We start from the raw sequence: 144,179 nt of genomic DNA, 5'->3' as shown, positions 1-144,179 counted from the left end.
ATATATTAAAATATACAAAGAGCAAACGGACGGCGCTTTTATTGTTGTTATTAATTTCACAGTCGCAGTGAGGTACTTTTTCTATTTCAAGCGAATTTATTTGATGACTCTTTATATCAGTTTCGATAAAGAACTTATTTTCGAATTATTACAGTGATCTTAAAAACTATAATGATAAATAAGATAAAACTGTAAACAACTAAAAAGTCAACAAAACATGTTTTACAAAACATTTGAAAATGATCAAAATAATTTATAAACACTTTGTGGAAAATACATGTATGATCACTGGAACAGGCACACATGAGACGATGATATACACAATAATACAAATTCACTTTTACACAATAGAACCACTTGATGCACTAACAAATATACCTTTTTAAAAAAAAAAAAAAAAATTATCCAAATAAGAATGTCAAATCTTTAATTTTGATTAAGGGAGATAACTCAAAGTAACACTAAGATGGAAAGGCAAAGTACACATTTATACAAACTCTAGTCATTAAAAATGTATTTTTATTAGAGCTGCATTGTACTAAGTAGGGTCTGGTTAGTTCTTTGTTATACATACTTGTTATGTACTTATTGTGTTAAATTATGTCATAATTTTTTTTATCTGTTTCTTACTTGTATGCATTTACATGTACATTGTACCAGTTTTCATTTTCAAATATTAGCCATAGTGCTACATACTATCCTGCTTTAACAGCAAATGGAATAAATTACTATTATATTGATCAACTGTCAGATTTTAGTCAATAAATTCTCTCTTATCTTTTATGTCAATTTCTATTTTTTACCTTAATATAATGTTGACACGTACAAAGAGAGACAACTCTTATCTTCCAAATTTTCATGTACACCTTATACATTAAAATTATTAAGTAATTTTATCCATATTTTTTCATTTAATTATCAAACACAACTGATATATTGAAACTACATTGTATCTAATAAGAATTAAGCCTCTGATATAATAAAGATTAAGATGATTAATGGATTTGAAATCTATTGATATAATTTTTAGTGCATAAATGACAGTGCATCATAAGCCTCTAAAGGCTGGTTGGTATAAATATACATGTTAATTGACTGCTAATATTAAAAATTGTAATATTTGTATTTCATGTATATGTACCAAGTTGTACTTTAAAAATAAAAATATCTATCTATCTATAACTGTTTAGTGCAGTTGTTGCCTTTACGTGTCAGCTCCCTTTAATTTCAGTATATTTTTTCATTAAGGGGCAATAGCTGTTAAATTCATGGTCTCCGATTTGACTCAAATTCTCATATTTGATTTATAACCATGTAAAACATTTATCCACACTCACATTCTCATATTTGATTTATAACAATGTAAAACATTTATCCACATTATCAAAAGTCTAAAATAAACAGTTTACAAAGCATGGGGTAGATAAACTATAGGTTCGTTTCGTGTGTATTTTAGTCCAGACGCCATCTAATTAACTATCGATTTGACCTCAAATGACCATATAAGCGATGTAAACATAAATAAAGATATGAATAGATAAGACCAACACGTGCAATTGGATTTTTATAGGTCTGTTAGATTTTATTTTAAAGATTAAAAATATATGTTTCTCATTGCTTTTAACCGTATAAGAATGATTTTATGTGCATCGAATTAGTAATCAAATGATTTACCGTAGTTTCACTTTCATTGTTGACATTCTTTTTCTTTAAATAACCAGTACACGTACAATGCATGCGTTGTAAATCTCTAGCTAGCTAATGGGTTAAATTGAAGATCACATGAAAACGTAGGAAAAGAGCTCGACTGATTCACTTGCAAGTGAAAACCTAATAATCAATGTTTCTTAGTGTAATTTGACAAAATTGAACCTTTTTGGCTGCAAAAAGCGAATTGTCATTTCACTATTTCCTTTTCATTATTTATTGAACAAACAAAATCAAACAGTGAATAATGTAAAATACTGAAGTGTTGTCAATTACATTTACATATTTTTTTAATTGAAATCTACATTGAAAGTGAAATTATTTTCTCTCTATACTTAAATACATATTTTTTTTATTGTGTTGTATAATAATATAAAGGGCATTGCAGGATTGACCACCAAAGCTGGTAGTTAGCAAGCGTTAGCTTTTATGAAACAGTTTTTTGACCACCCTTATCGATACGGTGATTTTGAACGTACTTTGGTTTGGCATTTGTCTGCATAAAAATGAATGATAGCTACTTTATTATGACAACTTTATTGTTTATAAAGATATAAAATATGCATTTCATTTCGAACGCTAAATTGATACCTTTCCAAGTTTTCCTTTAGTTTTATAACACATGCGCAACTAAAATCTTTAATAAGGTTAACTTTAATGTTTAAAATAACATAGATATAGGAAGATGTGGTGTGAGTGCCAATGAGACAACTCTCCATCAAAATAACAATTTAAAAATTAAACCATTATAGGTTAAAGTACGGCCTTCAACACGGAGCCTTGGCTCACACCGAACAACAAGCTATGGAGGGCTGCATTCTTTGTAGTTTTTATTGGATGGTTCCTTCCATCTTTTCTTCATTCAAGAGGTAAAGGAATTTTGACTGAATTCTAAGTTTTAACATTGAAACTTTTATACATTATTAAAGTGATCAAAAGTCATAAAACTTCCATCTTCCTGTAAAAAGTCATTGATCAGCCACACCTCTCTTTTGGTCCAATCTTTATATAGTACTGAATTGTTACTAATCTTTGTTCTATCTATTGTTAAAGATTTAATATTATCTGGTATGATGCCTAATATATCGTAAGTCGAAAAAATTATAATTTGTGATTCAAATGCAAGAACTATTTTTTTTCTTCTTAGTTTAATTGTAAGTAAGAGATACTATTTTAATTACATTATTTAACAAGCGTTAGTAAAATACTTCTATATATAACTTCAATAAGTTTAGCTTGAATGGTCACCGTTTCGAGTTGACATGATTTTTTTTCAAACAGAATACTAATATTCCTATGACTATCGTACACATAATTAACTTGATGCTGTTTTGAACAAATGTAGTGGAATATGTTTTTTTTAATTTGTAAATTAAGGAACTCGTCATAAAATTAATTATTAAAATTTTCATTTGAATCAGGAAGTAGGTAGCGAACCATCGAACTTTGGTGTCAAAATAATAAAAAAAGAAGAAAAGATAATGTTACAGTAGTTACTAATTGAAATGTAATGTAACGGAAACTTATTAGTTTTTACATTTTATTCAAAAAAGCATCCGTTAAATCCTTGTAAAAAAGGTGAGAGATCCGTAGGGGTTAATCAAATTTCATTTCAATTACTTGTCATCATATTAAGCAAGGAAATAATTGAATAATCATATTTGTTTATTTTTCCTAATTAATATTCTTTTTAATTGAACACGCTCGCGTGATAACTCATCAGTTTTGTTAGAACTTTTAAATGAACACAGTCTACTAGAGTACAAGAAAGCATAACTGTAGCAAAAAAGAGCAAGATACATTTTCGGCTTTCTCGGTTTTTCTATTGCAACAATATGTTCCGAGGGATATTTTTATTAAATTTTGTTTTTGTTTGGACTTTATGTGAAATAGTCATAATCCAAAAACATGCAGACAAATATTTTAGAAATTATGTAATTTTTCAAGTATCTATGCCGATGTGGTCAGTATGTGCCCAGTATTGCTCTAGAGTAAAAATGTGCAAATCTATCAACTTTATTGCATCAAATAAAACGTGTCAGATAAATTATGCTGAACCCGGTGAATATTATGGTGAACTTGTTGAGAGTTTAGGAAATAGCTTTGCTGCAGCTTCAACTTTTCCAAAGGTAAATATAATATTATAGTACTGTATAAAATGATTTAAAAACTAGGTCGAATTATCTGCAAAGTTGAATTACATGACAAGGTCTAAAATTTATAAGTCAGAGGCAGAGCTCGGCACAATAAACATGACTTTGCATTAGTACTCGCTATCAAATGTTGAGGTTCTCTTTTTACCACATATGACCGATGGATTGATAGTTGGCGTAAAACACGGTTAGTGTTTCTATTGTTTCGTGGTTTTCATCTTATAGTTGATGGGTTTAGCTCAATTTTAGTTTGTAATTCGGATTTGTTTTCTCTCAATTGATGTATGACTTTCAAACAGGGGTATACTACTGTTACCTTTATCAACCTTTGTCAATGTAGGTAGTCGAACGTAGTACTTTCATTACAATATGATAGATCACATTTTTTGAAAAATGAATCAGCATGCATATTGTACGCTAGACCTGTGGTTCGTATATGAAAGAATCATCAGTGACCTCTTATAGAGTACGAAGTTGAAAAAACAAAATCCAAAATTTCGAAAGGTTGGTCACATATAGCTAAATCCTCCTGAATTTACTTTAAATAAAGCTATTTCTGACAGTAAATCAATCCTTGTATTGATCATGCTGAATTTGATACCTATATATTTAACGGGATGCACAATTATTTACGATAAAAAAGATGTTTTTTTTATATCTTATTATAAGTTGTCCGTTTGAAGTCCGTTGTTCCCTTGGCCTGATGCTGTTTTTTGTTCTATGGTCGGATCGTTGTCGCTTTGAGAAATACCCAAATGTTCTTTCTCAATATTAAGGTTTTATAATTTACTGTTGGATGTAACACGTCTTCTGATTGGCTTACATTGTTTTGTTTATCAGCTGATAGACATAATTTAGTCATGTGACCATGACTAAATAATGTCTATTTAGTATTTAGTTTTAAGCTGACTGATTTTTCTTTGAGAATAATTTAAACGATCATGTCCAAGTAGACTACATATAGTTATCAGTGGAACTTTGCTAAACCGAATCCAGTATAAAATGAAAACCTGTATAAAACAAGCATGTTCTTAAGCAGCGTCATAAAAATTTGTATGCGTTGTGAACGTGATAAAACCGAACATCTGCCAAAACCTAACAAAATATTTAGTCCCTAAAGGTTCGGTTTAAACATGTTTTACTGTATCAACTAATTTGTTTACCTGTCACTTTTTAGGAACTAGCTGGTACATGTCAAGGCCACGACTGTAAGCTCAATGAATTTTGCATGCCAAACGGGGCAACTTACTATTGCTTTCCATGGACTCAACCTTATGCCAAACGTAGTAAGTTTACTGTATTAGAATAATCGTGTATGCTAAAAGAAAGAACTTGTGTATCAAAACATAAAAAAAAACATAAAATGAATTTAAATCACCAAGTTTCCATATAAAATATGTACAGTAACATGTATAAGCTCATTGTAGAAAATTTATTTATTTCATCCTGTACAAGCCTTGAAACCAACTTTTGCGGTGTCTTACTAAATCATTTTCCTTATAGACTTGACACGTGTTTGGACTTTTAATACTTTTGGAGTCACACCGATACCAAAGCAATTTCTATTAAATTATTAAAAGATGTAACGTCAACGTTAACAGTGCTCTATAATAGTATGCACGATAGAGGCTCCACTAAATGCATGGTCCAGGAGAAATAAGTCTGGCTGATATAAAAAAAAATACCAAAAACTTAAAAATCGTAACGAAGCTATGCTCCTTACGCAGAACCTGCACCAACAAAGTTATTAGGAGATTGAGGATGACACTTCGAAAATTGTATGGACACTATCACAAATGTTGTCTCTGTCTAAATAAAGGCAACATTAGTATACCGCTGTTCAAAACTCATAAATCCATGGACAAAAAACAAAATCGGGGTAACAAACTAAAACCGGGGGAAACGCATTAAATATAAGAGAACAACGACATAACACCGAAACGTAACACACACAGAAACGGACCAAGCATCAGACAAAACACTACGAGAATAACAAATATAACATGAAAATCAAATGCATGAATTTGGGATAGACAAGTACCGTGCCACGTCTTATCTCAATATCTCAAAAATAAGAGAAAACACAAAGGACTCAACGTCAAAATGCAACACACACATGTACATAAACGAACAATAATATAACAATGGCCATCTTCCTGACTTGGTACAGGACACTTTTAAAGGGGAATAAAAACTAGTTAATGACATTTTCACCACGTCTTAGATTTTGGTTTACCATTAGCTTCGTCTGGTCTTTTATGTACCTATTCCCGACTTTGACTGCTTTGCTGAGTGTGATTTCGCATTACTATGAGACGTGTCAGTGTACTTTGCTATCCATAATTAATGTATTTCGTTATGATGTTGTATTTGTAATTATAATCGGATATAATATTGTTGAATGTGTTATCTTTTGTATTTGTTATTCTATTTTTTCAATATTCTCTTTTCTGTTCGTATTTAAAAGTAAAGATAATTAATCACCTAGTTCATTTATAACAATTTAGTTTGGAGCAACTTAATGTATACGATTTATTTGTTTCATATTTTGAAGAAATACCGATCAAGCTAGATAATACAAATAATTACCTAATTAAAAACAATATTCTATTTTAATTAAATTGTAATTGCTATATTATACATCAAATACCATAATTACAAAGTTAACTTGATTTTGAACTATATCATACTTTGAGAAAATATACCTGTGAGGTCTTTTTTTTTTTTTTATCTGTGACGTCTTTTTATATCTGTGACGTCATTTTGTAGCGTTATTGCATCGGTGACATTTTCTGGTTCTTTTGTGCTGTTTTTTGTGCTGTCTTTTTTTCTTGTTTTACGTGTTCGTTATTATTATTATGTGGTTAGTCACCACTTATGTGTTGACATGAACATTAGTTATATGGTCATTTTTATAAATTAACTATTTGCAAAAGTAAGAATTGTATTCTAAATACTAAGGTTTTTTTTATCAAAGCAATATATAGATAACCACTCTTATTTAGTAAAACCTTTTAGAATTTTTGGTCACCAATGCTCTTCAATTTTGTACTTTGCTATTTTTTATCTGAGCGTCACTGGTGAGTCTTATGTAGACAAAACGCACGTATGGTGTATTAAATTGTAAGCCTGGTACCTTTGATAACTATTAACATGTCGAAATGTCCTACTAGTATTGTAATGTTTATTTGGGAGATAGTTGTCTGGCATTTTAAGTTTGGTCTACGTAAAACGTAGATTTTACTGTCGCAAATTGAGTTTACCTAGCGACGCGTAAAATCAAGTTGAACATAGGCTAAGCTTAAAATACAATACATGTATCCTCATTCTAATACAGCATGTTAAAGAAATACCATTTAATAAATATTTTGGCGAGATATGATATTAGTGAAAAATTTTGTTTAACCGTGGCATTGTCTTTTGCAACTAAACAATGTGACGTCATATGTATACTCACGATGTCAAACATAAACACTGAACATATGTATACCTTTCGTACGCTTCAGCATGGTTTCATCGTTGACAAAGAGATGATTTTAAGTCTCAAAATGTGATTTTCATGTTTATTTTGTGAGAAATGGTATATTTAAAAAAAAAAAGTGAATTCAATATAGTGGCTTTCTTATTTACAGACTGGTAGAACTTGGAATTTACCCCTTCACAATATTTGTCAACGTTCAATGAAAATTACCGTTACAAACGAATTGCATTAGAATTTTGTATTTCTCTGTTCTGAATATTCTTGCATTTATATATGCTGTAGAACCTATCATGTAATGTTATAATTTTGTGTTATATTTGACATTGTAATTAAAACTCGAGGTTTTGCTAGCCATAAAACCAGGTTCAACCCACTTTTTTTTCTTAAAATGTCCTGTAAACAAAGTCCGGAAAATGCATATAAGAGTTGTGATTTTTTAGTTTTTTTCTGTGTGCGTTGCATTGTTGTTTTTGTCATTTGTTGCACTTCATTGTTTCTGTTGTTTCGTTGTTTTCTACATATATTTTTATGTTTACTTCAGTTTTAGTTTGTAACACGGATTTGTTCTTTCTCAATCGATTAATGACTTTCGAACAGCAGTACACTACTGTTAACGAATAGACAAACACAATTACACATCTATTACATGAACATAGAAAACCGAAGACCGAGCAACACGAATACTTCCGAAACCCGGTTGTACTTGTTGGTGCTCCGGATTGGTATAACGGATTTTTTATATGCAAAAATAATCAAAAATAGTTTATGCAACATTTCTACCCTGTCGCATATTCACTTGTCTCTTGTCAAGTTGTTATGTCTAATTATTATTGTTTAAAGTAACCATCTAGACAAAACAATTTGATAATTAATAAATAATAGAAAGAAAAAAAAAGATTGATTCCATGAAATGTTTTAAGCAATCACGTTATACATGTCCTGTGAAAACTAAGAATGTCAATTTTGAATCTTTCGGCTCTCTGCTGCAACCTCTCTAATGAATTCATAAATATTGGTTTTAAAAGTACTGTTAAACTCTTTACGTGTATTGTAATAATGCAACGTGTAGTTTGAAGTGTGTTTGTCACATCGTAACACGTACGTTAAATTCGAATTGAATTCGAATCGAATGCGAATCGAATTTATTAATCGCGTTCACACACTCTTCTTTTTTAATTCGAATGATTCGAATTGGCTTATTCGAAATCACTAATTCTCATTAGAAATACGTTTTTGTTAATCCGAATTAAAAGTTAACGTCGTTAGGACAGTAAAGCCAACTTGACGCGCATTCCAATTCGAATAAGAATTGACGTTAGGACATTAGTCTTTTCCGGATCATAAATCTAACAGCAGAATTATTCAACCAATGAAAAAGAAAAAGATTTTTGTTTCAGGATAAAACAGTTTTTTATATACTTTTTGTATTGAATCACAGACAACGGAGCTTAGCGATTGTGTTCCCTATAGCTAGTGTTAATAATTATCCAAATTAAAAATTAAAAAGACCCACCTTCCCTTAGAATAAAAACCAAGCTATCAATAAGCAGTATGACTATTATGTAGTTAAAATCAATTTAAATAATTATACTTTATCTTGCAATCAGTCAACTATTGTTCATATAGCATGACTTTTTTTTACAATTATATACATTTTTTATTTATTTGTACTTGTACAAGTAAAGTCTGCTGTTTTTAACTTCCATGTTAATAAAGCGAATATTTCTGTTTGCATAACAGTTCTTGTATGTGTCCTTCTCGTGATCCGTGTTGAAAGTATGTCGATTTCATTGATTTGTATTTTAACAACAAAAGTGTAAATTGCCGGGTGCAAATTACAGATTAACAACAATATATGTATATTGGGAAAATATAAAATATGTTTGTACTCGCTGCTAAACAAGAGAAAAGCTCGTCAAGTCTCGCTTTTCGCCCTGTTTTTAAAGAACGAACAATTTATTGTCTTTTTCCGACAATGTTCATATATTATTTATGTATATAGTTATCATAGGTACCAGGATTATAATTTAGTACGCCAGACGCGCGTTTCGTCTGCATAAGACTCATCAGTGACGCTTATATATATATTCGCCGTTAGCTGAAATTCGTAGCGGTTATCGATAAAAAATAATCTAAACTATCAATCGCGTGCACTCGAGATATAGTTTTTTCACATTCCATTTATAAATCGCTAAAAGAAAGACTACTACTGTCCTACCTTTTAAGTGATAGCACGAATTTCAGCTGACGGCGACTATTATAGATCAATATTTGCCATTGTTGTTTGATTAAGAATACATTTTGTTTAATCATTTTTTTATTATTGCATTAACCATTGGCTTAATAATGAAAATAAAGTAAACAATGTTATTTACTTGATTTTTTTTTTCATCATATTTTGTTCCTCAAATCATAAAATACCTTCATACGAAGTTTTAACGAAAGAATCACTGGAAGAACTGAATAGGCTGTTTGGTCTTTAAGAACATTTTTGGTTTACTGGTTTTCAGTTTATACATGCATGATTCGGGTTAGCCAGGTTTCACTGCATTTCACAATGTATTGACAATACATCCGTCTACTGTTATATCATGTCATAGGAGTGAAAGTATTGGATTTATTTCGCATTTGAAATGATCGGATTTATTTCACATGTGAAATGATTGGATTTATTTCACATGTGAAATGATCGGATTTATTTCACATGTGATAGTATCGGATTTTATTTCACTGGGAAGTCACGTTATTTCATTGCATGCAATGTCATATTACATTTCAATTGTATAAGTTTTTTTGTTATTAGGATTTTAGGAATATGTTTTAATACTTAGCTAACGGGCGAAATAACAATTATCTCACTTTCTCTCTTTTTTTTAAAGATTTTACACAGATATTTGTGGCATGCCCTGGAAATCAACAGTCAGTATTGACCACTTGGAAAACAGGAACAGGATTGGACTATGATATTGAACACATTAAAAACCCGTGTACCAACATGAATAATCAACACATTAGGAGTACAATGATTGACAAATGGGATGGGTTACCTATTGACCAGGTATTATAGATAATTTTACTTTCACCAGGTATAAATCAAATCTAGCCATTCCACAATCACATGGATTTCGTTTATTCGACCGTCGCCGACAAGTCAGACGAAACAGGCGTCTTATTACATTTATATCCTGTTACACTCGTATTATCTTAAATATTATCATATTTATAAATAAACTGTTAACTTTACCAATTTCTTTTCGAAATATTAAGGATTTCTAATCCCAAAAACAAATAAACGTAGCTGTATTTGACAAATCTTCTACCTTTTAACTTCGTACTTTCTTTGGGCTTTTCTTCTTTTTATATTTGAACATCTCTGACGAGTAGTTCGTAGACGAAACCCGATTCTAGCGCATAACATTTTTCTATCCAGATATATATGATTATTATGCCGGCGTCCCACTTTGGCGTAAAGACCGGCGTGCACCAGAAGTACAGAGAAAATGGACAAAGTCCGTAAACGTTAGTTGCACACCAGAGGATTGCTAAGCAACCGTTATGCCGGCGTCACACATTGGCGTATAGACCGCCGTGCACCTACCGTACAGAGAAAATTGACAAAGTCGATATAAGTTAGTTGCAAGCCAGAGGATGGCTAAGCAATCGTTAAACGCGCGTTGCATAAATTTGAAGTACGTCGGAATACAAAGGTATACGCTTGGTAAACGCAACAACTCGAAGAAAATGTTATGCACATTCGTAGCGTGCATTCCTTGTTCGTTAGACAAACGCCAGGCATACGCAACCATACGTTTCTTGAACGCCCAATAAGCGCTTAAGTTTGGTTCTCGTATGCCCAATACACGTTTAAAGCTAGTTGTACACACGTTACAGATCTGATTGACAGGTTGAATACATCCAAAATTTCTAACGTATTGGCAGCGTACAGTAATTTTTAAACACGCCCGGAGTACATCGCAGCTATATGCTGATCTGAAACGACGGTATTAAACGCGCGTTGCATAAGTTTGAAGTACGTCGATATGCAAAGGTATACACTTGGTGCACGCTCAAGCGTTTTTCAAGCGTATTAATGTACGCTACACGCACGTAAAACATAAGCTACAATCGCGTTGAAAACGCTACAGATCAGTTTGAGACACATTTGGGGCACGTTGCATACGCTTCAAGATCGTTAGACTTTAACTTAAACGTATGCGGATGTAAGCCCGTAAAATTAAACGTCACAGACACGCCGAAAGCACGGGTTATCGTCCAAAATACGACCTAGACGCGTGCCATTTATTCTTTGCAGTGTGCATTCAATCTACATTATAAAGACGCGAGACATACGCAAGCATACGTTACTTGAACGCCCGATAAACGCTTATTTACGCTTCTCGTACGCAAAATACACGCTTAAAGCTCATTGTGCCCACGATACAGATATGATTTACAGTTTTAATGCATCCCAAATTGCTAGCGTATTGGCAGCGTGCATGCTTTTTTACCACGCCCGGCGTACGTCGGAGGTATACGCTGATATGTGACGCCGGTATAACATTCAAAATGGATTACAGTACAATTTTCTCCCGGCTGATGCATTTATGTTTTGTAATATACTACAAAGATTTATATTTTCTGAAGATACACAACAATCATTGTCTGTGCATTAATCATATTTTTCAAACCATAAAAACATGTGTAATACCCTTGCATTTTTAGTTTAAGACTCAATATTGCATAAAAATACGTCTGAATTCAAAGTTTCATTTTCATTGCAGGTCAAAATTGAGCTATTTAAAAATGGAAAACTAGCTGTAGAGATTTATTTTGATGGTCATAGTTCAACAAATTCTGACTGGTTCTCTAAAGATCGACTTCGCTCCAATTCTTTCAACGACTTGACTCAGTTGTCTACCACCAATATTTTTTCAATGGACGGGTAATAGTCAAAGAGAGAGAGAGAGAGATTTATTGCTATTTTACATAAGTTCCAGCCCCCCAAAAAAAACGTTCTTATATATCATCGGCAACTTTAGGTCATCCGATTCCCTCCATATTGTGACTTTGTACTATATCCATCGTAGGTGCACTGACTGACATATTAGTTATTTAGAACCAGGTTTATTGATGGGTTGTGATTGGAATTTTTTCAGTACAGCGACAACATTAAGATCGCATTCGTTGATTGGTAAATATGTTTGATAAAGTACCATAAAAAAGTATCAAAAAATACCTACCTCCGAGTCAAATTAAAAAATAAAAAGTCACCAAAAACTGAAAAAAGCAAGCGCTATCATTCAGACAGTCGGTTTTTCATCAATTTTAAATCGTTTTAAATTATACTCTTTATAATTTCCACAATGTTAATCTTATCAACAGTATAGTTTTTGACCATTGAATCGCATTGTCTCATTTGCAAACATATCACATTTCGTTGTTTATTAATAACAAAATAATAGATTGAGCGACAATCAAAATCTACATAATGACTCTGTCTTATTTTTACAGCAAATATAAAAATGTATTTTCTTATTTTTGTAAATAGGGATCCATATTATGACCGCCGTTTATTTATCAGTAAAAGTTACGGAACCTGTTATACAGACTATGGTTGGTTTGTAGTGAGTGACACCTCTGACACCGCTAGCCGTTATTGTTACTTTGATAGGCTACCAGGAAAGGCTTATCCATATATTTTGTATGCTGCTGATCAGCATGTGGCAAGATTTAATTATTATGGATATGGTAGGTCAGGCGCTTTGGTTCATGGTTAAATACTCTATTACGTCGAATATACATTAACTGTAAATTCAGAAATTATTGCGAGGTTTTTATGATTGCAAAAAATGCTACAGAGTTGTAAACGCAATAATTTAAAGTCTCATTTTGAAATATTTTATATAAATTAATCAGGACTTTTCACAAAACCGTAAAAAATTAAAATCGCATTTAATATGGTACCCAACACCTTGACTAAAATTAATTTAGCTCGTTTAATTTTCATTAAATTTTGACAAAATATTTGCTGACCCTTTGAAAAAATTATAAAATTTCAAAAAAAGCAATCACTTTCTCGAAAAAAAAATGGTTGCACAAACACTCCTTTTATCATTGAGAAGCTTGATATTTCCTTAACAATACAACGTGATTAAAACGTTTGGTTGATTTTAATGAGTTATCTCCCTGTAGTGTCAGGTACCACAGTATGTCTAAAATTACAATAACAAATGCACGAAATAATTTCTGAATTTTCAGTATAATATTTTTTATTATTTTCAAAATGAACTTACACTTTGATTTGTGCTTTGTGCAGCTGTTTTAAACTGTATTAAAATTGTAATTGATGTAATTTTAAGGTATCTTAATTTTTTAACAAAAATCGTATTAACATCTAGATATATATGTGTACCTTTTCTTGAATTCTCCGATTGCTCATGCAGTTCTTCCTATATTTATTTTTCTTCAATTTTACTCAATCGTTTCATAATTAGAAGTGTATCTGCCGATATGAGAACCACGGAATTTCGTCCTAGGTAAATATTTGACTTATTGGAAATCATATGACAAGTCTTTTATAATATTTATACAGTTTACAAACTTGTAATATTATAATGTTCGAAGAGAAAACGGACCAAAACAAATATTTTTGAATAATGAAATTCTTGACTCAAAATGTATATAACCGCAACACCAATAGCAAAATGAAAGTGTTTTAAAAAAATGCTTAGAGAATATTTTTGGCTTTTAAAAAATAAAATCAAATCGATATCAAACCAAGACAGCAATATAATTCATAGATCTCCCAACTGTAACTGATATCGAAAAGCTGCAACAGCACATTGCACGACTGACGTTGATCGTTTTACACTTACAAAATAATGTACGTGTTTTTTTTTTACTAAAATAAGAATAATGTTATTTGAAAAGAGAACAAACATGACTTGTATTGCTAGCAATTCCAGCAATACTTGTTGGCTTTAATATCTATTTTTTATTTTTCAGACAATGAAGTAGAATTAGCTGACAAGATGGTCATCTCAATCTCAATGGTTTGAAATGCAAAATAATATATCATACTTGAAGTTATAAAGACAGGAACATAGCAATTGTATATATTCTCCAATAATTTAATGTTGGATGTAACGCGTCTTCTGATTGACTGATGTTACGCGGGTTATTCAGTGTGCACCACATTTTTTATGTTATTCATTCATAGACAGAAAAAAATAACACAGTCATTCCTTTAAAAAATAACAACAATATAGGTTCATAGTAAGACGTTTAATCCTTTGCTTTTAATCTGTTACTGCGTTTTATTAACTGGGCTGAAGAACGTCCATTATCTATTTTTCATTTTTCAAACTTCAATTATAAACTAATTATAAACTATTAAATTATTCATTTTCTGAATTTTGAACAAGGAAACTATAGAATGGACCGTCTATGAGTTTGACTCTCCCTCTGGTATCTTTCGTCCATCTTTTAATTAACTCCGAAATATTTAAATGGACCAAACTGTAAAAAACGAAACAAGATTCTAGATAAGGGCCAGAGGTTCCTCTCTTGGGACAGGCACAAACAACACAGAAGTGTTTACACAGATGTAATATGCTTTGTAAGATTACAAAACTCTCCTTATATCTCTAGCTAATGTTGAATGGAAAAAAAAACTCCAATCAAAACACACTTTCAAAAAGAAGTTCGACTCCAGTGTTACCTTTGGGAACAGGAGAAACTTAGCACAATGACAATGATGAACATATATTAACAAAGGATGACTAGCACCTACTTACATATTAGCTCGAGATCTCAATTACACTGATTGAAAGATTATGTCTTCGTCATATGAAAACCAAGCACAATCCCTCCCGTAAGTGGGGTTAGAACCTTACCATCATAAAACATGTGTTAACATACTTTCTTTTACATTTTCACTAAATATTGTACTGTGACAGTAGGGTTAAACATGTTAAACCCCTCCGCGTTTTTTTCTATACATTTGGTTGTTGTTATAGTGATTAAGAAAATAACACAATGTTGACTGCTGTACCCCTCTTTTGAAACACCCTCTAGTGTTGGTTAATACAATGTCAAGTATAAAGTATGACATTATAACGGTTCTCTAGATTTAGAGCGGACATTATGTGTAACAGTCGGTTGGACGGACGAGAGTAAATTCAAAGCTTTATTTGGACTAAACAATAGATGATGTAATGCTCCAACATATTGTGTTTAGGGCATTCCTGATGAAGGTGATTCAAGAAAAGTGCGTTTAACGCATGATATTATTCACGTGTTGTTTTTGTTATTTATTACAACATGTACATCGAAATCAAGGAGAAAAATATTAAATATTTTGCTTCAAATCCACCAAAAACCTTCAAGATATAAATAGTAAAATACCAAAAATACCGAACTCTGAGGAAAATTCAAAACGGACATTCCGTATCAAATGACAAAATCAAAAGCTAAAATGCATCAAACGAATGGATAACAGCTGTCAGTATTTCTGACTTTGTAGAATATCTTCTTAGGGAAAAAATGGTGGATTAAACCTGGTTACCGGTAGCTAAGCCTCTCACTTCTTTGACAGTCGCATAGAAATTCCATTATATTGACAACAATGTGTGAACAAAACTAACTGTTTGTTTTACTTCTGTCTTTTAAAGTGGAAGTTAAATATTCAATATTTTTCTGTGAGTTAGATCCGATGCAATTTTCTTTAATTTTGATATGATTTGTCCTAAAAGTAGTAAAACACAACGTAAAAATATTATTGAGAAAGCGCAGGATTCTTTTAATTTTCATTTATTGTCTGAAAGAAATGCACTATGAAGTAGTTGTGTTCTCGCACCATATAATACACTGAATTAATTCAGAGTTGAAACTGAATACACAAACATCCAATGCAACAAGTGTAATTACAACAAGTTTTAAAAGCATCTTTGAAAATTGTTGCATCTGATATTTGTTTCCCAGTAAATATTCAAATAAAATTGTGAAGCTGTAAAAGGTACATTTTAGTATAATAGGCTATACGATTGTCTAGTTACAATTACATCATTTCAATAAAGGTATTTCTACATTAACAATTATTATCTTATTCACAGTTTGATATCAATTAGAAAAAGCATAAAAATTAGCGTGTGGCTAGTCAGCGGTCTTAGATTCACGTTTTGCTTTTATTTTCTAAAAGGAACGCAACTTTTTATACCAGTTTAACAAATTTTCGTGTAGACTTTGATGAAAAATCATTATTATTATTAAGAAGGTACTATGTCCATCCGTCCTCCTGAAGTGTCGTTTTCCGTCTAGGACAGGCATGGACGCGAAAGTTTTAGTCAGTAAGATTGAAAATAAAAAGCTGTGGTATAAAATTCAATGTTAAGATTCTCTATCGGAGACCAACCGATGTCGAATATTAGCAACTGCACGAAACTTTACCATTAAACAATCAGCAAAACCTCTACAACATGCTATGTTTGGAACACTTGGAGAGTACATGTAACTTTGGAGGGCTATCATTTATTTCAAATTACCATGTTTAGGAAAGCTTTTTTGAAATGATATGAGGGCTGAAATTGGAACTTGAACCTTAATATTTCAATTTTTTAGATACCAAATGTATCTGACACAAAATATGTACTAAAAAGGAACTGAATCGTAATAATTTGATATATGGTAATTCTGTCCAAAACTGCTATACGATATAATCAAGTGTGGCCGTGGAGCCTTGTTTAAAAACGTAAATTGTGCAATGTCATCGGACTTCAACCTGGTTAATAGTATTTACACTTGGTTTACACAAGTGTTCTTAAGGTATCAGAAGAATTGCTCTAAAGTCGTTTTAGGTATGACATGTCTAAAACTGGTGTACAATCGAACTGTGTTAAAGGTGCCAGAAGAGCTGCACTACAGTCGCTCTAGCAGTGAACAGTAAATGTTATCCCCACAGTTCTTAACAAGTTTTAGGAGATAATGGAGCTGATTTCGACTGAGAAAACAGCCCAACGACACAAACAATTAATTAAAGAAATCTAGAGGTCAACACACAACCTTCAATATACCTGTGTATTATTAGAATATGTCAAACTTTGAAACACACTAAGATTGCATGATCAAATTGACATCTGTCTGCAAATTCAATAAGACCGAATGACCAGCTACGATCGGTCTGTGACTTTGATATTTATTTTTCTTCTTTGTATCGATCTGATAAGTGAATAATTCTTTTCCGCTGATTATTTAGTGTGTTCTAATGTTCAAATTGAAAAAGGGAATGGGGTATATGTCAACGAAACAAAGACAACAACCCGACCAAAGTGTAGATAACGGCCCAAGGCCATCAATGGGTCTTCTATGACAATGATACATACATTAACAAATGACTACTAGCAGTTGTACTCTTCCGCCCCTGTCAACGGTAAGTGAACTGTTTCAAAAACCGTCCATCCTAACTAATTAGATAAATACATTTAATTTACACAGATATCCAGTTTTGATTACATGTAATATGTTTGGTGTCCGAAAACATGTTTAACCCCGTCACATTCTGCATGTGTCTATATCAAGTCGGGAGCTTTCAATCAGTGGTTGTCATTTGGTGCTTATGTACATGTATCATATATATATTGTTTCTTTCATATTTGTCATCTCGGGCATTTTGTAGCTAGCAATGCGGTATTGGTCATGCTCGTTGTTGAAGGCCGTCCTATAGTCACTATTTGTCAGAGAGAGAGAGAGTAATAAATATACAACATAATATGGGAAAACTTATTGATTAACGAAAGCTAAACGTCAAGCAGCAAATATTTGACATATATTTTTTAAATGGTTACATAATTATAGAATGTATTTTAATTACAATGAAAATAGGCAGTCTTGTTTAAAGGTATTGAATTGCGAAACAAAAGTTAACTTCTACTGTTAAGCAATTTCTTGACGATATTTTTCCCTCTAAGCAAATCAAACTTGGAAGAACTTCGTTGGCTGTTTCTCAATACCTCACCAATTTTGTGTAAGTTTGAAAGATTTGGAACTTTCATAGCTGGTGAAACTGGTCCAGACTTTACCCTTTTATTCCAAGAATGCACGCTTGACTGCTCTTTGTCATTCCAAAACCAAATGCATACGTCAGGATTTTCTGCTTTCTCGCAAACTAATAAAGTAAGCATTTTGTGACAATCTACATTTAAATCGGGACAATTCATATGCAAAGAAACATAGAACTTGCCGATACCTATCACAGTTTTGCGAACGTCAGCATTGCAATCCTGTCCTTCACACAGATAGTCACCAATCGTCGACACACACTCGTCAACCAATGTTTCCATATCTTTGTCATCGTCATGGTATTCACGACGGGAACACTGTACAATTGTCTCGTCTACATTTTCTATGCTTTTTCCGCCTATCCATGCAACGAAGCCAATTATGTCAGAGGCTGGACTGGCGTTAGCATTGGCACACCACAAAATGGCGATAATAAGAGAAACGAGTTTCCACTCCATTCTAAAAATATAAATATTTCAATTAGAATAAAAATGATTTTTATTAGTTTATTTGGTCACTGATAGTTTTTTTGTTTTTTTTTAAATAGGAAAGGTACATTTAGTTAGGATAATTTAAAAAAAAAAATAATAAGAGATTTTGTTTTAAACCTACACAAATGCAGATGTACAATTTGATATTTTTGCGATTAAAAACAAACAATATCGACATGCATGGGTAGTACTTTGCCAGGAAAGCTGAAAAACAAACCACGGCTCTTTTGGAGAGATAGTTGATATTCATTGATATGATAAATATGTAATGTTACTAAATACGATCTTCATGTGTCATATCATAGAGACAAAGTAAAGAAATACCGGCAAACAACTGTTGACGTTGGATAGCTGACAAAATTAATACTATGCGGACTCATTGAGGTTTGGGTTGAAGTATAAAATTTAAAAGAAGCTAAACTTAGAAGTTCAAGGCGAATATGTATTCAAAAAATATATCGCACAAACCTAGGGTTTGACCTTTGCAAAAAGTAATATTGCATATAATTTAAACAGAACCTTCCATTCTAGGATATGAGTTTTACAAAACTTCTGGGTAAACGTGGCTCATAAGTTGTAGCCATAAAGATAGTTTCTATGGTAAATGGTATTATCTATAGTGTCAGTAGTGCAACCCTTAACACTTAAGGGTCTATAGGCATTTTGAGGAATAAACAAACATGTATGATACCTTGTAGGTAAAGAAACTAAATACTGTGGATTCATTAAATTTATATGGATACCAATTTTCGTGGATTTCGTGGTTACAGGTGATCAACGTAATAAAATGATCAACGAATGACAAAATTTTCTATTGGCTTATATGAAGACTTCATCAAAATCACGAAATTAAATATCCACGTGCAAATGTTACCTAATCAACGAAAATGGGAATCCACGAAAATAAATGAATTCACAGTAAACTGTCATTGCAGATAATGAAATGTAACTGATACTTTCGAACACGAAACTGATGTAAAGTGTTTGCTTCTTTGACATACTAGATTGTTCCTTTCCATCGTGTCCATAAACGAGATACATAATGCTTGTTTAAACTGTAAATGTCGTGTAAACAAGACGCAATATGTGCTTATGCTCTAAAGGAGCGACATATAACTTTAAACGGGGTGGGTGTTGTTTATTTTCTTAAACAAGATATTCTGATTTTCACTTTGATAAAAATAATCTTTTCAAATAGACGACAAAGAACAATATTTTGTATTCATGTCTCATATCTTATACTGATAAAAGTTTGACAAATATAAATTGATTGATAGCGTTGAAAAACTAAATAAAATGGTTCGCGCTTAGCGCGAAAACGAATATCAGTTCTGATTATTATAACAGAAACCACAGTCCCCTACTTGACTGAGATCAAATGAATGCTCACAAAGACATCATGCAATCATTCAAATCTCAGGATCTCTTTGCCATTTGATTAGCTGTTTTTGCAAAGTCCAGTAGCAAATATTTCATGAACAAGTACAGATGTGCAAGAAGAAATCCAACCTACATGTATCTTTAAGATCAAAATAAATGTTAAAAACCGTGACATCTAGAATCAATTATAGCTATATATTATACGGTGCAAGTACCGCGTTTTGCATATTTTTCCGACGTAGTCGGTATAGTTTCGGTTTGTGCCCTTTGAACTTAAGGACGCTTAACTATGGCAACAGAAAACGCATGCTCTAAAATCCTTTCCGTGATTGGACAAAATGCTGTCATGGTTGGTGATTTGGTTGTGTTTGAAAAAAACGTCTTAAAAATTATATCGCGATGGAAAGCAAGTGAAAAACTATAAATATTTGGACTAGATGTTACAAAGATTTATATTTTTATTAAAATAATTGTTTCTCCAATAATAGCTCTTTTCATCCATGCCAGCTGTTTATTTGGGACAATTATATAATTTTTAATGTAAACTTTGTTGTACGAACGCACCTACGCATGTGAGATTTCCGAGGGGTTTATGTGAATGTAAACAGAAAGATACTACTTATACTTCCAATAGATTCTAGCTTTGTTAACCATGAATTAAGTTTAATGTAAACAGTAGTAAATGTATATTTGTTTCTTGTTATTTTCACTGCATTTTTAGACAAATACAATTTTTAGGTGTCATCACAATATTCTTATATATATAATTGCCTTAATATAACCAGACTTAGTAAAGAATTTCTTGTAGTTACATTCAGCTGGAGATTTTATTAAAGAGGTCCTGCATCATTAAGTCATTGTGCTTCTGAAGGTTATCGAAATGATAGTTTTAAACATATACTCTAAAAATACGTCGGATATCTTTTTTAAAGATAGTTCTTGTTGAATATAAGATGAGTTTAATTCAAGATGTTCCTGTCCTTATTTTTAGGTGTTTGATGGGTAGTAGTATGTCTCGTTGACATTAATGCCACATCTCCTTATATTTAAATAAAGAATTAAATATTTTACAAGCAAATAAAAACTTACCTTCACAATGTGGCTTTATTGAAAAGACCGTAAATGCGAGAAATATCACAAAATGCACGTCTCGAGGCCTTTTTATTAGAATTATAATATCTCAATTTATCCAACGAAAACACGATATAAAATACCAATAAAATATAAATGATTTAACAAATAGTTTTTTGTATGTGTAAGGAACTAAGTTTTCCTCCGCTATGATTTCAATAAAATGATTGTGATGTGCTCCACTTTATCATAATGTCTAGTTGTGCATTTTATATATATGTGTAGGATGTGTAATTTATTATATAATACCGTTTATTATGCTTTAAAATAGTAATTTATAACAACAAATATCAACAAATTCTGTTTGATGTGTTGATTTCATGCGCCATATTTTATTTACATGTTCTGTACTTCCTTTTATCATATTTACATAACAGTGCATTTGTGATGGTTTTATAAGACGTAAAAGGTACAAGACTATTCAAGTAGCTAGGAGATCAATTGAAATAAAGTCAAACACTCTACTCAAGTTATATGTTTCAGAAATGACTAATATTTATTTCTGTCAATGACGAAATAACATACAAAATGTGGTGCGCACTGAATATTCATTATAACCCGCGTAGCGATTTTTTTTAAAATCACATTTTTTTATGTTATTTCAAATAGACAGAAAAGTTATATCAGTTAAATTTATAATTCAATTATCAGACGAAGAAAATCACGAAAAAACGTTGACGACGTCACGGTCACATGACAAAATAGGTATACCCGGTGGATATACAAATGTAGTTGTCTCGTAGGCAAAATTCCATATACATGTATCTATGTTTTTGTAAATCATTCAAAGTGTATAATAATAATATGCAAAAAATAAAAAAAAACAGTTATAAATACAGTGACAAAATAAAACACAAAATAAAATGCTTGTTGCGAATCTGACTTATAAATGAGTGCAAGACCCGACAAGTTGAAACAAATGGGTTTAATACTGAATGTCAAGTAAAAGAAAATCTTTCCTAATGGTTCCTCAGTTTTCAAAGCCTTGTAACTTTATCCGTGTGTGTTTCTTTTTCTCACATTTGGAATGGTCCTTCAAACGTTCACATGGGGACAGTATTACTGTGTCTCAACCCGAGGTTTGGTAAAAACGGAATACCGTATAGTGGGTCATTTTCGCGCATGCATAATTTCGCGATTTTCCTTGAATAAGGTTTACGAAATATTTTGTCAGATTCAAAAGTTGCATCAAAACATACCTTTGCATAAACATTTTTAATTTGGCGGAATTTATTTTAGTGATTTTGTTCTATCCGCGAAAAATTTCATTCGAAAATAACCCACTATATATACGATATCTCAATACATCCACGCTTGTGCACATGTAAATAACTACATGTAAAAAGTAAGTAAAATTATATTGAGCAGTGTAATCGATTCTTTATGTTTTATTTGAACACATAATGAAATAAATTGAAAGTTTGCTTTGAGTAAAGAAATTCATAACTGAGCTTATCCCGTCCTGCACATAAATATCCTTGAGATAAAAGGTTTCCGGATATTGCTTTAAAATACAAAATATCTCGTCTTGATTAGTCCAAAAACTCTCTCATTTTCGCTGGCAGTTCAAACTTCTTCACTGTTCTTTAGTCCCGGATGAGGTAATTTTCACATAGCTACACAAAAATGTATACATGTAAGCATGTATCAATGACTGTGCCTTGATTGTTTTGAATTAATTCCTATATATATGCATGAACTATTTATCACTTGATGTTGCACAAGCAACAATAAACCAATCATTCTAGATGCTTTTAATTAATGAAAAGGAACGAATATCAAAATCAAGAATATGTTTATTCGTATTGCATAGTCATTAAATAAAAATCCACTTTTATTGACATAATGTTATTTATAAGCATTCAACATAAAACATATATTGAAAAGAAAAATTTCGAAATACTATAGTAAAATTGAAAATCTAACTGTAATTTTCGATCTTTTAACTTTACAAAAGTATATCGATGAAATTCGTGCCGACCTCATTCAACGGCTTTAATTAATTGCATAATATCAGCTTAACATATTCATTTTAAACAAATAATAAGTTTGCAATTACATTCTGTAGGGAAACAGCTTGTCACACCATAATGGCAACGCCTTTTCGACTAAAGACATGGACAATGACAATTTCAAGTCAAATTGTGCTACAGACGTGAGTACTTATTACGCATGCGCTTGGTGGTTTAACAGTTGCACTACGTCTGATTTGAATGGAGTGTACTTCAATATAGGCGAGCGCCAAAACAAGGATTCGGAGGCTTTTTAATGTACCTACCTGTACCTAACACACGGCTATATGATATATCATTTGAAAGGTGTTTTATCGTACATTCAGAATTGCCTGGTCGTCAAATTGGGAAATGGTCACATTTTTCGAAAAACGGCAAAAAGGGGATAACATTATAGGTCATAGTTTGACGATATTGTTCGAAAAATGCAGTTAAAAAAACAAATTCAACTGCAATATAATATGAAATATATCATTTGATTAACTATAGTCATTATAATTTTTGTTTCTGAAATAAAATTTAAAAAAAGTGTTTAAAATGAAAAATTCTCGTATTTTTTTGAAAATCATATTTTTTACGATATTGACGCAAAACGCTCGGTGATAATAAATATAGCTCCGAAAACACACAAATTCTATTGGTTTTATATTGATAACATATATAACTAGGTTTTTAAGCTCTAATGTCTTTCCCTAGCATGTTTTTTTTTATACCGACAAAATATTGATAAAACTAGTATATTAAAACATATCGTAAAACTGCTTTAAGCGCATATTTACCATGTTTACAGCACAGTTAAAAATATATGTTATTGTGGTCTCCTGTTAGTTCGACAGTTATAGATACATGTACATTATTATTTAATTGTTTTAAGCTTCAAAACCCCGTCAATGTTGAGCAAGCTTTTGTTTGTTACAAAACACAAAATTAATAATAATATACATATTTACATTGAATAACAGTGAGGCAAATACAACTTTATGTTGCCCCTTTCCTCAAATGCTCTTTCGCTATTAGTCAACGGTATCGTTTTCATCTTCATCATCGTCATTCATTTGATCATCGAGGTTGATGTCCTCTTTAGAATATATATTTTGGCAGGTATCACTACCCTGACATGGACAACGCTCAGTGCAAGACATCGGCTGCTCTTGGCAAATACGTGACTTGTTACATATATATTTCCTCTTGCAAGAACATATTACATATTGCAGGAATTCGGACGTCATCATGCCTTGAAAGTAGACTGGATCCAGGTCTTTTCCATCCGTATTCATTAGGACACAAAGGATTTGGGTTATCGAGATGTGAGGACATCCAAATTTTCGTTTGAAGAAATGACCACAAAACATGTTCGCAAAAGATATCGGATATTTTCCTTACGTGATAACTACAATCCCCTTCCCTTTCTATTCATGAATGTGACCTACCGAATTAGACTATTTACCGGATTTTTTATCACATAAGCAACACGACGGGTGCCACACATGGAGCAGGATCTGCTTACCATCCCGGAGCACCTGAGATCACCCCTAGTTTTTGGAAATGGTCGTGTTGTTTATTCTATAGTTTTTTATGTTGTGTCATGTGTACATTGTTTCCCTGTTTGTCTTTTTGTCTTTTTCATTTTTAGCCATGGCGTTGTCATTTTATCTTTGATTTATGAGTTTGGTGGGACTTGTTTCTAGCAAACGGCTTACGCCGTTAGCCGTCGGCAAACCGGCATGACACTTGTTTGTAAAAATATTTTGCACTGCGCATGCCCGGCTTACGCCGCTCGAGCCGGTTTGATTTGACCGGCTAAGCGGCGAAAAACATGGCCGACTGTTGTTAGAACCGAATTTGTGCATTTAAAACTATTATAAATCATCGCGAAGTAGCCAAAATGCGCTGAAACGGCATAAAACCTAACTAAACAAACTAACATGTGTATTTTTATACTGTACTAGAATTGCCGAGGTTTCAGGGAAGATAAGTATTTGTTCATAATTGAGCTTACTTTAATAAAATATTTCGTTTTTCGTAACTCATTGTAGTCACCCTTTATAAATAAATTATGTATTGTTATTAGTATTATCATATTTATCCTGTTGTTAATTGTTAATAAGTTATCAACGTATATCAATGCTATCTCGCTCTTGAGAACGTTTTTGTTAAAAGAAGGACGAAAGATACCAAAGGGACAGTCAAACTCATAAATCTAAAACAAACTGACAACACCATGATTAAAATGAAACAGACAAACAGAAAAACAATAGTACACATGACACAACATAGAAAATTAAAGAAAAAACAACACGAACCCCACCAAAAACTAGGGTTAAGTTGCGAACGTTTAATAAAAATATCACAATTCAGTCTGTTAGAGATATAGTTGCAATTTTCCTTCTTCATCGTCCTCAAACAGCTGGAATAGGCCATTACCTATTATAGCTGGTAGTAATGGTCCTTGAGCAGCCATGTTAGATTTGCCGGTATATAAGCCGTTCCACTTGTTTCTCGCACAAATAGGCGTACACCGTTCACATGACCGGCGCATGACCGGCTTACTAGAAACAAGTGCACCCTTTGACTGTCCCTCTAGTATCTTTCGTTCCTCTTTTGCAAGTTTAACACGTTGCAGGTTCAAGTCAACATGTAATGAAGTGAAGTTGTCTTTTGGGTCATACAAGCTAGAAATAAGCTCTCTGGCTGCTGACAACGATGTGGAAAAATCAATCTTAATTGTCAAAGTTTTGGAGATTTGTAAACTTATTCGGAGATTTTTTTTATCAACTTGAATACAGTCTTTTTGCCGAACCCAAATATAGCCAGAAATGGTGTCATAACCAGTTAAAGCATGAACTGAAGGAAGAATGTTAGCTAGTAAAGGTAAAAGAGATTTACTTAACTCATGGATTGGTATGTACCTTCTACCGTCTCTAAGAGAATTAGTTGACCCCGTCAAAACCCACATTTGTTCAGTCGACACAAGGACCTTGAAACAATGAGCACAGAGCACAAGCACATCTGTATCAAAACACTTGACTATGATTCGTCCCCTTCTATTCAACGACTAGGTTTTATTAGAGTGTATAACATGAAGAAAAATTCTTGCGTATGCTTCTCCGTGCAAACAGAAAAGGTCTAGGAGACCGATTTCATGCTCATTAGAGAGTTGTCGCACTATTTCTGGATTGTAAAATGCACCGGCAGGAACTAAACATTTATTTTCCTCCTGGAACATATCAGACAAATTGCTGCGTAGATAATCACCAAGGAAAGTAACCAGAGCTTGCTTGTTTTTTTTTATGTTTGATGGATTTTTTTCCAGCCTGGAACAGTTCGGCCTTCAGCGATATTATAAACTTTTTGCGTAGTTGTTGTTGCCGATCGTCTATGTCGCTCTGTTGATTTTATGGAGTGTTTAGTGTTAAGAGATCAACATCAACAACCTTGCCCATTAATTTGGAAGCATGATTGTACCTGCATAATGTAAGATTTAGCCAAGTCTCCACATTTGGAGATCCTTTTAACATCAAATGACTGAACTGAGCTCATGCCATCTCTTATTAGTACGGTAGTACTGTGGTCGAATGGAGGAATGTTAGGGATTGATCCTACTGAATTTTCCAATTCATGGGCAAGATCAGACTTATTTGTCGTCCTCATAGTTCCATCGTCATGAAATAATGCAGTGGGAACGGGACAAATTGGATAGGACAAAACAGTTTCAACAGATACGTCATCTTTACATTTAGTTAGAGATAGTGCACGTCTAAACACAAGCTCAGGATTCAAGTGACCTTTTACAACTTGCCCAGATTTGCATTTTACTTGTACTTTGGGATCACATCTGCAAAGGTCTCTAGTCCTGATCTTTGGATGGGAAAGTTAATGCTACTTGCCTTGTCTGTTGATAGAGATGACTCAACAAATATCTTCATTTTAGTTCTTCCCGTTTCAACTGATTTTAACGGTGAATCTTCAATATCGTTAGTAATGCTTAAAATGGTCTTTCGGCAACATATATACGAATATTTATTTAGTAATATGTTAAAACACGACTTGTATTTTGGCAACTCAAATGTTCTTGTGCATATTAGATACTCGATTTATATACATTTTGAGCGTCTGGGATAAACACGATACATATCCGGAATGCCGTTTAATAATGCAGATTTAAGAGAAGTCGGCAAAGATTTATTATCCATCATTGAGCTTCGATGTGTGTCGCAATCTTTTCAAGGTATATGGAATTTATACAAATAAAACATATGGGAGTTTTAATCAATCATTGACCCTGACAATTTTAAAAAATAGTTTTATTTTACATTTTAGGGTTGGTCTGACAAATTAATCCTCTGAATTAACTAATTATTCATAAAATATTCTTTTTTTTTTGGATTCGATGTCTTTTTAGAATGTAGTCAAAATATCTTCGGTAAAAATGAATAATATATTTACAACAATGTCGATATATTCAATGTTAAATGTCACCGTATAATCCAAAGTATTTCGACATATCTGTGTTCTCGTGAGATTTGCAAGAAACGTGGCCATAGGGAACTTTGACGACCACCCAAATCGTATGCACGAGAAGTATTTCTTTCAATCGATACCAAAATTAGCTGTGTGTTAGATAGGTGCATTGAAAACCTTAACGAGAGGCTTTTTCTCAAATCGGCGCTCGCCTAATAAGACACCAGACCAGAAACACAATGGTGTCTATTGGCGAACTTGGAGGGGATTCTGTACAAGTCTTGTTATTGTCTTAGTGTTATTATAAAAAAAAAGGATACTGGAAGAACTCACAAATGTACATAATTACATTTTCATTTGATCAAATCAGATAATTTTAAAACAAATCAAACTGAAACGACCTAGCATGAAAAAAGATTAACGGTAATTATTACCAAATGCTGTACACTCTTAAAACTATTATTTTCAATGAGAAGAAAAGTTTAAAAAAAAAAAGTGCAATTGATCAGGATCTGTTTATAAAGTTACGACTATGTAAATTAGGAGATAACTGTATTGTATTTTAAGCTTGGCCTTCGTAAAACGTAGATTTTACTGTCGCAAATTGAGTTTACCTAGCGACGCGGAGCGGAGATGTAAACGGATATTTGCGACAGTAAAATCAAGTTTTACGAAGGCCAAGCTTAAAATACAATACAGTTATCTCCATTCTAATGCCGCATCTTAAAATAAATTTCATTTGATAAATAGTTTGGCTTCTTTCAAGATAAATTGACATTTGTAGAGGTTAATTTACAACTGATTAAATTCCTAAATTGCTATACAAGGAATTGATACTTAAGATTTACTGACAAATTAAAACTAAAGTCGTTGATTGTACGAAAATTTATCAAATTCTTACAAAGATTTCAACATTTTGGTTTTGAATTTTGACTCTAGACTTCATGTGTCTATACTTATGTATATGAATTTTAAAACAAATGTGATATAAAAACTCGAAGAGGTTGTTGAAAGAGCTGGTAAATCATGATGTAAATAATCAATGATATCCTTGTGGTCCTTTGAACAAAAGTTGTCAAGGTTTAAATTTTGTACATTGTTATAAGATCTTTGAACATTGTCTTTATCTCTACTCACAATTGTTGTCATGTATGAAAAAAACATACGTGTATGCAATGTAAGCATCAATAAGACAACAACATAAAAAAAACATTACAAAATAGTCTTCTGTTTTCCTGTCAGTTTTCAAACCAGTAAATGGCTTTTTATTATCAACGACCTTTTAAAATAGAAGGTCGCACGACAACGCCGATACTTTAACTCAAATTTAAAGTAAACACTAATTCATTAGTATATAAATCTACATACTTAGTATATATATTAAGAAATAAGTTAAACATCTGTACGTATCAACAAAAACGTCTACACAGCTTTCATGGTAAAATTGTCCTTCTGAAATTTTGGTAATAACGGCGTCGTGCTGAATGTTTAATAGAAAATGAAAAAGTACACTTAAAAAACCGAGATAATAATTTTGAAGCGGTAAATCCTAACGTCCTCTTTGCTACATGTGGTGAAAGCACTAATGCTAAATTGATTTATAATAACGACTGATAAACACGTGAAATCAAAACTACTTACTGATGTCACGGAGAGGTTAAATCCGATACCGAGTGTAGAGAGAGTGCCTCAATCTCTGTACGTTAAAAAGTCCTGTGATTCTATGAAGAGTCCAAGGGTGGCCTGTTGCAAGACGGAAGTTATGTTCACACCCAATGTTCCCTCCTTTGCAAGTGACAGTCTTTGTTTTCCTCACCTTCATTACTGACTGCCTCTATTATATAACCTAGATGTACTTATTGTACATTTTACCTCGTCCTGATTAAGCATGAAATAGTTGGCACTGGACGTTAAGCAAATAACAATCAATCCATCAATCTTACTGCTTTGTGTAACTCATCAATCCTCTTATAATGTATGACGACAGACATGCGTTTCGTTATAGCTATTGACAAATCAAAACACAACCGATTCCAAAGCTTAAGAGAAATTATGAAAAAAGATCATCACAAAAGTTGTGTTAAATCTGGCTATCCTTATATGTTGAGCTACTGTATGTTTCTAGAAATGTATGCATCTGTTTATCAATCTTTCTTATCCTTTTTTTCGCCCGTTGACTTCTTACTTTCTTGTACCATTTTGAAAAGTGCAAGATTAAGTGTTAATTTAGACGAGTATGTGCTCAATAGAAAATTATGAAATAAAAAAAGGAGGGAAGTATTTTCTTCGTATTCTATAAGTTATAATGCATCGTAGGCTAGCGTACCCTTTCCTCATGGAGAATTCGACATACCTGCTTAGTACAAATGTATGCAGTTTTTGCGCAAACAAAAATAGAAACTGATATAAAATTGAAATGTAAATATAAATCAATAGGTCAAGGTGAATTACCAAAAATATTACTGATACCATATTGCCAAAAATGGAAATGTGCTTACGAAATGTTACAAATACTTGTCATAAATAATGACCTTATTACGTATACAAATCAAATGTCACTGAGCACCTATCTATAAGGCATAATCTTCACGTTTATGCGTGTCGTAAGATTACATATCATATTTGTATCTGTGTTTTAATGTGCTCGTGCCGAAATATTCTACTATGTTAGTATTTCTGCTAATTTAAAGAAAAAGTGAGAATGAAAAGAAAAACAAATGAATTTCACTCCGCCACAGGTTCATGTACCATATTCATCATCCAGGCCTTGAAGTCATTTAACTTTTAGGTCAGCTTTTTTTACTCCTATTCCAAAATCAACCAAGCAAAATGCTCGATTTCATGCTTCGAGCACAATTGTTGTGCTCCGAGCACTGAGCAAAATTTTATGACTTCAACCCCAGGTGTCTACTTTTAGTTAGTAGTAATATTTTTCATATCTTGAACTTATCACCGAATTTGCGCTTTAATACACGGGTGTCATTTGTGGAATAGAATTTCTTACTATCCAAGAGCTTCTTAGATTAGACACCCAATTGTTCATTATTTAGTGTTTTTTTTTATGTAGACTAGCTGTTGTTTGTGCTTTTGTCGTAAATCTTTCTATTGCCGTTTGTTTTTAGACTTTTTGAGTTTTTATATACCCTTGATACTTTCTGTTGACTTTTATCGAACATCTCATCTTCTTATTTATCCAACGTCTCATGATCATTTTCTGTTTTATCCAACCATGTCATGGATAAGCCTCGTGGCTTTTGAAATTAATTTAACACAATTATACTTTAGTTTATATCTTTGCAACAGATTGGATTTTCTGAACAACATTTCAAGACATTATACTTGCAAAGTATAAAAAAAAATCGAATTATATACGTTTTCGCCTATTTCTTCTTTGGAACACGCAGATATTCTTTCGAAACTTGTGTGAGAAATACTTGCTTATAAAAGAATAGAAAAAGGGACATTTCACGGCGTCTTGTTTAGAAATCTATAAAATATCAATCACAAAAAGAGTTTCCATTAAGAGTTGAATATATGTTTTTTTGTGTTTATATCTTGCCCAATTTGAAAGCAAGAGTAACGTTAGCGTGAATATCTGGAAGAGCATCAATAGTGCAAATACATACTATTATTTATATAGTGTGCTAGTGACCTAATACGGTATATATGGGGTCAGTAAATTCCATATGTGGTGAGAGCGAAGCTCGAATCCCCATATGGAATTTACTGACCTCAAATATACCGTATTACAAATGTAGGTCACTATCACACTATGTAACGAATTTATCTTACTGACTACCTTAACGTGTGAAATTTTGACTAGTGACCTATCAAAATCAGCAAGTCTTTAATACTGTTAGCATTCAGAAACTACTTCCATTGATTCTACAAAACCAACAATATACCAACAGATACCAACAATAACAACTTGTTAGGTTTAAATATACACGTTCTCGACGAGGGCGCTTTAAATCAATCACATTCCTAGAAATGTAAAGGAGGTAAGATAAATATTGTAATAATTGTACTGCATATCCTATAAAGTTTTGAGAAATTACCTTCGCATGAGCAAATAGTGCACATTTAATTTTGAAAAATATAGTGAGGTTGCATAATAATTATATGTGAAATTACATAAAGATTATGTGATATATAATAATAGATACAATGGATAAGCGTTGATTCTTGAAAAAGAAACCATGAGTCCGTAGACAAAATAATCCACGGTAAATTAATAAGCTGACGCCACTACAATGGTTTAATTGCAGTTGTTAAATATTTTATCTTTGCCTTTGGTGCGTTACAATGCAATTAAACACAGGGCGAATAAGAGGCGAATTAATGATAGTATCTGACAGTTAATTTTCGATAATTACTTTTTCCCGCAATGTGTTTCTTTTATTTTCCCAAAAGCACTACTTTTGTAAATAACCTAAAGTATTTTTTTATAACACTTACTTTATGACAGTTCTTGTCCATTCGTTTTTGATGCGTTTTGTTTTTTTATTTTGCCATGTGATTATGGACTTTCCAAATTGATTTTCCTCTGAGTTCAGTATTTTTGTGATTTTACTTTTTACTAGATTTGTAAGTCTAGAAAAAAAATAAGGAAATTCGCTATCTACATGATATATGAGATTCTTTATTAAATTTTTCTAAAACCAAGCCATGTAAATAGTTGTTGTTATGGCAAAGAGTATACACGCGATGTGATACAATGTACTTGACCACTTTGTTCAAAGTAAGTTACATAAATGCATGTAAGAACTTTGACAAGTACATAAGGCAATACCTTGACCTCAATTTGTACCTATGATACTGAAAAGTTTAACCGTTCTATTATAGCAATCGTAATCGAAAACTAGACACTCACTCATCTCTTAGGTACAATAACTTGACCAAAAATTATAAAGTTCTAATCTTAGAAAATCTATTACACAATATATAGAGCTAAATAGTATTTGATATGAAAATTTACACGTATGTACATAAAGGTCTGTCGGCGTACTTAAAAAATGTGTTGTTTAGTATAACGTAATAACTTGATCAAGTTGTTTAGCTTCGTATGCCAAACATATTAACGGAGCTGGCTTCTCGGTTACTAATTTCTCAGTAATTAACTTTTCAAAACACTAGTTTATATTGATAGGGGACTAATAAAGGAATCCAAACAGTAAAAAAAAATATATAGATCACCGTGCTTGTTTTCGAGAAATAAGCCATTGAAATTTTGTCGGGAAAATATTCTCTTTTGACTTTTCATAGCTTTATCATTGACAAGTTTAAGTTCTCAAAAACTATTAAAAATAATTAAAATTTTATAAGACTTTAACAGATGGTTTATCATTATACATGTGAAAGATTTCAATAAGAAAAATGAAGTCACCGGGCAAATGTTTCAAGGCATTCAAATGGATTAAACCAGAGGATTCCGAAAATCTGACAAAAAATCCAAAACATGACAAGCCAGCTTCCTCAATAAAGTCTTTTAACTTTCCATCAGCGGCTGCATACGGAGTATACATCTCCCAATTCAGACGGTTTTTCCTATCGTGATTTCCTTGATAGAGGGTTGCTTCCAACAAGGGAGCTATAAAACCAAGAGTGTAAAGTTGAAATCATACCTCCGTATGTGAACAATAAATACAAATAGAAAGAGAATGTAAATGGAAAATTTGTCAAAGAGTCAACACTTCGACATAAGAGAAGGTACTCAATTTTCAGCTGTGCACTTTACAAATAATTAAGTTCTATAAAAGACTGAATATGTCTTCGGAGTAATTTAGGGACATTTCAGATGATGTTATTAAGATCAAAATGACTGTTTAAGACTTAAATTCATTTACAAATAAACGTAAACAAAATATTATCACCTTTCGTGATCATTATAAATTACAAAGTGTTCTTAAAGTACCTCAATGTTTCTGTCATGTCTTATCTTGGTAGGGCACGATCTTATATAGGTTATTCGTGATTCGATTCTTCAGATAGTTGTCTCACTTTGCTTGGACAAGATGAACATTTTTCTCGCTCTATCACTGGGGGTGTCTCTGGTACTAGCTGTACCGGTGCAGGTAAGCAATTCAAATAACTCTTCATAATTGTTTTACCTGAATTATGAGTATCCTTTTTAGTTCCTATCATTTAATTTAAAAAAAATTAAGTCAGTTTACATTACTTGTTGTTTCAAGGTCCTTTTTATTCCATTTGCGTATATTTTTTCAATGTTTGATATCGATCAAAATAAAATATGTGTGATGCTTTTGCGATAGCCTTTCATTCTTCAAAGATATATTCTGCAAGTACTGTTTTTCGCACAGGGGATTCTGATTTTATATACTACAGCTGAACTCATAATATAGTATTCTTTCTTTCCAAGTCCATTGCCCATGGCTTATAATTGTTAACATAATCAAATTACATTTAATAGAATCAATATGGTAGACTGAATACCAAATTTGTATGTGATATTTTATTCATTTTTTTCTAGGTCGATGGTGAGTCTTTTCTTATAATAATATTGTTTTTATCTTTCTATTCTTGTACTATCTGGTGATTGAGTGCTTTTTATACTTTATCTGGTTTTGTCATTTCGCCATTCCATATGTACAACTTTCAACTTGTCATTTTCTTAGTTCCAAGTTAATATATTATAATATATAATATTTAATATAAATATGTTTTTGAAACAAAAAATAGTTAAATGGGAACTGAGAAATGAAACTATGGAAGTATTATATGCAATGTCAACATGGAAATGTGAAAATGTGAAAAGACACTGACTGTGTCAATCACTCGTCTGGTACATATCAGTATTGAAGTTCCATTCTTGTGAAGGAATTAATTGCATAATTAACAAACCAAAAAATATTACAGTAAAATCACAAAAATACCGAACTCCTAAGATAACGCAAAACGCAAAGTCCCTAAAAAAATGGCAAAACTAAAAGCTCATACATCAAACGTCAAACGAATGAATAGCAACTGTCACATTCCTTACTTGGTACAGACATTTTCTTATTTAGAAAATGACAGGTTAATCCTGGTCTTATAGCTAGATAAACCTCTTAATTGTATGACGATCGCATCAAATTCCTTTATAATGACAACGCATGAACTAAACAAACAGATGTAATAGGTATACATGTCAAAAATAGGGATACAGCAGTAAACATTGTGCTATAATCTTAATCCCTAATAAACAAACAAATATATTACAAAGAAGCACGAAATGGCATATACATGTAGATCAAGCATATAAGCAACAGTTCTTTTATTGTTACATGTGTAACAGTTGTTCTCAATTCTCAATTCATAGAGCTGCTTTCAGTATGGAACAACACGCTATCAGATTATGAAACAAAAACGAAAGTACCGAATTCCAAAAATTTAAAAAGTTTTAAAAATAAAATATTGATAAAATCAAACGCTATTGATCAGAGTAAAAAGCGAAAAATAACAACCGGATTCCTGACTTTCTACGGAAGAAATATAACCTATACATACTGTTATATATACATGTATATGCATTTACAAATGACAAACAATAACTATACCGTATCGTCATCTATGAAATAGCAAAACATAAATAAATGAAGATAAACCAATCTGATTTATTGTAAATCAGCAAACAAAAAGTTAAATAAAATGACCGACATACACTAACGACAACAAATAGAATACAGGTCCTTGAATATAGATAGGCACATGCCAAGCATGTGACGAGGTTTACATGTGACAGTTGCGTAACAGCACAACAGACGAACTAACTTAAAGGGTTAATCCTGTTGAAAAAAGTCTATTGCACAAATGATAGTGTGTACAAATTCTTTACTATTGAGATCCGAAAGAAGGATAACCACCTGCTAATGAACCGATTGATATTTTATACAAACACCTATGAACTATTAAGTTCTTCATAGTGAGTTCGCTGCGCAAAATGCAGCTGGTTACCATGAACTGTTTTCTGGTCTTTGGTCGGGTTGTTCCTCTTTGACATATTTCACCTTTTCATTCTCTTTTCTATTATTAATGCTAGTTTAGTAAATCAAAAGAAATGTGCTGATTTATCATTACCAAAATAAATGTTATGAATTACGACCGTGTTTCGAGGTCAAATGTGTACACCTATCTGCCAAATTTTGAACTTTTTGTGCATGTGTTAGGTATAGAGATTACATTGTTATCTATGGTTAAAGGTGTTTGCACCGAAATAAATCCTGTTATCATGTCAAGGCCAAATTTTGTAAGAATCTAGGGAGGAGCTTAACTATTATTATAACAGTAAAATACTATAGTTAGAAACTATGAATTACTATGATCATAATTATCTAAAAGAACACCATACTAACAATAATACTTATAATTCAAAAGAACATTTATTTATTATAATAACAATTCAAAAGAACATTTATTTATAATAATAATAATAATTAAAAAGAAAATTAGAATAACAATATAAAGAATACTAATGTTATCAATTACGAGAAATGTTTTATTTACCATTGAATATAAAAATTTAACCAAACTGTTATTATTTTTCAGACCAGAACCCAGAAGAAGCAGGTAATTATGAAGTCGAATAATGCGCATCCTTTTTTTTTTATTAACACAAAAACCGTAAAAATAAATTTAAAATCAATAATAGCTTTATTAAAACCTTATTTCTGAAATCCTATTAAAGCTTGTATTGTTTTAATACCACTGTATAAGTTGTTGGTAGCAAGCTAAGGTTATTTTCAAATTCGGTCGCATACGTCTTAACTAAAATATGTGATCATTAATAAAGACTTGAAGTTGTTTTGTTAGTAAAAAACATTTCCATTTTTGTTAAAATATTTCATTAGCAATATACATTAGGGTTGTTTGTATTGCAGGATTTTTTGAAGGAGATATAGAGATAGAACCAGGAGAAGAGCCATATGTAAGTGCGACTTGTACCTTTGTTGAAACCATTTTATTGTATCAAGACTGTTAATCTACAACAAGGGACATAACTCTAGACTTTACTAGTCTTTAGTTCAACTATTTTGTTATAAGTCTATATTTCTAACTGACTTGGCTAAAAAAAAATATAGAATAAAGAACAAACAGAAGAGCAACAGTATACAAAACACAACATCGAAAACGAAAAACTGAGCAACCAAAACCCCACCGAAAATCTGGGTTAATTTAAGTTTCTACGGAAGCGTAAGCCGCTTTAGCTCAGCGTGTGGCACCCTTCGTGTAGTTTTGTTAGTACACATCTTGTAATAAGTAATAATTGTAACTCGGTAGTCAATTCAAGAAAAAAGGAATGGGATTGTAGTTACAACATTTGGAAGACATGTTTTATGATATAACCTTGTATATGAACATGTATATTTAGTGCATACATCTTTTTTTTTGTATAGTTGAGAAATGCTGTTGCAAACCACAATCTTCTCTGGCCACATGGTGTTGTTCCATGGACCATCGACGCAGTCCATTCGAGTGAGTAAATTGCCTCAGGATATTGTCAATTGTTACATTAATAATACATGTTCAAAAAAAGATACCTTACACATACTGCGAAATTAATGAAAATTTAAATTGTATTTACGAATGTGTTCCCTTGTTTTTTATTTCGATTCCCTAAAAAAAAATTTTATTTTTTTGTGCACTTAGGACAAGCTTCTCACGTCCAAGTTTTCCATGATGCCATGAACGAAATTATGGAAAAGACAAAAGTAAATGGAAAGAAATGCATTGACTTTCAACCACGCCAAGCTGAACATGGATATATGCAATTTACTTACGGAAGTGGGTAGGTACAGATGGTCTCAGTCTGTTCCATATTGAAATTGCAGTAAACATGTTCTGAAATATCAAATCGTAAAGGAAATATAATCTGCTTAAATTTTGAAAAACTATCTTTTAGGAGCTAAAGATGCCTTAAATATAAAGAAAAATGAGTGCTATGAGTCAAAATATTTTACCCTGTTTTTAGGGGGGAAACAACTAAAGAGTTCGAACATCTGACACAAATTCCTAAACCCAACCTAAGTATATAGTTAATTGTGTGATGAAATTTGAACAAGGTACCAGTGCCGAAATTTGATACATACAATTTTTATTTAAAGATGCCACACACCTATTGGTTATCACAGTACACGCAGATCTGACGTCACATTAGGTACCGGATGTCTACGAAAAGGAACAGTCATGCATGAAATCCTTCATGGTTTAGGATTCTGGCACGAACAAAGCAGAGCAGACAGAGACAACTACGTCACAGTTCACTGGAAGAACATTCAAACAAGTAAACACAACATTTTATTATTACTACATATAATAAAAATCAAAGTACAGTTGACTTATGTTTTCCCTAATGCGATATTGGTATTTTACCGCAACCTAAAGCATAATATGTCAACTTTTCTGACGCAGCTTTTTTCAACAATCATTTTCTAACTTTCAATATACCATCAGACTAAGGTGTGTTTTTCCGACGTTTAGCCCATATAGTTCAAACAGGACAACTGAATAAAACCAAGTAGCAAAAGTTATATGACTTTTATGTGTTTTATGAATATGTTGAATTCATGTATGAACTTTCATTGCTGATTTAGCAAAAAGTGAAACCGCCTAGGTGCAATGGCTGTCAGTACGTACTTTATTTCTAGATTTTGGATTTGGTGTTTGTGTTGTTTTTGTATGGGAGATAATAACTTATATGTAAAAATCCGTTTATACACGAATAAAATAGAGTAGTTGCAGCGTGTTCGAGATACTACTTAGTAGAAAAAGGTATAAAATTGACTGAACAGGGCTTTATATTCTCTGAAGTTATGACAAACATTATTTAACATTGACATAGTTTTTTCACCAAAATGTTGTTATTTCATATGTTCGAGCCACATATAGCATAAATAATTTTTTTCAGTATTCTGTTTTTGTATAAATTAAAAGAAGTAGTATGTTTACAATATTTCTTGCTTGCAGCTCATGCACGAAACTTTGACAAGTACCAATTAGGCACACAAATTGATCATTTGGGTATGCCATACGATTATGGATCAGTTATGCACTATCCAGCCTATGCATTCGCCATTGATAGACATCAAATGACCCTTGAACCGAAACAAAGTGGAGTAACCATTGGACAAAGAGTAAGACTGAGCGAAACTGACGCCAAAGAAATTCAGATTTTATATGGTTGTATACCGAGAGGAAGTGTTGGAACAGTCACAGCTGCACCTGGCGCATCAACTCATGCACCAGATATTTCTCACGTTTCTACACCAAGTAAGATATTGTGTAATACAAGTCATTTACTGTACATTTAGAACATATACTGATAAAGTTGTTGGTCGATCACCAACAGCAATGCTTTTTTTCATTATGCTTTTTTTTATGAGATGTGTTAATCATGGTTATTATGTAATCTTATATTGCATGATAGAACTGTTGTAATATTATCTAAACCCACACATTTTGTTTAAGGGGAACAATAGGACAAAGTTACACTAACGCCACACTTTGATATATTTAATAATGTGGTATATTTTCTATAATCTCTATTAAAGAAAGCTTTAAAACTGTTGTAATATTGTCTAAACCTCAAAATAAAACTTTTTTTAAGAGAAACAGTAGGACACAGTTACACTAATATATTTAATAAATTATGTGGTTTATTTTCGATAATCTCTATTAAAGAAAAAGGTACATTTGTAATTTAAGAGCCCTTACCTAAGTTCCAATAAAAGTAAAATTGTTCAACCTTTTTAAAATTATGTTAGTTTTATAAAGGTATTATCACTTTTAGTTATCATTTTTTAATAAGAGGTCAATTTTTCATATTGTGATGTCAAATTTTATTGTAACACGGGTGATTTTAAGGAATGGTATGGTACATATATTTGCAAAAAAAAGTTAAATCACAAAAATTCTGAACTCCAAGGAAACTTGAAAACGGAAATTCTCTAAACAAATGAATGGATTTCTATTATATTCCATGCTCATCGTTGGTACAATCAATCAACATATATCATTTTATAATTCCAAGACATTATTTGGAGACACTATCATATTCAGTACTTTGCCCAACGAAATTATTTGCTAGATTTATTTGTTAAAATTATCAATTTTGATTTTAATTATTTTTATCAATTTAAAAAAAAATAAAAAAAATAAGGTTTCAAAAACTCCATTAAGCAACGAAACTTTAGACTCATTTAGTTTCTTCTATTTGGTTTTTTTTTCAACGTGATATTGCTCCTCTAGTATTTTTGCAATGTTACTTGGCAACTATTTTGGAGTTGAGGGTTTCTGGTTAGAATAAATCAATTGACCTGCCTCGGACGCACGATGTTCATAAATGTTCTTAATTTACCATTTAAGGTGGTATGGGAGTCTAAAATAAAAATGATAGAATTTGTTCATACTTTGCCAAAACTTAGTATCTATTGATATATGTTCAAAAATATAATAAGAATGATAGGTCACCGCGCATTTTCTCAAGCTACAGGTGGTGATAAAATGACACATTTTGTATGGATTATACAGGAAAAAACACCATTTTGTAATTAGAAACTAAACAAAATGATAGAATTGTAAAATAAAAGAGGAAAAGATAGCTTTCATACAATGCTTTGAAAATATCAAAAGAAAAGATATGGTCACCGTGAGTTTTTTCCGGCTAAAATACAAAATAGAAAAATTCCATGTACAATCCTTCAGAAAATGCACTGTTTTAGAGTTACCCCCCCCCCCCCTTAAAATGCCAATTTGAAAACATTTAAAAACAACCAAAAATTATTTTTATACTTGTAAAAATATTAATATTTATTAGTTATATTCTTATAAATTAGTTCTTTTAAATGATAATTCACAATAAATAAATACATTCCTGGATTTAATTTTGCTAACTTAATAGAAAATCTGGACCTTAGATTCTCTGTTTTTTTACAATCCAAGATGGCGAAAGACACCCATACCACCTTAATCCGTTAATTCCAGGCTCGTTTACAATAACATTTGAATTTAATGATTTTAGTTTGAATATAGTGAATCAAGTTCGCATTCATCATGAAATTTGAGATTGTATGATTTTCATTATAGTGAGATGCCTAGATGTCCACAACTTCTCTAGTGTATCAAGTTCGCATTCGTCATGAAATTTAAGATTGTATGCTCGTGTATAATAGGGAGATGCCTTCATATTCACAACCTTCTCTAGCGTTTCAAGTTCGCATTTGTCATGAAATTTAAGATTGTATGCTATTGTATAATAGAAAGATGTCCTGATATCCGCAACCTTCTCTAGTGTATCGAGTTCGCATTCGTCCTGAAATTTAAGATTGTATGCTCTTGTATAAAAGGGAGATGCCTTGATTCCATAATTTTCTCTAGTGTATTAAGTTCGCATTCGGCATGGAATTTAAGATTATATGCTCTTGTATAAAAGGGAGATGCCTTGATACCCACACAACCTTCACTAGTGTATGAAGTTCGCATTCGTCATTGAATATAAAAAAAATTGCTCCGGTATAATTGGAAGATGCCTTGATATCCACAACCTTTCTATAATAGTTCTTGTATACAATAACGGTTTGTAAATAATGTCGTACTTTTTTTTGCAGATCCTCTTATAACAAACCAAGGTAAGTTTATGCATTTTTTTTAATATAGCTACAAAATTGATGTTGTAAAACTTATACTTAATTTCATGTTACTATTTTATAAGCTTAAAACTCATCTCGATATAAAGTACAATACAATGGGCCCGCATATGATTTTTAATACTAGGGAGGCGTAAAAACAGGAAAGCCTTTGTAACGTAAAAATATTATTCATGCTGCAAAAAAGGCTAAAGATTACTGGGAGTTATTCACATTTAAAGATGGAAGTTGAATGAAAACGTCATGGCAAAAATAAAAAAAAACAACATCAAGACAAATAAGTCCACAAAACACCATTAAAACATAACAAAAAGACTGTATGGGCTTTGCTCATGGTTGAAGGCCGTATGGTGATTTATAGTTGTTAGTTTCTGTGTCATTTTAGTCTCATGTGGAGAGTTGTCTCTCATTTGTAATCATACCACATCTTTTTTTTATATCAGCAACCCATACCAAGCAACAGTTTATTGGATTGTAAAAATCCTTCTCAAGTAGTGGCAGCCGCCATGTCACACGGTCGTATAATGCTTAAATGTTAAAATAAACACATAATTATCAGTAACACGGTACATAAATTAATGCCCAAAAAAATACAAATCAGCTGCAGACATACTCATTTTATTCTACAGCTGCCACATGTTCCTTTGATGCTGGTTTGTGTGGATGGTTACAATCCACAGGTGATAATATTGACTGGAGAACTGGTATGGGCAGTACACCTAGCCGAAACACTGGTCCACATGCCGACCACAGTGGAACTAGCGGAGGTATATTTGATTGTGTTATCGGGTATTTCTATACGTATTTTTTTTCGTATTTTTTTTTTTTATATTTTTGATCCATTAATAGTACATCAGCTCCATGTTAAATTTCGAAGATCAATTAAATTAAGTTCAGTCCAAAAAATACGGACAAAATTGTGAAACTTTATAAAAAATCTAAGCATTGATTATTGTGTCTTTTGGAATCTTCCCTCATTACTTGGTCCAGATTGTTGCATTTAACATCGATTTACATGTACTGACTTTATTTTCATTTTTGATATCGTCTAATTATGCTTCAGCACGTACTTTGTAATAAATTCTGCATGCAATTTTTAAATGTTCACTCATAAGATGGTACATTTTCTTACAGGACATTATCTGTTTTTGGAATCCAGTGGACAAACGAATAAAAACGCCATCCTTGTTTCCCCACAATACCAACCTGGAACTTATTGTTTCTCAGCATGGTTCAACATGTATGGTCATGAAATGGGCTATATCTATTTTGAACTGCTGATCGGAAGTAGGAAACATGCAATTAGGTCTTATCACGGTGACCACGGTGACAAATGGATGCACGTGCAGACTCAAGTTAATGTTCGTGGATCCCATGCATTCAATGTAAGTTTATTAATAGCACATTCTAGTTACTAGTTATAATATTGCATAAGACTAACCCTTGCATTGCCAGTGTCATACGTTCTTTTCTAAAAAGCATTTTGTTCGCAATTTTGCTACTATACCCTTTCTGACTGATAGTCGTGGAATAGCGAGTCATGATTTTTCTATGCTACATGTACATGTATTTATCATTAAGAATAAAGTCATCTGTATAGGTTTCTTTCACCAAACACAACATTTCTATGAATTGAAGTGTACATGTATTTTGCTGCATAATATACACACTATTACCTTTAAACTCCTCCTATCTTTTAATTTTCTCTCACCTTAGTAGAAACTTATGTAACGTATTTAACATGTTTCACTGTTTAAGTATTTTCTTTTCAGTTCCAAATTGAAGGTAGAACAGGAACGTCATACCACAGCGACTTGGCTATTGATGATGTATCTGTCACACCAGGAGCATGTAGTCATGGTTAAAACTAGGAAATGCTTATTAGAATTATTAAAATTTCAAATACTATTAAAGCATCTTCTTTCTTATATCCTCATTAAGAATGGACACCAAATTAGTCAAGTACTTAGTAACCAAATGACATGGTTGTGCGGTACTAATTTTCAAAAACTCCTTCATATTTTAATTTGTCAAAGGCGATGCATTCGAACTTTTTGCGTAACAATAAAATTGAGAATGGAAATGGGCAATGTGTCAAAGAGACAAAAATCCGACATAGAACAGACAATATCATAAGGTTACCAATAGGTCTTCAATGCAGCGAGAAATTCTCGCACCCGGAGGCGTCCTTCATCTGGCCCCTTACACACATATATTAATATATATCAGTTCAGTGATAATGAGCGCCATACTAAACTCCCCACATTGTCAATAATGATATAAGTGTATATAGGAGATGTCACGCTTTAGGATATAGGGGGTAGATAGTTGTGGATGTGGATTATCTTTAGCTTGATGCTATTGTTTATGCCTCCCCTACGAAAGTAGAAGGGCATTTTGTGTTCTGGTCTGTGCGTCCGTTCATTCGTCCGTGCGTCCGTCCGTCCTTCTGTCCCGACTCAGGTTAAAGATTTTGGTCGAGGTAGTTTTTGATGAAGTTGAAGTTAAAACAACTTGAAACTCAGTACACATTTTCCTTATTATATGATCTTTCAAATTTTAATTGCATATTAGAGTAATGACCCAAATTCCACGGTCCACTAAACATAGAAAATGACAAAGTGAGTGGGGCATCCGTGTACAGTGGACTCATTTTTGTTTTAATCATTTTGATTTGAGCTGATGAGACTTTTGTATACGAATTCCGAAAATAAAAGTATTGAATCCTGGTATCTATGATGAGTTCATTATAGGGGGTAATTCAAGTGGGGGGGGGGGGGGGGGGGAAGTGGGAAAAGAAATGCACCCTTGTGTCATCTACTTATATTTGAAAGGCATACGTCTCAGAAGTTAGAGGATTGCTATGTAACAGCTCGCATGTTTAAAGTTCGCAAAAAGACATACATGTTACCATACACTGACACACTATTCTGACCCCGAGCTGACCAGGCTTTCCTTTTTCATTTGAAGTGAGTACTAGCAATTGAATAAGATACTAACAGAAACGTGAAAACAACACATTGTCTAGTCTTATTATGAACTATTCGGAGATATCCTTTCCTCCATAAAAACAAAAGCAAGCACGCTGTCAAGACACAAAGAGGTAGTTGGATTGAAAAGAGATATTGAATAAACTAATATTTTTGTACATTTATTGTTTATTAGATGAAGGAATAACGGTACATACAACTTATGATATTTTGGGTATAAAACAATGCAATCTTAATCGTTTGTTAATATTATGTACAAAGCAAGAATAAATAATATTCACAGAATAATTCTACAACATTAACTGATTTTTCAAATAAGACACATGATTATAAATCAAAATGCCATCGATATAATTTTCATCTGAAGATTTAAAACAACCAAACTAATATGCAAAACAAGTATACAGACTGGTTGCACTGAGAAAACTCGCTTTTTGAGATATGATATCATTAGTTATCAAACAGAAATGTAACTTTTAATACGCTTACCTGTACGTCTTCTAAATCTTTAAAGACCTGTAGATAATTGAGCTCACAATTGATCGTATTTATTTTTTTGATTTGCACTGATATATTTAAAATACAGTTGTGCATCAATGTATGCGGTATATCTGTTATACCAACAAGTTTGATTTTGTAAACTTATCAAATTTCGTGATGTGTTGTGTCCATAGTAAAACAAATAACGTACATTATGAGAAATGAAATACAAATGAAAAGGTAACCATGATAACTATGATTTGAAACATATAAATTTGAATATTGTTTTAAAACTTGCTTACTCATGTGCATCTCTCCATCTAATATTCACTTTTACTCAACCATGCATACAAACAGTTCAGCAGTTAAAAGATGCTTTCAATACCTGAACTTGTTTTTATTAGGCGCTTTATTATATTATTACTGTTATAGTTTTGTAAGTCTATTTTCATCTTACAGTTCATCACATGATAAGGTCTTATATAACTCTGGCTTTTATAATGTTTGGGTTTGACCGCATGGTCATCCAGAAAAGCGATATTTGTATCATATTAAACATGATTTCTTTATTTTGTTTCAATTTTAAGAGCATCTATTACATCTATAATACTTTTAAAATCTTTCAAACCATTCTGTCAAACGTCATTGTATCTAGTGTTCTTACATTTCAAAGTTCCATACTGCAATATCCCACTAGATAATCAATAATATTTGTATAGTATAAAGATCTTTTTTGAGATTTTCATGCACAATTTCAATATCAATATGTGTATAACTATATGCAGTATAGTGCGTGTTCCAATAAAAAATGTGTAAGAACAAGTAGACGCTGTCTATAACATTGTCCATGATAACGACTTCTACTAGTACTGTTCTATAGTTAATCCGGGTAGTAAAGTTGTCAATTAATAACGTTATGGTGTTTATGGTGTATATGATAAAAATAAAATAAAAGTTTGAAATCATCCAACAGCCCCTTTCGTAGTCTCTCGGACCCAGTCGACATACAGTGGTACTTCAGTATATACACCTGGAACATTTACTGCACATCCTATACCCCACGAAATAACTCCGGCTAAGTACCAAGTATCTAGTGTTGCGTTTTTGGAACACAATAATGGTCCACCGCTATCACCCTGTAACAAGATCAATAAGTAGATATCACCTAGATGGGAAAGCCTTTGGTCAATGTAGATATCTGCTCAATCGATAAAATGTTTTATATTTGATACAAATGTTTTTCAAACTTTCATGTTACACGTAACAAATGTTGACATTCTTTTCATTTGAATTGCAAAAAATGGTTGGCATATGCGAAATGCATCCCCAGGATAAGTTTAAATTGAAATTGGTATGAATACGGATTCAAATGAATCAAATCATTTACTTGCAAGCCAAGTAAACATAAGCAATGTTAACGTTTTTTCATAATTGAACCCAACTGACTCCTAATACCGAAACCTTTTTTTCATCATTCCGCTCATATAAATGATAGAAACAAACAAAATCATATTGTGATTTTTTTCTTCAAATAAGAAGTTAATACCCATATCGTTTATCTGAATTTTCCTGTTTTTGATTTTGTAGCTAATTATTCTTCAATTGTGGAAATCAATGAAGCATCTAGAGTATTCTAACCTGACATGCATCATGGTCAGGTCCTCCACTAGCACATATCATATTATCTGTCAGTTTGTAAGATGACTTTACTGGAGAGTTTTCTATTGCATTTTTACAGGAATCCCAATTTTCTATGTTCAAACTAACTTCCTTTAATGCTCTTTCATAGTCAGTTGCTGAAAAATAACAATTTTGGAATATTGATACGTACACCACATCAGAGCAAACGTTTTAAAGAATGAAAATTTGGTCATTTCGTTGTTTAGATTTTGAAACATAACCTGCGTCTGAATATATATTTTCCTTACTTTACAGGAAAAATCTGATATATTTTACAAATATCATAATTGTCACCTTGAAACCAGTATTATTAGAGACAATGAAGCAACCAACTATGACTATTTATATAATCTTTAGGGAAAAACTATGATTTATTTCCATGCCAACATTTTTTTTCCTTTTTTATACATCCCGTCATTGTGTTATTGTGCTCTAGTAATTTTTTGAGTTATTTTCTTGCGTGTTTGCTAATAATGTTCATATTGTGGGTGTCACTGATGAGTCTTAAATATACAAAACGCGCGACTGGCGTATCAAATCAAAAAGCTTGGTACCTTTGATAACTATTATCAAACAATGTTGACTGTTGTATCACTTATTTGATGAGACTGTTCTCTAAGTAAATGATTGAGCTAGCTTTAAAACCAGATATACTGGTAAGAAAATGCCTATATCAAATCAAAAATAAGAACGTTTTTATCTATTCGCTTGATGTGATCCGACCGTTTAATATTGCCATTGGCTTAGAGACTTTCCGTTAAGAAATTCCTCCGAGTCCGGTGTTTTTCTTATTTTACTAATTTTCCAGTCCTTCAAAATGTTCCTTTTAATTTGAACATCATATCTTTATGAAAAGGGTTCACGAGTATTCATTTGGAATTTTTTGGTTCAACAAACTTAACTTATGTCATGTTTTATACAACATGTACAACTTTGTGTGTATATAATGCAACATTTCAATAATGGTTTATTCAACAATGGTAGTTTATCCAACTAATATTCAAAATGAAGTCACTTATCAAATAGAAAAATCAAAAGCTCAAACACATTAAACGACAGGAAAATAATAAGATCTTCTCCTATAGTCCTTCTCTTTGAAATTAAATATTGTAAGCTATACACTAAGCAAGGAAATGTATTTAATACGTCTCAATTGATTTAAAATATACCGTTTTATAAAGAGAAAAATCCAAACAGCAACATTGCCATGAACTAATGTCATTAATGTATATTATAACACAACTCAATTAAAATACAGCCTTTTATGTTGACAACACTACAGTGAAACCTAGCTAAACCGAATCCTGCTTAAACCGAAGACCTGTATAAACCGAAAACCTGTATAAACCGAACACTTTCTAAAACACAGTCATATCAAAGTGTATGCGTTGTGAACCTAATAAAACTGAACTTCGGCCGAAAACGAACAAAATCCGAAGAGGTTCGGTTTAAACAGTTTTCATTTTATTAGCAAGACATTTACCTGTTTCATCTTTTCTACCCCATCCGACCGCATAACATCTTGTTCCTGCTGGTGTCACATGAGTACGATCAGGTAGACAGATAGGCCGGAGGTAGTCATTAAAATAAACAGGTTCGTCTAATTCTATCAATGCTATATCATTGTCCACTGTGATAGGGTTGTACTCTGGATGTGGGTATAGATTTTTAGCTTTTCTGATTTGACGATACGCTGAATATGCATATCGCCTAGTTGCTCCTATCTTCAATGTTATTGTCGATGCATCCTTATTTCTAAATAGCAATTAAATAAGTATGTAGTGATAATTTGTGATAATCTAGACATTACAAGACCGTTTAAAAGTAATTGAGATCATACATAACGTTATATTGGAAAACGTTAGAACTCTTTCAATAAATATTGACGGATTTTGAAAGACTGTTAAACTACTTAGAACTCATATTTAAAATTGTATTTGACATGTTTGTTTTGTGAATTCCTTATTTTGTTATAATTATTCTATACGATTATGATATCCGGCTTCTGTTTCTTAATGTATTAACGGACATTTTGTTAATTCAACAGCCATCTGATAGTTTCAAAATAATCTTTATCCAAAAAATATTTTAAGGAATATTGCGAAAATTAACATACCGTGTATTTCATCTATTTTGCAAGCGTCATATTTTCAATAAGTTTCAAGGAAAGCCTTATTACGTATTACGCGCATAAACCTTTCAACATTAAATTGGATATATTGTTTAAAACAGTAACATTCAAACAATGAAAATATCTTACCCGCCTACACAGTGACCAGCAGTCATGACCCAGCTATGGCCTATCAAACTTGCTCCACAGTAATAAGCTTCATTTTCACCGCCGTGTAATGAAATCTGGGAAGGCCATGTTCCGGGGTCGACTACATCTCCATTCACAATTCGTAACTGAGACGGATGTTTTGCCGGTCTATTACCACATACTAGAATCAAAAAGGAAATTCAAACAATGAAAAAAAAACACAGTGCCGTTATCATCCGTTGGGATGGAACAAGAGACTGAAATAACAGTTAATAGGAATCTATATTTTATCACATAATCTATGTCAATACTTTGCTACATATTAAACGCAATCGATATGTGTTATCAACCCTGCTAGTCACGATAAACCCATTTTTGTAAATATTCTTTATTTACTGAAGAAGTATGGGTACACATTCAAATATAAAGAAGACAAAAAACAAATTGTCTATTGAATTGTCATGTAGAAGAAACAATATTTTTGTGATTTGGATGCTGTTCTTTGTCGTTTTTCTCAAATTTGATTTTATTAAAATTTAAAAGGAAAGATCAATCTCACTTTAATACTTATGTGTGCAATTAAAAGCGAAACATAATTGAAACATGTAAAACTTCTTTTCTTCTGATGTTGTATCAGGATAGAGTTTAGTTATTTTGAGGAAGAGGGATCAAACCCAGAATAAAGGGGTGTTGTTCCAATCATATTTCTTCTTTAAAAAGCATTGATCGTCAAAACAATGTTTCCTCTTGATCATCCATAGTGTGTATTACTTAATGTTTTCACAATAAGTTAATAGTTGGTTACCTGCATTTTCACAAGACAACCGAACAACTTTTCCACTAGTACAGCTAGCAACACTATAAGTAAACACGTTAAAATAAATAAATATCAAAATGTTTCAATAGAATTAATAATTGAATTCATTATATTTAATTATGGATATTAAACATATCAATCGTATTGTTCTTTTTCTTTTTAACAAACACATAGCCTGTTAGCTATCAAAAGTTGAAAAATACAAACAAACTAAATACTATATATATATATATATAAAATGTGTATTTAAAGAATCATAAGCTTTCATGTCCGATTTAAAAAACATTTTGATTTTTGTCAATTTTACAATTCTTAAGTTAATATGTAATTGCCATATCTTCAATGGATATTTAGACTTAGCAATACCTGCATGAACTACTTACAAAAAAAGTGTCCTAAGTACACTGATGCCCCATTCGCACTATCATTTTCTATGTTCAGTTGACCGTGCCAATGGGGTTAAGTCTTTCATTTGGCATTTGAATTAGAAAGATCATATCATGAGAAACATATGTACTCAGTTTCAAGTTGATTGGACTTCAACTTCATCAAAAACTATAACGACCAAAACTTGAACCTACCCCGACCAAAACCTTTAACATGAAGCGGGACAGACACACGAACGGACGGACTGACGCACAGACCTGAAAACCTAATGTCAATAAATGGGGGTATACAGCATTTATTAACAGTAATACCTAATTCTAATGTAAAAAGAATGAAGTCCAATAAACCTTATAAAATAAACTAACGGACCGAAAATTAACTTTTTCCATATTTCCTAGCATCATTTAATCACAAAAATATTTTGATTATCTCCCTTTTATATACATTATAATGGTATAAGACATAAATAAAAAACATTGCTTCTCTGTAAACATGGTAAATGTATGGATTTTTGTTGTGAGTATTGACATGCTAGTGTATATTAAAAAGGTTCCAATACTAAGGATTTTTTTTATTCAAGAAAGAGAATACCTTATCTGAATCTGCCAAAACCTTTTTGGAATGTTGGTTCGTTAATGGTCTCCAACTTCATACTCAAATTTTCCTTTTTCAATGTTATGATCCGAGCGTCATTGATAAGTCTTTTTTTAAGACGAAACTGTCGTCTGTCGTACAAAATTTTGATCCTGGTATCTTTGATAAATTTATTTTATGGTGGTATGATACGTACGATTTTTGTAGGTAGGATTGAAGAGCCATAGTGTCAGAACCATTCTTCAGATCTATATGAATAATTGACTTTAGGTTTTGATCTGGATTTGTCGCTTCAAATGATTTCGTATCTCTGAAAAAAATAGGTTAACGATACGAATTAATACTTCAAAGTAACGACTAAGATATTAACAATACAATATCATCGATATTCGCTAACATATAAACCTTGGTTCACACAAAAATGTCAAATATGAACTACAAACAAAGAAGTGATATTATTCAATATCTATATATATATATATTCAATATTAACATTTATAAAACCGCATTCAAAGGAAAATTCAAAACGGAGAATCCTTGCAGATAAATCGAAGAAAAATAAAAATAAAAATCCTGATATAAACTGTTGACGTTTTAAGAAAATCATTTCTATGATTTGCAATGTTTGTATCAGTCTCGTTGAAATCTCGGACGAATTTGTAAAACACGCGATACATGTGAAAAAAAAACCAATGAATTTAAAAAATGGTATAATAAAACCCGACTCTGTAAACAACTTGTGTATTTACAATAAGTAGTTTTTCAGTAATAAGTTTTTGAAATTTTATTACCAATTAAGTCTGTTTTTGCACCCAAAATTTTGACGGTATCACCAGCCCAGTAGTCAACATTTGGGTGTTGGCATGAATATCAATAATGTTATCATTTTTTTTTTATATAAATTTCCTGTTTACAGAACATTGAATTTTACGAAAAACTAAGGATTTTCTTATCCCAGGCATAGATTACCTTAGCCGTGAAATTTTGGATCCTCAATGCTCTTCAACTTTGTACTTGTTTGGCTTTATAGATATTTTGATTTGAGCGTCACTGATGAGTCTTATGTAGACGAAACGCGCGTCTTGCGTACTAGATTATAATCCTGGTACCTTTGATAACTATTGAACAGCAAAATACTACTTTGTGTTTATGGAAACGCGTTAAGGTGCAAATCTTCTTAAATTATTTACAAATGACTTTAAAAAACAATACAAGTTAAACACTTGTTTTGATTATTTAAAAAACATTTTTTGATATAATCTTACATATAAAGCAATATTGTATATAGCATTTTATTTAAAAAATTCTAATGAAACAATTTTATTTGAAAAAAAACCAAGATCCTCCAAATAAAAAAAAATAATTTGATTTATGGGATATGTAAGTTAGAAATGGCACACACAGCAAATAAACGTACTTGTAGCCCAGCTGATTACAGACCATATCACTGAATGTTGCATTCCAGTTATCAGAACAAACCTCCTGCCAATGGGAACTAACACCATCTTTAACTAGTAAGATGCCTGAATTTGTACCATCTCCAAGTCTTACTAAAACAAATGTAAACAAAATCATAAAGACCATGCAGAATATCTACATTATTAAGAAGATTTGGCATGTAACATTAAGGACATTTGGTCAAAATTATGCAATTCTACTCTTTGCAGGTTTGTGATCATTATAAAACTATCAAACTAATATGAAAAAAAATAATCTTACGAAGCTTGCACATATACAAGAGATGATTTCTGAAAGGTATCTTTCAACAAATTTCAAGCGGTTGTTATGGATTAAAAATTAACGAATAAGACAACGGAAGATACAACAAATATTGTTTGCAAAGTAAAAGTGCGCTTATCAAAAAATCTTATAAAATTGATATAATATTATTTTCCGTTTTTATAACACTGTTGAAAATAGAATAAGTTACTGACTTAGTTAATCGATTTTAAAAATCGCATACCGCATATCAAACCTTAATCATGTTAAATAAAACAGTGAAGGTCAGAATGTAAACATGAAACAAATATCTGGACCCTTAAACAGTAACAAGTTTTAAAGTTCCGATGTAATATCATGAGCAATATCTAAGCTTAATATACGTACTGCATTGTGCTTCGTCGACATTTTCATAACAATCCCCAACGCCATCGCATACTAAATTGGTACCTATGCACTGTCCAGAAACTGGATGACATTTTTCCTGTCCTACTGGACACTTGGCTATAAAAGTATAAAATATTAGCCCTCACAATGCAAAAGTATACGTTTAAAAAATACATATGTAGACATGAATGTGTAACACCAATAAAGATGTACCTCGGTTGTTTCATATTTCGTGTGTCTAATTTATCGACAATATTGCTAGAAATGAATCTGTAAACCGAAATGTATATCAATATAACACCAGTCATTGTTTACTCTATCCAATTTACAGGGTCAATCAACAACAAATTTTGTCATGCATTATAATTCTATATATATAATAAGGTCATATCAAAATGAACATATGCACAAAGTTTCCAATTGATGCATTCAGACACAACTTTATGGTTAACAAACTCAATCGAGGTTGAGCGAGGGTTAGGAATCCTTTAACATGTTTAACCTCAATATATAATATTTGTATCATTACAGTGCCTGTTTCAAGTCAGGAGGTCGTTGGTGTTCTTGTTTGAATTGTTTTACATTTGTCATTTCAAGGCCTTTTATAGCTGACTATGCGGTATGGACTTTGTACATTGTTAAAAGCCGTACGGTGACCTATAATTGTTAAATTCTGTCTCTTGTGAATAGTTGTCTCATTGGCAATCACAAGACTATTTTTTCATATCAACCGAAAACGGTATCGTCACAAAAGAGTTCGAAGAAAGAACGAATGAAATAAATCTCACATACGTTTGACAGTCCACATCGATTACAAATTAGTTGAATGATTGTGTGTGTGAACTCACTGCAATATTGTCGCAGCCTAAGAACATTCCGGTAAAGTGGTATGATATGTAATTATCCGAGTGTGTTTTTGTATAATAGTGACTGGCATGGCGAGGGATGCAAGTATAACAGTAGACGTTCAATCTTCCGTACTACCCTGTATTTTATGCGATTTCCCTATTGTTTTGTTCATTATCCTGATTAAATTCAAATCTCCGTGACAATCCGACTAATTGGAATTTTTATGCATATCAATTTCTCAATTTGAAGTGTTGCACTTTAGATTGATTTTTCAAAAGAGTTGCCATTATTGCCAGATGAATGGTCAATAATGCCATCTAAAGATGAATGGAACCATAAAAAACATCATTGTCGTACTTCAGGAAAATGGCCATTGTTATAGTTCGTTTCTGTTTGTGTTACATTTGAATGTTGTGTTTCTGTTGTGTCATAGTTCTCCTCTTACATTTGATGTGTTTCCCTCAGTTTTAGTTTGTAACCCGGATTGTTTCTTTCTCAATCGATTGATGAATTACAAACAGCGGTATACTACTGTTGCATTTATTCTACCAAAATGTGGTTTTATCTTGTTATTTTGCAAATGTTTACAAAAAAAAACAATTTGGTCACTAATAGTTATCAAAAGTACCAGGATTATAATTTTCTACGTCAGACGCGCGTTCTGTCTACATAAGACTCATCAGTGACGCTTAGATCAAAATAGTTAAAAAAGGCAAATAAATAACATGTTTGCAAGTTTCATTATGTAACTAAGATAAATACTAAAAACAATAATTTTGATCGCATATAAAATAATGTTCAAAGTAGTTATATGGGAAACATCAATATGCTTTAGTAGCGACGAAGCTGTAATTTGACCTACCACAGAGTTCTTCGTCTGAATTGTCTTTGCAGTCTTGGTAACCATCACAAACCCACGATGACGGAATACACACATTCGTGTCACAGCGTAACTGCTCTGTGGGACACGCTGCAAATAACCATGAATTTAATAAAAGTATGTCAAAGTAATTTCTTTCTTTTCATATCGGGTGCAGATAAATTGAAAGTTATTATGTCGCTGTAACTCATTGTTGTTCTTTTGATTTTCTCTCTGTGTTAATCTTCTAAGGAATGTTTTATTATACTTAAACAGTGTCCGTGTTAAAAATTACCAAAAGAAAAAACCAAAAACTATTGTTTCAACTGTTTTATAATTGTTTCATGTAAATCTAAGTTAAGAATGGGTATTCTGTTTAACGTATGATCAAAGTATAACACAAAATTACGAACAGCAAACCAGAAAAAATATAAAGTGTAAGAAGAAATTTTGTCATAGACTGGGGAGCCAAGCAATGCTACTATTGAATGTTTAAATTTACAAAAAAAGATTCCATAAGGAACACCACATCTATAGTTTCACAACCATAACATACAGTCCGAAAACGTATGAAATGACAAACTTAAAGTGATGATCTTTATAACTAATGTCAATCGTCACGACCTTTAATTCAATATTTTTTTTAATTTATTTTTTGTTTATACTCCTGTTGGCATTTATTTTGAATAATTGAAGTTTTTTTTCTTGTTCGAAATAATTGTATAGAAACAAAATGTTCTCCTCCATGTTAATGGTGAAAACAATATGATCTAGCATAGGCGGTTTGTTTCCCTCCTGAAATACACATTTGTGCTTTAAAATGACGAAATGATATACTCCTATATATATATATGATATTAAATTGAGTATTTACCTCCAATCTTTCTAGGTTCGTGTGCTTCGGCATACCCAATACAAATAGATGTATCATTTGCGTCTGGTAGGGCGTCACAGTCAAGATTTTCAGGCCATATCATGCTGAATATGTTCATAAATACTTCACATCCAGCTTTTGTGGCTGTGTGAAATCAAAATAAACAAGAAGAACTATTAATTGAACTTGTATAAAATTTTATATATATTATTCTTATAAGAAATTAATGGTTACTCAAAATGGTGTAGTGTTGTATTAAGATGTTAAAATCTTTTTAAAACAATCTGTCAATTGTAATGTTATCCTATTTTTATTTTCTTGAAACGTTATTGAATGTGCAAACTGACTGCTGTCAATAAATTATTTCAAAGTGGTTCACCGGTGGCACAGCATATTATTTTGATCTCGCGAACGGGTTTAGAAATTCAACCATTTCATACAATTTCTCATTCAATTGGACGTTATTTCATGTATTTCAATGTACCACAATTAAATACCTATTTTTGAATGAGTTTACAAAGTATATGAGTTGTTCAACAGGCTATTGGTGCCTAAAGCATTTCACTTTTCCAGTATTTTCAGACTGCATACTGTATGTTTTAATACTACTCCCCGTAAATTGTGTTACGAATGTTGATATATACTAAAGTCAAAGACAGATACCTTTACATAGACTTTTGCACGGTGGTATAGTGTGTTGACCTACGACTTCTATACCAGTGCATTTCGGGACGAATGCTGAACAGGCAAGTAAGGAAGCATGTTTATAACATCTTGTGGCGTCATCGATTGAGGTTAACAGATTCACATAATGGGCTGCTTCTCCTTCAGAAATTTCTCCAGCATAATTAGGAAAAGCTGTAGTTTTATAACCCATACTCCAACATCTTGCAAAGCTTTCATTCTTATATTCATAACAATGGGCAGCTAAATAATTAAATCATAAAATATAATTAGAAATAATTCGATAATGGTGACGACCCATTAATAGTTGTTTTTGTTAGAGGGTGGATAATAGGTTAACAAAACTTCTATGAGGCTGTTTGCCCTGATAGGTGCTATCAAATAATCTCAAAAGTTAGAATGAAATATATGAATTTATATATATATATAGCCATTTGCATCAAACTATCATAAATTTTTTTGAGAAAATAGTTTGGTCCTCAATGCTCTTTAACTCCGTACTTTATGTGACGTTTTTTACTTTTTCTGGATTCGAGCGTCACTGATGAGTCTTTTGTAGACGAAACGCGCGTCTGGTGTAAACTAAATTTAGTCCTGATTTCTATGATGAGTTTATTTGACCAGGGTTTAGTAAAAAATATACATGTCGGTTAGTTGCCATTTTATAGATCATTCTCAATATATCTATTTGTATCAAAGACATACAGATTATTTATTAAACATCGATTTTCTCATACAAAAATCCGCAACTATTCCCACCCAGTTTTAATCACATATTTTGAAAATGGTAACACGTAAAGATTTTATTTGTATTGGCTAATTAATACAGCATATATAATACAGTTGTCGTTCATTTGGTTAATAAAAGTCCAATTGAAGGGTAAAAGAGAGTAATGCAAGTTTACACACTGAAGGTAGCTTTGGGAGTTTTCTGCATTCGATTTTGATTTATATTTTAAATCTATTTTTGAGATTTTAACCTCGGTCAAATATTGTTGTCGTTGTTCATTTGAATCGAATCAAGTTTTTATTTATTTTTTTCCTGGTTTTTTGGGGTTTTTTTTTCGGGGGGGGGGTTGTTTGTTTCATTACAGTGTTTAAATTATGATTATAAATGTTATTTGCATTTTAAGGTGCGTCAAAAGAGTGTCCACGTTGTATATAATCGCCCTTGTTGAAACAGTAAAAAACACTCTGTCTTTCCTGGTTTGATATTTAAATATTATTTAACGCGTTTGTGTTTTAAATACGTATCATTTAGATGTTGATTTGTATTAGAGACGTATCAACTTTTGATATTACATACAAATAAGAATAACAATCCACAATGCAGAAAGAAAAAAATTCAAATAAGGTCTATTGATAAACATAAAAACCAGTTCGTATCTGCAAACCATTATTAAAATATAAAAGTGCAGAATATTCCAACTATAACAATTTAATCAAAGAGGGTGTGGTTTCCATTAGAAAGTTTGTTCAAGTGTTGAAATAAGATAATGAGTGTGTTTTTACTTTTTTTTTATATATAAAATATGTATATATTTAAGCTATATATAAACGTGGATCAAGCTGAAGAATCGTGTTCAACAAAATGCTTTGAGAATTTCGGGATTTTTTTAACTTGAAAAAGACATAAAGGTTTATGTCACGTATTGGCATTTTAATGAATCGATAAAAAGATTTAGAATTTTAACGAATTTTTAAGTTGACACTTTCGAATTTACATTCAGTCAGACTAACACAAAAAAAATAATGCAAGGTTTCTTAGAAAACGTATAAAGCGTTTACCATAATTTTAATTCTACAGCATCATCGGGCTAAACGAAAATTATAATATTTCATTTTATACAAACAGTGGTTAGATTTGTTCTGCAATACAAGAAAGTACCGGTAAAACAACCATTGTCTGTCTAGTGATGTCTGAAAGTCCGATTTACATGTATAATTCATCTCCATTATATTCAAATACATTACCGTAGTAAACTTTATCATGTTTATCATACATTTAGTAAATAGCATAAAACAAATCGAGATGTGTTTTGCAATTGTAAAATATAACACGTTTTGTTAATTGATACATTATACTATTAGGTTATCTACATTTTGGAAAAAACGTAACATAAAAACCAGTTCGTGTCTGCAAACCATTATTAAAAAAATAAAAGTGCAGAATATTCCAACTATAACAATTTAATCACAGAGGGTGTGGTTTCCATTAGAAAGTTTGTTCAAGTGTTGAAATAAGATTATGAGTGTGTTTTACATGTTAGAGACTAAAATAAGTATCAGACAGTCAACACACAAATATGTATGTTTTCCATAGTGAAAATATTAATACAGTCATGTCACATCGCAATTTTTTAAGATTGTCACAGAAGAACTCTAGAAATGTTGATTTTTTTTCAATAGAAACGTTATTACAGTTAAAGGCGTGATAAGCGAGAGTGAATCGTATCTTTTATAGAGATTCTTAATGAATGAATACGAGATAGTAAAACATACACAAATGTATGTACAAATATTAAAGAAGGGTATACTTCGGATGTACACTTTTTTGTTGTGTTTTTCTCTGTTACCAAGTAGTAACGAGTAGTTATCACGGTTAAACGAATAGCCTTATGCTAATCTTAATAATATGTTTTACATAGATATCATCTTGTAACTATAACAATCAGATAAAACCATATTTTGCAACGTTATACTGTAATATACTTACGTTTATAAGGATTTACTGCGCATATTGAGGGATCGTTTGAATTTGGTAGCGAATCACAGTCAACTGGGAATGTTGTATTTACACAACCATCTTTTACATCTATAAAATAATCACCAGTATTTACTTTGAGAGTTGTATGATTTATTTCATGAATATCTAAGGGTTAAATGCTTTAAGAAAATATATACGTTATACCTTTACGATGCACTATTAACATTTAATGTGTTCGTCTTATTCTGTGTGATTTGTAGGCGGTTCTGTCTGATAGATAAAGAATGAGGTACGATAAAAGCCATTATTGACCCTTGCTTAAAGTGAAAGATGTTCATTCCTTTCGAAGTTATCTGACATTTTTCGCGATCTCAATAGGATAATATAATTTCTCGTCACGCTAGGTATACATTCCTGTTTTGTTGTCACTTTTCTACAAATCGTTTGCAAAACAAAAGTTTGACCGAAAGGCTTACCCAAAAGTATTATTAATTCTACGTTCATTTTACTGTTTAAGAAATAGTCTAACAAGATATATCTTTGGGTTATATTTAGCCCATAGCTAAATATAAAGGAGAGACTTTGAAAACGAGACGAGTTCGGCAGTTTTTATAGTTGACCGTTTAAAACAAGAATATTGAAGTTTTGAATTAGATGTGTTTAACTACAATAATAGACCTACATATAACTGACAGCTGCCTAATGTCATGCACAAATATTTTGGTTTGATAAGATGTAATCATGTATTTAAATTATTTTCAAAAGTAAAGGGACAACATGTACCCTTATCATACCTTCTTCTTTATTGAGCTACACTTTCATAAAAATGTCATAATTTTACATTGGACATTTTCAATTTAGTTAATGGAAAACAGATCACGTGTTTTAAATATAAAGATTTAACTATTTACTTATCTTAGACATTTATCAAAATTAGATAGTTTAACTCTCTAATTCAGAGTTTGACAATATCAAGTTGAAAGATATCGGTATCCACTAAAATGTATGGTAGAATCTACAAAATCTAATATGTATGCATAGATAAATCAATTACAACTTATTGTTTACATCTAGATTCGAATATTCCTAATGATTTCATGAACGTATTCCATAGAAGATAGCTACAAACAGAATTTATCTCGGAAATTTACAAACCTATCAGATCAAATAACAATCAGAAGATCACAAAGCAACCAAAGATCAATACAATAATGTTATATTTGACGTTTAATATCTCAATAGAACTACAAAATAGCCATAGAGAACTCATCAGACCCGTCTGATTTTAGTACTAATGGTTGTTATCTAGACAGGGTGAAAGTCAATATCAGGTTCTACACTTAATTTACCATAGGACATAAAAAAGACAATTACATTTCGACACAAATCCGAATTGAAAGGTCGCTTTTCTTACGTCAAACAATTTGAACAGTTAATTTATATCACATCGCAATTCTATTGTGATGTACATAAAAAGTTTTCAGAACTTTCCCAAAACACGATTACAGCCTTTAAAAAAGGTTAAGATATTAAAAAAAGAAAGTGATGACACAAATAAAACTATTTGATGCCAGTTAAAGAAAAGTTCAGAGTACGTAAACTAAGCAGTTCAATTTATCTAACATTATCATTTAACAAGAAAAGACAATCAAGAATAAACAAATGATCTCCGACAATAGACATTTAGTGAGTACCATAGCACAATGTCGAAGTTCAAAAAGATTGAATGAATAAAAAAGTCAATGATTTCAACGGAAATTTCAAACGTTCGGATATCAAATGAGCAATAACGGACAAACCCATGGTTTAAACTTATTGACCACGTAAAATTTCAAACGTTTATAAAAAGAGTTACATTACTATTCAATTGAATCATTTCTTGTCTATTGACAACAATTTGAACAAAACAGTGATACCCATAGGACATTAAAACTCAACATTCAAAACCGAACTTACAGCGATTTCGCAATAAGATAACAAAGAACCAACAAAAGAACGAAACCAAACAATATTAAGATATGTAGATTTTGTATGATTGCCAATGAAACAACTTTCTTTGAGTTATAATGCGTGGTTGTGAATAATTATGAATATGACCTTCAACAATGATAGACAAACGTCTACAAAATATTTCAAAGAAAATTTAGGACCGAACAAATAGAGCCCCATCAACCATAAAAAATAATATATTCCTTGCCCGGCTTTGACTATACTTCTTGTATTTTTTTGGATTATAGCTCATCATTATTTTCAGTAGACTATGATTTCAAATATTTTGTCTTTAAACCAACACTTTTTTTATAAATTCAAAGAGGAATTTTACTATCTGCTAACTTACCCTCACAAAACTGTCGACATGGTGGAATTCGTCGTCCATTTCGACACTCAGGTGACAACAAAGCACAAAAGAATGAGTTTGAGAATGCATAGCATGGGTTATTTAAGAAATCATCAAATTGTTCTAAATTATCCGTTAGTTCTTTTTGATTATTATGTCCAGCAAAGTTCGGGAAAGACGTATATTTATAATCAGTTTTGTTGATACACTGCTGTAACGTTATGGACTGGCATAAACCTGCAAAATAAAATAAAATGAAAACAAAATGTCTGATATAGATATAAGAAGACGTGGTATGAGTTCCAATGTAACAACTCTCAATTCATTTTTTTTAAGTACATCGTTAAAGGTGAACGTAAGCCTTCAACACATAGCATTTGCGCACACCAAACAGCAATCGGTGAAGGTCCCCACATTTACCAATTTAAAACAATTTAAACAGGATAACCAACAGTCAAATCTATAAATCGAGAAACACTTGTGAACCACATAAATAAACAACCTCTGAAAAACAGGTCCCCGACTCAGGAAAGGTACAAATGTAGCGGGTTAAAACGTTTTAACATGCGCCAACCTTAACTTTAACTTGAAACAGTAGTATAACATTACAACGTTACAAACATATTTTGTTTCACGTTCATTAACAGCAATAATTTGTAAAAACTCGAAATTCATTTATTCTGATTTTAATAACCATCATCAGGCTTGCACACTACGAACTAAAGATATCATCTATCGGTGATTACGTTGGAAGATATATATTTATATTTGGTCTAATTATTATGATACAATTATGGTTCTGTCGATCTTTTCTTACTATCGCTAAAGCAAAAGAAAACTTCCAATCTAATTAAAATAAATCCTTTAATTGCTCTTGTTCTGATATGTCGCGCATCAAGGCCTTGATGCGCGACATTTCAGAACAGGAGCAATTAAAGTATTTAATTTTAATTAGATTGGAAAACTTCAAAGTTGTATTATAAGTATACTTACCAGGTGAAACTGTCGAATGTATTGGAGGAGGCCCTACAATGAATATTCATATTTTATTCCTCATTTAAAATCGCACCATATGCTTATTCTGAATTGTATGTTTTAATAACTAAGGATCAGCAGGGCAAAAAAAAATGTCTTATTTTGACCCTGAAAATTTTGTTATATTTTATGCGAAAACCTAAACTTATAATCTTAAATATGCAAATTTAGAAAATTGATACCTTTTATGTCTGATAGGGGAAAGAACCGTTTTCAAGCAGGCATTGAATCAAAAGACATGTAATGGTATGTATATTTATATGATATCTTTATAAATTTTGTTTGCCTTAACCTTATACTTTCTAGGAATAGATCTCCCCTCTTTTATGGGTTTTTGTTTATGTTTATTATTCAGTATGTTCATTTTATTCTTATTGTTTATATGATTTATATACAATTAAGTATTGTCATTATTTTCAGTAAGTCTCATACGTAAAAACTATATGTTTCCAGGGAGAACCTTGCGATTAAAATGATTTTTTTTTCTCAGAAAATCACTCAATAAAATAGAACGTTAGTTCAGTAGATTTGTTGTTTATTGAGCAATACAGAATATGTCATCCAATTGGTCATTGTTATTCGTATGGGAAATAAATAAATGGTAAAACAAGACTATAGATTCCAAGTCATGCATACCAAGTTATAAGTTAATCACTTAAATACTTTCATTATGGGAGATTTTGCAAATGTCAAAGACGGAATCTCAATTAGGGTTCGGTAAATCTGATTTGATTGTGATAAGATCTTACGTTGTCATTGTTCTATAATGAACTCTTTATATACAAAGTAATTTTTTTTCTGATTTTGTGAAAGGTCATTGACTTGAATCACCAACATATAATTTGTAATCTAGCACCTGTATATGATGAATGAGAACTAAACAAATATACAACATGTATGTGTTTCATATTGTTTGTCCATTCATGTTCAGCTCAAAAGATTGTAATTTTACAATTAACTCTTATATGTTTCTGTTGTGATATTAAATACGACTTTGAAACTGTATGAAAGTGAAGCCAATATATATAATTGTCCCCATTAACGCACCACAAGAGAAATAGTTTTATTTTGTCATGCAAAATACATTTTAGCACTAATTACAGAATTTAAAGTATGGAATCGACTTGCATAAGAATGAAAGGGTTTGATATGGCTAATACATTGGGTATTTTCGAAGAATAAAAAAGGCGCATTTCAAGTTGGTATGATATAGGTGTCTTACTGTGGACATGAAGGATATCTACATTAGAAATAAATATATCAGATATAAAAATAAGTTTTACCATACCTTAAACCTTTAAAATAGATGTCATCTGCAGAACCTACCTATTGGTAATATTTTTACATCGTTTTTATCTATGAAGAACACACTTTCATCCAACTCTGTGATGAGCAATGATTTTATGGACTCTGCTGTTGATGATTTAATATCTACAGATGATTTAAATATTACAGTAAAATGCACTATTACACTTCCTGATCTGAAAAAAAATAATTGCTTGATTGTGAGTTGCTTTACGTCCAGTTAAAATAAATAAAATACGCAATACTGAGTCAAACGAATATTAGTAAACAAAGACATGTTTCTTATTGATAGGGCCAACAGTTTGTTGTTTCGTTTTCATAAACATTATATTTTATCTGTCTTCAACAATAATCAAAACCCATACGTTAGCTAACTGCTAATTAAATGTACAAAACAATAAACATATACTAATGATATGCTATCATAGATAATATATAATATAAACAGACACAAATGTCAATCACTGAAATACAAGATCCTGACATGAGACGGGCACATAAACCATATGATGGAATGACGGAAGATATGTATGTTTCGTGTCTCTTTTGTTGTTCTGTCGGCCTCTTTAATATCGTACCAATATTGGAAATTGATTTTGCATACTAAATGATGAATAAGGTCATTTTACAACTGATTTTTATAGTTTGTTTTATGTCGTACTGTTAAACTAATGTCTTAGTCTTATGGGTATGGTTCCAGGAAACATGTGTGAATCTGTTACAATATATACATGCAAATCAAAAACCTGTATTTTAGTGGCTGTAGTTTGTTTCTGTATATCGTATTTGTGTTTTCGTATATTGTTTTGCTCATTAATAAGCCGTAAGCTTTCTCACTTGAATTGTTTTACATTTTTTCATTTTAGGACCCTAAATTGTTGTGTTTTACAGATTGTCAAATGCCGTACGGTGACCTACAGCTGTTAATTTCAATGTCACTTGGTCTCTAATGCAGATTTGTCTCATTGACAATAATAAATGTACCAAGTCTTTTATTTTTATATCATAAAAACCAGTCATCACTGACAATCATAAATGATCCACGTCATTTATTTTATATAATAAAAAAAATCTTATTCAAATTAATTTGAATTTGGGGGCAGAACATTTAGAATTTTTCTTGTAGATATCAATAACGCTAATATTGCGTTCAGAGATACGCAGTAACAATATGATCATGTTAGATAAACATTACCCGAGTGTAACAAGCGACGGTTACAGAACAAAAATGCAATTAATCTCCCTAACATGAAAAAAACAAGCAATAAATGATAAACTTGATTAAAAGTATGAATTTGCTTAATTGCTTGGAATAAGATATCATTGTTGAAACTCTACAAGTACTAGATTTATAGCTATGAAACCAGTGTGCAAAGAAGTTATGTCTCATTTTACTTCCGCCTATAACCTCATTCAAGAACTTAATGCATAAAAGCCAGCGTGTTATATCAACTGAATGAACAATTGTCAATAAAATTCCAAGGTCTGATTGACAAAAAATTAGTTACAAAGAAATGTATCATTCAGAAATATCGACTTTGCTATGATATAAAGACTGCATACAGATACAGGTTAAAAATATCTTTGGCATAATTTCAAAGAAAATCAACTTGTGAAAATTAAGGCGACAAAAGTTAGCCGATGTTTATCCTCTAAGTAGATACAGTTCAAGGCATTAAACAAAAATGAAGAATTCGAATTCCAAAAGGGTGTGGTCGGTTGCGTATACAGAAAAGCCTCCTTGAATGACATATAGGACAAATTGGTTCAATTGTCGATTAGGAAAAAACAGTAAAACTATACAGTAGACCATTATACTGGTATATAAAGATCTAAGGTTACGAAAACACACAGCTACTGAGTTGAGACATTGACATATCGTATCAGTCTACCAATTCGTAATGGTGACCTAACAATTGCTATAGTGTCGATTTTATTCGTTCTTCGACAACTATACTGAAACAGAAATTGTTTAGGGAGAAAATACATGAATATGGAGTCCGTGCAGTTTCCTCATGTATAGAAAAGGCTGGAAATATTTTACAATTTTGGTAATTTTAGAGGCGAAATAATCGGTTCCATAAAAAAGCTCCTTCTTCTACTGAAAGTATATGAAGTTTAATTAAAATTGTACACCGATACACACGATGTCTGGTTACACGTCTATTTTAATATTTAACATTAAACTATTGTAAGGTTATTTTTACCAGACACATATAATATATACTTACGATAATGAATTGATGATGGTTGAATTATATACAGATCTATAATCACTTGAATGAAATATTGCATTTATCTGGAAAAAGAAAAAAAAATCATTCGTTAAATGGTTATTTTGAAATATCCATTTATGAATTAGAAACTTAGATTTCAACTCAAGCAGGTAGAGTCATCCTTATATAATGGCAAGCCAATCAATATGTTTATGAAATACAAAGGGACGTTTAAATTAAACAAAACAAAGAAACACAACGGCAGTGCAAACAAATCGAAGAAAAAAAACAATAGGAAAGGGTAAGGAAAACCATAAAACTGTTCTCTAAACAACACACGAAGAAATTATGGGTACACTCAGTCTGTCTGGATTGGTAAGCAGATACACTTAATATTATACCCTTACCCCTTTGACCTTTAAGAATAAATAATAATGAAAATCAAGGCTATTGATTAAAAATACATGGGCTTTTGTGAAAATGCTCTTTTGAAAATGAAACAAATGCAAGAATATTATGTTTATGATGTGAAATACTTATAAAACTAGAAATTTGGTATGAACTAATATTAATTGATCAAAGATAAAACATTCCACCCTCAAATATAGATTGATCTTTTACTGTGTCGTCATCCTGGGTTTAATAAAAATCAAAAGCGTATAGTTAAAATGAGGTAAAATTCCATTATATAAAACATCACTGTTTGAAATAATTATTCAGGCATAAAAAGAAAACTATTGATATTGAAGTGTCATATAACATGAAACAATGATCTTTGCATCTATAAATATGGAGACTATTATCTCAAATTCAAGAGAAATGAATGCATATTATACAATTTTCCCCATGAGTAATAGATCTTATGTAACCATTTACAAAACGAATTTCCCTCGACTAAAACTGGTTTATATCTCATATTACTACGCATTTTCAATACAAAATTTTATATATTTGTTTTAAATTATATACTGATACAGGCCGATTAGAAATGTTTCTGATATTCATCGGGAATAACTTTATTTGGTACGTGATACTCATGGCTTCGAATTTGTATAGACTAGTGTATAGTAGTACCACTGTACAAGGCAAGTGAAGGGTTTTGCGCCCACAAATATTGTTTAACCCTTACACATTAAATAATGTGACTGTTCTAATTCTAGAACAGTACAATGGAGTGGATATCATTTGGTCTTTCTTATATTTTTATTGATTCTTTTCGTACATAGAGTACATATAAGCTGTTGGTTTACTCAATTGAATCATTTTTTATTATATATTAGTATATGAAGGGTCCTTACTAGCCGGCTTTGCGCATTGTTTTTGACTTATTGTTTAAAGCCGTATTGTGACATACAGTTGCCAAAATCCACGTCAATGATCTCTGTTTAAAAGCGTTCTCATATGACAATCATACCACATCATCTTATTTCATATAAATCTTTTAAATTTCACATGCATGGATTTCTGGAATAAAACCAAGTGCGCTAGAGATATCAAATTTCGTAATATAAATAAACGCATGAAATCGCAAACAATAAATCGCAAAGTAATACACGAACAGATTGTACTTGAAATATCTTTTTGAATAAATTATCATAACGCAAATTTGTGAATTTACATAAACCGTTCCATTTTTTTAATGCCAGTCGCGTATTTCGACACTCAAAGGCTGTGATGCTCCAGGAAAACATATTAGAAAATTCCAAGCTTATTTAAATGATGTAGAGCTATTTCTGTTGTATTAATGATAAAGTACAAAATACGCCTGTGAAACTACATTTAGGGATTGGAATAGTTCTAAGAATAGTGACCATTTAAACAACCTCTTATACACACTGTTTATTTTAATAGCTTTTCTAAATATGGTACTATATAGAAAAATAAAAGCGAGAGGTTTCAATTATTTACTTTAGGATGGGAATCACACGCTGTTTCGTTTATCCTTTTTTTTGAGATAATAACTCACTGTGCCGAATCTACTGGTTTCTCTGCCAACTATCTATGATGTTTTCAAAAGAAGTCTTTAAAGATCAGAAAAAGGCGTTTACACTTTATTTGTCTTTTATAAAGAATAATTTGTTATTTGATTAAAGACTTGATCGTCATAACATGTGGAGTACGATATGAAAATCCCTTACGGGGTACCTAAAATTATCCATGATTTTAAATTAGGTTCGTGTTGTTCATTTGTTAAGTATTTGCGTAGTGATTTGTAGAGAGTTGATTATCTTTTTTTATGCATTGTGCCAATCTTTTTTCTGAAACATGTTTAATTAGAGTGGCATAGCTATATACAGTGTGGCAGAACATGCTGAATATTGAACGATAATTATATATCACGTTATTACTCATTGAATTTTTAAGTGTTTAGCAACTCGTCTTTGAGAATTTTCATCATGCAGTGTCGTTTGAACTAAATTACTTTTGAACGGTACATGTTATACATATAAAATAAAAGTCAGGCTTTTCGAAATATGTCTATTCTTTTGAAACGTTTTATTTTATGATTTTGTAATTAGATTGGGGACTTTCCGTTTTTAATTTTCCTCGGAGTCCAGTATTATTTTGTAATGTTATAAGGGACTTTCCGTTTTTAATTTTCCTCGGAGTCCAGTATTATTTTGTAATGTTATAAGGGACTTTCCGTTTTTAATTTTCCTCGGAGTCCAGTATTATTGTGATTTTACTTTTTACTAGTTGTAAATGCTGTTAATAAATAAACTCATCACAGAAAACGCCCTACATTGTAGTGTGTACCTATTTAAAATCAATTTCAATTGACAAATATTCCGTCTTTATTATATATCATTACATACCGAATGTTTACCAACGTCAGTAGATATAAAGCCACACACAGAGGAAATATCTGCGATGATTTAAAACTTATTATGTATTTATTAATTTATAAAAACAGGCTCTGTCATCAAGTTAGAACAATACATAATTTTAATTTTGAGGCAGAACTCAAATACCTCTATCATATCTGAAAAATGTGGTCAAATATTCAAAAGAGCAGTTTGATATGTATTTCAAGTAAACAATAAGTTGTCGTTATTATATTGAATAGTTTATATCACATACACATAATAAGCCATGCCTAAACTCATTATAGATTCTAAAATTAACATTTTGTACGTCAGACACGCGTTTAGTATACAAAAAGACTCATCAGTGACGATTCAATAAAATAGTTAAAAAGCCCAAATTAGGTACAAAGTTAAACAAGTTTAAGAATCGCTAAAGTCGTATATTCCAGGGGTAGAACATCCTTATTATTTCAAAAGCAATTTGGAAACAGTTGATTTATTTATATCACCGTATTAATGATAATTCAACATAGAAGCACTGACTCCTGAGTGCTGAGTGTAATAACGCTCGGGTATCGTTCCAGTGCTGGTATAGAAACTCATCATTGATACCAGATTTAAATCTGTGATTCTTTGAATACATAATTCATATAATCATCTCAACTGTTTCACATGTTTCAGATATATATATATTTTAACTCAGTGATAAATTGATAATAGCTTTTATATGAAATAGAGAGCTATAAAGGATTGTAACTTTCAAATCTACATTTTGCTTTTAAATGGCAATAGCTAACGACCGAACATTAAAAATAGAAATGTCATTCGTGAATATATATATAGATAATCATTATTGCATATCATTGTGCGAAAATTTCACAGTAGGATAAATAATTCAAAATAAAAGAGTTGATATCGACACGTGGCCGTAAATAGAAAGTCTATGAATACAAGTCAAGTTTAATGTACTGATTGATTGGTTTTTTTTATCACAATATCTTATGATATAAAAGAATAATTTAATTGAAATTGCACAATTTGACCCGTGTCAAAATATTATCTATGAATCATTGCTACCTTAATCTTTTCAATGAATTTAATGACGTCATACATACGATATCGTGAAACAAAAACCCTTACGACATAGTTCATCAATTATTCTTTATTTGCATTACATACATCTATTTTCTAATACTCCAATCACAATACGTCAAATAATGTCGTAAATCAAATAGACATTCATGTATATTTCAATGTTTTATTTCCGTGTTTGGACGCAATTGACATCATCTTACTTTATATTGTTATTTGAAGAGAATTGTAACAGATACAAATTAAATTTACAGTCTACTTTAATAAAAACAATTACCCATCCACCCACTACTAATAAACCATCTGATGCCAAAACGCGAGATGAATCCGACAGTAGTGTTTACTGAACAATCCATTCGGAATCTAGAAGCAATTGACTCCGTATCCGTTTTTATTTTGCATGTAAATAACCATGAGTGGGTAACACTGTCTTTCAGATGCTTATTATTGCTAAATAAGCAAAGTTTCATCAGTCAGATAAGAGACCAATTTCTGAGAATCAATATGGTATAGGCTTCTATAGATGAAGAATGCAAATAACAAAGTTAACGTACATTGGTAAACAATGTCATATACTAATCTCGTCATAAAACTTATTATTATTTACAAAAATGTCTTGTCATTTTGGATGTATATAACAGCGATCATTAACAAGAAGCACTACAAATGTTTTTCAAGATTTTGGTGTATAACTTAAGCCCTTGTTTCCAAAACTTCACTCTATAGTTGAAATGTTATAAATAACGTTTGAACTTATGTTTTAAGGTACCGTGGATTCATTTTCGTTGGATTCAACTTTGGGGTAAATTTGTCGGTATAGGCAATCCACGAATAAATGCAAATTATTTCCCTATTGAGGAGTAATTTGTGTTTTTACCATTTGTTAGGAAATGTGAAAAAATGCAAATATAAGAGAAACTATTTGATATAACCATTGCTTTCTTTGTGAAATGTATACACAATCCTATTAAAAACGATGTATATGAACTAGATAATACAATTACTTACTTTATAAACGAAACTATTTGAAAAATAACGATACGCCTCCGATTTGGAGTCTTTTAATGATGATGTATATACAGAAAATGGTCCCTGGATGATCTTTATACTGCCCGATATCCTACTTGTTTTAAAAAGCACTGAAACATAAAAGATTATAAATAAAAGTGGTGCACTGATAGAAAGGTACTGATACATGTAAAGCTAAAGATGTCAACTATAATAAGGAAATGATAAATGACGTGCGTCCTAGTCGCTTTTGCATATTTAACATCAGGAACTTTCAAACATAAACTTTTGAATGGCATAGATGTGAATGAAATAAAATTGTGAGGAACGTCATGGCAAAACAAAGACTTCAAATGAAAGAGTATTGTGTTGAACTAAAACAATAATAGTAGCATTTGTGAAGAACTGTTTTATGCAGAAGTATGAAATATGACAGCTGTTTTCGAGCTTTTAAATTATAATATCTCATTCTTTGAGTTTACCTTTGGGTTCGGTATTTTTGTTCAACCTTTATAGCTTAATACTTAAGTGTATGAATATACAATTTGCTTCCATTGTGAAATTTATTCATTATGAAGGGCTCACTGACTTGAACAAAGATTTGTTTTCCTTCTTAATTTATAAAAAAAAGAGTAAAAGATGATTGTTATCAATATGATTATTTTGCAGCTGTAGTTCAAAATATTGTTGACCTCAGTTTGTGAAACTTAAACATAACCAGCAACACTGAATAAGTATACTCATTAACTTTTGAATACAAAATGTGTGTCCCCTCTGCACTTTCAGATCTGTACCATAATCCTACAAAGCTCAATTCGACCTTCATTTGAAGACCTTGATATTGGTTGATCTAATATTTATCCGACGAAAGTTAGTGGTGTCTGATCTGTGTTAGCGAAGCGTTACTAACATGAGAAGCAATGTTGTAAATCGAAAGTAAGATGTCCTCTTTAATGAGAATGTGTAGTGATTACTCTAATATCTAAGATGTATAATTGGAAAATCGAATAATAATGATTTCGTTATTGAAAATAATTTTTATAACTCTAGGTGCTTTTGGACTAATTAGAACCATGTGTCCACAGATCTCTGTTCTGGAATTTAATAAATTATTGGCAATTCTAAAAATATGTACAATACCGAATTTCAAAATAATAGGTTCTATACGTATATATATATATATACGTATAGAACCCCAAATAGCATGTATTCTTCTAAACAAGGGTTAAATTTCATTTTCAGAAGAGAAACTCGCTTATTATTATGATCAACAGAATTATTCTTTTTAGGAAGAAACTTCTTTTGCATTAGCTGCATACGGAGCACAGAATATGTTGCAAATATTGGACAAATCGCGATGTACATCAATATCACGTCATCGAGGAGCACATTCAGGTCTCCCTATGTTCAAATAGTTTGATAATAATTACACACGATTCAAACTATTAAAGCAAAGTTGGATTTTCTTCTGAAGTACATTAGAGTACATCTCTTTGGGTTTCATGTTTAATCTAAGGGATTGAGCGTAGCTACAGATAGAATATCCAGAAAACCGATCCAGACGCATCAAATTCGTAAAGTGTTATTTCATTCACACACAGACACCAAAGAAAACACCAACTTGATCTATGACGTAAATAATAAAAGTATTATATTGACGATGCAATACTTCCACGACAACAATAGGTTACACCCCAGCTCTATTGTTATACTTCACAGTTTCTATTTTTGAAACACGTGTAAATTGAATAGATCTATTGTTACGAATAACAATGGATTTTGACCACAGGCTGTGACAAGCGGGGTTTCTGGAAACCCCTGCTTCTACATCCCGCAAACAAAGTCTATTGTTATTCGTAACAATAGAAATTGATTATTCTTTAAATATTATGAACAGAAGAAATTACTTACAGTGTTCATTACAAATTCTTTTAAGATATTAAAAAAAAATATTTAAGGAAATTCCAATAAGGAAAAAAAATTAAGCATTTATTTTAAATAAAAAATATCCTTCAATTACTCCTTTGCTGAAAGTAATATTTATTTTTATCCCATTCATATATTTCTATTATAAAAAGGGTGATTTTAACTCTCGACCCCCCCCCCCCCCCCCCCGTTATCCAGTGGCCGATCCGGGGTAGGGGTTCCGCGCGGGGTCGGACCAGATTTAAAAGATCAATTTATTTGACTTATTGGAACCCCGACCCCTTTCTTTTAGTTGGGAACCCCAGCTGGATCAGCCCCTCTTCCGCAAAAGAGGGAGTTACGAAATATTTAATCTGTATCTTTGTATGCTGAGCGTGCCTGGAAGTCGGGTTTCTATTGCAGACACACTTATCCCTTTGTAGGTCCGAATATGAATGTGTATTCATTCTCGAGAAGAGGGGGGGCTTTTTCCCCCCATAACACCGTAAGATAGAAAATATAGTTATGATTACCTTTATTAAACTGATACAGGTAAGTACTTTGGGTTATAATATTGCCTTTATCTTTTAAATAAGTCTCATCTACCAAATCCAACGCTTGCTAATTAATGTCGTCCGTCTCATACCTTTCCATATTGACAACTGTATACAAGGAGCATGACGTGTTTTTTTGTTTTTAATATGAATACACGATACGGTAAACCTTGACCTGCTGATCCATATCAACCCAAGGATTTATTTGGAATATGCAAAACAACCTTGACATTGGTAAAACATACTCACTTGTCAAAGTGTGAACGAAGACAACCAAAAAGGTTACTAGTGGGTTTTCATGTAATAACAACAAAATCTTATAAATCATGGTTTGATATTGTCAATAAAACATATGCTATCTTTTTTTTTCATTAGATAATCAATGTTAACAATATAGAGTTTAGAATAGGGTGTAAGTTAGTTATACACCTCGGGATACGGCATGTCTGGATAAGAAACCCCTACGGCCTCCGGCCGACGGGGTTTCTTATCCAGACATACCTTTCCCTCGGTGTATAACTATAACTTAAACGCCTTTGAGTTAAAATTCGCTTGTAATGTAGAGTATTCTAGATACTGCTATGCATGTAACAAAAGTACAAGACCATTATAGAGTCTTTAATTGTATAGAATACGCATGTTGCACTATGTTTTTGCACATTTGTATATTTTCAAGTAAAACGATTGGTTAAGTGATAAATTCGGCGTACTCCTCGTCTACGCTTAATATAAATGTAGTTCTTTTCTATTGTTTTTGATCGATTAACATGGCTAATTAATTAGTACCACATTATCCAGACGAAATATGACGGTTCTTGTCCTGTAATGTAATTAGAGGCTTTGGTAAAATTAATTAAGATCAGTGACATGAAATGTATCCTAATTGTTAAAGCACGTGTAGGTTCATTGTGTTAAACATGACTGTACGTGTGCTCTATAATAGGAGTTGTCGATGGAAGATCAAAAAGTTGAAAGATTCGTCATAAGATCCTAACTTTTCTAACCCCATCTTAGTTTAAACTATTCATTTTAATCCAATTCCAATACATTTAAAAACAGGGTCTGGTACAATCAACGGCATTGAAAACATGTTAAACCGGTGCCAAAATATTTTCAAGATGAATTTTGATTTATTCTCGTAATGATCAAACATACTAACCTACTGGTTTTTCTTCATCCGATTTACCTACAATAAAAACAAATATGATATTAATAGTCTCATATTATCTATGATATCAAAATAAGACAGATGATCACCAAAAGATTTCATCAAAGACCAAATGACTGCAGCAATTGTGTTTTCTAATTCACCAATCAAACAAACTACAATTAAGGCCACTGCACATGTCTAATATTTACGTGTCTTTTTTTTTTAGTTTTGATTTTCAATGGAATACTGTTTCATTGACGTATTCAACACATCTCTCTTTTTAGACTTGTCATTAACGTGACGTGAACTCTCAATTTTAATCCAATTCCAATACATTTAAAAACAGGGTCTGATACAATCAACGGCATGAAAACATCTAAAATCTGGACTATCTTTATGTGCAGCGTAATACACGTAAACTCTTCTGGTCGAAAGGTCAATTATATTGTTTATTTACTTTGAAACCATTATATAGATTAAAAGTTATTTTCAAACTACTATATCAATTTTTATAGTTATCTGTTGATTCTGTGTTATTTCAATGTTTGTATTTTGGACTACTTTCACTATTCAAACAGAAATAGGAATTAAAAGATTATTACAATTAGTTTGTAAGATGTTTATCTTTGCTAATTTTCAAGAGAAATAAATTAAATCTGAAAATAACAATTCATAAGGTCCATTAGTAAATACCATATGTCAAGCTAATGTATTACGGTTCATCAAGTTATGGTCATCAAATATATTTGTCTTTATTGTAAGTGACAATATATTCTAAATCATATTATTCGTTTATGTTGATGAATTTTATGTATAACTTCTCTGATGAGTCTTATGTAGACGAAACGCGCGTCTAGCGTACTAAATTATAATATTGGTACCTTTGATAACTATATTCTCTTATCTGGCAAGGTATACATCCACAAAGCAAACAATTGAGAGTAAAACAAAGCAAAAAAAGTAGTGACAAAATGTGAGAGTAACGTCAACATCAAAAATAGGGCAAGAATCGTAAAAACAGTATTGGGGATGTGTGTGTTTTAATGCAGCCATCAATACATTTGGTGAACCCTAATTTAATTTTACTTGTTGTTTGTAAACTTGTGGGGGGAAGAATTATATTGGAATTTTATTCTCACATCATCTTTATGTATTTATTTATTGAAGGTTTGGTTTGCAGTTTATTAATAAGAACAAAATAGCGCTATTTACTAAATACAATTCTCAAAATGTGTTGCTAGATAATATCATCATAGATCTTAAACATTTAAAAGGGCTTACAATTTTGTACATCAGAATTGTGTTACCTTTTGAAAAGTAACACAAGTGACGCTCAAATCAAATTGATAAATTATAAAATACGAAGTGTAATACCTTTGAGGAACAAATATTCTGAAACGTTTTGCAAAAACAGCTTATGTACTGAGGTAATACATCCATAAGTTAGAGAAGTTTAATTCTGCATTTTGGTAAATATTTGACATACTTTATCAGCCTCTGTGTGTGTATCAAACACTCCGTCTTATAGCCTTATGGTATACTACATTGTATTTTTACTAATTCTAATTGATATTCACATTGACCTAAATTCGGTGTTGTGTTAGTGTAACTCATACTTAAACTAAACACAATTGCGTTCCCATTGATAAAACTGATAAATAGAAATGGCCACTGGTCTTTACTCAAAAAACGATTCACGCATAAATGCATGACTAAAAAAAGTGTGAGGTAAATGATATGTTAGTTTAGTATCTCAGATCCGTTAAATAACACGTAAAATAAATTAAAAAAAAACGTTACCTTATTCCTTTACCAAATACTCCTTGGAGAAGAAATACCATTTGAAACGAACAGAAAAGATAAAAATGTAGTGATCCCTAATATCTCAATCCTTTTTTTTTCAGCTGTAAGCACGCTGTTGCAGCTAACGTTTTCTAATGCATTATCGAGCCATCTCTAGTAAATTCAAACTACTGCAAATTATAAAAATGGCTTTCATAAAGTAGCAACCACTTAACTTCAAAAAAGGGGGAGGTTTATTTTTTTTTATCTGAGTCAGATTTTTTTCGCGCGTACGTTTTTATTGGTTTTTTTTTAATGCTGGTGATCAAATACCTTTTTTTCAATATTTAACACTATAATGTATGGGGAAACTCTTGATTCAGAATAAAAAAATTTATCATCTGTATGACCATTTTTTTTTTATCAAATTGGGGATCGGAATATTTCCATTCCCATCCCCCACCCCCCTTTTGAAGTCAAAAAGTTGTTCCCTTACCGCTAGAAAAAATTTCTAAAAATTTTGAATTCAGTTCTACGTAATGAACATTTAAATGACATATAGTTTACAAGTGGGAACAAATCTTATGTACAGATAGCTTAACAAGGTGTATAGATGTGAACAAATGTAATGTAAAATCAGTGTACACTACACTAAACTAATTGTAAACATGTTTACTCTACACGGCGTTTGGTGTGAACACGGCCTTACACATAAACTAAACAAAATTGCGTTCCCATTGATAAAACTCCATGTTTACATGTAGTTTAAATCATGTTTAATTCTACACACAGTCGATAGTCAATATAGGCCTTGTGTAGGTTAAGTGTACACAAAACTAGGCATTTAGGACATTAGTTTTACCGTGTATATATTTAAGGAGGAAACTTTTTTGAGTAAAACTGATATTTATGATAATTATTAGTATAGTTCTTTACAGAAATTGTTGTCTAAATTTGACTTTTTTTTTTGTTTAAAAAAATTAACGTGTACTTTATTAACACCTGATCAAGACTCAAAACAGCATCACTTCCGTACCTATAAGGCAGCAACCAATTGATTTTCGATGGAGGGGGTATTATAGTTGAGTATAAAACATAAAGGCAGGAGGTGGGGTGGTAGGCTATGGATTTTGCTTTAAAAAAAAATTGTTTCCAGTTATGGCCCTGAAAAAAAAATGTTTCCAGTTTTTGGCCCTGAAAAAAAATGCGTTTGTTTCACCCTCAGCTGCCTCTTTATATAATGCTTAAATTGATTTCGACTTGTCACCAAAATTTGTGCTGAAAAAAATCTATAGCCCATATGGGGAAATTCTTGATTCAGAATATTTTTTTATCATCTATACGACCAGATTTGTTTTTAATCAAATTTGGGATCTGAATATTTCCATCCCCCCTTTTTGAAGTCAAATGGTCGTTCCCTTGCTGCTAGAAAATTTGTCCGAAAACTTTGAATTCGGTTCTACGTAATGAACATTTAAATGACATATAGTTTACAAGTGTGAACAAATCTGATGTACAGGTAATTAAACAAGGTGTATAGATGTGAACAAATTTAATGTGAAACCAGTGTCCTTTACATTAAACTAATTGTAAACACGTTTGTACACGGCCTTATTAGTTCAAAATAAAGAATGGCATACATGCTACTGGATGTTCAGCTACCTCATGGAAGTATGAGATTTTGTTATTTAATAAAACTAAAAAATTAATTCAATTGCTCGTTTTGTACTTTTGATTGAAAAATTTCGATCTCGTCTGTTGTTATGGACTTTTCCATTTTACATTTGCTGTAGGGTTCGGTATTTTTGTTATACTTTTCTACTAACAATGATTCCTAACGTTCAACAAATAGAAAGAGGGATTTAGCGAGAAATGTAGAAACTGCTAACAGATAAAGATGGTAATTGTCGAATGAGAAGTATCCTTGAAGGCAATTTAACAGACGCTTTGACAGCTAACCAGGAGCGTTTAATCGTCCGTTTTAAACACACTTCCTTTATAAGCACTTACAGGACATAGTTAGTAAAATGGGCATTGGATCGTAAAATCTCTCCACTAATTAACCATCTGAGTTATAAAGTGTTGACATTGACGGTTTCCAGAGGGGAAAACCAATAACAATACACATTGAGAAACATCTACACCAGATATTAATGTCTAGTTCCTGTAGCCTTCAGGATGAAAGGTGATGTTTGATAGGCACGGAAGCATTGTATAAAAATATTTTTGTCTATGCAACTTCATTTTTTTGAGAGGCAATGGAGCAAATTTTTAAATAAACATGAACGCATTTGATTGTTTGTATTTATAAAGCTACGAACAGATTTGCTAATATTTTAATGCTAATCTCGTGCATCCATTTCATCATAATAATCCTGGTACATTTGATAACTATCAAAGTTACTCGACGACTGATTTTTATCAAGTTAGTTTTCAATAACAATTAATGAAGACTAGAATAATTTGAAGCTTGTAAATAACTTTTTTTAAATCTTCATAGAGCAAATTGCTTTATACAAACTTATTGGGGAAATTGAAAAATGTGTAGTAGAAAAAATAGAGAACATTTTTTTACATTGCGTTATTGACATTATATTTTTTATAATGCCACTGCTAGTGAACGTTTCATCCCGAGGGTATCACAAACCTTGTAGTCAGCACTTCGGTGTTGACATGAATATCAAGTATGTGGTCATTTTTATAAATTTACTGTTTGCAAAAGTATGAATTATTCGAAATACTTAATGATTTTCTTATCCAAAACAAAAGTTGCTCAAGCCGTATTTGACACAACATTTTTGGAATATTTGGTTTTCAACGCTCTTCAACGTTGTCCTGGTTTCGTTTTTCAAACTTTTTTTATCTGAGCACTGATGGGTCTTATGCAGACGATACGCGCGTCGGCGTATAAAATTATAAGCCTGGTACCTTTAAAAATCAATTATAACCTTATGATATATATTTTGTTTATGAATTAAATTGATGGAAAATGTTTTATACATAACACTCTTTTAAATTTGGAGTCACCCAGAAATTCCACCGACTGACTGGAAAAACTATGTGAAAAGGGGCGTCCGCTTTTGTACTAAGGTCGTTAAATCAGATGCTTATTTACTGTCGAAGTTTCCCTCAGAAATACAATGTAGATTACCTCGGAATAGATTACCTTAGCAGAATTTGGGAAAACTTTTAGGAACTTTTGGTCCTTAATGCTCTTCAACTTCGTTCTTTGTTTGGCATTTTTCACCTTTTTTACATTCGAGCGTCACTGATGAGTCTTTTGTAGACGAAACGCGCGTCTAGTGCATATATAAAATTGAAATCCTGGTATCTATGATGAGTTTATTTTCAGCCATTTAGCCGAGTTAAGTCACTTTGCAGAACCTATTTATTTGATTTACTGCCTCTTCTTTCTATGAATATGAATGAAGCATTTACCAGTGTCCAATTTACGTTTACTTCGTAATACATAAAAACTTTCAATGATTGTTCGTCGTTTCGGAATATTTTGGGGTAATAATAAAACTACTATAATTATTACAGCGATTGATTGATTTATTAACTGTTGCTTGCTAATCGACAAATGTAGATTATATAGTTATGACATGTACATTCAGGGCGAGAAACTGTAAATACCAATGTATGAATACAATACAGATAGGATTTGCAATACATGACGTCAGAATTTATGGGCGAGCAATTTGAACTACCATTTGAAAATAATCCTATTTTTGATTGGGACAGAAATCATGCAATATACATGAACCTCTTATGGAGCCCTCAACATTTGTTGCTTATTCTTTTACGTGCATATCGCGTCGCATTATCTATTCAAAAGGCGTCGGATTTAAAATCGGCAATATAACTGGCCCTGCTGTCAATTTATGGATAATGCCGGCGTCACACATTGACGAATAGACCAGCATAAAAAATTCATCCGGCTCAAGCATGTGTCTAGCGTATACCTGTACGCTTCATGCACGTTATACATACGCTACAATCGCATTTAACGAGCTACATATAAGTTTGGAACACGTTTGTGGCACATTGTATACGCTTCAAGATCGTTCGACTTGAACTAAAACGTATGCGGGTGCGTTTGTAACAAACACCTGATAATAGAACGTCCAAGACAAGACCGGAACGCGTCTAAAATACGTTCAAAAAACTTTTTTCCTTCGTAACATGCATTCCATCTACGTTACACAAACGCCAGGCATACGCCAACATACGTTTTTTAAACGTCCGATAAACGCTTAGATACGCTTTTCGTACGCCAAATACACGGTTAAAGCTCGTTGTGCACACGTTACAGATATGATTGACTGGTTGAGTGCATCCAAAATTACTAGCGCATTGGCAGCGTACATGAGTTTTCAACACGCCCGGTGTACGTCGAAGCTATATGCTGATGTGTGACGCCAATATTACATACAGTCAAATATTCGCCGAATTTTGACAAAAAATGTACTACTGGTCGAAAGGAAACATGGTGATAACGTTTTAGTTCCTAATGTTAATCTTGAGGATCTAGACCAATAATTCATAAAATATAGAAGGAATAGAGTGCCGAAATATAACCCTTACAATCTAGTCAGGTTAAGATAAACTTTGATAGATTCGAGATGCTTCGGGCTTCTTGTGTCATTGTGAGACAAATCCAATATCGTTAAGACTTTATCAACATATCAGATGACAACCATACAATTTCTTGAGGGACAACTTGTGTACAATGTTTATCACTTTACTAAGTGATTTTTCATATAATAAACATGTGCCATAATTTTACTGAATGAATATGGAAATGAGGTTCGGGTTAACAATACTTAAGATGTAGAATAGAAAAGATTAATTGATTACTTAGCTTTAACTATACATATACAGAAGTAAATCATTTTATCGTAAAGAAAAATTTTTACATTTAAGATTTATGATTATATAAAAGGACGTAGCAAATAACTGTTTTATGATTTCTTTTAAATAACCGAAACCCCTTGGGATTTTTTGATTTTTACAAAATGCTGAAGACATGTATAAGGGATGGTGTGCGGTAACATCAAAGGACCCAACTTAAAGGATTGACTAAAAAAGAGGAGCATTATATACTTTAAGGGGAGAATCAAAAACCACAAGATGGAAAGACAACCAAAGAACACATATGAAAAACGAAAACAAAAACCCAGCAAGTAAACAAAACACCATAAAAACATCAAATGCAATGATAACGTTCACAAAACAGAAAACTATTAGATCATCAGAAAAAACAAACAGATACGCAACACTGATCGTATAAGTAATCAACAACAGAAAACTCAGATTAAACGGTTGAAAAAGGTACAGCGGAATGCTGCAAGATTTATAACAAACCAAACATACAATCCAGAGAAGCCAATCAGTGTTACATCAATTTTCAAAAACCTAACTGGAACACACTTGAACAAAGAAGAACAATGACAGATGTCACACTCATGTACAAGGTAGTCCACCAACTAATACATATACCTGTATTCTACATTCCAATACCAGCTACTGTAATAAGAACAAGAATCAGCCACAGTTTGTTATTCGTGTCATACTACTGCAGAATTACATCTATCAACACTCATTTTTTTCCCCAAAACAGTTACGGTCTGAAACACTCTGTCAGAATCAGTTGTGCTTTCACCATCCCTTGAGGCCTTCAAATTATCCCACCATACGGGCACCAACCATGCCAGGAGAACCAACATCAACTAATGCGTTTGACCTTTGTTTATCTTATATTTTTAATAAACGGGGCTACATTTTCTATTGGATCGTTTTCGCACATCACACTTCATTAACAGTATGTTTTTTGTTAAGATCAACTGAAAATAATTCTTCTCTCTTAAAGGGTCACTAGCTACATCCGAGAAACATAACAAACATCTAAAATATGATTTGTTTGTTTGTTCAATCATAAATTAATGAAAATGAAATAGTGAAATAATAATTCGACTTTAGCAGCCAGTATGGTTCAATTTCTTCAAAATAAGCTAAGAAATATTTATAATTAATTATTCACTAGCAAGTGCATACTACGATCTCATTGAATCTTTATTCGTGTGAACTTCAATTTAACCTCTCAGCTAGAGATGGATAACGCATTAATTATGCATGTTCGGTTATCATAATAAGTAAAATAATGTCCTCATTGAAAGTGAAACAGGGTAAATCATTTGATTGACTAATTTTATCCACAAAAAAATCATTGTTATACAGGAAAACACGATGATTAACATATACGTCACTCTATAATATGAAATTAAAACGACCTAGAAAATCCAATTGCACGAGTTCGCTATCTATTTACATCTTTATCTTATGTTTTTAATTCATATAGCTTATATGACTATCTGAGGTCTTCGTATGTCAACTCAATAGTGAAATGGAAGGCATCTGGACAAAAATACACACGAAACGAAGCTACATATAATTGAGCCAATGCCATGTAAATTGTTTATTTAAGACTTTAATAATTAGGATAAAGTTTTTCCACTGTTATAAATAAAATATGAGAATTTTAGTCAAATTGGTGTACCTGAATTTGACAGTTTGTACCTCTTTAATACGATATAATGATATTATAAAAAATAGTAAACGAAAGGGTCATGAAAGCTCTTCGAATACTAGTTATTGTAATAAATTTAAATCACTTACCTGCAAACACTACTAAAAGAGCTATGATCAAGGCAATAAGAATAATGGCTATCACTACAGTTGCAACAATACGCATATATTTGTGTCTTTGATTTGTCTTCCGGAAGTGCACTTCGGTTGGTCGTCCTGGTCCTGAAGCGTAACTGTAGTCATTTCCGGGATACTTGTCGTTTGCTATCACATGATCATCATTTTGAAACTTATTTCCATCCTCTTGAAAGATCGGATTATCAAAGCAAGCCTGAAGAAGAATAGTATTATGATCATCGTTGGCCTTATAATAACGATTCGGATTGTTTAAAATCTTCAGTGGTATTTTTTTCATTAGTCGTCCACTCATATTGCAACTCCAGGAGAAATACTCTTTTAAACCAACATCGATTCATTCGGTAAATAAAGTATTTTATATTCCGACCATAATTAACTGTATCATCATTATATTGAAAAACAGATTCCCATTACAGCTAAATAAATCAAAACTTTCTAAAGCTATCTTCCTAGAACTAATACCAAATATATTGGGGTGAAAGTCTTTTCTTGTAATGTTGCCATTCATATCCCCTCCTCTTATTGTAAATTCATGGGAACTATATGTTCAAACTCGATTGGCCAAATCAGCCTTTATGTCCATTGGTTTACAAACTGACTTCCAACTGTGCACATTTCATCGGAAAATCATTTCCTAAGTTCACAATTTGTATTTCTTTGTAATTTATACTTTTATCATTACAAGTTCGTGTTAATAAAATTTCTTTGAATCTCTATTTGTAATAATATAATTAAATTTTATCACTTATTTTCCTGATTACAATAAACATCAATAAAAGAAGAAATTAGTGTTAAAATTGAAACGACGGATCCAAGACGTTTGTCTGTTATCCTATTCATTCGGGACACTCTAGTTGTCACCGATGAAACACGAAAGTCACCTGGGAATACAATCAAGGTGTCTGGTCTTGCAGTGCGGTTCCGCTCTACGACCAGAAACTTTAACGTATGATGATATTGAAATATACATATACATAGATATTGGGTCTTATTTTATAAGTGGTGGTTATTGGTTTTCGAAATTGACTTATTGTTTTTACTCTGTTCTTATCACCAAGACTTAAAGAAAATAATTGCAATCTATTTTTGTTAGGTACAGACGAGTACAATTATTAGATTTCAATTACAATGGTCAATAAAATAACTGAAGTCGAATTGCATTGGATATCTTTTCTTAAGAAACTCACTCTGCTCCATGCAACGCTGTAATTCTTTTAATCCCCTCCCCCCTTTTCGACTTAACATTAGTCGAGGTTTATTTTTGCGTTTTCCTGTATAAAAATACGATTTTACTATCTTAAATAAATATTGATTTTGAAGTATAATTTCCTTAATAATTCATTATAATTTGACCCCCCCCCCCCCTTCACCCTTTTTTTTCATCCAAATCCCACACAGCCCTTCACACATTCATTTAAAAAGCTTACTATATGAACTTGACGAAAAATACGTTCAGATGCCCGTTAAATGCATTTGCACTTAATTCATTTTAACATTTAAAAATTGTTTTTGAAGCTTTTATATCGTGTCAAAGGTGTACAGTAAATATTTCCTATCAGTTAATAACACTTCTTTACAAAGAAGTCGCAACTGCTTTTGTCAAATGTCAATTTCACGCACATGGAAATAGACATCGATTTAATTTACAAAATTGAAAACCAATTTTATTTTATAAACAACAAAAATAAAATCAAAACGACACACTGTTTCATCATAACTGTTTAAACAACTTTACTGCATAAAGTTTAATTATTCATTAGTTTATCTACTCTTTTTCAACACCCTTTTTTATTCTTGAATAGTAAAAAATCTTATCTGCATCTAACGTCCCATTAATCACAAAATTAGCATTTTCTTAATAAAAGATGTAAAATAATCGTTCAATAGATACATAAATTTGGAAGGCCATCAATCATATTTGTTGACAAACATGACAACCTAATTTCAGTTCATCTTCGAAACTTCGTCATCAAAAATAAATATGACTTTATTATTTGAAATAAACCCACGGCAAAGGATTCGAAAAATGTAAACAAAAAATATAAAACAAGAGGGTTAAAGTTTCGACACGGCACATTCATATCGGCAACCGTATACATTCATATCGTCTACCGTTCATTCATATTGTCTACCGTTCATTCATATCGTCTACCATTCATTCATATCGGCAAACGTACAATGTACATGTACATTCATATCAACAACCGTACATTCATATTGGAAACCGTGCCTTCATTTTGGCAACCGTTAATATACATTCATATCGTCTACCGTTCATTTATATCGGCAACCATACATTCATATCGGCAGCCATACATTCATATCGGCAGCCGTACATTCATATTGTCTACCGTTCATTTATATCGGCAACCATACATTCATATCGGCAGCCGTACATTCATATTGGCTACCGCACATTACATTCATATGACATATTGTATTACAAATAGCAACCCACCCTCTCCGATCTATGCAGAAACTCGAATAATATACAGTAAAACCACTCTCATGAGAATTTACTTGAAGACGTGCAGATTCTTTTATATGTCTAACTAATACGGAATAATTGTTATCTGATCGATGTTTGCGGTCAAAAGAAGGTTGAAATCTAAAAGACATTTAGTTTCATGATTTGATACGGCTGCAGAAAGTCAAAAGTCAGGCTGTGTAAACTTTTTATTTATTAATTATTCAATAAATCAACTTGTTTCTGCTTTATAAACGACATCAATATCGACTAATGAAGGACAATTTATCGTAGAAGTCACCAATTCAATCGCCAGAAGAGTCTGGTTTTTCTTCTGTTAGTAAATACTAGATACAAAGTTATTAATCACCATAAAAAGCTGACGTTGCTTAAAGGCAAACAAATGAATATATATATATCTATCTAGACAGTATATCTTTTTTGATACATTTATATGATATTTTTTACAGATCGAATTCAATTCACGAGTCTGTATTTAATATTAAGCTGTAAACCGTTATACACCGCTGTATGAGAAATCGCCTCATTCTAAAAATATGTACACGGTCAACGCTTTTACAACCATAAAGAATTACTAAAAGAACCATTAGATTCTAAAAAATGATTTTGTTTAATAGGATCTTGAAAACACGATATATTTTTTTATTTACCTGCGCATATTATTGTGGAAGCTAGTGACACAAAAAATTGTACATTTCATTCTGAAGTGGAGGTAAATTTGCGAATGGTGCGAGATTGTTCTCAGCCAATCACAAAAACTTATAATTATAATGTAGTACCAAGTATGTAATGTAATTATATTATTTGGGAAATGCTATTTCTTCTTTTGAATCGGTCCCAGATTTAATATTTCGCCGAACTGATGTTGATTAAATCAGACTGAGACTTTAGGTCTAAAAAGTAAAATCACAAAAAATACTGAACTCAGAGGAAAATCAATTCGGAAAGTTCATAATCACATGACAAAATCAAATAACAAAACACATAAAAAACGAATGGTCAAGAACTATCATATTCCTGACTTGTCACAGGCATTTTCTAATGTAGAAAATGGTGGATTAAACCTGGTTTTATAGCGTTAACTGTCTCACTTTGATGACAGTCTCATCAAATTTCGTTATATTTACAATAAGGTAGCGGTAAAGGGGAGGGTTGCGATATAAAAGAAACAGCTTTTACTGAATTTACACCACTGCATGTTTGTGTTTTTTATATTAAATATGAGTTTTTTTTTTATTTGTGAGAGCCATTTACCGATTGCCGTCAACAAAAGAATAGTATCTTTAGGATTGTCTGATACATAGATATGTATTAGTCAATTCATCCGCAAGTCTCAAGTCACGAGCATCCGGCCTTTGTAAGTCTTGTATGTTTTTAAATTTTAGTTCATTTAAATATTTTGAAGTATGTATTACGTCCATTTTCACTGAACTACAAGTACAGATTGTGTAAGGGCCAACTGGCACTGGTGGTAAGCGGATGGTCGTAACTTTTTAAAGTTGCGACCATCCGGAGATGGCAGATACCTCTAGGGATAAGTTTTTCGTTTCCGATTTTTGTGCACTAAAAGGTTCATTTGAGCCAAATCACTTGTCTCATACATACTATTCGACAGTCCGGACATATTGAAACCAAATTTAATGCATTAAAACATTTCAATTTTCGTTAAATAGTCATTCAAAAATTCGAGCATGAAGGTCGTGACAAAAAAAATGTTGAGGATGGTCGTAACGTAAATTTGTGATGGTCGTAAGTCTTCTTTTAAATAAGACCAAATAAGGCAAGTCTAGAGCTTTAAACGTGTCTTTTATTAAATGCATATATATCATAGGCCTAAGTTATATGATGTATTTCTGAAGATTTTTTGAAATTTTTACATACAATGTAAAATAAAGCAATTTCAATCCTTGTAACACTTACATGTATCAATTCATAATTTAAAAAACAGTTTTCAAATATTAGTTTGGGGGGAATTTAGATTAAAGTTTGATTTTAAATTCCACATTTTTTTAAATGTTTTGGACCGAGCAAGGCAAGTCAAGAGTTTTAAGCTTGTCTTTTGTTATATGAATATGTTATATTTTATGTTTGTGAAGTTGTTTTAAAATATTAAAAACTAAAAGGGGTAAAGAGAGGGGTACCTGTAAAGTGCAAAACGGAAGAAAATTAGAACGAATCGAATAAAACCATACAAAATAAAATGAACAGTAATATACATACTGAAAATTTAATGTATAAAATTAATGGAAGCGGTTAAATTCATTAAAAAGGCAAATTTCTCAAAAGTGTAGAATTCATTTTAAAACAAGAAACACAGCTCTGGTTATGATAATTATTAGTTACAGAAGAAGTAAAAAGCACGAAATGTATCAAATCATTTTTTAATTAAAAAATAAATGATTTTAAGGAAAGGCATTTTTAATGAATTGGACATCACATGAAATAACAGTATCCTGGGGTTTTTTTCTTTAGATTTTGCATCTATTGAATAGATAAACTTTTTTAATTTTTTTCAGGATGTACCTACATTTGAACAGTTGAATGTTTTATAAATCTACAATGTAGGATTGATACATAAAGTCGAAAAATAATTACAAAGGAGTCCAAATAAGCTAAATATATTGATGGGTTATGAAGGTCGTTATCGAGACTAGACCATTCCCGCTAATTCGCAGTTGAAGAATATACGTTAAATATGTTTAGCCTGGATGTTTAGAAGTCATATTGTTGTTTGGTTAAATTAAGCTGATAATACGGTGTAGAGTTATGTCCAATGACGACGTCCATGAGTAGCTTGGAGCCACTCATACAATATAAACATATAACTTACACATAATTTTCAGACATGCATACCGGGGTTTGTATGTAATAGTAATAGTTGCCGCAGTACATTTAGTTCTACTTGAGTCCTTGTAATATTATTAAGATTGGCTACAAACTAGTATTTTATTTTACTCTTAAATTCAACGCGTGAAGCAGTGTAATATATATATCAACAATATTCCTACTTGCGAGGTTAATACAATGTTCATTGCGACACCATGGATGCAGTTTTCATTTCGTACCAGTACTTTGAACTTATATCAATGATATACCACAATAATTTTTATATATGTAATCGATAAAAAAATAAAGACAACACGTTAAAAAATCTGGGCTGAGTTCAATATCGTAGCAGCTACATGTAAATAAAAATGTACGTAGCCGGCTGCTATCAATACATATGTAGCAACTAGTCTATAGCTACACGTTCAATAGTCAAAATCTACATTGCATTACGTAGCTGCTACGATATTGAACTCAACCCAGGACTCCGAAGTGCATTTGTGGATTTAATTTCCTCATTAACGACCAAAAGCCGAATATTTGAAGGCCAATAGTTTATAAAAACTGCAATATAGCTGATTAAAAGTTAAAGATGATTGTACAGAATTGTACGTTTAATAATTTCATCTGCTGACATGATTGCACATTTAAAAAGAGTCGTAAAAAACAAAAACAAAAACAACAACAAAAATGAGGGAATACACGTGCATTAAAATTTAGTAATTTTATGCCTTAACGTACAGTAAAAAATATATTTATGCTCAATCCTAACATACTTTTTGGCTTAATGCGAGTTGACTATAGTTTTCACTGTTGCTCATAAATGATGAGCGTTTGGAATACATCAGACCTGTGTATGTTGAATAACTTCCAGCCTAATTTCTGCAAACCTTTATCAGAGTCACAAATAATATAATTGTTTGTAGCAAATCAAATATGACATCTGAGTTTATTACTTTTACTTTTAAAATACATTAATAAAAGGTCTAGATACTCGAATTTAGGTCATCTTTCAAAGTTACGACCATCTTGTATTGGTTACGACCATCAACCAAAATACTATAGTTGAATTTACGACCATCACACATTTAAAGTTACGACCATCATGCTCGAATTTTTGAATTACTATTTTCGAAAATTGGAATGGTTTTAATATCAATGCACTCACGACACGCGTATATGAGACAAGCGCTTTGGCTCAAATGAACCTTTTAGTGCACGAAAATCGGAAAAGAAAAGCTTATTCCAAGAGTTGTCTCCCATCTCCGAATGGTCTAAATTTAGTTACGACCATCCGCTTACCACTAGTAAACTGAAGGTCACCTTCGGTAGCGGAATATTCTCGCTGTATTTAAGACCCATTGATGACATTCGGCTGTTGTCTGCTCTTTGGTCGGGCTGTTGTCTCTTTGACATATTCCAAATTTCCATTCTCAATATTATGATTTGCATAAATTATACATATATTACTGTACTCTAAAAATAAATGCCGATAATCGATTCAGATTCTTGTTCGATAAAAGTCTAAAACTAAGATCGTAATGTGTATATATTATCGTTAGAAATAATTGTATTTGATGATTTTTTTATTGGTATAGTAGCCATTGTGATTGACAGTAATCCAATTGTATAAGCACTAGAAATACACTCTTATGATCTTATAACTGGTTATTAGCAAATATTAGTTTTAGCTAGAGAAATTACTATTTAATGATCGTCAATTGACTCTTCAAGGCTAATAACAAAGTTGTATTGTCTGAAGAACAGATTTTTGAGTACGTAAAACATAGAATTTATTGATTTTCATAACTATTAAATTTACCATATACAACCTTGGAGGGTTGAATTAGCAACTAGTGTTCTGCTTGGAGAAATTTATAAAGGATTTGTACAAAAATCGCTTTTTAATTAATTAGAAATCCATTAGAATTATTGGCTTCTAGTGAAATTATATCAAAAGGAAAAGTCATTGCTACTGTTTATGTGAATACAACGAACTATTCAATATTTTTATTCAGGGAACGTGGGAAATATCAAAAAAGGAAATGTTATATTCCATTTGTTATTTCTCTTTTAAGTGATTTATTTACAGTAAGAGATTAAATAAAATGCAGAATTAATAAGCAACGAAAAACAATGTTTTTTGTTTTTTTTTTATTTTTTTTTTCTTATTACTACAAGTAATTTGTAGTTAAACTTTAGATGTATTTAAACAACTTTATTAGGCAATGAAATTTGATTTTTATTTCGCACAGAGGAAACAGCTGCGGGTAAATGTCAATCCGACAGCTATCCCCCATCATTTAACTTCATTTCAAATAGAATGTAAGGCAGCAACCATTTGATTTTCGGGGGGGGGGGCTATTGTTTTTTTTGGAAAGAATTGAAAGAAAAAAAACAGGCGAAAAAAACACTTTGTGTAGAAAAAACCATACCCCCCCCCCCCCCCCCCAGAAAATCAAATGGTTGCTGCCTAATTGTACTGTATATATAAACTTAAAAAGGACATGGATGTTTTTGCAAGTGAGACAACCATACTAAAAACGTGTGTGCTGTCACATATATTTGTCCCACCTAACAGAAGTGGAAACTTTGTTATAAGCAATGCATCATGGTATCTAACTGAAGATTAAGATATAAATCTGTCAATCTCCAATGAATTTTAAAGTAGTTGATGACATGATAGTTTCAGATTGATGCTTCGTGGCTGTCAGTTTTTATTGGTGAATGAAGCTGGAACGACATTTGAAAAGAAACCTGACAATAGTCTGTCTTAAAAAAGCGTAAGCTTGGGCGATGGAAAAACAAAAACATATTGGTAGGATGTACTTGCAGGACCATACATGCACATGTTTTAATGAATAAGTACAGATACAATTCATCCTTGGTTATTTATTTAATTATAGAAAATATGATCAATAGAGAATAATACATGGCAAAATCCGTATCATATGTCGTATCATCCCGAGACATCAATATCAGCTCGAGGGCCTTTAGGCCCGAGGGATGATATTGGTCGAGGGTGATACGGTATGTGATACGGATTTTGCCATGTATTATACGCTTTATCATATATTTCAACAGAAGAGTATTATAGTATATGAACTGTTTTCTGATCCATAGCACTGGGTTACCTTCAGTTCTGCTTTTGTCTTGTTTCAAAGCTTTAAAATAACTGCTCAATTATATATACGAAGCACCTAGGTTACCTTACAATCTGTTGTTTTGAAAATATTTGTTTATTATTGTATATATTTAAGTGTTTTGTATTTTTTATAGTTGCATTGAGTGTGCCAAAAAATATGTTGTAAAAACTTGATGTTCGTGACGTCACATACAATATGAAAACTTGATGTACGTGACGTTACATACCAAACAATGACGTCATTCCAAAAAATTACCTATTTTTAGAAAAAAAATTCTGAAGCAAAAAAAACCCCTAAAAAACTGACTTTAGTTAAAAAAAAAAAAAAAAAAAAAAAAAAAGGTATGCGATACGGGTTTTACCATGCGATACGGGGTATGCGATACGGGTTTAGCCATGCGATACGGGGTATGCGATACAGGGTAGGTGATACAGACTGGAAAAAAGAACCTTTATTAGATATACAAAATAGCTGTATTTTGTACTAAATATATGATAAATAGAGAATAATACATGGCAAAATCCGTATCATATGTCGTATCATCCCGAGACATCAATATCAGCCCGAGGGCCCTTAGGCCCGAGGGATGATATTGGTCGAGGGTGATACGGCATGTGATACGGATTTTGCCATGTATTATACGCTTTATCATATATTTCAACAGAAGAGTTTTATATTATATGAACTGTTTTCTGATCCATAGCACTGGGTTACCTTCAGTTCTGCTTTTGTCTTGTTTCAAAGCTTTAAAATAACTGCTCAATTATTTATACAAAACACCCAGGTTACCTTACAATCTGTTGTTTTGAAAATATTTTGTTTATTATTGTATTATTGAGTGTTTTGTATTTTTTATAGTTGCATTTAGGGTGCCAAAAAAATTGTTGTAAAAACTTGATGTTCGTGACGTTACATACCAAACAATGACGTCATTAAAAAATTGACCTATTTTTTTTTTATTTTTTTTTTTAATATTTTTTTTTTTTTTTTTTTTTTAATATTTTTTTTTTTTTTTTTTAATGCTTTAAAAAAAAAAATTTTAATAGAAAAAAAATTATTCAGCAAAAAAAACCCAAAAAAAACTGACTTAAGTTTAAAAAAAAAAAAAAAAAAAAAAAGGTATGCGATACGGGTTTTACCATGCGATACGGGGTATGCGATACGGGTTTAGCCATGCGATACGGGGTATGCGATACAGGGTAGGTGATACAGACTGGAAAAAAGAACCTTTATTAGATATACAAAATAGCTGTATTTTGTACTAAATATATGATAAATGTAAATAATAGGTCACTACCGATAAAGACAGCATTCAGACACCTTGGTACTAAGATAATTGATAACCTTTAAAGAAGAATTCATGATCGTTTCTTAATCTTCGATCCCAATAAATAACATCACCGTAAAATATACGATGTGGCATCTTATTTCTAATTAGTTTTCTACGTGTACAATTAAACCTCCAGACCAAATGTTTGAGTTATTTGTAGTGACCAATTCCACCACTTAAGAGATTAATCAGTTATACAAAGAACGTTACTTGTTATCTCAAACGCTTCTATATATTCTCTTCTACGTTATTACATTTGTATCAACAGGTTTGTTGTTTAAACAAGGCTTAATTTGTAGAGAATAACTCGTGATTATAAAGCCGTATTTTTTTAATAGACCTTCAGCTACAATGTATGATATTTGACTTTAAATTTGTAAAACTTATATGCTCACATTTCTTTCCAATTTTATTGATAATTCCTGTTTTCTCTAGTTTTCCCATTGTAAGAGAAAAATATCCCTTTGGCACACTCGTTAGCCAACATATCAAGTCTAGATACGTTTGAATAGTACATTATACTGTTTATTATACATTTATGTTTTTTTTAAGTTTGCTTTAAATTTTGAAATTCAAACACTACAGACACTATGATTAGAAACATTTAACATTCAACGGTTAGTTAGAGTTACACGCCTTGGTTCAATAAATGGATTTAAATCATCAAAAAACCAACATGCCAATCGGCAATCCTCGGGTGACTCCGCTTCTCTCCTTGTTCGGTACGGAATCGGCCGAGATGTGACGATTGCCAACATGCGACATGAAGGTGCTCGTAGATCAAAAACATAATTGCTTTAGTAATACATACAATTTGTTTCCTGAATTAATCATCGATGCATGACTGCACTTATACTGACCATATATTACATACATCTTAAAAGTCAGTAATATTAATCCTGGCTATTTGTAAAGATCAAAAACGTTGTATCATACCTTTTTATTCTTATTTAAAAGGATTCTCACATCTACGGTCAATACTTGAATGTGATTGATTCATTATTATAATTTGTTCCAACAGTGTCAACATCACTGCGATATATTCATGTGCTATATGAAAGACAAACAGGTTCCAGCAACCAATGAAATTTTTAAGAACCATTTGTTGTAATATTTGTGTTCAGAATTATAAGGATTTAATAAACATGTTATATGATGTGCTATATGAAAGACAAACAGGTTCCAGCAACCCATGAAATTTTTAAGAACCATTTGTTGTAATGTTTGTGTTCAGAATTATAAGGATCTAATAAACATGTTATATAAGCTATTGATGTGTAAATACGGTTGCTGACTTGAACCTTTACATATTAAAGTCCCATTTTGTGAGAAAATTTACCCATTTTACACTCCTATAACATCGACAAGTCAAACAAGAATGTGTCCATAGTACACAAATGCCACACTCGTATGATCTTTTTCTATGTTCCGAAGCCTGTTAAATTATCATTAGAAAGATCATATCATAGGAAACATGTGTGCTAAGTTCAACTTGATTGCACTTCAAATCACTACAAATTAGCAAAAGTCTGAAATGGCCTATATTTGTACTCGACTGTAATGATTTGTACTCTACCAGTCTGAATTGGTCTGAGAATTACTTGATAATACTCATCTGTAGTCTGAACCATATTGAACAGTCTGAACTTAACTTTAACCATTTTATACGAGTCTGAACCGTACTCGACCTAGTCTTAACCATACTCAACATAGTCTGAACCGTACTCGACCTAGTCTGAACCATACTCGACCAAGTTTTAACCAACCTAGACCTATTCTTTGTATTTATCAACTGAATTTTATCAATTTAGGAAATATTTTTTAATAAAAATGTAATTTGAACAACAACTTGAAATTTAGTTGCCATGGGTTTAGTTAATAATGCAGGGAATGTATTTTTTTATATTAATATATATATATATATATAAAATAATATATAAAACAAATTAATATTTTTTTTAAAAATGAGACCTTAATTGTTAAACCAAGGATTTAATATAATCATGATAATAGAATTTCCAAAGTAATCCTTGATAACATTTTCAAAAAAGGGAAATGTGTTCTAAAGTAACAGTAAAAATTTATTTCAATTGATTTAAGTATTATATTTTGTCAAATTAAATACATTGCATACTTACAACACTTTAATATGGTCTAACTACCTCAGTACATGTGTGTTTTACAGGTAAAAAGAAAGCCCTATTTTCTTAAATTTGTGTATTACTTGTCTAGCATATTCGGAAGGCCTTGTTATTTAAGTTAAACAGGATGTCGCAATTTTGAATAAATGTTATTTAGAATTTAAAAACTCTGACCATGTGTGATCTTAGTTATGAGTTTGCCCCAAGCAGAGGTTATACTTTATATTTCACCACTAATCAGAAAAACAATTTTATTTATTTTATCAATTGTATCCCTTTTTTATATAAATTATATAATATAATATTTTTTATCCTAAATATAATAATAGATATATTTTTAATATAAGGTTGGCTGTTGTTATATATGTCAGTTAAAAAGAAATTTATTGTTTAACAGTTAAAAAAGATGAGGTTATTTGGTATAGTATGGTTCAGACTGGTCAAGACTAGTATTGTTCAGAACTTTGGTTATGTATAGTTTAGTCTGGGAAAGTAGGTCGAGTACATGTCGAGAATATGTTAAGACTTGTTTCACACTGGTCGAGTAATAGTTCAGACTATTTTTAACGGCAACGATTATGGTCAAGTACGATTCAGTACAGTCGAGTATGGTTCAGACTGGGGTCGAGAAATGTCAAGTTAAAGTCAGATCAATAACGACCGGTCGAGTTAAAATCAGTACAGTCGAGTACAGGTATAGGCCATTTCAGACTTTAATGGTTTGTAGTGAATTCATGAAAAACGAAATTCAAGATGATTGTCAAAGCATATACAGTGTAACCTGTTTTATCCGACACAATGGGGGACCAGAAAAAGTTTTTCCTGCAAGGATAGGCTTATTTTGGGACCATAAAAATATGTCGGTTAAAGTAGGATGTTGGAATACTCAGGGGTTGGATGAGGCAGGTTACTTATTTTGCTTTTTTTTTTTTTACTAAGAAAGAAAGTATTCATTTACATACAAGCAAACGATCTTGTTAATTGGATGATTGCTGGTTGCTTAACAATCAGATACCAATGTTCAGTATGAGAATAAATTAACGATATTATAGATTTGTCGGTCCTGTAATACAAGACTTCCGTAATGAAAGTCGGGGAAATTTGATCTGCCACTCTAAAATAGGGATACATTGGATAAGAACATACAGTTTGCCTTGCAACAGATCACTTATGGGACCATTAAAGAGATATTGTGAGTATTCGTAACGTTCAGAAAGCGGGATATTCGATGCACACAAGACATCGGATTTAACATACTCAATCTGACCGGTTTGATTGTCAATATTTGTAATTGACTTTGAACTAGATTCCAGTACATGCTAGTCTGCTCAGATCAGTTTAGTTTTTGTGTTCGTTAAAGTCATATGAAACGAGTGAATGGTGAAAAAACATGTTTGTCCAATTCTTGAACCAATGCATGTATATAATAATTATCATAAACTTGGTCCTATGTGCACGATTATCTCATTTTTTTTACGCAAATATATCGTCTAATCGTCAATTTTATTTCTCTCTGTCTGTCATGGTCTGTTATGATTTAAGAAAAAAGGCTGCTAATAAAATACCGTGTTTTGAAGCAGAAGTTTACCGATTGTCACCTTATAGTAAACAAATAACAGAAAGCATGGGTATTGAGCACGTGTTTAACATGTACAATCATATAACTGTTTATTTTAATGACATATCCATGCGTATTGCGATCACCGGATTTTAAGAGGAGGGTTACACTCCTGGAAGCAAGCAATTAAAATAAGTAAACTTCTTCTAAATGTGGACAAATTAAAGAATTTTCCTCAGAAAAAAAGTACATAAGTTGTATAATGTAAACTATTCATTTTATAGTTATAAAAACATATGCAGATTTTTTTTTAATTTGAGGTTTCTTATTAGTTGTTTATTTATCGATAACACCTGGAAACTTGCTATTCATCTGACGTCATGAAACCAATTATAAATTTTTTGTCAAAATTATTTGTACTTAATTTCAAGATGATGACCTTCGATACAGATATCCATGGATACAAGGAAGAACAAATGTATACAGTTTTCCTGGCACCTTAAGAATATTCTCTGTAAATTGTCCACAATTATTTGTATTACAGTTCTCCGGACATATTTATAACGAGATCCATATAAGCTGTTATAGAATGCTGTATTATCCTCGAACAGCTGTGCACATTTCTATAATTGAACAGTTTTTGACAATTATTCTATCAGATTCTGACAGTATAGAGCATTGTATAACAGATTCAACTGACTGTTTTAGAAATACTATATTCATTAATAAATAAATTTGGTGTTATTACTGTCTACTGATTGGTTAATATTATTATTTTTATTTTCAATGTTGTCAATTTTGATGGCGACACGCCCACTCTGACGTTGAGTATTCATACGCCAACATGTGTGTACGCTTGTTATTGTTAATATAAAAAATATAAAAAGTTCTTTGAGCCTTATTTTTGATAGAAATTTATTTATAATGAATGGCAATGATTTATTTTGATTTTATTGAACCATAAAACTAATTTTTGACTCTTCACATTTTACATAATCCGCTTCGCGGATTATTCAATGTTAAGAGTCAAAAATTAGTTTTATGGTTCAATAAAATCAAAATAAATAATAGCCATTCATTAAATGTGTAGGTTGGTACTGATCACAACCGCACATTCAGTTTATTATAGTTATACATAAATGTATGTACTGCTTTAAATAGTATGTAAAATTGAGAATGGAAATGGGGAATGTGTCAAAGAGACAACAACCCGACCAAAATAAAAAAACACAACAGCAGAAGGTCACCAACAGGTCTTCAATGTAGCGAGAAATTCCCGCACCCAGAGGCGTCCTTCAGCTGGCCCCTAAACAAATATATACTAGTTCAGTGATAATGAACGCCATACTAATTTCCAAATTGTACACAAGAAACTAAAATTTAAATAATACAAGACTAACAAAGGCCAGAGGCTCCTGACTTGGGACAGGCGCAAAAATGCGGCGGGGTTAAACATGTTTGTGAGATCTCAACCCTCCCCCTATACCTCTAACCAGTGTAGAAAAGTAAAAGCATAACAATACGCACATTAAAATTCAGTTCAAGAGAAGTCCGAGTCTGATGTCAGAAGATGTAACCAAAGAAAATAAACAAAATGACAATAATACATAATTAACAACAGACTACTAGCAGTTAACTGTGTGCCTCTTATTGACACTCGTATTTGTATACCATATAGAATGAAACAGTTTGTACACATATTGATACAATGTATGTTAAGCTAATTAGTAGGCGACGTTTATTTTTTAAATCATGAGCAGTTTGGTATTTTCTCCTTTTGATTTAGAAAACAGGTTGTTGATCAAAGCGGCATAACTCAAAACAGAACTGGTGTAAATGTGGAAATAATTATTAACACGACATGGAAAAATTAGTACGAAAAATCAATACATCTCAATCGTCATTACCAAATGCAACATGTGATTTCAAAAACATGAATTAATAAGACAGTTTTTTTTCCTCAAAAAAAAAAGATTCCTGTTGCTTTTCTAAACACAATTTACCATTCTTCTTGCCTGTCTTGAACATATTATTTTGCCTTTGGTATAAAAAAAAAAGTGTTCGAAGTGTCTTATAATAGAAAACATCGTATAGATGACTCTTTATTATAAATACAATTTTACCATATTCATAAACAGATACCATCCATGTTACTCAATTAATCATTATAACCTATAAAGGGAAACTTTAGATCAAAGTTCGGGAGGTAAAATATTATAAAACGAATTAAAGAATAAAATAGTTCTTAAGGCAACAACATTTCCAATTCAACTGATTGCTATTTTTTAACTTTTTTTTATATTCATGCATGTACATGTACAATGTAGCTATTGTATTTCATACAGCGTGGTCGAAAAACTGTCCCGTGTTTGAAAAAGTGTATAATAAACATGCGAGAGGTTTTACGTGCTGTTTAACTGGTTTAATTTCCGTTTTCTGTATGAAAAAAAAACAATGGACTCTAGCATCAAACCGCAAATTAATCCATTAAAATAAAAAGAAGAAGTGATGTGTATGCTGATGAGACCACTCTTCATCAGACATGAAATGGTATTAAAGTAAACAACTATTATGTAATACCGTATACAGCCCTTGATGTTTGTTTGAAAAACTTTTATAGTGATGGGTTAAAGGTTATCAAAATGTTTTGTTAAGATCATTTTCAGCTAAGAACATATAGTTATTTACAAATGTAATTCTTTACAGATTATTAATAGTTTTCATTAGATAAACAAAAATACATATAAATAAATGTAATATACGACTGAATAAAATTAATTTTCAACGAACAAAATTGAAGAAAAATTGTAAATGGGTTTTGATTTTTTAAGGTGCATGAAAATAGAAGAGAAATGAACGAAAACTTACATTTACGACCAAAACTTCCCTACTAGTAGATATTGAACGAATTCTGGCAGGCTGCAAAGTATCCATAAGATTAATTGATTGATTGGTTCTTCCTTAACGTCCATATTATCCATAAGAACTAGTTTTACAAAACATCGTCATATCTCTGTACAGCAGCAAAAAGTAGCAACTGTCTGAATATAATGTCCAATGTCTCTGTACAGCAGTAAAAAGTAGCAACTGTCTAAATATAATGTCCAATGTCTATGTAAACAGCAGCAAAATGTAACAATTGTCTGAATATAATGTACAATGTCTCTGTACAGCAGCAAAAAGTAGCAAGTGTCTTAATATAATGTCCAAAGTTGTATCCGTGTTGTGTTTGCACTATCGTCTTAATGAATAAAGTATGAAGAACTTTGCGATAGTAATTTAGTATAAACAATATCTGATACCGTAAATCAGCTAATTAACGTTTTGTAAATATTTGTGGAGTGACATAGTACATTCTACCTCCTTTATATTCATTTAAGATGTTGATACCACAAACGTGTTAATATCCGAATGACGACAATGTATATTACATAAATGTGACGATGTTCATGTACATTGCAGAAGTCTTAGATTTGTTTTTCGTTATCACAATGATAAATATATATATATATATATAAAATCAATGATTCTTCAATTAAAAATCATAAGTAAAGGTCTTTAAATAAAACACGCAAATAAGTATTTCTATTTTCTGATTTTGTCATGAACTATGACAGTCAACAACTAATAATATTGTCATAAAAACATTTAAATAATCAAATGTGTTAAATAAACAAATATTATTATAGCCAAACAAGCAATGTGCTAAATGCTGTAAAACAAATGAAATGTTACAAAAGAAAGATAGAAAACCCTTTAAATAAACAAACAAACTAATTTAACAATAAAGTTAACATCTTATAAACAAATAAAGTCAAACGACCTATACATTTTTCTTTATTTTCACCTTCTATCTTTAGAAAAATGATAAATGAATTCGTAAATAGCTAATTAAGATTGTTCTATCATCTGTATCGTGGCAAAGTTGTTCATTAAAAAATATGAATGCAGGATCGAAGTTCAGAAATTGGGTTATCAAACATTAATAAAAATGTAGTTTCCGATTTATCCTTTTTTTTACGCATTTATGCATGGTAATTAAAGGGAAATAACCACGCCTAAATTTATGATAAACAGAGTCAGTTTCCTATGATCGTTAATTTTCTTTTCTTGATGTCGATGTTCGTTTCCTGACCATATGGAGATATACATGTATGTATGCCTCCACGTGCAGAAATCTAAAAAAATTGCATTCGATTCCAGTATTAGAGTAATGTTGTTAACAAGCTTGCAATTGTCTTTCACATAAGTCTCCGTGGCTCAATAGACTTTACAATAGGAAAATATAATTATCAAATCTCTTGTTTACAACCATACATGTCTCCCTGATTTTGAATAGGCAGGGATACATTTTGCTCTACCTAGATGTGGTTTCCCTTTCTTAAATTATACAAAGGGTTGCTAATTAGAAGCACATACTCAGACATTGTGTTGTCTTTTTTTGTTGTTGTTTATTGGTGTTTTCCTGTATTGCTATTGCTATGAATTTTAAAAAAAAGATATTAAGTATGCTAGATATAAATAAATAGGAACGAATCTTAGAGACACAAACAATGATTAAAATGGCAATTACAACATTGGGTTTTCACAATTGACAAGTGTTTATTTACTACATGTATGTGTGAAGCCAAAACACCCTAGCTTTAAGTACAAATAAGTTGTTATAAGAGAATTGATTTAATAACAGATTGCTTACATCCACTGCCTTTGAACTTTAGTAGATCATAATTGTCTCTTTGTCGTTGACTCATCGACGTGCGAGTTCCAATCTGTTTGCACGAATCTTTTTTAAATCTGATACGGAATTTGCAGCTGGCTTTGTTTTTTTATTTTGAAAACAGAGACGAATAAGAACAATAGCAAATGCGTCATTGTGAGTTCGGGTAGGTATTCCCATATTTACACCAATTAGTTAATTTTGCAATAACTATACGGGAACATTACAACTTACATTAAAAAAGTAAATTAAACACTTAGTAATATTATGCAATATAACACAATGAACTACGGTACCAAGTTCTCGTTAGAAGTGCACGACATTAAGATTCTAACTCTTAACTGTTATTAAGTTCAACTTGCTTTTTTGGGGACTACAACATTTTGCGTCACATTTTAAAAGTGTATACCAACGTCTGTGAACTCAACCAACGAGGAGGCATTAATAAATTCTACATTTTTGCTTATATTGTCTTTTATACATATTATGAAACGGCAGACAAATTGTTTTTTTTCAGGATTTACTTAGGTGAGGTTTTGGAATTTGTATCAGGTGTTCGGACTTCTCAGTTTTATTCCTACGATACAAGGTAAATTAGTTTGCCCCGTAACACCCACTTTTTCTTTTTATGTTATAGCTCAATAGCTCATAAAAGGTCATTTACCAAAAATTTAGTCTAGATTTATTTTCTTTAGATTTGAGACACAAGTAATACCAATGCAACTATATGGTACAAGTCCGAGTCAGCCTTTTCCCGCCTTTTTTTTAAAACTCAAATATCTCGGAATGGAGCTCGTTAATCTATGAACAATATTTTTTGCTTATTTTGTTCATTAACTTAATATGCTCTATCAATTTATTGTATCAATTGTAAATTCTTGATATACGTGAAGTAAACTTTTGTATTTTCCAACGAGGAAACATTTAAAGGATAAATTAACACGTATATTACCTCATTATTTGTATTTTGACATAAAAAAAAAATGTGTCAATATTGACCTGTCCTATCACAAATACCACCAAGGCAAATTCCAACCTTTTATTTTGTTGCTGTGATGCGTGACTTCAATTACCATTTTGCGATAGTTGACAAATAGGAAATTGAAATGAACATTTCACAACACAGACCGCATATCATTAACGGTAATTGATTTCGAGGTTATTGTAGTGTCTGTGAACTATTGATCAAGGTTAAAGTGTTTATTGTTCCATAATTTCATGCCAAATTAAAGACTGACTTTTGTGCGTCTTGTATAAGAAGAAAATAATGATTCTATCGATAAATAATTTGTCAAAGTGACATAGGCTATAATTTTGTTTTGATTATTATCACAGAAGAAAACATGTCGGCCGCGGAAGTGAACTTGTTGAAAACATATTAAAAGTGCAGATAAAAAATGTACTACTGATCCCTATCGTATTTATAATTGTTTTTTTATTTCTACAACTAGGTCAATTCCAATGCTGGGGGTGAACTGGTTGTCTTAAAAGGTATCAACTGCGGTGAAGCCAATGACTTGACGTTAACAGAATTTTTAGAAGGTTTGTCAGTGGTAGTTATTGCATGGCTACATGTGTATGTCGTTTGGTCCCAGTGATCATTCCAGACAAAACCAACTGCTATATCATCAACCTATGTTCATGTATAATTAAAAGTTCTTGTTATTTTCAAAACAATTGAACATTTTAAATGATGTCCATTATTTCACGTGATTATTTCATCTATTTCACAGAATCTGCAAAGTGAGCAGGTCACGGTTTTGCAAATTATCCATACAAATGACAATTTAAAAAAATCATGATAAACTTTTGACACACTAGGCAATGCCATTGCAATAAGTTTTTATTGGACTTAGGAAGTCAGAGTACCCGGAGATAACCTTACCTAATATATGTTTGTCATTAAAACCTATTGAGAGAAAGTGAAACACTGTTAACAGTAGTTTGTTTTTATGACTTCAGAAAACAGTGCACGGATTATTTGTTGAGTCCATCATGTTAAATGTGTGCAATTATTCTCTCACAAGTACTTCGATTTGGCAGTTATTGCCGTAATAGGGATCCGATAGCTTTTATTCTATTTTAGCAATGTCCTTATATTAAGGAAAAAGGTGAAGACGTTTCCCAAAAAAAGAAATTTTCTAAGATGTAATTTTTTTTCTATACCTACTGTGTAACACAAAAATGGTTTTCTGATAGAAACATTTATGAAAAATATTTTAAGTATAAAAGTATACATCAATAGGTCCGCTATCTTCTGCTAAATAAAGATATCATAAACTTGTTAGGGGTCATACTAGTGCAGTATGTACTAGAAATTTGGTGCAAACTAGTTTTCGTTCCAGTTCTTTTAATCATAAACTTGCAAATAAACAAAGCAAAATTAACCTCCCGCACAGAAGTATCGTAACAGATTAATGAATTGTCGCGATCGCCTACAACAAATTATTTGGAAGAGTTTCAAATTTCCAAAACATTAACATATTATCTTATCACAAAAAGATATCGTAAATGTTTCACTCGCCATTTTAGTTATGATAAATTATAAAAGAAAACTACAACGATACATATCAGTACGTGCTAATGTGGGAAAACAAAAATGAAACACCTAATTTGTTTCGATTTAAATTCATATTTTTGTATGTAATATTACCAATCACACCTCCGACCAAAAAGTAATTTCCCCACGAATGTGACTTACCGAATAAGACTATTTACCAGGTTTGTAATAACATGAACAAGTTAACACGACGGGTGCCACATGTGGAACATGATCTGCGTACCCTTCTAGCACACATGAGATCGCCACCAGTTGTAAGTCGGGTTCGTGTTCCTTAGTCTTTTGATTAGACATGTTATGATTTTTGTGCTATTATTTGTCTCTTTGTCTTTTAGTTTTGTGGCTATGGCGTTGACAGTTTATTTCCGATCTATGAGTTTGACTGTCCCTCTGATATCTTTCGCCCTTTGAGAAAATAATACTTAGAACGTTTGCGTAAAAATAACTACTATTGTAAAAATATTCAAATCATGAGCTACATTAAAATATTAAAAAAAACTATCACAAATCTCATGCCGGAACAGTTATCTGAATTTTAAGTCGCATCCCAGTTTGTAATTATAAAAAAAGAAGATGTGGTATAATTGCATATGAGACAACTCTCCCCAAAAGACCAGAATGATACAGAAAATAACAACTAATTATAAAAGGTCACCGTACGGCCTTCAACAATGAGCGAATTATATATATGACAGCGAGTAAAAATCGGTCAATAAATATAATTATATAAAGAAGTTTCAGTGCCTTCTTTTATATGAAATAAACAAAAAGATGAAACAAAATGATATACATAGTACACATGCATGTATAAAGCCAGCGGTTGTTTTTGTTTTTTGTTTTATCCTGTAATCACCAAATATATTTTTGTTTCAGAAAAAGGTAACCATATACATTAAACTATTTGTTTTAATTTATTTGCACTCGAATTAAAGGATAAAAAAATAATGCACTTTATCGCTTTTTAATAACAATGTTTCTTAAAACGTACATGTGACACAAGTTTATATTTTCCGGCATTACAAATGATCATGCCTTACTAGTTTATATGTTTCTAGTTCTGAACATTGTTTGAAATATTCGCCACTGGACGTTAACCAATCAATTCATCTTATATATGTTTTGTCATACACAATATATATTTAAATCATTATAGAGGACCATTATTGGGGTTTCTTAGTTATCTCATATTGACAATTTTTTTTATTTTGCCTGTGCAATCTCCCATTATCATTTAAATTTTTATAAACAAAGTAAAATTCAAATTAACCAAATAAACAGTCCTAGATAACAAAAAATTCCAAATTATCATGAAATATTTGGTCTGGAAATTAAATAATCACTTTTAAAAACGGCGAATTATTCACATAATTGAAATAACCTACTAGGCTGTCGTATTTTCCAGCATTGTGCACGTGTGTTTTGATATGCTATTTCAGTAAACTCGTCAGGAGTTGTCTGTGTGTTATATACATATGTTTTGTCATATCGGGTCAGGAATACTGTCAGTGGTTGTTTTATCTACATGTTTCGTGTCATATCAGGTCATGAACCTCTTCAGTACTTCTAATGTTCTATCTAAATATTTTTGACATATTAAATCAGTATCTTTGTCAGTGTTTCCTTTGGTTAATAATATTTAGTTTTTCTTTTATTTATGATGGAGCATTTGAAGTGATTTTTCATAACTGATATCTGCTCTTTTGATATTGATATTGAGGTGAAAGGGATTGAGATTGAGATAGGGAGGGATCGAGATATGTAAACTAGTTTAAAAAACCTTACAACATATGCATCTTACTGTGCTCTTCTCAGTTTTAAAGTAATTAACTTTTCAAAACACTAGTTTATACAGATAGGGGATTAATAAAGGAATCCAAGGAGCCAATAAAATATATAGGTCACCGTGCTTGTTTTCGAGATATTAGCCATTGAAATTTTGGCGGGAAAATATTCTCTCTTGACTTTTCATAACTTTATCATTGACAAGTTGAAGTTCTCAAAAACAAGTAAAAAGTAATTAAAATCTTATAAGACTTTTACAGATTGCTAATCATTATACATGTAAAAGATTTACGAAAAGAAAAATGGGGGTCACCGGGCAATTTTTTTCAAGGCATTCCAATGGATAAAACCAGAGGATTCCGAAAATCTGACAAAAATTCTAAAACATGACAAGCCGGCTTCCTTAATAAGTAAGTCATCTTAGTGGTCTTGTGGTAGCATGTTCCACTCGGGTGATGGGGTTACTTAAACAAAGACATTAAAGTGTGTGCTGGTTCTTTGTGCGCGGCATATAAAGAGTAAAGGCAAACAAACTTTTTAGACTTGTCCGCTTGGCGTAAGAATAATGTGTTCTGGTACGGTTACATGTCTTTCTGTCGACTTTTATATCGTGAAATAGCCCGATCCCAAAAAATAGACTCAGGGTGTCGGTCTATTATAAAGCAGGGTCTATGACCACATTGCATTTGACATGTTCACAATTTTTTTCTCTCGATTTGGTTCAAATATAATTTTCTAAAAGTTACAAAAACAAGATTATATTTTTTCAATCTGAATGTAAAGTCAATTAGTATTTTACAGTCGTTTCAATGCAAACAAACAATTCGTACACATATCTTCTGAACTAATTAACTTTTTTTAACGAGAAAATAAAACATTTAAATATATGTGATTAATAAAAGTTAAATGACGCTGCTCTGCTTCTAGCACAGACTCTGTTTCAGTGAAACATGAAACATTTATATAATGTATGTTTTTTTATTGATAATGAAGAAGAATTATATGTTTTTTGATTTACGTTTAGTCCAATATTTTGTTCTCAACGAAATTAAATATAAAAAAAACCAACAACTTAAAACCGCTAGGACTATTAAAAAAATGCATCCTATTAATAGACTTAAATGAAGCCAGTAGTTCATGTAGCTGCGTATAAGTCTCAATTGGATCCAATCTTTCATACTATTGTTTGATAGAAGTGATCAATTGCGGAAAACGTAGATATCAGAATCATGCCCAACTGGTATATTTGACTATACCTTTTGACAAAAAATACACTTGGGTCAAAACAATCCCGAAATTGGATTTGTACTTGACGAAATTTACCAAACAACTTAAACTGGTATCCGCTAGTATTCGCTTCACTTAAAACTATGAACAAAGTGTATAAGTCAGCCGAGAACCAGCTTACAAACAAATATGAAGACAGTGCAACATGTAAAGTCACAATCTTTTTTCGCATAAATTATCTGAGTCTCAAAAAGAGTGTAATGGCGCTTAGTAAAGATTGCGAAGACACCTATTGTACCTTAGCCGAAAATGTATATCATGTTTAGGAGGGGTGTTTGCGAAAAGTACCTGTCGAGAGAATGCTAAATTTAGCGAGCCGTAAGGCGAGTGAAATTCATTCTCAAGATTGGTATTTTTCGCAAATACTCCTCAAAAACATGCTATATCTGAATGTTTACTTTCAAAAACGCATTGATGATCGTGACATCACAAGCGTTCAGTCGGATAGAGTACCACGGCAGAGGGGGTAAAAAAGGCATTATATCCTTTTAGCAAATAACGGCGTTGAAAAATGAACGATTAGGAGAAAACTGTATTGTATTTTAAGCTCCGACGGAATCAATTGGGGATTTGATGATCGCAAATTAAGATTACTGGCGACGCATTAGCCTAAAATACAACATTGTTATCTCAATTCCAATGAAACTGACAGAAACAAACATTAAAACATGAATTTAGAACCTGTCATATACCATCTGCGCTTGCGCGTACGTACCATAGCATCAATTGTCAATTCTAATGCAACAACGTTTGTAACGTTCATTTTGATTGGATAACGTCACTTATTTACATGGCATCAATTGACAATTGATGCTATGGGACGTACGCGCGTGCGTAGACGGCATATGACAGATTTTAAATGCATGTTTTAAAGTTGTTTTCTGTCAGTTTCATTAGAATGGAGATAACAATATTGTATTTTAAGCTCCGACGGCATCAATTGGGGATTTGATGGTCGCAAATACCCGTTTACCGTCTCCGCTAACGCGTCGCCAGTAAACTTAATTTGCGACCATCAAATTCCCAATTGATGCCGTCGGAGCTTAAAATACAATACAGTTATCTCCTAATTGATGCCATGTAAATAAGTGACGTTATCCGATCAAAACCCAGGATTCTTACATAAGGTGTAATTATGTAAAAAATAAAAGTAAACAAGATACAGTGAATTTAACTATGTAGACACTTTTTTTCCAATAACATTTTGTGTTTTAACACCATTATAAATGTCCGACCTGCTTAACGAATCTATATTTTATGTGTTTAATTTTGTCATTTAGATTCTTCCGATCTTTAAAAAAAGACTCAATTTGATTATACGATACTTACGTCAAAACATAATCCATACAAAAGTTCCCTTCTGTCTCGTTCTTTACGTATGTGTGGCATGAGTTCAAATATGGTCACTCTCGTAAAAATATAAATTCAACCATTGTATTCACTATAAAAACATCACAAGTCACATAAAACGTCAAAATTAACGCTGAAAGCACCCGTTTGTACTCAAAGTTTTATACTTAATAGAATAAGTAATTGTTACGGTTCCACATAGTTCTGAGGTGTTCAACATAGATATAACTCCCACAACATTACATGTAATTAGTAGTCTGTTAATTAACCAATTATCATGTCCTCGCGGTATTACTGACCGATGAACATTAACACGTTCATAGACACAAGATAAACAAAAATGGCTGGATTTCTATTGGGTCCTTCTATACGATTTTCAGAGCAAACAGTGAACTTTTCCTTTCAGCTTAAATAGTTTTAAAGCACTTTTTAAATGTGTTGTGACCACTATTTAAACATCAATCTTTCTTTATAAAAGAAAATTAGACATTCGATGAAAATATTCGAAGCCCTAGCACGCGCGATTAACTGTCGTCTGCAATGGCTTAAATCACTCGTATTAGAAGAAAAATAGATTATTTCAAATTATATCAAATGTTGGCAAACCAATATAATAATTTGTATTCTCCCGGATGACGTTCTTTATCTTTGCAGCGTTTTCCATGACAAAAAGAAAATCTACGACAGCAAAACGTTTTGTAGAACCCTTAATTAGTGTTTGACAACAAAGACAATTAGAGATTGAATATTTCATAGCGGTTTAATAGAATGCGTCTCCTGGAAATGACTGTAATAATATGCTTTGATCTGGAAGACTGATGTGAAAAACAAATGGGTTATAGCATGTTTAACTTCGGAAAGAAAGTCAATTTCTTTAGGTCGTGTCGCGCTGTTATTTGTAATTGACAAATCGTACAATTATTTTACACAGCACGAGATGCTATTATACAATAAAAAAACAATCTTGTATATTACAATGAAAAAGCTATCCATAAATATTTCTTGTTTGTTGATTTTAGTCAAACAGAAAACCAGAATACAACAATTGGTACAGCTTCTCTACATGCCAATCAACTAATAATAAGACATAAATATAATTAACCAAAATACTTATTCTTAGGATGCACTAATCGTCTGGAATCATGGAGGTTCACTTATTATTACGGAATGTTACGACCATTTACCAATTGAAACAAGATCAAAAATGCAAACTGTTACGTCAGATCTGATGCACAACTATGTATAAGTCTCTTTCCGATTTTCGAAATAACGTTTATTATTTATAAATCATTTAACTTGCTTAGCACAACACAACTTAGTGTCAGAGGATTTAAAAAAGTTAGCAACGACGGATGGACAGACATCGGGTATAACGTCTGTCCATCCAGACACCAAGCTTTAAAAAGCAAATCTAGCTGGAAATAACGCGATTATATTAATCGCAGCAAATGTTTAAATCTTCTATTATATAAATACATCAACAAAGTTAATACATCCGGCATCGCCTGATCGGCTATATAAAAAGCTAAAAGGTGTCTGTTGATATATACCCCAGTCATACTAGTTAACGATCACTCTACGAACTCTGAAAAAAATTTGCGGATATTGACGATCGTAGTGCGATCGTGTTGATCTCAGTAACGTCGTGGTACGGTCGTGGTGGGGTCTTCGTGATCGTGATGAGCTTGGACCAACATTGAACAAGTTCAAACATGTACAATTGTCTTGTAATTGTGGCGAAATCGGGTCGTAGTAGATGCGTAGTGAGATAGTAAGGTACTTTTATCATCGAAGCAAGAGCGTAGCAAGAGCGTACAGCGATATCACAATTCTAGTTGGACTTCGCTGTTATATCACATCAACGTAACTATGGTCTCACAACAACCATCACGTAGATCGCAGTATGCACGTGGTAAGCGTACTACAATTTCTGTAGAAGCTTGGTAAGATCGTTATGAAATCGCATAATCGTGGTACGGTCGTAATGAGAACGTGGTGAGCGTAGTACGATCGTGATTATCGTAGTGTCGTAGAAAAAAGTGGTGAGAACGTTGTATATCGTAGCGGAATTGTTGTAGAAACGGGATGAAGACGTAGAAGCATCGTGTAAACAACGAAAATGTACACTGTTATGCCACTCATACCGCGACCTCACAACGAACTAAATTTATTTTAGATACATTTTGTAGCGGTGAGTGTGCTGTGAGGGAGGGCTGGATATAAGAATTATGTTTTTTAATAGGTTGCATGTTATAAGTTTGAGGACATGAGTCTACATTTGAAGCTTTTTGATACAGAATAACACAAACTATTCATATCACATTAGCATGTTGTAAACTAATTACGTCAGCACTGTACTATTTGCTACTGAACTAACACATTCACTAAATTACAGATCAACGAAATTCCCTTTGTCCAAACCATATCGTCTAAAACTAAGCTATACAATCGAGATCACACAAATACATAATTTTAATATGCACATCTTCTGTCAAAGTATATTTTGAAGTGGAATTAAAAGCGGACAAATACAGTACATTCATATAAATTTTACATAGTACAAAAATCTTAAATTTAAAGCGAAAAATCAAGATCAATGAACAGTAAAACTAGATTATATCTTAAAAACGTAAGAAAACATGTGTGTATCATGCTCCGCTATATTGTTACATGTATAATTGAATAACGATAATATTCGCTATCTGTTACTGTTTATAAGTACATATATAAGTGTGAACAAAAGACGTCCCGCACTGGAAGCGAACAGGATTTACATATCTTATAAAAACGTTATAACGGTACCAATTAACTGTATTTTGCAGAATCGTATTTGTCATTTAGCTTTTTATTTTTGCTTTAAAATTTGTTTTGTCGGTTTATCATGGTTAATGATTTTCCTCTGTAATTCACCTTTTTTTACATGTGTTCTTGAGAGAAGTTACATTTTGAGATCACATTTACCATTATAAACATTAAATAGCCTTAATATTCTTCTTTTTTTTACCGCTAATTTTGATAAAAACCAACAACATAACAATGATCACTAGACCTTGACATCGAGGTTAAATCGTTTTAAAGACCTACATGTTTGACACCTTATATTTCACGATGCTATAATAATAAGATTTAAAAGAAACTAGTCAGAAAATCTCTTCTACAGCCAATATTCAATTAGAAATGGAAAATATAAAACAAATTATTATATAAATGGAAAAGAATAACTTGAGCCAACTGGAATTTCTAGATTTACATTTAGATTAAATCATTACTTTCTAATCTTTGCCCAATTATAATGTAAAAGTTTTGTTCAAACTACCGAGGAAACTTGTTTTTAAGATAAACACAACGACATAAAACTTTTCAAAAAATATGAAAAAGAATTATCAATATTGTGAATCCGTATGTTGTATAAAAATTGTATTCATAGAATATTAGATTTTTTATTGTTTACTTTCCGCTAACTTGCGAATATGGAAATATGAATGCACAAAAAACAATAATTATGTAAGACTAAATTTCGTTTTAATCATTTAATAACATTTCGAACGTTCGCATCAATGCATAATGAATTATTAACTTACATTTATCTAATAATATAAACATAGAGGCTCCAATGAGCATATGTCGCTTATCTGTTATATTTGGTTACAATTGATGCAAAAAAAACAAAAACACATTATACTTTTGCTGTAGTTTCAGAGAAATAGGCCAAACTTGCATCCCCCTACATGTATGTTATATTTTTAGCTATGGCAGCCATGTTGGCAGGTTCGTAGGCGGAGTCATTTATATAAGTCTAGATGCTCTTACTATGATTGTGGCCAATTTAAGTTTGATTGAATTTGGCTGTGAGGTTATAGAGGAGGAAATTACAAAATTTGAAGAAAAATGACTATAAAGGGCCTAAGATCCTTAAGGGGTCAATTGACAATTTTGGGCACTTGACTTTTTGTAGATCTTACTTTGCTGAACTTAGTTTCTCTATCTATAATATTATCTTACCTCCTATACATTTCGAAGAATAGTTAGTTAAGAGCAACCTCGTGTATATTCCATATTAGGTTAGTAAGGTGCCATATCAGGTTAGTAAGTTTCCATATTGGGTTAGTAGTGGAGTTGTGTTCCTTGTTTCTACAAACAACATGGGGGTGGGAAACAAATCTTAAATGTTTCAACAGACGATTAAATGAATAATGAAAGATAGAAATTAATTCCATACAACTAATTTAAAGCTAACAAGTTGTTATTGTTGGCATTGGTTTTTGAATAAATAGACCAATGGAAGTTGGTTCATAATAGTAACAGTTTTGAAGACTTGATAACTTTTGTAGGACACTAGACTAGATACCACATGTTAATTAAGATAGTCGGTAAGATACTTTTAAATTCGTTACATAGTGCTTGTGACCTAATAGCGGGAATGTTGGTAAGTAGGCGGGGCCGTCGAACACATTTATTCAACTAGATACCCCGATAATGATTATGGCCAAGTTTGGTTAAAGTTGACCACGTAGTTTCAGAGGAGAAGTCTTAACAATGGCTGATCCATAACTTTTTGTAAGGGGGACCCGCTGACAGATGATGTCTTTAATATTTTGATATGAACGTTTTACTTTAAAGCCATATTATACACCCAAATTGTATTCTGATACAAAGATGTTACTGTCATGTTGATGACTTATCCGTTCGTGTAAAGGCCTACCTATACTAGGCAACGTTATATAGATATCGGAAAATGTGTAGTGAGTGCCAGTGAGACAACTCTCCATCCAAATAAAAATTTATAAACGTAAAACATTATGGTCAGATACTGATGTATATTACTGAGTTAGGTGCTACCTAGCTAGTGTTTTCCATGAGATAATTCGTTACCTACCAGATGATTTATAAGTTGTGATACGGAAAGACATATGGAATTCACGGTACAAAATTACGGAAAATCGTCTGGTCTTCATGATGATTGACAAAAAATCTAAATGGAAAGGAAATCTGAAAATTTTATTCGCCGCTTGAATTTTTTTCAGTGTCTAAGTGGTTAAAGAGATACATCGAACTTTCTTACCGTTTATGCTCAATTCGGAGGCATGCTTATTTTATAACATGTACATATGACATCATATTGATAACACGTGAACTTATGGCATTTTCGAACAAAATGGTTCAAATCATATCAACCTATAATTTATTATAATGCATTTATCTTTAGAAATTACATAATATGAGAAAGAACAGTTACTGACTACAATGCTTATTTTTAATCCCTGTGTTCAGATATATATATTTCTCTAATTCTATTGAAATTTATCCCTTTTCGAACCCATTGTATAAAAAAATTTAATCAACGTGGGGTTGCTGGTGATCTCAGAAGATCATTGGATGATTTTAAGGGTCATGACCTTTTTAGCTAACTGGATGAACCAAAATATGATAACAGGTGTTAATGAAATTGACAACTTCGTGCAATGTGAAAGGCACTCGAAGGGGATTTTCGGTAAACAAAAAAGAAAATGTCTTTTTAATCATTAGAGAAACAGATTCTTACATAGTTACTCGTGGATTATCGGATTTATCCAATCTCGATAGTTAAATTATAAATTTTAAAGTACTCGCCGAGGCGGCTCGAACTTAAAAATTGATAATTTAACTATCTCGATTGGATAAATCCGATAATCCACTGGTATCAATGTAAGAATCTATATATATACTGTCTATTATCATAACCCAATTGTCCTTTTTTAATAGTTTATGCAACGTCTTCTTTAAATTATCGAGTAAATTTGTTTATATAATTATGAGTATTCAATCTTAGTTAGCAGTTATTCTAAAGGACTCTATTTTGTGAAAATAAAAGATCGTTTCATACTAGAAAATATCATTAATAACAATAAACAGACCGAGAATACGAAACAAATCGAATTTAAGATGAACTGTATGCACTGTACTCCAGAGAGAGAAGCAGAGCATGCGCAAAATGAATGATTGTCAGGTTGAATAGCAAGAACAACAACGTCATTACTACATTGGGAGTTCGATGTATGAATTAACACAATACGACTATAGAGGTTAAATGTAGCTCAACTAATTTGATTTAATGTCTTGTTTCCTTTTTCGCGCATAAAACTAGTATTTAAAGTTTCCTCGAAGCTGTTATTGAAAATTTGCAATTATTGTCGCGCGGGAATTGAAAATATATCTTAATTAATCGGACACAAATTTGAAACTAACACTGCAAACAAAATAAGTAAATATTTAAAAAATATGGCATGCTGTTATCAAAATTTAACAGGTACATGTAGTAAATGTCATACATGTACGAGAATAGACAAGCCGGCCAGATCTTGTGCTAGTTTCGATTTCGGACTAACTCAGACTTTCTTTGGCTTTGTTTCAATCTTTTTAAATTCTAGCGTGTATATGATGTGTTATATTATCGTTCAATATCTGCACTGTATTAATTACATTTGTATAAATTTACGTTCAATAAGACCTAGTAACCTTTCCCCCTAAATATTACTCTTATATATATCATTTTATTCTGGTATCACCTAAGTTAGACGAAGGTATATACAGAAAAACACATTAGTTACATTACATTGCATATAAGTACATTTATATGAATTACTTTTGCCAGTCAAATATAATCGGAAGTTCAAACAAATATCTTTTTCTTTCGTAAGAGAATATTTGTCTTGATGCTTTTAGACTATCATAGCCAAACGGGAAATGAATAATAAGTTTTTACCAATTTTAAGCAAAACGCACTACAAAGTAGCACGCGGTAAATACATCATTCCTCAAGGTCGTCTGCAATTACCGGAAATTGGAACATGCTAAGTTACTCACTTGCGACGGTTCCGTAAATGATAAAATCTCTGAGTGCTTTCCATAAAATAAAGTTTCCTTCTAAAGTTGATTTAATAATAGTGATTTGTCTACGACAAACGTGCTTGTGACACATAATATTTCATTTTCTCAATTTTCTTTCACCTGATTGGGCAATTAGAGCAAAGACATGTTTAACTTTTGAAATATTTTGTTTTCAATAGTATTGTGAAAACAAGTTCAACGCACTTTACTGACCTAATTAATAAATGATTTTTGTATTTGTAAATGTCCTACTTGTAAAATTGCTATAATTTGATAGTGATTATTGCAAGAAAGAAAGATAGAAATCTAGAATGCGTATACATTAAACCGCTAGCTTCCGTTTTTTGACTGACTATTTGTTTCATCTTCTGTAGCAGGGACCACTTACTTTTCAATATGGAAGACCACGATGATGTATAATAAGTCATTTGTATATATTGTAATAGTTTATGTAATATTTTTTTTAATTTAATTATGAGTATGTTCCTGGCAATTTAGAGACCTTTTTTCACAGGAATACTCCATTGGCGCTTGGACAGTGAAGAAAATTATAACAGGCAATCTTTTATATTTATACTTAAGAACACATATATTTGTTGTTAAACACAAACTTATAAGTCACCTCAGTCAACGCAAAACATTATCGATGAGAGACAATTCTGTTCTTCGTGTTCTTGAAGATTGTTTGTTTCATGTTCTACTAAATTAACTTCATAGTGCTACATTATATTTGAATAGTTGGTATGCACATCTCTAGCTTCCAGATTCATATTCATACATTTGCTTTACTGACTCTGTCAATTAATTAATGAAGTCTCCCTCCCACAGAAAAGTTAAAGACGGCCCGTAGCAACATTAAACATTTGAGCGGTATTCATGGTTACCGTAGTATTTCCCAACAATTTCAGAGGACGTACTTTGTGACATGAAAATTTTATGTGAGTGCTCTCCATTGTTTCAGAATCTGCATTTTACGAACATAAATAGCTAAAAATAACTTGCATTTGATATCGACTATAAAATTCAAGTTTACTATGCACAGCAGTCACCGATATCTCTATAGTATATTAGTGACTGCTATGGATAGTATACTTGTAATTGATATAGTAATAAATAGCGAATACCAGTTATTTCTAGTACATTTGTATATGTAAGTCCATTGCATACATAAACACGTAAATTCAATTAAAAAAGAAGAAAAAAAATAACGAATTTTTGAAAGAAGGATGGAAGTCGAAAAACATTTTTCTGTCCACAAGTAACTATAAAGAGAGTCGTGTAAAGGGGGTTGGGGGTACGTAAGAACGCGAAATAAAATTTCCATTTAAGGATGAACGAACAATTGAAAATGAATGTCTTGCACGTTGATTTTTTACCGATTTCACGAAACACGGTGAATAACGAACCTCTTTCACGTCTGCACGTGACATTAAAGCAGCAAAACACGTTGCACGAAAAGAAAAAAAACCAATGTTTAACCTTCTTTAAACAATTTCTGGTTATAAAAACTACAACATCCATACTAAATGGCAATCATACTATATCTATTTTTTTTCTTTTTATAATACCAGTAGAACCGAATGTTTCAAATCACTGAGATATCTTTGATAAACGATATTGACAAAGACGTCATCGAACTGACTAAATTAAATGCTTGAATACTTGAAATGACCTTCCTTTACATAACAACAAAGGACGAGAATATAGACTTGATCTAGCAAGTGACAGCTGGAACAACTCTTTTGATTGATTAAGTTGAGAAAGAAAATGGTGAATGTGTCAAAGCGACAACAACCCTACCATAGAGCAGACAAGAGCCGAAGGCCACCAATGGGTCTTCCATGTAGCGAGAAACTCCAGCACCCTTATGCGTGCTGCACCTTGCCCCTTAAAAATATGTATACTAGTACAGAGATAATGGACGTCATACTAAACTCCGAATTATACACAAGAAACTAAAATTAAAAATAAAAAATCATACAAGACTAACAAAGGCCAAAGACTCCTGACTTGGGACAGGCACAAACTGCAGAAACTACTGCTCATATACATATACCTATACGCATAGACATATTGCATTTACAGTTAACAGTGCTTTTAAAAATACAATTGGAAGTCTATATTCTATAATAATGTTATAAGATACCCGATTATCGAGATTGGTTCCACAGGCCTTTGTTTGTGGAGTGGATCCCCCATTTTTTGGTATTTGTGTGTTTATATTTTATTTGAAAAAAAACACAAACGCCTGCGTTTGGTACCTGAATGGTTCGTTTGACATCCGCGCTTTGCGAACAAGGATTATTGCAATATGATCACAAAACTTAAGGATCACATAGTCGTCAAAACAAGAAGTGAAACGGAGCGCTGTCAGATAAGAGTTTTGAAATTGTCAGTATCATATAGATAAACTCGTCTCATGTTTAATCAGATTAAGGTTACATAAATTTATATTGTCAGATATGTTTTATAGTTATACACAAACAACATCAAATCGACCCCTCTATAACGCTTTTAAAATATAAAACAAATGAAGATATATGCATTGAAAATTTACCAATTTTTTAACCAGAATAATTCAGTTCTTCCCCGTTATCGTTCCTTTTAAACTATGGATAACCAATTTTACTATCAGATAATAGTCTTTCAACATAATTTTAGGATATAGAATGAAGCTAAAACCTCAGTGTGTACATACAATAACACGTAATACTGCACTATGATTTTATTTTGAAATACCCTTAAGGGAAGGTGTTTCTTTGTTTTTAACTTTTAAAGTATATATCTGATCTTACAAATATGCGATTTTCTACTGATAATATAAATCATGCATATTTGTATTTCTTGTAAAAATAAATTGAACTGAAGAAAAAACTGCAGATAATTATAAGTGGCAATGCATTTGAGCTAGGAATGATGTAATCGAAATGAAATCAATTTTGACGAAACGACAGCGATCTTTTGGTTGCTTGCTTGCGTGATTGTTTTTGTAACCCGAATTTGAATTCATTTGCTTCGTATAACAGTTAGTGTTCCCGGTCAAACCAAACAATAGTTGTCGTTAGTTTCGCATTTTAATTAGATAACATATTATATGAGATTAGAGATAGTCGTAGTTTAATTATATCTCATGTTATATTGGTAACAATTTATTTTGTTTAGAAGTCGTAATCGTACAAAAGTCTTACCAGTTTTTTTGTGTAAAAAATGCCGAAATTTTGGAAATATATAATCGAAGATACAAGGTAAGATTTTTAGCCTTGCGACATTCCATCAACGAATCCCTTCAAAAGTTGCTGCAAAAATTATTTTAAAATAAAAAGTCAAATTAGCTATGGCCCTCAAAAGGGGTATCTAATTTAGAATTTGAGTTTATATCGGATGTTCTACATGATCCAGCACAGACAATTGGATTCTACCTACTCGGCATAGATCTCTCTGCCAAACGTGAAAACAAAAGGTATACAATGCAATTGTAAACTCCCAGTCACCTTTGTGTTCGTTTCAACAAAATTACAGTTTGCATGTTCAATGTTAAAACTTAATGGCATTTTCAAAACAATTACCATAAAATTACGGATACATTTTCCATATCATAAAATTTTGCAAAAACATAACTTGGAGTGAATGAGTTTAAATAACATTAGCGAACGCATATATATTAAATCTAAAATAACACTTTTTGAAATGTTTTGAAATGCTAAAGTTATGATTATAGGCACTTAGTCTAGCTTGAAACTTACCTGGATTTGCACTAACAATCTGGATTTTAGTGATTTATTATGCCTTGAGTGTTATTGTTTGTATGTTTTAAATACAAAATATTGTAAAAATTTAAACATCAGTTAAACAGGGTTTCCTTCGCCAAATTTGCTTAAACTTCCACATTCGTTACTCAGTGAGAATAACATCACATCCTAAAAGTAGCGAAGCTCGCAAACTGACAAAACTGCCCAACCCCATATTCCGGCATAGCAATTTCTGAGATTTGCTTTGGGAATCCAAAACAAAATTAAGAGAATCAAAATGGAAAAAAATACCTAGAACGATTAGGATTCTGAGGAAGTTTCAATTGATTTTTATAAGAGGTTAATGAAGGGGCAATGGGGTGTACTGTTCTGATACATATATGTAAAAGGGTGTTTAAGGCCATTTCAATTGACAGTCAGAATGCGAAATCGAATTGTATATGGATTTGCTTACTCTTTTATAATACTATTATTACATTTTAAAACTTTTATGTACATGGCTTGTATCTATCGTTATTTTTTTTTTTATAAATTTTCTTGCAAACGTACGATTTTATATGTTTTCATAATTCAAAGGAACTTTTATAGTGTTTCCTTCCCTAAATGATACATGTATGAGATCGTGTAACCGCCAATTGCTGAAAAGTCACGCGTTTAGTCTCACTAGGGCAAGTCAAGTGTAAAAGCAAAGGAAAAATTTCCGATAACGATTTTGCAATTTTAAAAATTAGAAGATGTGGTATGATTGCCACTGAGACAATTCTCCACCAGTGACCAAATGACAGAAAAAAATCAAAAGTAAAGGTCACCGTACGGCCTTCATAGTCGGATATAAATTTAATGCCCCTAAATAGCAAAAGTAAAACATAAATATAAAAATATGTGATATGAGTGACAGTGAATACGGAGCCTTGTTGTAATGTTTACAACATACTGATACACGAAATATAAATTCTGAGGTAAATGAATAAATAAATAAAAAGATACATACCTTTTTCTTCTGATCAGTTTCATTCTCCATTTTATAACTTTTATATACAATGTCTTTTATGGAGTAGTTTAAAGTAATCTTTAAATTTGTAAATATAGTATTGTGTGTATTAAAGCAAAAATTTATTTTGAAGTAAGTCATCGGAGTGTGTCGACATTAAATGAAAATACGATATTTGAATACACTCCGTGAATGAAACCTGTATTGATCAAGTTGACTTGAGCCAAATGAACTACATTGTACTTGTATGATAGTCGCATAAAATTCCATTATATTTCAACAATGCGGGGCCTGATTAAGGGGGGGGGGGGGGGGGGTAGTCTTGTGACGATTTACTTCACGAGTTGATTTTTTTTTTGTAAATCACGATTCACAGAAAACAAATTTTCATGATCACGAAAATATAAAGAATAAAACTATAGAAAAACGGATCACGATAGCAAAAATGCGCCGATAATGAAGAACGAAAATAAGACAACTCTTTACAAGAGTTCAAAGGATGGGGATGAATGCAAATATTGTACAGACCTATAAACAACCGTTCGGCCTTCAACAACGAGAAAATCGCAAACCATATAGTTGGCTATAAAAGGCATCGACGTGAAAACCATATGACAACAATGTACTGTAATACTGTTCAAGGGCTGCATAGCCAGTCAAGGTAGTTAAAAACTTCCATTTGTTGCTGTGCAATACCCATACAGCGCATGAATGAATATTAAGTACAAGCTACATTGTACATGTATTTTATTACGCATACGTATAACTCTCATACACTTTTAAATACCTGCACGGTATTCTTTTTATGTGAAATTTTATCATATCAATAATGCATACCTTTAAAAGTAAGCCATCTCAAATGTAAGGAAAGTTTTAACGTAGACAATATAAGTACTCATTTTTAGTACATATACTTTTTAGTCGTTCCACTATCTATAAATGTATAACTCTGCTGAGCTCACTTGACAAAAAACTTCTTATTGTGACTAGCAACTTGTATTTTACGATATCAATATGAAGACAACCTGATAATCGGGACACATACCACTAACACCGTTGAATAATCATTCTCAAAAATGGTTTTTGATTGTCCTTTCGGTATCGTTTGCCTCGTTCTGTAAATCATACTACAAGTAATCAATATGAGTCTAAATTGAAAGCTCCATGTTGAAAGCCGTACTTTGAGTTAAAATTGTTTACTTTAAAACATCGTGACTTGAAGCTAGAGTTATCATATTGACTCATACCATATCTTCTGATGTATATCTTTAATAGTAATGCGTTTTCACTGTTTAAAATTTAGCTTTAAGGAGAAATTACACCCCGTAATTGTTAAACATATTTTTCACATGAAATCAAATTCGACAATATGGGATACAAAGTCCTTTTATTTGTCTGGGATGCTTGATTCACATCCTCTTCGTGTCCTTTGTTTATGTTGGGCTAATAAACCGATATGATTCAAGGGAGCGGTAACTAGCATTTAGAAATCCGTAAAATTTCAAACTAAAATCAAAAGTGAACCTCAAACATGGCTACCAATGAATTCGCATCAAATGCAGACGGCAAAAGCTTATTAAAATTCTCTAATAGAATGAAATTGATCAAGACGTAAAACTCTCGTTTAAAAAAGAATGTTTTAATTCAAAATTTCAATTATAGGCACAATTCTGTTTTAATTATTTGCGATAATTGAATATATAACCAGAAAGGAATTTGACATGTTTGAAGTTTCTAGAATTAGTCACATGCATAAAGACAGCCCAAGTAAAAGAAGCAACATCACTACAAACCTAATAGTATGTACTTTTAACAATAGTACTGTAATGCTTAAATTTATATTAATTGTTGATTGTATTTAAATTGTATTGCATCTTCATAAATCATAATTAATGACTATGTGTTGTTAAATTTTTTAATGTAATTATTATTGTATTAGGAGACTCAGAGCCTTATTAAAAATTGGTGTAATGCAAATGAGTTACTCTCTAAATACAGATATTATTATTACTATAATTTTTCTACAGAATACAACCACGTATACGAGTAATTAGTAAGAAGTCGACCGCAAAAAAAACCCCAAAAAGAAAAACATAATGCAAGGAAAACACGATTGGTCCTCAGTAGTACATTTATTATTATTGCATGTAAACTGAATGTTAGAGTGGTTGCGCTTTTAGATATCGAGTGAATATTTTTTTCTGCTTTGTATTTTTTCTAATCTGCGCACTTTCTGTAAATTAGTGGTCTCGTTCGTATCGGACGCATGAAATTATTAACGTGTTGGTGTTTTCTCTTTTTTTTTTGTTGGAAAATTGTATGATACAACGTTAACATTTCTTTTATCAGTATCTTTTAGATACGTTGTTCTTATATAATTTCACTATCGTAAGCGCGAAATTTAAACGGTGATCTTCTGTGTAATTTACATTAAGACAGAATTGAAAATGAATGTTTACAACATAATAAACTTTAAATCGAGCTAACAATGGAACAAACTTTGATTGACCTTATGAAGCAGTGGATTTTTAATTCGAGTAGATATCTTTGACCTTTTCACACCATAAAATGAAACCCATTTGATTCCATATAAAGGTTTAAATCCTTTTAACATGTTTAATATACCATATAGGTTTATCCAACATCTTCGTTCATTCAGATTATTGAGATAAATTACCGATAAAAGATAGATTATAATCTACAACGGAACATAAAGATGGCGAGATATCGTATACCTTTTGTATTATAGTGTTGACTATAGTAAATATGTACTTAATGGACACATTTATATACATGTAGGTAACCAACATAATTTTGTGATAATTTATTCAAGGGAACGAACATTTTAATTCAAAGGGGAAAAAGGGGTTCTGATTCCCTAATTGATAATAAAAATAATCTGTTCAAGCAGAGGACAAACACAAAATCTATGAATCAAAGGTTTATATCATATCATACAGTGTGGCATACTGAACAAAATATTTTGATTGATATCGTTGAAAAACTAAATAAAAGTGTTCGCTTTTGCGAGATTTTTTTTCGTACAAAGAAAAAAAACCCAGCATTACCCAACCTTGAAGTAAAACGGTTTCTCTCTAGCTTCATGTATAAGCAAATTTCGGATTGTATTTTTGGGTAAAAACTGTTTGTGTTGCACTGTCAAGGTTAAAATGTTGTTGAAATGTTCTAGAGATTATTTAAAACAGGCCATCAATCTATAATTATTTCTATAAAATATTTAATTAATTGGCAAACTTATGCACTATTCAGCGTTAGACATTTTGTTCAAAACGACAATTGTTTATTATTATATTTAAATGACAGTTTTCCTAGAAATATTTGGTATCTGTAATTCAATGTACGTGTAGATGTACCTGTCCCAAGTCAGGAGCCTGTGTTTCATTGATTGTCGATTGCTGCTATGTTACATATATTATTTGTTTTTCATTTGAATTTGCTTTTTTTACATTTGTCATTTAGGGGTCTTTTATAGCTGACTATGTGTTTTTTTGCTAATTGTTGAAAGCGGATGGGTGACCTATGCTTGTTAATTTCTGTGTCATTTGGTGTCTTGTAAGGAGATGTCATATTGGCAAACATACCACATCTTTTTATAATATCCTCACTTCAAATATGATTTGAATGTTGTAATCTCCTTTCACATATATTTTTGATTATGCAAAAACTGCTAAACTCAATAACAAAATATGGAAATGACATGCAGCTATTAAATTATCATTACTTCTGGCATGGATAGTTGATTTGCAATTTATCGATTTGATTCTATTTAAAATAATACTAGTATTACAATTGTTTCCCTTTGCTATTTGTAAACTGATTGGCATGGGCAGAAGTCAATATTGTCCAGTAAAACCAAACCATCATAAGCTGATAGTGATATGTATGTAATTTTTATTGTTGTAAAGCATAACAAATACAGCTTATTATAAACAATATACAGTATTATTGTCTCAATCCTATAGATACGAGAAGATGTTGTATGCGTGCAGTTTTAACTGTTGGTTCTCATCCCACAAACATGTCAAGGTATTATATTATTTTGATAGAAATATTATTTTCATAAACAATTGTTGCAATCTCACAACTACTAAACGTAAACTACAAGTATCAGTACATATTTATAAACTATAAATGGGCCAAACGTATCATTGATGCAAAAGGACGCTTTATTGCTGCAAAAAAAAGGAGTTGAAAATATTCATAACATTTTTATGGAAAGTTATAAAGTTGAAAAAATATAAAATGGTAAAATAATTTGAAAGAATATCAATGCATTTAACGTTCAAAGGCAAAACACTAAAAAAAAATTCGAAACTTAATTAATTTATAAACTTTTAAACATCTATTCATGAAAAAAATATCGGCAATGCATCAGTTTAAAGTTTAGAAACGTTTGAATTCCTTATATAAGGAAACCAAGAAAACATTGTTAATTTTAAGGCAATACAATTAAGTTGTACATGGACAACTTAAGCATTCAATACACAATTCTTTGAATTGAATTTGAGATCTGAAAATCAAACTAACAAATGACTGTATACAATTGTACGTCAGAAATAACTATTTAAACAACTTTACTATTATTTTCAAATTTTACCCAACACCATCAGACTGTCTGTTATTATAAACAGATATAAGGAAAATGATATACATATCAACCTAATATAAAAATAAGTTAGTCTTCTGATTTGCAAATGTTCAAGAAATAAACAAAAATGTTCACTGTGACAAGCGGTATGATGAAAGCTTATTTCTTACACATACTTTAAGTGAAAATGTATATTGTATATAAGTAATAATTTACTATTAAAAAATGCGAATAATTCCAGTTTTTGTGATGACTTGCTCAAGACAAAATAACAACAAAATAAGCATACTACATTATACTTGAATAAATTTACAAAACTAACACTCTTCAGAATGTCAAAGGTGACATAAAGTAACAAAAGTTCAATACTATTTAAAAGTTATTTATGTTATATTAGCAAGATTAGCATCTGCGAGCTTTTTTGATAAGTCAAGTAAATATCTGATTCCACCTGCGTTTACTCGTTCAAGTGCGAGCATCAAACTATGGATAGTTTTAACCTTTGACTTTCTCTTCCATTTCATCACAATATCTTCAACCAAACCAGGCAAATCTTTCGGAAAACCAAATAAACTCTGCTCAACCTCTGTGAAGGTTAATCCAAGTTCTATTCCCAGCTGCAGTGGACAATTTCCTATTTGGTTTGACAACTCCTTTAAATGGTGATCACTTGGAATGGCTTGGAGATTGAAGTCTGCTATTTCTAGTGCAATAAATATAAATTTAAAGAGCTACACAAATAAGTTATTTTCCAGTGTTATGATAAACTGTGTTATTTTCAATTGTGACTCTACTTTGAAGCGTATTTATACACACACAAACAAGGGAAAAAAAGAAACCAAGCCGACATCCAACTTTAGCAAAAAGCTTTACTGAATGATAACAAAAATGAAATATGAATCGATATGAATTCGGATAATCACATTATTACCTAAGTCCTAGTAGGCATTGTTTAAGAATACAAAATAATTTTGAAAAAAAAAATGTCGCAAAGGCGTCAACATTTGGTTCAATGACGCCATGCAATCCAATCCTTGTTTGGTAAAATTGTTAAACTATAAGAATAATACAAACGAAAATGACGATACACAATCTTAAACTATTAGAATATCAAAAAAAAGTTTTGGGTCATAAACATTAAATAACAAAACAAGGTTGTAGTCAAATTTTAAATATTGAAAATATTGATGAATTATCCTTGTTAATCTATAATCAGCACTTTAATCTCATATGAAAAAAAAAATTGTTATTGTCTTAATCAAATTATATGTTTTCTCCCAAAAATGTAATACTTACCGAACAACGTCGTGTTTTCTCTGAATACCTAAAACAACGAAATAGTTTAAAATATAGAAAAGACATTTAATATATCAGCACACAAGGCAAAATATTCCAAAAATGAAAAAGGAAGATGCTCAACAAAACAGAAATTGTTTCTATACAAATTTGTGCATCTATAGATGCTGTTTCTAGCTACAACTATTTGCACCAACTGACAAAGTTCCTGACTTTTGAACATATGTAAGTTTAACAACAAACTTTCAGTTATCTGCAGATATTTTATTTCACTTTGCACTATACTGTATTGGAATAACAGAAATTAATCGAAGAATGTGATATAAAGATAAATTCAGAAAAGAACTGTTTTCAGAAATAAATACATATCACTTTGGTTCTCAACGAAGACGACTTTATTTTTTCGACTTACGATAAACTATAATAAAAACATTATGATAATCATAGAAAAAAAAATTCAAATCATTGCAATATGTTTTAATATTCAAGCATTATTTCAAACGAAATTCTATTTTACAGATATTATCAAACTTGTTCTGTACCTGACATATAAGATGACTACCCAGATTTACTGCTCTCATGGCATCAGTTAGATCTTGCAAGGTATGTTTTTCCAGTTTTGACAACTTAGTCTTTCTCCATTGTTTCAGTGCCATCGACATTATGCCATCAGAACTGTGACCAGCATACATATACTCAGTACTTTCCCAATCTTTTTTATTCATTCCCAAATTAATGAAAAACTCTTCAAATGACTTGATTCCAATTTTGCCTCCTAATCTAACAAGGTGTTTATCACTTGGTTCTATCGCCAATTCATTGCTTGTCAGCCCTTAAAAGTAAATTGTTCAAAAATGTATATGTTATAAAAGATCGAAGCATTATCATCACCAGCATTGAAAAAAAAAGATGTCAACAGAAAATAAAACTGATAACTTATATTTAAAAATATTATATAAAGGATAAATTAGCATTTTAAGTGGTAAACCATATAATTTGATTGTTGCTATGTAACTAGAATGTTCAATGATTGCAAATAATTTAAAAGTACAATATTAAAATAGTCTTGTACCTAAACGTTAAAGAAAAAAAAAGAGACATAGCAGTATTTCATAAAATACAGTTTTTGCCATCCCTCCCATTGTTAAGACAAGTTTCCAATAATCAATTTTCCTAGTTCATGCTCGTTTGCGGTAGATTAAGATGCGCAAAATTTGCCTGTATTACTTGTCCATGCATATGGTATTATACTTCGACCAGTGTCTATGATTTTGCGTTACATTTTGATTTAGAATTTAGATATTATTCGTGGTTAAAAATGATACAGTTATTTAATATGTATCTATGCAATAGATCAAAACATATTCCCGAGGTATGAAGATCAGCTCATTGTTCTATTGCCCTCAGCCGTTGGCTTCGGGCGATATAACAATGATCTGATATACATACCGAGGGAAAGATATTTTGATCTATTGCACTGTTTTACATTCAATAACTATTAATTACCTAATACATACCGAGTCAGTTCTAACAATTTCTTCGAAATAAAACACATGACAGTAACAACTATATTTAATAATAACTAGAACACACCCGTGATATCGCGGGTCCGATCTAGGACTGAATTCAAGTATATAACTATGAATGAATGAATGATCTTTATTCTCATAAACCAAATACATAGTTACAGAGAAGATATTACAATAATATATATAACATATATAAGATATAGCATGTGTGAAATACAAAATTAATATGATAAATATTTACACAAATGATAAATAAACATATAGTTGTATTAACCAGGAGGATAGACTTTCACAGAAATAGATTTAATAAATCTACAAAGTTTCTCAAGTTCAACAATATTTTGGGTTGAACATACTTGTTTGAATTTGATAACATTTATATTTTTAATACAATAATGAGGTAAGTATTTGCATCTTTCATCTTTGAAATAATTACAAGACATGATATAATGGTATTCATCACCAATGTCAGCTGAGCCACAAAGGTGACACAATCTTTCAGATCTTGGTATGTTGCGCCACCTTCCCGTCTCAATGGGCAAACGGTTATTCCCACATCTAAATTTACATAAGGTTATTAATAAATTAAATGGTAAAACTGATAAATAGTGTTCAAATTTAAAAACATTTTTGTACAATCTATAACACAGCCCCTTGGGCGAAGTGTTCATTTCTGTTGACCATTCTTGAATGAACTGATCTCTTAATCTTTGCTGAACACTCAATACAACCCAACGTTTCTCAAATAAGTTGTGACTTTGCCATATATTTGACATTCCACAGTCATCAAAAATTTTCTTTATATATAATATCCATTTACTATCATAACCATAGTTATTAAAATTTACATATAACAGCTTATATAATAAACATGATAGTTTGCTCTCTTTTCCTTCTTGTAAACGACACCAGAAATTAATCATACGTGACTTGACGGTAACAGAAATGGGACATCTTCCCAATTCCCCATAGACCATAAAATTGGGGGTCGAATTTTTTAACCTCAATATATGTTTGCAAAAACGCAAATGAACTCTCTCAAGAATATCTAAATTTTCGAATCCCCATATCTCACACCCATAAGTTAGTATAGGAACAATAGCCTTATCAAACATATCGAGTTGGCACTCGATCGACAAGTTATTTAATCTGGATTTTTTTATCACAGCATACATTGCTTTAATCGCCTGGTCACGAAGATATTTTCTGGTGGAAAGAAATGAGCCACTTCTAGAAAATACAATACCAAGATATTTATAACTACTGACTATCTCAATTTCATTTCCATCTATATTAAATAATAAGTTTCTAGGTATTCTACCTTTTGAGAATATCATAATTTTCGTTTTATTTATATTAATTTTCAATTTCCATTGTTTGCAATACTCTGAAAATTTGTCCAACATACATTGTAAATCATGGCTAGATTCAGAAAGTAGTATTGTATCATCAGCATACAATAACAGAAAAAATTTAAAATATACAAAAAGTTCATTTTCAATATCTTTTGTTACAGACTCACTGTATTCCTTCAATATTAGAGTTTTCTAAAAAATTCTTGTAAATCATTTAGATACAGGGAGAAAAGCAAAGGAGAAAGGTTTTCCCCTTGTCTAACTCCTGTTTCACAAGCAAAAATATCAGAAACTTCTGAATTATGAACAATTTTAGATTTGACATCATCATACATATTTTTAATAATTCTTAGAAATTTTCCGTTCACATGGTTTAATATCAGTTTAAAAAATAATGAGTTTCGATGGATAAAATCAAAAGATTTTTCGAAGTCGACAAATACACAAAATAATTTCTTCTTTTTCACCCGCAATAATTCAAATAAAGCATGTAATGAAAAAACATGATCTGTTGTGGAATAACCTTGCCGGAAACCTGCTTGGTTTTCGTTTAAGATGTTATAATTTTCAATAAAATCCCCAAGTCTGTCGTTAAGAATTGAAGTGAAAACTTTCCCAAGGCAAGACAAAAGTGTAATCGGTCTATAATTTTTGGCGTCTAATTTACTCCCCTTGTTTTTGAAAATAGGTATTACATTTCCAATAAGCCAAGCCTCAGGCAAAATTCCCGTATCAAATACAATATTAAATAAATATACATAAATATCAACCATACAATCAAGAGAAGAAGCAATATATTCATTAATTACTTGGTCTTCACCCGGTGATTTATTATTTTTAGCTTTTTTTACAGCTTTCAAAATTTCCTCCCGGGTTATTGGACAATTCAAATTTTCATTTACTGTATCAGAATTTACATCGTTTTCTATCAAAAACTCATTTTCGAACTTATTTTTGTTTAAGTCCTTGAAAAAATCAAATAAATTTTGCAGTGAAATATTGCTTTTCTCTCTTTTTCTACCTCTATTGAACAATTTCCAAAATTCTTTGGGATTTTTTGTTTTCAATCCCTTCATCTTTTTACTCATTTCAGTATTATGATTCTTGATATTAACATCCATAACTTTTTTATAATGCAATTCACTTTGTCTAAGTCGTTCTTTAAAAATGTTCGACCCATAATGTTTGTATAACCTCTGAGATTTTCTAAATTCTCGTTGCGCTTTTTTACAATCTTTATTGTACCAGTCTTTACTAAACTGGTTCTTTGAGCACTTAAACATAGTTTTATTAAATGTCGAAGTTCCGAATGTTGCCTTGGCAGATTCGGTTAAAGTATCACAAATATCAGTAACAATGTTATTCATATCATATTTAGTAACATTATTTACATCATTTACATATGCAGACAATCTATTACATATATCATCAACCTTATTTCTATCTATATTGTTCTTATACTCATTACATTTTTCATTTTTCCATTTATTTACTCTTTCGTCACCACAACAAAGTGGTTCTGTTAACAATTTGTCTTGTATGTCATTATTTGTATACAATTGAAGAGACAAAGGAGAGTGTACATCTGAAAATAGTTTACAAAAATTTAACACTTCAAGTTTACAAATGTAGTATAAAAAATGAGTAGAACTCAAAGCATAGTCAATAACGCTAGAATTTCTACTAGTTGGACTACCTGTTTTGTTTTCTTCCAGTCTACCGTTAAGAATAAACATTCTGTTATTTTTACAAAAATCAATAAATTTTCTTCCATACCCATTTACTACAGTATCTATACTATTTCTCAGTCTTGGTATACCAAGTTCATCTAAAACATCAACATCACTTAATTCATTATAATCTGTGAAATTATTTTCAAAAGAACTATCTTTATCAATATTATAAAAATCAGACAAATTTCCCGTGCGACTATTAAAATCACCAAGCATAGTAATATAGTTTGTTTTACTACAAAAATTTTGTAATTCAAATTCAATTTCAGTAAATGCATCTTCTGATGTATATGAAGTATTTATCGGTGGGATATATATAATTCCAAAAATAACATCTTTTGATAAATCTAAAACTTTTTTGTCTATACTAAACCAAAGTACAAATTGGCAGTCTGACTGAATATATTTAATATACTTGTCTAAGTATTTTTTAAAACCCAAAGCAATACCACCAGATTTGTGATTTGCTAGCTTCTTTCTGTTTTTATAATGAAAAATGAAATTATCACAATCTATTTCGTCTACATCATCTAGTTTTGTTTCTGTTAAACATACAATATCATGGTTATCTAATAATGACTTAAATTCAGGATACAAAAGTTTTGTTTTTATACCACATACATTTAATGAAAGGATTTCAATAGTTTTGTTGTGAACATCAATACATGTATCTTTATTTACAGGTAATGAACAAGAGTGAAGGTCGCTAGTTTGTTTACACTGGTCATTTCTAACGGTACTTTTCAATCCTCCACGGTATTCCTAGTTCTGTCCTTTTCGGGGTCCTCTACGGGGTTGTGAAAATTTCGACTGGTTGAATTCTCTCGGTCGAGCTCCTTGTTCGTTGTATTGGTGGCGTGAACGTGTCTGTCTATCGTTAGTGTCCATTTCTTTAGTGGTGTCTTTTGGTGTAAATTCGTTCCCTTCAATAAATAAGTGGTCCCTCTTGAAGAAAGCTTTTTTCCTTTGACGACGTGCCTCTTGAAAGTGGGGCCACAGTGCCTTCCTACGGTCGTTTATCTCCTTCGGAAACTGTTCGTTTATGCCGTATTTTGTGTCTTTTAATTCTCTAGCTGCTTTCCGTACGAGTTCTCGTTGCTTGAAATTTACAAATCTACATACTATAGGTTTAGTAACAAATTTAATAGAACCGTCAGGATTTTTTCCGGTGAATTTTTTACCGAAACGATGAGCTCGATGAAATTTCGGTAATGATTCCATTTTTAATTCCACTGTCATAAAATTTTCGATAATTTTCTCTGTTTCCTCCGACTGTTCAGACTCGTCATACATTGGGATACCCGTAAAAATCAAATTCTCCCTCATCGACCTAGTTTGGAGATCTAGTTGTCTTTCGTTGAGATCTTCGAAATCTGTTCGTAGTTTATCAATAGTTTTGGTTGCTTCTTCGTTTTCAGAGCGGATCTCTGTCAGGTTTTTTTTTACTTCTCGGACATCCTTTTTGTTATTTTCGAATTCTGCATTGATAAAGTTCAAACCTTTTTCAACCTCGTCGACTCGTTTATTGATACTCTCGATACCTTTAACCATACTGTTTACCGTTTTATCAAATTTGTTAAGTTTTTCGGTAAGTTTGTCAATGTTTGATATTTTCTCACATATCATGTCTACTTTTTGGGTTAAAAGATCAATTTTCCCTCCGTTATCTATGAAAGCTGGGTTCATATTCGAGTGCATCATTGGCTGCATGTAAGTATTTTGAGGGGTACCAGGAAAAAATCCTAGGGTTGATGGTGTTGGCGAGGTTTGCAAGAAGTTTGGATTCTGAATGTTATGGAATTGCTGATAATTTCTATTATGTTCGACCATTGGAGATTCGTGAACAGGAGTACTTTGTATCGACATGTTTGACACAGGTTTAATTGGATTGTCAGTAGATTTAAGATTCTTACTTTTGTTTACACTTTTGGTTACACTATTACTATCAGTGTGAGTACTATTCGATTTCCTTTTATTTGGTTTCTCACCACTTGTGTTCTGTCCGTTTGATTTATTCCTTTTCCTTTTTGGTTTATCACTTTTCTTTGGATTCATAAAGACTGTCTATTTATTTTCCACCAGAATGAATTAAATGTTTTTGTCAAAACCACATATAAACACATCATAATCCATTTTCAAATTCAAAATTTGAGGAGCGAAAAAATAGTCGACATTTTATTTCACACATGCGCATATACCTATGCGCAAGACTTATTTTTGTATTAGTATTGTCATCTGATAAAGTCGTGCCGATTATAAGATAGTTATCACAGTTTTCTCTGCTTTCAAATCTTTCTGTTTGAACCCGTCTAACTGGAACTTATCAATTATTGGTAATATTAATTATTTGGAAAACAAAAGGTCCTGGGGTGGAGTATTTTTTTAATCAACAGCATTGTCCTATATTAGTTATAAATAAAGTTGAATTCTTTGATTCGCTGTTTTACGTCATGCCCGCTAATCTTATAAAGTCTTACTGATTAAAATACTACGATAGGTAACAATTTGACAATTTAGTAGTGTCAACCCTGTGATTATGACCCGTGTATATAGCATATCCTGAATACACCGTTTGGTGGTGCGCCTGTCAAATGCAGAACGTACAGATAAGGTAATAGGTAACAGATGAATATACTATTGGTATCGGTATCGGACTCGACCCGGAACTTCTTAATTATTGGCAATATTAATTACGTGGAAAACAAAAGGGCCTGGAGTGGTGTAATTTTTTATCTACACCTTTGTACTATATTAGTTATATATACAGTTGAATTCTTTGATTCGCCGTTTTTACGTGATGACGGCTGACAAATTGGACCTCGTAATTTTAGTATTATAGATGTGTAAGGAGCATTCATGTACAACCAACACTTTCAAAAGTCAATAAAACGAGCATGAAATCAGAGTAATTTAAATAACAAGATATCATTAAAGTCAACATTTTAAATCTTTCAACGTCGAACACATTTCTTTCTTGGAGAACCTGTCGAAGTCATTGAATAATATGTGCTTTTGGTAACAGTTCTCTCTGAGAACATTCGCCGACATGTTTATCACATTGTTTTGTATTTCTAGCGTCCTTAATCTCAAGTATTAGTAAATCATTCAAGTCTTCATCATCAACATTTGCAAACCGTGGCAGTTATTTGCAGACGATCAAAACAATAACTCAAGAACGTTTAAAAGACCCAATTCGATTGGACAACATAAATACCTTCCAACTAATCAGATATCAGAATAAGAGGTTTTAACAGGTCGGTACAATGTACAGCACACATGTGCAATAGAACGAGCATTTCCAGTGCAATAGACCATGGTACAAAAAATGGCAGAAAAATAGCAAATAATATAGAAATATTAATAAAACACCAAATTACTCTTAATTAGGTAATAATTTGTTATATTTACCATCACATCCATGCACACACATCTTTTGGGTCTGAAATATGGCAAAGAAGTAAAAAACAAATAACAATGAAAGGGTATGTATTTACTGAAAATTTGTTTGTTATGTGATTCGCAATATATTTTGTTTACCTAATTGATCATACAGTCTATATGTTGAAGTATACATCACATTCGCCTTTTCTTTTAGAGTAAAAAAGTTTGGTTCTTTTCTTTTAAGGAGTAATCATCTAGCAATACCAAATCAAAACACTTTTGATTATCTTATTATTTCTGCATTATTTTTATGTATTGAATATCACTATCAGGAAATTGTTTACCCAAGTGAAATTCACATTAGGAAAAGTAAAAACCTTGAATTTGATAATTGATATATGGCAAATATTGGCTGACGTTAAGTATTATTCAATACTTGCTGATATTTGTAACGTGCATATTTGAAGTCAGTAACTAAACTAATCGTCTGATGATTGTTTATACATTTCAATTCGCATGTCAATCACCGCAGTTTAAAGTAAAACCACCAACGCTATGGGCACACAGTGGAGTCAACTTTAACTTTGTTTAAGGATTTTGAATTCACCTGCATGTGGAATGATATGTTTCTGTTTTAACAATATTTGCCTACCTTGTCAAAAACCCAGTATCGAATATATCTTGTGTCATGCTCTCTTCCCTGGTCACATTTCCAGCTGTCAATTTTAAAGGCGTCCTTGGAAGGAGTGAAGCAAATATTGCTTCCACATGGAATGCCTACTTCTATGGTGTATAGGTCTACTACCTTTGTTGGTGTTATTTTCCTACCGAAACTTTTACAATGGAACAGGAGGGAAGATTCAATATTCCTTGTTAGACATTCTTGTACGCTTGCAGCGATATCCTGTGATATAGATAATAAAGAAGTCTGGTTAACCAGACATACAATAACACGATTGTCTTCTATCCATATTCTGAGTTCATTGTCCTCACTAACATTCAACACTGAAGCTTTGTGATACAGACATGGTTTTTGAAACTCGTATTTTAGCGGCCACGCGTTAATTGCTGTGCCGATTATTTTGTAAGCCAGTGTAGTAGGGATAGAATGACGGGCTAAGGTATATCTTAAATAGATCATTCTATTATCCATACAGTCAACTAAATAAAAGTTCGATGGTCTAGTTGCCTTGATTGTGCATGGTACAATGTACACGTCAGAGTGAGAAGAATTTTGTTCAGCTCCCTTTGGAATTACTGTGGATTCATTATTATTCGTTGGATACTAATTTTCGTGGATTTCGTGGGTATAGGTGAACCACGAAATTAAATGTTCAACGAATAACATATTTTCTATAGGTGTGTTTGCAGACTTTGCCAAAACCACGGAATTCAATTTCAACGAACATGTAATTTTTCCTCTATCCACGAAAATTGGTACCCACGAAAATAAATGAATCCACAGTATCAGAATATCTAAATGTATTAGGAGCTGTATAACAAATTCCTTAATGGTATCATCAGGCATATATCGATGAACTGGGTCTTGTTGCCAAAGCTTAATAAGGTCTTTCTTGTAGATTTTCCCTGTCATCGTCATTGTTTGCAGAATTGATGTGAGGCACTGGTCTGCCGGAAAGAACATTTCATCTGTTATGAATGACCTCAATATGTGTACCAATGCCGGGGGATGCACGATGATGTGCTTGTCTAACCCAGGGAGGTTGTAGTACATCAATTTACCAAGGGAGTGCTGCACCAAAAGAAAGTATTCTAACTGAGATTCATTCAAAGCCAGATCGTCATTAAGCATGTTTACATTTTGTAGGTCTTCCCTTGTTACGATGTTTATATTTTTCGTTCACATGTTTGATAACTGTAAGTCTAAGGGAACCCATTGCATTGGTCGACGCTGTCCCCATGACAATTGTTTCATTGCAAACATTACGACTTGATCTGTCATGAGTTGGATTTCAGCGTCATTTTCATCTATTTCTGTTATAAAATAAACCGCATCCAGAAATATGTGATCATGATATCATGTTTGGAAAACATATCTATAACATCTCTGGTGAAATTTTCTTTCATCGTTCCGATATCATCCTAAAAGAAAAATATTGTTTTCTGTCATAGACGATGATAATTGTTAAACGTTCAACGTCAATCAAGGGTCTAAATATTGAAAGAGCTTTTCAGATCATGAAAGAGTTTGCCAATTAGTTATTCATAGACTATTTATTAAATACTTTGGGTTTAAGCAGACGTGCCTCGCATATATAAATATTTAAATATATGAGCTTCAGATGATGTTTCACATCATACCAGTATATGATGTTTATTTACCTTGCACAGGTCCCTGTGTGTAGCAGCAAACATAATCATTGGCATACAGTCTTCGGTGTCTTCAGTGTATGTCAAAATAGAATCAACCCAATGTTTAAGTACGGCTGAAAAATGAAAACAATTATAAACATGAAAAACAATATCAATGGTTCCTTTATGTGATGTTGAATATAAATGTTGCAAGTCATAATGTCTCGACTTAACCATACAACCATTTTCCTCTGCTCCGAGAAAATACGTTGATGAAAAGGATGAATTTAAAAAACATAGCTATCATGCTTCAAGGATAGTTAGTTAGGTTTCAGATAAAACTATCGGTATGATGATCAAATCAGCTAAAGATTTCTGTAGTATTGTTTCAACTGATTTTTATAGATCGTTCTTATGTTGTACTGTTTTACCACTGTCCCAGGTTAGAGGGGGGATCCCGCTAACATGTTTAACCCCGCCATATCATTTATGCCCAGCGACATTTTCGGAAAGGCTTTTGGATAAAGGAACTTAATGTACATCATCCAAACGGCATAAATAAGAAATACGATCAGTTTTTTTTTCACTCATTTTTACTGTTAATATACACAGTCACGTATATTGAATTACAGTGTTCTGTTTATATTATGATATTAAGGATTTTAGATTAAAACCAATCGACCAAAACTTACTAGTATTATTACTTATCTATTTTAACACCTATTGTTAAAACTTTTGACACTGAAGAAGGCCATTTGTTGAGCCGAAATATTTGTCAACACGATTTAATAACAACCTTTTCGAATAATAACATCATATATCAGTACCGTTTACAAATTTTTAGACTAATATATATATTATGTTTGTGGCACAACATCCTGTCCACAAGTTAACAATTTTTTTTTTCTGTGACGTATTAAATTTATAATAAGATCCATTTTGTTACAACCTGTGATCAATTTTATTTGGCAATCGCCAATGGCAGTCAGCAGGGTTAAAGAACATCAGTTGTTCGACCTTTTAGTCAAATGCGTTTTGTTTAAATATACTTTTTCACTCTTTTGGTCTTTTGGAAAATGTTGTTTGTGCTGTTTTTAGACCCTTCTACAACGAAATTTGTTTGACATGTATAAAAATTGCGGTTTTTATCCAACGCAGTCATAGGTTTGAACGTAGTTTTCGATTTAGACTCGTTTATATTTTTTGTTTGGGCATGTATCATATTTTCCCTCCGGTTTATATGATCCGTTCATCCTATATATTGACTCTTAAAATTCAAGAGTTAATCTAAAAATGAGGGTACTTTCTCTTAAAATGAGGGTGCTTTTTATATGGCCTTCCAAATACCGTTTCGATCCCTAACATCACTGAAGAGACATTTATTGTCGAAATCCGGATATGGTGTACTAAAGAAATATTGACACCGAATGTTTGTGGCACAACATCCTGTCCACAAGTTAACAATTTTTTTTTTCTGTGACGTATTAAATTTATAATAAGATCCATTTTGTTACAACCTGTGATCAATTTTATTTGGCAATCGCCAATGGCAGTCAGCAGGGTTAAAGAACATCAGTTGTTCGACCTGTTAGTCAAATGCGTTTTGTTTAAATATACTTTTTCACTCTTTTGGTCTTTTGGAAAATGTTGTTTGTGCTGTTTTTAGACCCTTCTACAACGAAATTTGTTTGACATGCACACGTATAAAAATTGCGGTTTTTATCCAACGCAGTCATAGGTTTGAACGTAGTTTTCGATTTAGACTCGTTTATATTTTTTGTTTGGGCATGTATCATATTTTCCCTCCGGTTTATATGATCCGTTCATCCTATATATTGACTCTTAAAATTCAAGAGTTAATCTAAAAATGAGGGTACTTTCTCTAAAAATGAGGGTGCTTTTTATATGGCCTTCCAAATACCGTTTCGATCCCTAACATCACTGAAGAGACATTTATTGTCGAAATCCGGATATGGTGTACTAAAGAAATATTGACACCAAATGTTTGTGGCACAACATCCTGTCCACAAGTTAACAATTTTTTTTTCTGTGACGTATTAAATTTATAATAAGATCCATTTTGTTACAACCTGTGATCAATTTTATTTGGCAATCGCCAATGGCAGTCAGCAGGGTTAAAGAACATCAGTTGTTCGACCTGTTAGTCAAATGCGTTTTGTTTAAATATACTTTTTCACTCTTTTGGTCTTTTGGAAAATGTTGTTTGTGCTGTTTTTAGACCCTTCTACAACGAAATTTGTTTGACATGCACACGTATAAAAATTGCGGTTTTTATCCAACGCAGTCATAGGTTTGAACGTAGTTTTCGATTTAGACTCGTTTATATATATATATATATATATATATATATATATATGTCGTGTACAAGTTGCGATTTTGTACAGGTTATAACATGTACAAAAATATTGTACATGTTATAACTTGTATAATGCAAAAATACAAGTTATAACATGTACAAAAGTACCTCGTACATGTTATAACCTGTACAAAATATTCCTAAAAAATGGTTTTAACTTGTACAAAATCGAAAAATAAGGATATGTTTCTATTATCGTAACAGACGTTATTAACCTCAATAATATTTTCATAACTTTTTTATGATTCCTTCATGTTAGTGTATTTTGTCCTTTTTTGATATAGTTAATGGCCAGGGGTCGGTATTACGAAGCATTCCTAAGACCTGTCATAAAATATATCTTAGGACATATCTTATGATATATCTTAGAACATGTCTTATGATCCTGTTATTTCTATCTATGGTCATTTGTTTATTTGATGAATTATAATTATGAGTGCCCACTTTGAGGGCAATAGTAAAATACATTCATTCTAGTTGACACTAAAAGACATAAGAGGATAGCCAGGACAGATGTGTCTACAAATAAAATTGGGAATGCAAATGGGGTATGTGTCTAAAAGATAACAACCCGCCTATGAAGCAGACAACATCCAAAGGCCACAAAAACATGTTTTCAAAGTAGAGGATATATATTTAAAACATCAAAATGACATTCGCCTCATGCAATGATCTTATAGTTTATAAAAAAAATGAGTTATAAATTTACATAAGTGACACGCTGAAGGCCAAAATTGTTTGAGTAGATCCAAAGACATTGATAATGAAGCGTGGTCCAATAAAAACTATTTCAGCTCTCTCTTGCTTTTACAGAGTAAGCATAAAAGACATTGTTTAAGTCTTTGCATGCTATACAACGAGAGGGAGGAATATTTCCCAAAATTATTAGGCATTGTTCTTAAATTTTTGGGAAGAATTTAGTTACTAGAACTAGTATTTAATGTAATTGTCATTTAGGAAATGCAAGCTTATAGTAAATAGTGTCACACTTATTTAAGCCATGATGGACTGCATAAAACATACAATTACATGAAAACACATTTTGCCAATATAAGTCATGAAACAAATATTCCTGAAACTCTGGATCATTCTCCTCTACGGAAAAAGACACCTTCTGGCCTTTTTATGTTGTTCTTTATGCATTGGTGAATTTAAATTTATATTTTACTTCATTAAGATTTATCTTAAATTTTGTACAAGTTAAAACCGTTTTTAAGCAATATTTTGTACAGGTTATAACATGTATGAGGTACTTTTGTACATGTTATAACTTGTATTTTTGCATTATACAAGTTATAACATATACAACTTTTTTGTACATGTTATAACCTGTACAAAATCGCAACTTGTACACGACATATATATATATATATCATTTCCATTAGTACATCTAGTATATTTCTCATGTTTTGTTTTAAACTTACATGCAGCTGTAACCCCCTCCGGATATTCTCCAAGCTGAGTATGTAAACCAAATCGACCATCAAACATCAATGAAAATGTGCCACTGTGTTGTATGAAAAGCTGATGAGTCATATCATATGATTTCTGTCCACCAAAATCGATCAGATCTGAAGGGGCTATTTCAATTCTATATTGACCATTTCTGACTTCTTCTAAAATATCGGATTGAATTTTCAGCCTCTCACATTCTAATGTTTGTATCTCATTGGTTGCTAAAAATATAGCCCTGTGTGACAATTGTATACTTGTATCTTGCAGTACAGACTCTGTTTGTGATATAGAATGTCGAAACACAGTGTGGTGTGTTGAATTTGTATTAGCCATTTGTCCTTCTGTCATGTCTGTGTTTGCTGATTGAGACGTTGTAATATTTGCTTGACTGCTGCTATCAGGATTTATGTTTGTTTGCTCTCTAGTATAAATTATAGACCTATTGCAAACGTCTGGGTTTCCTCGAATAATTTTTGCAAACACTTCATGTCCTCGTTGGCCTTTTGAAATACAACACATTGTTATATATTTTTCAAGTAAATTGTTTTTTTGAGTTGAAAAATTTACTAGAACAGATAGTTGAAATTGAAGGAATCAAAATGACTTTGTCATGATTTTTTTTTCTTTCATACTTTATTTTTTAAATTTGCATATTTAAATTGAAACTAGTTAGTTATTGTCAGTTTCAGAATCTATAAAATATAAGGTTACACAATATATAATTGTTATGTATATATCATTTCCATAAAGTTGTTAAATAGGGAAATAATGTTATTAAAGATAAAAAAAAAAAAAAAGAACCAGAATAGAAAAGATAAGATAATACATACATAAGAAAAACATAAAAAAAAGATAAAAAAATAAAAGACAAAATATCAAAAGTAGCGTCATTCTTTATATACAACAACAAATATATTTGGCAAAGTTAGTTATCCATTGTAAAAATTCAAACAAACACAAAACAGATATTTTAAAAACACGTAAATGTGCTTTTAGGCACAAAATAAGAACAATAAACAATAAACAACATATATTATAAAACATATATATGGTTGCATAGAGAAAGCTAAAACATTATACACAGTTGCATTGCATACATGTAGGGTAATGCTAATTTGTTTCCGTGTAAATTTTTCTGAAACAGAAGCCAGGGGTCCAAGTAGAGGTTTGACATGTGAAGAAGCTTTGTTTTTAAAGAAAACAAATTGTTCTAGTTTCCTTCATTTTCATCTTTAAAAAAAAGCTATCCGACTTCTGTTTGAAGTGTAGCAATATTCATCTTGAAATGATCGTCAACTTCAAGTTTCTACATTTACCTGATATTTATATTTAATGAATAAAGATCAAATGTAGGTATACTAAGTCTTATTATTTCATATCGGTTGAGAATAAGCTTCCCTTATTGGATAAAAAGGGGTCACATGACATTCATTGTTCTTCAGTAGTAAATTTCATCGGTCATTTACAGAACAAAACGGACCAGAAAACCAGTCGTTAACGAATTTTTACATGATAATGACCGGTGGGGCGTGGTTTTCGTCTGTTAATGATTGTTATGGCGTGGTTTCTCTGTCAATGAACGGTGGGCGTAGTATCTCTGTCCTGTATGCAGTCCATGATATATCACGATAATGACCAGTTATTCAAGAATTTTTATGTAATTAAACTAGCCTATCCATACTATCTGTTTTTTACTCCAATGATTTGAAATTTTTTGTCTAGAGATATCTGCCATGATGTTATAGGTTAGACATACCCTCTCTAAGTGGTACCATTTTCTTTTCTTTAATATCAATACCATTTTTACCAAAATATATGAACACTCCGTCTGTAGAGTTCCAGTTAAGCGGAATTTTGTTGCCTATAAGCAAGCTTGCCAGAGTACTTTTTCCTGCTTTACAAGGGCCACCTAATGACGAAATAATATAATAGTCTACCATCTAGTTTACATATAAACTTTCGACACCAACATACAGTATTAACGTTTCGAATAAATAACAACAGCACTAAGATGAACAATACCATCAATTTAGTGCAGTTAATCAACAACGATATTGATGATCTTATGCATATAGTAGTTCAAATAGTATGTTTCCACTTTATTCGATGATTCCCTGTAAATATAATTTTAAAACTATTTGTAGTACGGGGAAAAATCGGTATAGTATTTCGCATGAAATCCGTATTTTTAATGTATCTTATGCTCAAAGTTAAAGTTTTGGATTTCATGATGAATCCCATATAAGACACCAAAGACAGATACTTTAACTCGTTTGTAACGACTGTGAAAACTGCCAAAAAAAAAAAACACAACTAAACTGAGGGATTCAAACAAATAACACCAAAAACACACAACACTAACAAATATTCATTATTTTTCTATAAAATTTTGATTTATAAATTTTTCAGTCCATATACAAAATGTATATAGTTATATCAATATTGCTCATGATCACTTTCATGAAACATTTTTTATGCTTAGACATCGAGATTCGTTGCAATTCAGACATGTCGAAATCCTTTACCGTTGGATTGTGTTATGTGATATCCATTTGACGTGGCTCGGTACTTTAAAAGATCCCGTCAGTATGCTATTGGTCTATTATATGTCATTATGATATATTTCCATTATGAATTAGAAAATATGTTGAACCACAAACGTCAAAATTATTCAATCGCGTAGTGGAATGAACTATTTTGGGATTCTTTTAAATTCTATATTACTTTTGGACTATTTTAAATCTCGGTCTTTTTCTAAAATTAAGTCTTACATACTTTTGATTTTTAAACCCTGTCTGCTAACATTACCCATGTGAAATTTTAAAATTGTTTGTATAACCATTGAACGACAAAAATATGTGACGTATACCATTTTCTGACGTCAGACACGCGAATCAATGCATGTGTTTGTAGATAGATCTTTCTGTGTTCTGTTAAATTGTTCCTTTTAAAATTGTTACACGATGTTGACTGCTGTACCCATATTTTAACTATCTTATTTATTATGTCTGTTTAGTTCACGCATCATTGTAAATATAACGGAATTTGATGCGACTGTCAACAAGGTGAGAGGTTTAGCGCTATAAAACCAGGTCTTATCTACCATTTTCTAAATTTAAAAATGCCTGTACCAAGTCAGGAATATGACAGTTCTTGACCCTTCGTTTTTTATGTGTTTTGTCATTTGATTTTGCCATGTGATTATGGACTTTCCGATTAGATTTCCCTCTGAGCTCAGTATTTTTGTGGTTTTATTTTTTACGCTTTCAAGCGATTGATAGATCTGATCATTTCCTACCTGTTCGAATTCTTCAATTGAACTTTTAACTTAAAGTGTTTTATTTTTCGCAAGATATGTCATGAATATTCAATCATTCTCAAACGTTTTTTTGTTATAAATGTTGTAAAAACGTTCTCGAAATACAGTGGAATGTTTTATGTAATTATATTCAAGGAAAGCTATTGCAAATATTAAGCATGCCAATTAATGTGTTCGATGTTTAATCATTTTGTTTTGTTATTGAGTCTACTTCTACCTAGACTCAAACGGTTGTCGTATGACAGATATTCGCCATTTGACAGCATACTCTGGAACTCTCCAGCATTAACCAACCAAGGGAGGTGAATGTCCTTGCCTACAAATGTATAAAATGACTGTTACTGAAAACATATAACATATAAACATATGTGAAAAGTCAATCAATTTAAGTCTAATTAAACTTATTTTTCACTGTTTGATTATGCTGCTACCAAATATGTTGTACCCCCTACCATTCAAATTCAGAAAAAAACATAATTTGCATCGGTCGTAAATGAAATAAGTATAATATATTTTTCTTGAGTAACTTATACGGATGTATACCATTAAGTTGACTTTCGAGTTGTAGTATTCTTTCTTCGTTTTCTTTGTCTCTTTGCTGCAAATCATGAAGTTCCTCATCGTATAGTTTTTGAGTGGTTTCATCCATACAGCACGCTTGTAAATTATCAACTGTGGAAACAAATTCATTTTTTTGTTTTTTACAAACTTTCTCAAATCTTTCTGCAATTTTCTTAAATACACAGAAATATTGGTTTATTTCCTGTTCAGTAACTTTGGTGTTACCTCTGTGTAAAATTTCTTTTCTAATTCTACAACATCTTTCAATGTCATCTCCAATTTCGATTTCATTAACCAATGGCCCGATTGGATGGTCCCATCCCCTAGTTGGCCGAACAACAGGGTCATGTAGATTTCGTAGAATAGTATATATGAAAGGAATATCAAAGTTAGCGTATCCATATTGTAAATCATTATTTAGTCTTGACCATTCTTCCGGTTTTAGTTGGTGACTTAAACTAGTATTTCGACAGCAGTTCTCATAAAGCATTTCGGGATGTTCAAAATGTAACATCACCTCTCGCAAAATGTAGGCAATATGTGTTGTGCAGCGTGACCCAGACGAGCAAAATTAGTCTTATCACAGTCGTCGGTCCTTATTGTACGGTTGTACAAATAAGGAACAGTTGCATGCAATTGTAATGATAGTTTGTTTGGTCGAATTTGCATGTTTTTCTTTTTAGGATTTTCTACGATGTCTAGATTCTGTAAACCTGAAAAGAAAATGTGATGGAAAATTAAAA

General features: G+C 31.7%; 4 protein-coding genes across 6 annotated transcripts; 2 read left to right on the top strand and 2 right to left on the bottom strand.

Annotated features, from left to right (window-relative positions):
* Positions 1–5,043: 5,043 nt before the first annotated feature.
* LOC134727082 (uncharacterized) lies at positions 5,044–14,561 on the top strand. Its single transcript, XM_063591471.1, has 5 exons — positions 5,044–5,146; positions 10,221–10,399; positions 12,123–12,283; positions 12,890–13,089; positions 14,347–14,561. The coding sequence occupies exons 1-5, from the start codon at positions 5,089–5,091 to the stop codon at positions 14,397–14,399; spliced, it is 651 nt and encodes a 216-aa protein (XP_063447541.1). The 5' UTR covers positions 5,044–5,088; the 3' UTR covers positions 14,400–14,561.
* Positions 14,562–33,885: 19,324 nt separating this feature from the next.
* On the top strand, positions 33,886–43,424 carry LOC134726464 (astacin-like). The gene is made up of 12 exons (XM_063590870.1): positions 33,886–33,945; positions 34,362–34,368; positions 36,416–36,436; positions 36,748–36,794; positions 37,264–37,342; positions 37,517–37,655; positions 37,972–38,150; positions 38,834–39,136; positions 41,473–41,493; positions 42,141–42,278; positions 42,646–42,896; positions 43,284–43,424. The coding sequence occupies exons 1-12, from the start codon at positions 33,886–33,888 to the stop codon at positions 43,374–43,376; spliced, it is 1,338 nt and encodes a 445-aa protein (XP_063446940.1). The 3' UTR covers positions 43,377–43,424.
* Positions 43,425–44,661: 1,237 nt separating this feature from the next.
* Positions 44,662–119,615, bottom strand: LOC134725185 (atrial natriuretic peptide-converting enzyme-like). 3 transcript variants are annotated; one of them, XM_063588805.1, is made up of 20 exons: positions 119,509–119,615; positions 82,669–82,909; positions 74,218–74,244; positions 70,600–70,730; positions 65,708–65,775; positions 63,498–63,652; positions 62,130–62,162; positions 61,137–61,373; positions 58,808–58,906; positions 56,071–56,334; positions 55,408–55,551; positions 54,537–54,644; positions 52,826–52,942; positions 52,137–52,269; positions 50,916–51,029; positions 49,727–49,779; positions 48,922–49,102; positions 48,145–48,416; positions 46,620–46,777; positions 44,662–46,117 (listed from the first exon to the last, which is right to left on the bottom strand). In XM_063588805.1, exons 1-20 carry the CDS (start codon positions 119,536–119,538, stop codon positions 45,944–45,946), a joined length of 2,739 nt encoding a protein of 912 aa, XP_063444875.1. In that variant the 5' UTR covers positions 119,539–119,615; the 3' UTR covers positions 44,662–45,943. The 3 variants fall into 3 exon arrangements, with proteins under 3 accessions (XP_063444875.1, XP_063444874.1, XP_063444873.1); XM_063588804.1 differs by lacking the exon at positions 119,509–119,615 and adding an exon at positions 107,881–108,192; XM_063588803.1 differs by lacking the exon at positions 119,509–119,615 and adding an exon at positions 99,074–99,556.
* Positions 119,616–124,304: 4,689 nt separating this feature from the next.
* Positions 124,305–134,662, bottom strand: LOC134727081 (uncharacterized). Its single transcript, XM_063591470.1, has 5 exons — positions 134,064–134,662; positions 133,439–133,469; positions 125,956–126,245; positions 125,414–125,441; positions 124,305–124,820 (listed from the first exon to the last, which is right to left on the bottom strand). Exons 1-5 carry the CDS (start codon positions 134,562–134,564, stop codon positions 124,501–124,503), a joined length of 1,170 nt encoding a protein of 389 aa, XP_063447540.1. The 5' UTR covers positions 134,565–134,662; the 3' UTR covers positions 124,305–124,500.
* Between the last annotated feature and the right edge of the window lie 9,517 nt (positions 134,663–144,179).

Source organism: Mytilus trossulus, chromosome 7 (genome assembly GCF_036588685.1).
Source record: "Mytilus trossulus isolate FHL-02 chromosome 7, PNRI_Mtr1.1.1.hap1, whole genome shotgun sequence".
Lineage (NCBI taxonomy): Eukaryota > Metazoa > Mollusca > Bivalvia > Mytilida > Mytilidae > Mytilus > Mytilus trossulus.
Note: the sequence above shows the minus strand (reverse complement) of the source record. Positions and strands in the feature narration are given on the sequence as shown.

What these genes read in the sequence shown, in the direction of transcription:
- LOC134727082 (XM_063591471.1), top strand. Translation starts at nt 5,089, where the DNA reads ATGCCAAACGGGGCAACTTACTATTGCTTTCCATGGACTCAACCTTAT. An exon ending in TCAACCTTATGCCAAACGTA is followed by an intron (nt 5,147 to 10,220) that starts GTAAGTTTACTG and finishes TTTTTTTTAAAG; the next exon opens with ATTTTACACAGATATTTGTG. An exon ending in ATTTAATTATTATGGATATG is followed by an intron (nt 13,090 to 14,346) that starts GTAGGTCAGGCG and finishes TTTATTTTTCAG; the next exon opens with ACAATGAAGTAGAATTAGCT.
- LOC134726464 (XM_063590870.1), top strand. Translation starts at nt 33,886, where the DNA reads ATGAACATTTTTCTCGCTCTATCACTGGGGGTGTCTCTGGTACTAGCT. An exon ending in CATCGACGCAGTCCATTCGA is followed by an intron (nt 37,343 to 37,516) that starts GTGAGTAAATTG and finishes TTGTGCACTTAG; the next exon opens with GACAAGCTTCTCACGTCCAA. An exon ending in CCACAGTGGAACTAGCGGAG is followed by an intron (nt 42,279 to 42,645) that starts GTATATTTGATT and finishes ATTTTCTTACAG; the next exon opens with GACATTATCTGTTTTTGGAA.
- LOC134725185 (XM_063588803.1), bottom strand. Translation starts at nt 99,139, where the DNA reads ATGGATACTTTGCAGCCTGCCAGAATTCGTTCAATATCTACTAGTAGG. An exon ending in GTGCAAAAGTCTATGTAAAG is followed by an intron (nt 55,552 to 56,070) that starts GTATCTGTCTTT and finishes GATTTCACACAG; the next exon opens with CCACAAAAGCTGGATGTGAA. An exon ending in CTGACCATGATGCATGTCAG is followed by an intron (nt 46,118 to 46,619) that starts GTTAGAATACTC and finishes ATCTTGTTACAG; the next exon opens with GGTGATAGCGGTGGACCATT.
- LOC134727081 (XM_063591470.1), bottom strand. Translation starts at nt 134,564, where the DNA reads ATGGATAATAGAATGATCTATTTAAGATATACCTTAGCCCGTCATTCT. An exon ending in GATACTGGGTTTTTGACAAG is followed by an intron (nt 133,470 to 134,063) that starts GTAGGCAAATAT and finishes GCCATATTTCAG; the next exon opens with ACCCAAAAGATGTGTGTGCA. An exon ending in GTAGTCATCTTATATGTCAG is followed by an intron (nt 125,442 to 125,955) that starts GTACAGAACAAG and finishes TCGTTGTTTTAG; the next exon opens with GTATTCAGAGAAAACACGAC.